A 138,230-nucleotide genomic window follows, 5' to 3' on the forward strand; every position below is an offset into this window, starting at 1 on the left:
TCTGGACAAAGAAGAAGGGCACCTGCTCTGAGGAGCGGATAGGCTGGTGTGTCCCAGGCCGAAGGCCCTCGAATGATGGGAGGAGAAACGAGCATTTCAGAAGACATTTCGGAGCTGCTCATTTAGGGAAGTGGGAAACCAAGGGGCAGCTCAAGCAAGGAGTAAACTGTTCAAGCAGTTTAATTGTTAAAAATGTCAACCTTCTTGCCGCGTGCAACAAATTGAAAACGGAGACCCATTTGTGTCTCTTGTAATGATTCAGACTATAGAAAGAAATAGCTGGACCCATGGTCCTCAAAGCTTTTTGCATAGTATCCAATAAACTAATTTTGTGAAATCTTTTAAGCCCCCTCATTCAAGATAATACCAAAATTTTCCATCATGTTTAAATAATTGCGGTGGATGTAATTTCTCAAATATTATACATATTGACTTTTTAAATAAATTATGGCATCGTTCCTTAGATGTATGAAATGGATCCTGAATGCCATTGTGATTTGAAACCCACTAGCCTATGTTTTATAAACATATAAACAGTCTCTTAGTTAACTTTTAATTTTAGTTCAATTTTATTAAATCCTTTACTCCTGGGGTGCCTGGGTGGCTCAGTAGGTTAAGCATCCGACTCTTCGTTTCGGCTCAGGTCACGGTCCCGGGGTCATGAGGTCCAGCCCTGTGTCGGCCCTGTGTCGGGCTCGGCACTCAGCGTGGGGTCTGCTTGTCCCTCTCTGTTCCTCCTCACCACTCTTGCTCTCTCACTGTCTCAAATAAATAAAAAATCTTTTTAAAAAATCCTTTACTCCCAAACTCATTTCCATTCAAATTCCCCCACAAATTTTATCCTAAATACAATGTGTTTATGCTTGAGTATCTATTCATGAGCTTATTATTTACCCCTGGAGACACACACATACACAGATATGTACATTAATTTGCAATTCCTGCAAATGTGTCATGTTAAAACATTTCTCTTGGATTAAATTAGTATTACAACTTTTGTTAACATAATTGATGAGAGCAATATAAACATATGCAGGTTTTGATTAAGACTAAAGTTGAGGGGCGCCTGGGTGGCTCAGTTGGTTAAGCGACTGCCTTCGGCTCAGGTCATGATCCTGGAGTCCCGGGATCGAGTCCTGCATCAGGCTCCCTGCTTGGTGGGGAGTCTGCTTCTCCCTCTGACCCTCCCCCTCTCATGTGCTCTCTCTCTCAAATAAATAAATAAAATCTTTAAAAAAAAAAAAGACTTAAGAAGTTGAGTGTATTGGAGATTTATCTCTTAGTATGTCCGGGGCTTTTTTTTTTTTTTTTTAAGATTTTATTTTTTTTGTCAGAGCACAAGTAGGGGGAGCGGCAGGCAGAGCAGGTAGAGGGAGAAGTAGGCTCTCTGCCAAGCAAGGAGCCCGATGTAGGACTCGATCCCAGGACCCTGGGATCATGACCTGAGCCGAAGTCAGACGCTTCACCGACTGAGCCACCCAGGTGTCCCCGTCCAGGGCTTTTTTTCCCCTCAACACCTAGTTCACGTATCCGGTGATGCGAATTGCTGGAGTGAGGCAGGACGCAGAACCAGTATTATCCCTATTTTTCATAAATGGCATACACATAAGTAAACAGAAGTAGAGGAAGTTTCATTATAGCAACCTAACACTGTTCTTTGAACCTCTTCTAGTTGCAGGTGCTATGTGAGGGCGGAGGCCTTGTAGGACTGGGAGGTGCTGGGTCTCCGTGCACTGAGACACCACAAAGGCCACACCCTAGGAGTAAGGGCCACACACCAGTAGTAAAGGAGAAAGCAAAATACCTGAAATGGAGAGTGGCTAGGGTGACTGAGGAGCTGAGCTTTAAAGTTGCACTTGGTTATAGTTGATGTAAGTTGATGTTTAAATAGCCGCACGTGGCTAGTGGCTGCCAGATGAGACAATGCAACCCTCAGAAATAAAAATATGATCGCAAAGAAACAAAAGTTTAGGAAGCAAGCCAGTGTTATTTCACTGTTTCGAGGTTCTTATATGGTTGATCAGACGCTTTATGATTTCAAAGTGAACTGTGGCAAGTGAAGGGTGTATACTCTACTTTCTAGCTCAGCCCCTAAGTAAGTATAAATGTGTGTATCATATATAATGTTATATTATAACTTGTATGTAAAAATTACAGTAGAGGAGATAAATGGAATTTTAAAAATATATGAATAGTCCAATAGCAGGCAAGAAAGAAGGCAAAAAGAACAGATAGAACAAATATAGAACAAGGTAGTGGCTTTAAACCCAACTGTGTCAATCATTATATTAAATGTAAATGCATGGAACACTACAATTAGAAGCCAGAAATTGAGTAAAAAGGAAAAAAAAAAAAAACCCACCTGACTGAGGAGTTTACAAAACACACTTTCAATCTAAAGACCAAGACAAGCCAAAGTTACAAGGATGGAAAAAGAAGCATCATTCAAACACACTTTGTGCGATCGCCGGTGACACTGGCACGAGACTGGGCCACCTCAGGTCAGGACTGTTAGGAGAGACTGGTCCGTAGTGACAGGGTCAACTCAGCAGGAAAATGCAAGAATCCTCAGTGCCTTATCAGAACATACCTTCCAGCGCGCCCGGCTGGCTTGGTCGGTGGAGCTTGCTACTCTGGACCTTGGGGTTATGGGTTCAGATCCCACACTGAGGGGTGACTTAAAGAGATGAAATCTTAAAAAAACAACAACAACATAACTTTCAAATGCTCAAAGCAAAAATGGACAGAACTGAAATGAGAAACAGAAGAACCCACAGACTTAGTTCAAGATGCTAACACTCGGCTATGTAGTTATTAGAACGAGCAGGAAGAAAAGTCTAGAAGGAAAAGAGTAAGGCAAGGCCCTTCCAGTGCGAACGTCGGGCAGGCCTGGCTGGAGGAGGTGCCGTCAGAAGTATGTGTCAGCTAACAAGTGCTGTGCAGCGTTTGCTTCGTGCCAGGTGCCGCTTAAAGGACCTTCCTAGATCGACTCGGGCCGCCCTCGTAGCACCTGTCTCCGATGGTGCTGTGATGGCCTGTGTATCACCCTTGGGCAGCGGCAGGCACCAGGAGGGCAACCGGCCCTTGCCAGCACAGCCCGGACTGCTCTACACCACTTCACTTGGAGAGGCAGAAGCAAGGCCACCTCCACATGCCCCTCACAGTAAAAAGGGGTGCTTGTTAATGTTATAACTATGAAGTTTGATAGTCTTTAAGAAACAAAAATTCAGAGTAAAATCCAGCAAAGCAACTGGTTTCTTTAACAAACTCATACAACCTGTGATTGAAAGTCCTGTGGCCCTAAGCCTATAACCCCATGTTTCAGCATTTCTGCCTGAACTGAAATACCTTCACCGGGAGAAGGCCAGACCCAGCAGTCTGTGTGTCCTGCAAACGGAGACTCTCCCTGTTCAGCTCTTGCCCAAATTTCCATGTCCTCTCACTACTCCCGAGGGGTGTGAGGGACCTGTGTCCACCCGTTGCTGGGCTCTGCCCACAGCTTGCCTGTGCCATATCCCCCCCATCCAACAGCCCCCTTCCCTGTTTATTCCCACGCCCCACTCTTGTTCGTACAGTTCTGCCTACACGCAGGTACCCTCCTCCCCAACGATCCAGTTCCCTCCTGACGTAAAGTGCAGTTGGCACTTGAACAACTCAAGGGTTAGGGGCACCAACGCCCAGGAGAGTCAAAAACTGGGTATAACTTCTGACTCCCCAAAAACTTTACTAATAGCCTACTGTTGATAGAAGCCTTACCAATAACGTAAATGGTTGATTAACAATAAGTTGTATGTTAAACATTTTATATATTGTATATATTGTATTCTTACCAAAGAAAATAAGCTAGAATAAAAAGCTGTTAGTGAAATCGTAAGGAAGAGAAAATAGATTGGTGCTACACTGTATTGAAAAAAAAAAAAAACCACCTGTAAGTGGACCTACAGGGTTCAAACCCATGTGGCCCAAGGGCCACTGTGTTCCCTCACTGTGGCAACTCTGTGTGTGGATTTTGTAACCTGTGACATTTAGTAACTCTGGGCTGGTGATGTTCTTGCTGCTTTCCTTCCATTGTTACTTCGTTTCTGTAATGTTAGGTCCTGTCTCCCCAGCTGGGGAGACCTCCATTTATACTTCTGAGTGATCAGTGCCATGCCAGTTCATGTCTGTCTCAGGAAATCATGTAACTCCATTCATCCACTTGGCTGCCAGGAGCTGCTTTCAACTCGTCCTTGGAGTACGCAAAGGAAACACATATTCTTATTTTGGCCAAGCTTTCAGAGAAGATATAAGGAATATTCACAAAAATATGGCCATGCTGATAATCAATACTGTAGATTTAAAAAGTATTATCATGGATGTAGGCACTAAATTAAATAAATGATAAATTTCACATTTTCTGGTTTTCTTCTTTCAGAAACACGGGTACTACGGTGTAAAAAATTATATAACCATAAACTCTCTGCTACCCACCCTTCTGAGAAGAATGTACTGTTCTGGTGGGTTAAACACCCTGGGCTTTAGGGCAGGAGGAGAGTGTAGAGGTGTATGTTGGCATGTTCCTCTGTCAGCGTCTGCACAGCACCCGGCGGGCAGTAGGTATTTCGTACATATGTCACATCGCGGAACTGAAGTCTACTTGATAAAGAAATCCAAATTTATATGATTATGAAGTTTCAAATCGTTGTAATACAATCACAACATCACAACCACCTGACATCAAAACCTTACCGATGCGACCTGCTCTTGACCATTCAGGAGGTGTTCGGGGGTCTCTCGGTACCCATGAGCATAATTACCAATGCCATTTTTCCACTGTCATGGTATATACAGAGAAGTACCCGTCAATATAGAGCTTACCCCAATTGGTTTAAGTAACTATATTGGTATAGATCACTAAACAAAAGCAACAGAATCTTGAATATTGATTTGCTAAATGCCCTGTTTGATCGATAGAGTATCATCCCAACGAAAACTTCAACTGGCTTTTTTGTAGAAATGGACAAGCCAATTTTCACATTCATATGGAAATGCAGGAGACCGAAGAAAATCAGAATGAGCTTAGAAGAGAACCACGGTGAGAGGCTGGTGGCCGTATTAATGTAAACCAATAGAAAAGCTGTGGTAGCTATAGGCACCAAACGAGTATAAGGTGCCTTCTCTAATTTGACTTTTAAAGAGAAGATTTTGGTAATCTATAAGAGATAGCTAATAAAGCTGTCGTAAAGCTGTGTGGTATTGGTATAAGAACGGACAAGTCAGGGGAACAAAATAAAAGGTCCAGAAATAGACCTCCATATACAGAATCAATTGATTTTTTAAAACTTTTTAAAAAAGATTTTATTTATTTATTTGACACAGAGAGAGAGGGAGAGAGAGCACAAGCAGGGGCAGAGGCAGAGGGAGAAGCAGGCTCCCCGCTGAGCAAGAAGCCCGACGTGGGGCTCGATCCCAGGACCCCCGGAGCAGGGAGCCGAATGCAGGGCCCCATCCCAGGACCCTGGGATCATGACTTGAGCCGAAGGCAGACGCTTCACCGACGGAGCCACCCGGGCGCTCCTGGAATCACTGATTTTCAACAAAGGTGTCAAAGTTATTTAATAGGGGAAGGGAAGTGAGACTTAAGTATGTGTTTGGTCTCTGCCCCCAGTTACTGACACAGAGCTCCTAAATCCCTTGGAATTTACTATGCGATAGGAGCATCTTTTTTTCTGATGAGGTGACTCTAAGTGGGCTCCTGGGTGGAGGGTGGTCGCCAGGATGAGAAGTTGGAATATTCAGCTCCATCCCCCATCCCCTGGGAGAGGGACCTGAGGTTGAGTTAATAGTCTGCTATGAAACTTCCATAGAAGTCTCTGAAGTATGGGGTTCAGAGAGTTTCCAGGTTTGTGAAGGGGTGATATACCCCAACTCACAGGGACAGAAGCTCCCGTGTCCAAGACCCTTCTGGACCTCACCCTGTGTATCTCCTCATCTCTATTCTTTAGAATATCCTTTATAATAAACCAGTGAACATAACTAAGTATTTCCCTGAGTTTTGTGAGCTATTCTAGCAAATTACTGAAACTGAGAGGGAGTGTTAGGAACCCCTGATCTGTAGCCGAGCCAGAAATGTGGGTTCCCTGGGACCCATTACTTACAAATGGCGTCTAAAGCAGGGGGCTTTCTGGTGGCCCAGAGCCCACAGTCTGCGGGGCCTGCACTAACTCTGGGCAGTTGGTGTCAGAACTGGGTGGAATTGTAGGGCGCCCAGTTGGCATCCACAGAGGACTGGAGAACTGCTTGGTGTGGGAAACCCACACATTTTGTGTCTGGAGTGTTGTGAGTGGAGAAGGAGGTTTCCTTCCGGAAGTCTACCCAACAGGTAGCACTGGGACGACTGGATATCCAAATAATAGTAACAACCACAAGTGAGAACTCACCACACCTTACGCCACGCAGAACCGCCTGAGCTGGGTCACAGAGCTGTGTGTAACAGCTAAGACTAGGAAGCTCCCCACCACCAAAACATAATAGACTATCCTTGTGCCTTTGGGGTCTTAGAACCCAAACAGTGAAAACCGTAAAAGGGAAAAGTGGATAAACCAGAATTATGAAAAATGTTTACATTTTGCCCTTCAAAAGACTACGAAAAATATGAAAATATGAGCCACAGACCGAGAAAATATCCATAATACATGTACCAGACAAGAATACCTAAATAGAATTTAAAAGAACTCCTCATGTCGGAGCACCTGGGTGGCTCAGTCGGTTAAGCCGCTGACTCTTGGTTTCGGCTCAAGTAGTGATCTCAGGGTCGTGAGATTGAGCCCCGTGTCAGGCTCTGCGCTCAGCAGGCAGTCGGCTTCTCTCTCTCTCTGCCCCTCCTGCTGCTCACACCAACTCTTTCTCTCTCTCTCTAAAATAAATAAATCTTTAAAAAAAATAAAAACAGGGGCGCCTGGGAGGCTCAGTTGGTTGAGCATCTGCCTTCGGCTCGGGTCATGATCCCAGGGTCCTGGGATGGAGCCCCGCATTGGGCTCCCTGCTGGGCCGGGAGCCTGCCTCTCCCTCTGCCCCGCCCCCCGCTTGTTATCTCTCTGTCTCTGTGTCAAATAAATAAATAAAATATTAAAAATAAAAACATAAAAGAACTCCTGTAACTCCATAATTTTAAAAACTAGGCAAGAGGCTTGAGCAGCTACCTCACAAGAGAAGATAGATGAATGGCCAGGCAGCCTGTGAAAAATGTGCACCATCATTAGTCATCAGGGAAACGCAAATTGAAACCACAACCAGATAACGGGTAGAACGGCTAGAATTAGTAAGACCAACCTTACCACGTGCAGACGATGATGTGAAGGAACTGGAACTCTTACACATTGTTGGTGGGAACACAGAACAGGATGACCGCTTTGGGAAACAGTTTGTCAGTTTCTTGTATAAAGTTACACACACACACACACACACACACACACACACAATCAGCCATTCCACTCCTAAGTACTTACCCAGGAGAAAGCAAAGCCTATGCCTGCAAAATGGCCTGTACAAGAATCTTCATAGCAGCTTTATTCAGAATAATCAGAAAGTGAAACAACCTGGGGCACCAGGGTGGCTCAGTCAATTGAGCATCTGACTCTTGATTTCAGCTCAGGTCATGATCTCAGGGTCGTGGGATTGAGCCCCGCCTCCAGCCCTGCACATAGCGGGGAGCTGGCTTGGGATCCCCTCTCTCTCTCTCCCTCTCCCCTCCCCTTACTCACTCTCTCTCTTAATAAATAAATAAATAAATAAATAAATAAATAAATAAATAAATAAATAAATAAAATCTTTTAAAAGATTAAAAAATAGTAATTTAGAATCTAGCACAGTTTAAGGCGGCAATGCTTTCTGACGTGACGACTGCAGTTCTAGAACTGACTGCACACAGGTGTCTGTTCCTGCTCTGTTGAAAAACAGAAGATCAACACATGACTCTGATGTACATCAGTGGTGGCCAGTTGACTATTTACTGGAAGGAAGCGGACGGTGAATCAGCTGAGGTGTAGCGACAGGAGAGGTGAGCGCCAAGTGTGGTGCCCGTGCCTCGGATGGGGCTGACTTACTGCCTGGCAACCAAGAAAGGTCCACAACAACATTCACCAACCGCCAACAGGAGCTACTCCCATTTCCTAGGATTCTGTCCTTTCCCATTAAAAAATTAATAAGTATGTCTCGCTTTGTAATTTCAATTTAAAATTGCTTTTAATTAAGGTTGGAAAACATAACTGGATCACTTAAAAGGTAAAAATTGGTAAAATGTTTTAAATTCCATCTGACTTTAGGAAAGGGTGCGCTTTATAGATGAATAATACATACATTCCTAATTGACTTTCATCCCAAACAAATGAGAGCTTTAGAGATAAATCTTATAATACCAATTTTTAGAAGAAAATTGTTAAATGTACGGATATTAACTGGACCTGAAAGTGTTTCTAAGGCCTCCTTCATCAAAATCTCTTCTCCACAGACATCCCTCGGGGCTTCGGAGATGGGGAGAGGCGCGTTCCCACCTGTGCACTCCAGGGGCAGGAAGGGGGTCGATGGGTGTGCCCAGATGTGCCCCCTGCACACACGTCATGGCAGCCATCACAGAGGAGCTACATGTATTTACCTGCTTGGTTAAGGCAATGCTCCCAGAAGAGCAGTCGTCAGAAGGTGACCAGGGGGCGGGCAGGCCCTACACAAGTTGCCCTGCATTCCTGTGTTCTCAACCATGTTTATCTGAGTTTGGGAAGAGCACTAGGGGGCCTGGCTGGGGGCCGGCATGAAGGCACGGGGTCCTCGTAGTGACTGGTGTCCCATGGCTGGCCACCCATACACCAGTTGGCCTTAGCATCAAGGTCCAGCTGCATCTCCTCCTCCAGGCCACCTTTCTGAATCTCTGTGCTGACATTGGTCTCCACAGAGACCTAAAGGTGCCCGTGCAACACATACAAAACGCAGACTGTAGGACAGACATGAATTAAACAGCTGATGGAGGCTTCTGAACAGAGGGACCTCGTTGCCCCAGCTCAGCCATCCCTGGAGCTCCCTGTGGCCTCCCAGCATCCTGGGCATGGCTGGTCCTCCCATCTGCTGAGAGGAGACACCGCCAGGCTTTGACTCCTGTGCTACTTTACCGCCCATGTGCGTGTTCACTGGCACATCCACTCGGTGAGCGATTCTTGTCCCCAGCCTCCTGTGCCAGATGCCAAGGGCTCACCGAGAGCAAAGGGGACACAGGCTGCCTGTCAGGCCAAGGAGGGCAGGAGGCCTGATGCAAGCCAGCAGCATGCTTTACCTGGAGGAGTATCTTCTCACACAGAGCCGGCCCCTTCCCCGAGAGCCTCTTCCCACCCCACACACACACCCAGCCCCCCACATGCAAGACCCCCGCTTCCATTAGCCACCCTGACACCTGCCATGCAGTGCGAATTGCTCCTTCACCGGAACTGCCTCGTTCTTAGCTCACAGCAGGACAGTCATTGTGCACATACATTCTCCTGCTGGGGCTCAGCCTCAGTGGAGCTCCTGATTGCTCTCAGCACTTGCCTGATGCAGTTAGTTTGGGAAAGTGACGTTGTGAATACTGATTCCAATTTGTTGCCATTTGTTGGCCTGTGTAGAAACCTTCCTGAGTTTATGAGGGTCAGGATGAAACCCCTCCTCATCCTGGAGGTCCGTGGGCCAGGGGTGGGACATGGAAAGACAAATCAGGCCGTTGGGACGGGTGCACAGAAGAGAGGTGATGCTCTGGGTAGCATTCTGATGGCCCACATCACAGCGGTACTGCGCACACGGCCTGGTCCGTTTCAACCCAACAAAAATACAAGAAAACAGAGATCCTGCCTCTAAGGAATGGGTAACAAAAAGAGAAACACCACAATTTCAAAAAGTGGGCAAGGAGGATTTCTGATACTGGAGAGTGAATTACAGAGGGGCGAGGAGAGACTAGAAGAAACTCCATGGATCTGGGCCAGAGTGGAGCTCATTCCCACCTTCATGTAGACACACAGACAATCATAGACATGCCTGCATCCATGGGTTAGTGCGCACACTTGTACTTCCTGACCCTGCGGCCCTATATAGCACAGACCCAGGGACAACCCATGGGCCAGTCTCTGCACCCTGATATGGCACAGAGAGGGATGCCCCACAGGTCAGTCTCTGCACCCGAGATGGCACAGAGAGGGATGCCCCACAGGTCAGTCTCTGCACCCCGAGATGGCATAGACCCGGGGACACCCCATGGGTCAGTCTCTGCACCCCGAGATGGCACAGAGAGGGATGCCCCACAGGTCAGTCTCTGCACCCCGAGATGGCATAGACCCGGGGACACCCCATGGGTCAGTCTCTGCACCCCGAGATGGCACAGAGAGGGATGCCCCACAGGTCAGTCTCTGCACCCCGAGATGGCACAGACATGGGGACACCATCTGCACCATGAAATAGCAGCAAACACCATCCTCCAACAAAAGAACCTGACCTCCGTGGAGAAACATGAGGGAACTGCCAAACTGTATTCCGAAGTGGCCACAACATTCTATGTTCCCATCAGCTGCATGTGAGGGTTCCTGTTGCCCCAACATGTGCTAAGGGCAGCCTTGTTAGTGGGTGTGCTGCATTTCCCCCAGGCTAAGGGTGCTGGGCATCTTGTCCTGGGCTATCAGAGCAAGGGTTTCTTGGTCACTGGTGTTGTTTTCAGGACCAGAGATGTGTGTGTGTGTGTGTGTGTGTGCTGAGGAGGCCTTAGTGGAGAGGGGAAGGTTGGAAGCACGAACGGGTCCAGCTCCCTACCTCCTGCAGGGAGGGGGTAGCTGGGATGACCAGGTCAAGACTATGGCTCTGATTGTTACTCTGCTGCTGCAAAAGCAGCACTAGGCCACGGCGCCGTCCTTTTCAACCCGACAGTGCCAGGTGTTGCTCTGGGCACTTTGCGTACACCAGCTCATTAAACCCCCAGCCCCCATGGGCGAACATCGAGACTCTCACTCAGGATGGTGGGAGGTGAAGCCTGCGGCACGGGGTCACATGGCTGGGGTTGGCCCCCTGCCCGAGATGAGCTGGCAGCATTAGGGGTCAGGTCCTTTGCTCAGCTAGGATGTCCACTCCAGTGCCGCCCCGAAGCAGGGTAGAAGGTGAACATAGCCCTGTGCAGGGGGCCTGGAGAGGAAGCTGTGGGAGGCGCCTCTTGGGGTCTGCAGTGCGTTCCACCTAGCTCTGCTACGGCCGGCTGTCTAGGTTCTCATCGGGCCAGAGGCTGCCCCAAGGGGGTCCTGTCCTCCAGCCCCAGACACCAGGAGCATGTGGGGTGGGAGCAAGGCTTGAAATACTGAGCCAGCAGAGCGCAGCATCCCCCACAACATCAGATGTCCCAACTGAGCAAAGGTCCTATCCCATGAATGTAGGTCGGATGGGAGCACGCTCATGTAGGAACATATTCTGCACAAGTGGCCCCCATCATCCCAGCAAATGTTTTCCCTTTTCAAGTGTCTCCGAACGCCTGTGCTGTGCAGCCCTGCTCGTAGGCACACAGCGAGAGAAGTCAAGTCTTTGCAGCGAGCCAGTGCAGACCACATCTCAGCATATCTGAGGCATCTTGTCCAACGTCTGGAAGTTGCAGAAGAAATAACACTCAAACTGGTAACACAGCAAAGGGGCCTAAAGAAAGCAAGATGTCCCAGTGTCAGAACTCCACGCACTCACACGAGCCCCTGCATGTGCTGTGTGGTTATTCTATCATAGCCGTCACAGAGCCCAACACCGCAGAAGGGCAATTTTCGAATGCATTTGAGTTGCACCGTGTTTGCCTTAAGTTCAGACTAACTATGCGTACTTTAAAATACTGATCACAGGAAACCCAAATACAACCAGAAGGAAATATGTTACTGAAAGGAAAAGCTGAAATGAAAAGTCTGGTAGACACTTCAAAAAATCAAGTGTATCACAATGGAAACCAAAAACACTAATGGTCAAAATCATGAAAGGAAAGAATCATGATAGCTAAGAAAATATGGATAATGGAAATAACACAGAAATGGAAGATATTCTGAGAACCAGGACACTCCTAAACAGGAAGCAAGAAAGCAGAAGGAGGGGCGCCTGGGTGGCTGTCGGTGAAGCGTCTGCCCTCGGCTCAGGTCATGGTCCCAGGGTCCTGGGATCGAGCCCCGCATCGGGCTCCCTGCTCCGCGGGAAGCCTGCTTCTCCCTCTCCCACTCCCCCTGCTTGTGTTCTCTCTCTTGTTGTCTTTCTCTCTGTGTCAAAAAAAAAAAAAAAAAAAAAACCCATAAGGAAGATGGTAATGGATGGGAAACCATGACGCCACCAGCCAGCAGGGCGCTCCAGGGGCCCAGACCTGCTGACTTTGAAGACTATTGACTTCAGTGAGTACTATGGTGCTTCATGACACCTGTTGCGATGAGCAATAATCCCCCCCAACCACATCTAATGAAAAATTCATGTTTCAAGTCATGACTCCATTTACAGAGATCAAGTAAATGTATAAGGGGCAAGAGATGCGTCTCAAAACATTTGTAAAGAACTATTCTTTTTTTAAAATTAGTTGTCCTGCATTTTAAAAAAAGATTTTAAGTAATCTCTACACCAAATGTGGGGCTTGAGTTTACAACCCAGAGAAAAGGAGTCACATGCTCCACTGACTGAGGCAGCAGGTGCCCCAGAAAGAGCTATTTTTTTAACAGGAAAACAGCTACATGATGTTGACTGGCTTCTTCCAAGTCTAAAAGTTGCCTGTATTGTTTTGCTTGTAATTGGTCCACAGACATCATATCTTCAGAACCCTCAAAAATCATGAAGACTCAAAAAAAAAAAAAAAAAAACCACCAAGACCCACAGAGCACCGACAGTGTTTACTTGGGTCACGCACACGTCACAGAAAAAACAGAGTTAGGATTCTTAAAGAGGGGAAACAAAGTATGTGATCCAGTTAGTAAGATGCATGAATCACAAACACGGAAGTGGTTTCCCTTTTTTCCTAGTTTTGACGTGGATACTGCAACCAACAATGACACTCTGTGGCCACTGCAGATTTAGGACCGGTCCCTGCATCCAGACGCCTGAAACAGCGTGAAATCCTTCAGCTCACACAGGAGTTTGAGCCAAATCTGACAGCAATGCTGAAAGTGCATATAGCATTGCCGATAAGAATGCAAAGCTGACAATCTTTTCTCTAAACTATTAATAATTTTTAAGAAAGCACAATTTGATCAACTCCGCTATGCCAAAGACTGAATTATCGTTCTAGCCACTCTATAAAAATAGTGTTTGTTACCAAATCTTTGTCCTATCGAGAGGCAACGTCTGAATCAATGTATTTAGGAGAAAATATGTAAGAGGTATGTCAGGCGGCGCCTGGGTGGCTCAGTCGGTGAAGTGACTGCCTTCGGCTCAGATCGTGATCCTGGGGCCCCGGGATCGAGCCCCGCGTGGGCCTCCACGCTCCGCGGGGAGCCGGCTTCTCCCTCTGCTCCTTCCCCTGCTTGTGTTCCCTCAAAGAATTAACAGATCGGAGAAACGTTTCATTAACTGTGTGAATTTTGTGGCGTTTATCCGCTGTGTACAATGTGCGGTTTACCACTTTTCTTACTCTAACCAACCTCACCCTTCACACCTAGTTTTCTATTTTTCGTAAGAGTGGTGCTCCAAAGCGCAGAGGCTTGAGGCCCCGCCCATCCCGCGCCGGCCCCTCCCAGACCCTGGCCGGCCGGGGGGCGAGGCTCCCAGCGACCTGGGGGGCCGCGGACCCGTCTCCGGGGGCGGGGGGGGGGGGAGGAGAGCGAGCAGCGTCTACACCGCTCTGGTGGCGAAGGCAGGGAGCGTTGGGTCATCACGGCCCCCCGCAGAAGGTGGCCGCCCCGAAGTCGCTACCTTCCGTCCCACGGCCGCGAGGGCCCAGCCGCCCCGCGTCCCGGAGCCCCTCCTAGGCCGCGTGTCCCGCCCCGCGACCCCGCCGGGCCCCTGATCCCCGGGAGGGCGCCTGGGCGCAAGCCGGCCGCGCTGCGCCGCGCCACACCGTCGAGTGCGCACGCGCCAACACACGCGCCTGCGAGGCGTGGGGCGGCAGCGCGAGGACGCCGCGACCTGGGCGTACGCGCGAGCACGTGACCGGCCGCCCACGTGACGGACGGCGGCGGGGCGGGGCGCCTGTGTAGGAATTGCGTCGTGGGAGGGGCTGGGCCGGCGAGTCCGAGGGCGCGCGGTGCCGGACGCGGGCTGTGACGTGGGACCGGGGTGAACCAAAGGGCTCCTGCCCGCGAGGGGGACGTGGCTTGGCGCCGACAGCGGCGCGTGCCCTCATCGGCGACCGCGCGACCTCGCTGGCTTTGCCCCTGTGCCCTCGCTCGCAGGACGGTCCCGGGACGGGCTCGCTGCCTGGCCCTCACCGTGGCGCGCGGGCCGTGACCCCAAGCGGCGTCGCCTGCCTCCGGTGGCCGGCCGCCGCCGCCGCGCCCGCGCGCCCGCTACCGCGCTTTCCAGTGGGCCGCTGCCATGCGAGCCGGCGCTAGGGCCCCGTGCCTTGTCCCCGGGCCGCTGGGTCCAGGGTCCGCCGTCCGGCACTGGGACGGCCGCAGGAAGGGCCTGATGGCCGTCTCTGGCTTCTGTCGTCCACCCGGTGGAGCCGTTCCGTCAGTCCCATCAAAGGTCTCCACCCACAGCGGAGGCCTTTTGGCGAGTTTTCCGGTGGAACGGAACCTTCTCAGATTCTGGGCGCCTGCCGGGAAGCCCATCGCGCGCTTGGGTTCGCCCGCAAGGCCCCTTGACTCCCACCTCGGGTCCCTGCGCCGCGGCGTCCGCACGGTGTGCTGCTCGGAGCGGTTGCCCCGTCTGGTCCTGAGGCCGCCTCTCCGTCTCCAACTGACCCGTGCCGGGATTTGTCCGTCTCGACGGCATCCTCAGGACCCTGCGGTGGAGGTTCCGGCACCGGACGGCCCTGTGGGTGCGTTTCAGGGAGCCTCACCCCTGTGGCGCTGCCAGCCCACCCTGATGGATGCCCCTTGTGCCCCGCGGGGGTGTCACCGGTGCCGTGGAAGCCGCGCCAGCTGCCTTTGCCCGGGCCTCCGCTTCAGGTCCTCCTTCACCCGCACTCGCCCTTAAACGCCCTCGGTGGTCGCGTCGTAGTCTGAGGTCAGGGCTGTGCCCCCCAGTTCTGGGTGTCTTACGTTTGCTTCCGGGCTCACCTCTTTTCTGAGACGAGCCAGGCCGCTGGAGGGCAAGCGAGCCAAGGGGCTGCAGCCAGTGGGAAGCCCTGGCGAGGAGATTAGAGGGGAGGGAAGAAAGGCTGAGTACTCAGCACTTCCCGCCGGCGGGTGGGCTGACGCTGCGCTGAGCAAGGCCACTGCTCCTGTTTGGTGGCCACTCCATCCTCAGCGCTCACAGGGGCAGGAACTGCTCCCGGGCCTCAGCATCCCGACTGCCCAGGGCAGTGGCTAGCCGTGGAGTGCTTACCGGCCTCCTTGAGCCCTGCTCATTGAACTCCCTGCCGCCATGTCCTCTGAGCATCCTGGCTGACATTCAGCCTGACCTCGGCCGCTTCGGGCCGTGTGTCTCTTTCCTGATGCTTCTGTTGATTTGCGAGAGGAGACCACTATCTACAATGGCAGGTTCCGTACATGCTTTTTACTTGAAAAGGTTCAACATGAAAGTTTTTTTTTTTTCCCTCAAAGGATTTATATCCAGAATGTTCTTGGGGGGAATAGTTCATACTTCTTTGAAAGGGCAGGGTTTTATTTATGTTTTTTTTTTTCAAATTATAAAGATGAACAGCAAGGTGTCCTAACACTCGAAAGCAGTTTTGTATTGGAGAAACAACTTTATAGGTCACAGAAAAGAAGTAGACCAAGAGAAGAAGTAGAATTAAAAGAACAGTTTATTCATAATCGTGTGAACTAGGAGTCATTTTCAAATGATGGGGATAAACATTGTTTTCGTTCCTTTCCAAAACCCAACCATCACTACCATATTACAGAACCTGCCACCACGGCCCAGGGACACGGACACTCTGGGCTGTGACTGTTGTGTTTCTTGACTTTTTTGGTTTTTGTTTTTAACAGCAGAAAAGGACATGAGTTCAGAGATTTCTTTCCACAAGAAGCTGAAGGAGGGAAAACCAAAGTCCACTTTATTTGTCAATGGGCATTTGCCTTGCCCTATTCCGGCCCCTGCAGGAGCCTGCCATCCTCATTCCCCTGGCCTGGAGGGGCTGTGACCCCCAGACCTATCACAGTCAGGGCCTGGCCAGGTAGTGCCAGGGGAAGCAGAGTGGCGCAGTGGAAGCGTGCTGGGCCCATAACCCAGAGGTCGATGGCTCGAAACCATCCTCTGCTACATGCGCATCTTTTCCTGGGTGGTAGCCTGAAGACCTGTTCTGTCCCTGTCCATTTCCCCATCAGGATGTGCAGGACTCATAGCTGCAGCCGGTTCCGTGGTGTAATGGCCAGCACTCTGGACTCTGAATCCAGTGATACGAGTTCAAGTCCCGGTGGGACCTGCACCACGTTTTGGTCCCCCTCCCCCTTTTATCTCTTGATCCCCACTTTGGTGTCCCTTCTTCCAGGTGCGCTCAGGCCAAGGGTGGCCCCACAGTGGCCCTGGTGTCTTGTGGTTCTCTGGTGTAATGGTCAGCACTCTGGACTTTGAATCCAGCAATCCGAGTTCAAATCTCGGTAGAACCTGCCTCACCTGTGGCCCTTTTGTGCCCCCCCCCTCCCCCCCCTCCAAGTCCTCAGTAGTGGGCAATGCAATCGTCACCAGGACAGTCCGGTACCCTCCAGATCAGGGTCTCCTCTTTTGAGCTCATGAGGAGACCCGGGGTTGCAGCCTCCATTTTACCCCACTGGCCCCTCCATGGTCACCTGTCACCTTTTCCTTGCATGTCCACGCACCCAGGACCCCTCTTGTCCCTGTGCACTGCTGCCTGTGGCTCAGAGGACATGGTCTGGTGCAGGGAGGGTTGACTCTGAAACCTCTGCCCTCAGGGTGCATGGGGGCCCGGGACTCTTCTTGCTCCCGCTCCTAAGCACACCTCCCCAGAGACCTCCAGGTGAGGACCCTTGAGCTGGGCTGTGTGGGTGGCTCGCCAGAGCTCCTGCTCCTTTCCCAGAGGGAGCACATGGATTTCCTGATCTCTTGTCTTTTCAACATGCACTTCCTCTCTCTAGCTGGACTTTAAAAAAGGGAGACCAAAAGGGGCTCATACTGTCACTTTCGGGAAATGTTGAATTCCTTTTATTAGAGCAGATTTAAGAGTTCTGAGTAAAGGGCCGGGAGCCTAACTCTGCATCTGCTTCCCTTGTGACCTTGGAAAGACCCTGCCCTCTTGGGATATCAGCCTCCTCATCTGTACAGTGAGGAGAGCTGGACGAGCTGGTCCCCTGGGGTCCGTTCCAGCTCTGCTGCGCAAATGTGATTTCAATCCTGCCCGACTGCTATGGGGCCCTGGGCCCCAACGTCCTCCTCATTCCGATTCTCCACTTGTCTTTGTGAAAATGGGCTCATGTCCCACTTGGGGCCCCGGTGAGGGCCCAGAGGAGCCTAGCTCCCCACACTGGCTCACGTATTATGACAGGGGCCTATTTTGAGGCCTCCTTGGTGACATACTGCAGTTATTTCCCTATTTGTGCATAAAAAAATCTATGTTTTAACTGCCTCTCGAATCCCACTGTTTGGATATACAATTACTAATCCATTCTCCACCAAGGAACCTCGTTAGGTGTTGCAGGTTGTTTACTCTTAATGCAAACGTCCTAAAGAATGTCTTATACTTGGGCGCCTGGGTGGCTCAGTTGGTTGGGCAACTGCCATCGGCTCAGGTCATGATCCTGGAGTCCCGGGATCGAGTCCCCCGTCGGGCTCCCTGCTCAGCAGGGAGTCTGCTTCTCCCTCTGACCCTCCCCCCTCTCATGCTCTATCTCATTCTCTCCCTCAAATAAATAAATAAAATCTTAAAAAAAAAAAAAAAGAATGTCTTGTACTTGCCCACTGGGCACCTGTGTGCGGTGCTGCTCAGGGAAGGTTCCCAAGAGTGAAACTGCTAACGGCTGGGTGGGAGCCTGCCCTTCTCACGGACACCAGTAACCAACTCCTAGGTCTGTGTTTATGTGTACGTATGTGTTAAGTGTGCATACCTGTGTGTCTGTGTGCATGTGTACATGTGCAGGTATCTACGAGGATGTGCATGGGTGTGTATTCAATTTTCAAGTCAGTCTTCCGTCCTGGCACTTGCCCGTTTTCGAAATGTCTGGCTTATCCTTATTCAGAAAATAAGGTTCCAGTCTCTGTCCAAAAGGACATCATAGGCTCTGCTTCCCTGAACACGGGAGTTGAGGGTTCACTTGCTTTAGACAAGCGCTCTGGCTGGCTGGGAACAAAGCCAATGCCTGTGTGGAAGGAGGTGCGTCTAAGTACCAAGGTTGGGCCCCCGAGCTGAGGGAGACCATGTTATTGGCCAAGTGGCCTCAGTTTCCTCACCTAACACATCCAACCTAGACTCAGTGTGAGTCAGTGGTCTTTCCACTGTGGACAAGTGTCCAAAGTCTGCTGCTCAGCTTCGGGCCAGCAGCTGAGGCCACAGAACAGCCTCTCGTCAGCATCGTCACCTGAGGGCCTGCGACAGACAGTGCCCTTGCTCCATACCCTCGGCCAGCATCAAACTGATGGTGTAGGCAATCGGAGTTCCATTCCTCACTCACGCAGAGCTGAGGAGGAGGGACCGGTGTCTACACTGGTGGGAACTGGCCCAAGCTCTAAGGCCAGGTGGAAATGGCATTAAAAATCTGGGCTCTGATATGGTCCAGAGCAGAGCACTGGAGGGCAGAGCTATTTGCCACGATGACCGACACGCATGCAAACCTGCTGGACACGTTCCCGGTCTGCTAGGTGGTGACTCAGAGTACCGTAGCCCTGATAACAGCATGCCTGGGGAGTGGCCGCTGGGTGTGATGTCAACCTGGGCTCACCCTGTCCTCCTCACACTGGGACCCACTGCTCACTAGCAGACACGCTGTAGGCATCAGCCCAGCCTGGCCATGGGGCCGCCCCCTCTTCTCTGCACGTTTGGCTGGAGTCAGGACGAAGGTGGCCATGACCCAAGATAAGCTGTGGAGGAGACCCAACAAGCCGTGGGATAATGCCCGGTCTGTCGGGCTCTGGCCACTGGAGATCTTTGCTGGAGCTGGAAGGGGCTGCTTTTGAAGCAAGAGGAACTGACCGCACACTTGGCTGGTGGCTTTCTGGGCCCACTGAGGAGACACAGGAGGACAGTTCTCCTGCTCTGAGCCAGCCGTTTGGCTGGAGAAGGGCAAGGTGAGGTGAGGGAGGGCGTGGCCTGTGTGACATACGCATCTGTCGCAGAGCGCACCCTGGCCCCTGGCTGGGAGGAGCACCAGGTTCACGGATTCTCCACACACAGACCCATTCTTCAACTGTTTATTCCATAATCAGTTACCATAGAGGATGAACCCGATTATGAACAGACTGAAAGAAATACACAGTTTCACACGATACCCAGCTACCACCTGGACAGGTACCCCGGTCCAACACAACACAGAACACGATGAGGGGAACAGAGCCTGCGGAGGCTTTATGGTGTGGAGGGTTCAAGAGGAGCATCATCACTCGTGTTAACAAAATCCAAGTGCTTTGAAAATCCAACTCCAGGCCATTGGCAGAGGTGTTTCATTTCAAGGACACACCCTGATGTGCAGCGCCATTATTCCGTACATTTCTGGCTGCTTTGAGCCCTGTTTGTGGGTCAACTGCTTTCCCTCTTCCTCCTTAAGGTGTGCTCATGGGAGCAGCACGGGCTGCAGGAGGAGAGCCCCTCAAGAAGCACAGGCTGCGGGGAGGCATGACCGCAGCAGGATCAGGAGGGACAGAGGTGACCGCCTCTCGATCGCACGGCCTGGCTTACACGGGTGGCCCGTCTCTGTCCTTCCAACCGTAGGTACCTGGCAGCCTTGCCGGGCCTCCCCGCCTCACGGTGAGTCCACCTCAACGGCTGAATGAACAGGTGCGTGTCTGGGGCCTACAGCACCAGCACCCACAGGGCCCCCGGGTCAGCGGTCTGGTCCCGGGAGGGGCTGCCACCTGCCACTCTCTGGCAGCCCAGCAGTGAGAGATGTGGCCCACTGTGGCCAGAAAACCTGGAAACGCAGATTTGTGTACCAGCCCCTGATTCCAAAAGGATGCAACTGACTCACATTCTGGCAAAAACATTTCAGGAGAAATGTAAGTGGGTAAAAATAAGAGCCGAATGGGGCAGGCTGTGGACCGCGGCCCCACATGCCCTGCAGCGGCCCGCCTCCTGTCATCTCACATGATCTCTCTGAGGCACATGAACCTGAACTTCTGGGGTCCTAGCTCTTCACAGGACACGTTTTGGATTTTTTTCTAAGCCTAAAAGATAATAGTTTGTCTTCACTCTTGTTCTTTGGGATATTTTTCAGTCTTAAGATAAAAGGATACAGAAATTGGGGCAATCCTCCTCTCATGTCAAAATAATCCAGTCGCACACGTCACGAAGACATAGCACCACATCAAACAGCGAGGGAGCCCCCAGCAAACAGGGGTAGATAATTCCGAAAACCCAGGTAGCAGCTGAGAAGCCGAGCGGTTTTCCTGCAGTGTCTCCGATGCCCTCGCTCCGCCGCACCTCCCTCCCCGGGCAGCTGACGGAGCCTGCCTCCCAGCCGGGCCGACCTTTACCACTTGATGTCTCGGCTGACCGCAGGGAGCCCTGGGCCCTTGTACATGGTGTGCAGGGCCTCCTGGACTCTGGGGGAGTCGGCCCCATCCAGCCACTCCCGGTACAGCTCCTGCACATGGGCACTGGTCTCAGGGGGCCGCACAGGGATGTCCGCGTAGATGCCTTCCATCTGCCGCAGCAGTGCCTTGTCTGCACGCCCATCCTCAGTCTGGGCTTGGCCTCTGCCGTTTAAACACCCTGAAAGACAAACAAGCACCTTATGCTTTTCCTCCTTTTGCTTTAAAGGGCATGGTTCTGGAACAGGAAAGGAACAGCAGTGGTGTGCACCACCATGGGGCCAGAGCCTGGAGCTGGACTCTGGATGCGTGGGCCCTGAGGCCTCAAGAACCCCAGGTGACAGGCGCATAGTCCCTTATGCTTCCGATTCTTACCTACATACCTTATCCAGAAAACGTTTTTTTACCTAAAAGGGAAGTAAGCTGCCAGCCTCTAGAACTGGCTGGCTGTGTATGCAGATCTGGACTTTCAGAAGAGCAGGAAGACTGCGAATGGGCAGCCACACCACTAGCATCTCATAATGCCTCTGGGCATGGGTCCCCAACTGGGCGGGACTGGGGACGGGGCGCGGACCCATGACCCCACACCAGAGCCCACGCATCTGAGCACCACAGCCTAGATAAAGGGTCCAAATCCCACGTCCTAGTGCTGTTTACTCTCAAATGTATTCAATAATGGCATGATTTATAGGGTTAAGTTGATTTAAAAGAATTTATAGCAAACTGCCACCCTGGCCAACCGCTCTCCACTTGTCCCTTGGCAGTACCCACCAGCTGCACTTTTTAAAAAAAGGATTTTATTATTTTATTTAAAAAGATTTTATTCATTTGAGAGAGGAAGAGTGAGAGAGAGAAAGCACGAGCGAGGGGGAGTGGCAGAGGGAGAAGCAGGCTCCCCACTGAGCAGGGAGCCCGACACGGGACTCGATCCCAGGACCCCAGGATCATGACCTGAGCTGAAGGCAGACACTTCACCCACTGAGCCACCCAGGCGCCCCTCCACCCAGCTGCACTTTTGATCTCAAATCTCGAAGACACTCAGCCATGGCAGGTGACCCCGCTCACTTTCCCAGGGAGCCCACTCTCCCAAGGTCTGCTCCTGTCCTCAGACCCCTGGCCCTAGCTCCCCCGCTGTTAGGGCACAGGTGAGTCTGCCCGGCCCCCGCCCGTGGCTCAGGGGAGCTGGACACCCTACCCCCTCCACCGCAGACCCAGCTCACCACTGCCTCCTCACCCTCACTGTGTCAGTTCCTCCACACCCCCATAGGCCCTCCCCTGAAGCTGGCAGGTTTTCGCCAGCACCCTGGCCATGCCTCCTCTCCTTAGGCAGGCTTGAATCTTGTGGGCCTTCCCCACTCAGCAGGGCACAGGTGGCCCCACAGCCACCTGGAGGCCATAGCATCCTCTCCCCGGACACCCGTACCTACTCCACCAGTAAGTGTCTGGCCTCTGCTGTGGGACCCCTGCCCTGGTGCCTCTCGTTGGTCTCCCCACCCCCACCCCAATCCATCACTCAGGACAGAACCTGACTACAGGTGGGGCCATCTGAACCAAGATCAGGCTCTCAGCTGGTGCCACCCGAGCAGCGGCTCTTCTCTGGGACTATGTCCCCAGGGGTGTTCTAAGGGGACACCTGGCTCTTCTGCTATGTGGTGAGGGAAGGAGAGGGACCACTGTGTCACAACCACCAGGGCAGCATCCACAGTCCCACAAAGCTGTCAGAACTGAGCAAGGCCTGGGGTAGCCCACGAGGGCCTGCTTCCTCAGGGGATGTGGGGGCAGTGTGGCCCAGACCCTGCATCTTACCCCCGGGGCAGGCGAGCACCTCCACGAAGTGGTACGGGAACCTGCCCTTCTTCAGTTTCAGAACTACGTTCTGGACGTTTCGAAAGCCGTACGCAGCAGCGAAGCGTAACAGAACCTCCCCATTCTTTTCAAGGGTGACCTCCTGGAAGTCTTTGTTTCTGTAAGATGAACACAATGGATTTTTTTTTTTTTTTAAGATTTTATTTATTTATTTGACAGAGAGAGACAGTGAGAGAGGGAACACAAGCAGGGGGAGTGGGAGAGGGAGAAGCAGGCGCAGGGAGTCCGATGTGGGGCTCGATCCCAGGACTCTGGGACCATGACCTGAGCCAAAGGCAGACGCTTAACGCCTGAGCCCCCCAAGCGCCCCAACAAAATGATTTTAATCTAGAGTCCTTTCTCTATGGCTGACAATCATTTTCTTTTTTTTTTTTTTAAAGATTTTATTTATTTATTTGAGAGAGAGAATGAGAGAGAGAGAGCATGAGAGGGGGGAGGGTCAGAGGGAGAGGCAGACTCCCTGCTGAGCAGGGAGCCCGATGTGGGACTCGATCCCGGGACTCCAGGATCATGACCTGAGCTGAAGGCAGTCACTTAACCATCTGAGCCACCCAGGCGCCCTGACAATCATTTTCTAATCTAAGTTTGAAATGTTAGCAAAATGAAACACCTGAATAAAAACAAGGCTTTTTGGTCTTGGCTATTCTAAGCCCTATAAATAAGACAGCCCCCCACCCCAGCTCACACACACGCACACACCACACACACGCACACGCCCCTTGGTTTTGGGCAGTGTGCCCTGGACAGCAGTGCTGACCGCACAGGCAGACCTCAGGGTGCGGTAGGTGACCTCGCCCACGTCCTCGTCAAACAGCTGCTTGGCCGCGTGTCTGAAGACGTGCGCCAGGTACCCGTCGGAGCTGGCTCCATCATGGCGCCTCACCTCTTCCTCCTTCGGGCCTCCAAACCTTGCCAGGCAGAAGAGCAACACCAAGTAGGAGTCAGACTGCCACAGGCTTATGATCCCCCGTGAAAAGAGAAATTCTTTACAGATATTTAGACTTCAGGCAAGAATCTCACGTTACTGAGTTTTAAAAAAATCAGCACAGGCAGTCATCCGTGACCCCCGATGCCGAAGCAGCAGCCGAAGCCCCACTCCGTGCACTTGGCTGGCTACTCCCTTCTCTGCTGCGCCATCAGCGCGTCCCCCAGACCTCAATACTTGGGACACTTGGGACAGAGCTGGGAATCTGAGGGCTACCTGAGAGCATGTGCACGCGCCCCAGCAGGGACAAGAACAAGCACAGGCACTGAAGCCGCTTCAATTCTATACACCTCAGGGCAGCCTTCCACGAAAGGGCTGACTGCCGAGCAGCCCGTGCTCGCCCTGCGCGAAGCCCGAGACATGCATGTGGTAGGAGCGCTGGTCGTTGGTTAGGGTTACCAGGACAGAACCCTGGCCTGCTGTTCTTAGTGCAAAGGGACTGAGGGAGCTGCTTTTCCCCAGAGGTGACCCAGCCTCAGGCAGGTCCCGACACACAATGCCAGGGAACCCGTGGAATTCAGAAGTGGAGGGTGCGGACGTGTTAAATATCCCCACGGAAACCCAACTCCCCACACCCCCAGTGGGTGGCACTGCACACCAGGGCCCGCTCATGTTCCACTGGAGAGCTGGAAAGATGGCCTAGGGTCGTGGTGGGGGCTGAGCCACGACACAACAAATGGCAACCCCAGGTCGGGGGGGCCCCCACACCCCCATTTCTCTGCTACCCACGGCCTCATCATGAAGGAGGGAGCCAACCGACAAGGTGCCCCTGCCTGCAAAAGTCACTTACAGAGTGTCAACGGCAGCATCTTTCACTGCCAGGTCACTTTGCTCCATTATCTGAACGATTTCACCTACAGACAAAGAATAGGCGTAAGGCACCATGGAAGGACCTACCCAGCCCATGCCGGCAGGACATCACACTTCCTTAGGAGCTGCTTCTAAGATTATCTCCCCCACAGGAGCTTCTGTTAAGGTGACCTTGGGCACTGTCACTCTTACAGAGAGGAGGAACCCATCTCTAGCGCAGCATAACACTAATATGTAAAAATTCTGATAAAATGTAAGAGCAGAGTCCAATTCCTCCTTTTGCCCTTGAAACAAGGGATTTTGCAAACAATCTCTCCGTGTTTTTGTTTCTGAAGCAGAAAACTTTTGTGTATATCTGCCTATGGACAGAGAACCAAGACACAGTAGCTGCATTTACATAGTGTACGGTGGTGTGCACAGAGATGAACTGAGAATCAGAACCACTTTCCTACTTCCCTTTACACCAGGGTCCCCAGAAACCCTTGCTGGAGACAGCGAATGTTTACATCAACTGCCATGGCATTACATGCACACAAGATGACTCAACATGTGAGAAAAACAGTAAAACTGATTCTGCATTCAAGAAAGAGGGGCCTGCCTATGGTTCTCATGAAAACCCGCCATTTACCAGGTAAGCAGATGCCCTCCTGTCTCCCTTCCCCTGGGGCCTGTGCGCTGGGGGCCCTTCCAGGTCTCAGGTCAGGGGACCGATGCCCAGGAGTCACTGCCCTCGAGGGCCTGAAGCGCAGCCGCTCGGGGTTATCAGACGAAAGCCACCCCTTGACAGCAGCATTCCGCTGAGCGGCTCTCGAGGGCGCCAGAGAGTCATTTCCACCCCAGCACACAGAGAACCTGTTGCAGGCTCTCCGCCAGGTGCACTGGGCGGGGGCTGCTGGCAAAGTCACTGGAGCACCACCGGCCCCAGCTTGACTCTAAATGAGAAAACCTCACTGTGTTGCCTGGTGCATGTTTGCTGTCGGCAGCGTCCGTCTCATAGGGGACTTCTTCACGCCGTGCGAGCGCTGCCCCCTCCGCTTGCCTGCAGTCAAGCCCTCGGGGGTCCTGTCGTGACCTCAGAGGACGACCAGCCAGAGGCCCCAGTCGTACCCAGCACACCCACCCCTCACCTGAGGTTAGTACGCAGTCAGCACCCCGGGAGCCGTGGGAAGCTGTGGGAAAGTCTTCTCGAAGGGCCTCCAGTTTCTTATCGTAGCAAGGAGCCACAATAACATGGAAAATCTTGTCGGGGGACAGGTTCTGGGGAGAAAGAGCAAACCCTGCTTGGGGCTGTGGGGCTGTGGGGAAGTGAGGAGGGGCAGCTGAAAGCTGGCGCCCACAACTACCCCCCGCCCAAGGTGCTTTCTCACGTGCTGAGGCCACTCTGGACCTGAGCCCAGCCTCCTGCAGACCAAGCCGTGACCTGTGCCTGCCTCGCAGCTGCACCATCTCCCACCTCGGGGCTGAGCCACCCAGAACCCGGAAGGTCCAGCAGCCTGAGACACCAGGGAAGAGCTCAAGAGAGCTGAACCAGCTTCCCGCCCCCCAGACCTATGCACACGCTGACCAAACACCACTAAGGAAAGCCACTGCTGGACTGTCGTCCGGGCTGGCTGACCCTCCAACTTTCCGGAAGCTTCCCAAGTGACACCTATTAGGGCAGCCCCTGTGGTGCCTGAGGCTGAGCTGGCATCAGCAGCCACATCAGCAGCTGGAAGTTGCCGAGTGGCCTCTGTGGTGAGGCCTCGGCAGAAAGGCCCTACTTGGGGCAAAGCCCGAGGACAGTGCCCGGCTGTCCCTCAGCAGGCCCACAGGACTGGTGACCCTCAAGGACTGGCACACTCCTGGATTCCCCCAACAGTGGGGGCGGGGCAAGCACAAGGGATAAAGTCCCAAAGTTCATTCTTCTGCCCCCAAAGTGAACAAGGCTGTCAAAGGAGTGTGGCTTCCTGAAGCGGCTTTGGGTCTGTGGGGTCCCCATTATCGCTGTGTTCTCCAGTTTCTCCAGGGCCAGACCTCACTGGTTCCCTGGAGAGATGTACCCTCTGACTGAGGGCTGTGGGCACTCTGGCAGCTGGGGAAGCGACCACAGGAGGGGGCCACCTCATGGGCGCCACTGGGGTGTCGGGGACCTCCGGAAGGAACCAGGCCTGGCCTCTGCCAGGGTTCCTGAGGCGGCCCTGGATGGCATGCGGGGGGTCTGAATGGGGGCCTGCAGTGGGGAGGGACAGCACAGGGGCCCGCTAAACATGGGGTGCCACCCACAGGGGGGACCCAGGGCAGGTGAGGGACGTGGGAAGGCCTTTAGGAGCCTGGCTGGGAGTTTTCCCATCATGTGAAGGCAGAAGTGGCTAAGGGAGTCGCATGCCTACTCACTGTGGTCTAGGGGACAGGCCAGGACCCCACACAGGGCCTCCTTCATTGCAAGCATCTCTGGGGGCAAGGCCAGCCACCCCCCACCGCCCCTGCCTTACCAGGATAGACAGTGTTTCCACTCGGTCTAGGGCCAAGACCACCCTGGATGTGCCCGGTGGGAACGTCCCCATCTCCCAGCCCATGTGCTGCCCTCTGGGAGGTAATCAGCTTACCTGCCGTCTGGCGAAGTAATCCTTTACCAGAGAGCCCATGATCTGTTGGGGAGACTTGGCGGTGCAGAGGTGGGGGGTAACAGGGTGGCCCAGCACCCGTTCGGCGTATCGGACCCAGCCTGGGGAGAGAATGGTCCCGTCACCTCCTCACAGTGGCTTCCTTCTCCCTTCCGTCACACACGAGGAATTCTGAGCTCCCAGACCCCGTCACTTGAGGTAAAGCCAGACACCTCCTCATGTGACCTCCCAGGGAATTCGGGCACCTTGGGCCCCAAGGACCCTAGGTGCATATGCCCTAGACTGGAAGATGCCCCTGCCAGCCCTTGACCAGAGAGGATGGAGTGGAAGGAAGTGAAAACTGGTGCACTGGATCCCCCCAAAGAGGAGGACAAGTTTAGAGGAGCATCCTCCCAGGGCACTGGGCCCCACTCGGCTGCAGAGCTGTTCTTGTCAGAAGCCACAAAGCCCACCCAGCTTTACTCACCTATTGGAAGCTAACAGCGAACAACTGCCCACTTTTTAGGGCAAGGACAGAATTTCACACGCCTGGGTGACGGTGAGAAATAGCACACATGCTCCACGCCTAAGTGCGCAGCCTGGTACTGAGCATTTCCTGAGTCACCGAGGGCCGCTGTGCCCTCTGGGCTCACCCCTGCTGCTGGGGTGTCCAGTGGGGACATGGGTCAGAGAAGACCTGCGGGAGCCAGAGCCCACCTCCTTCACCTCCTGGGCATAGCCTGGCGAGAGGCAGACACCACGGACAGGTGTGCACACCACAGCATCACGGGGGCGCACAGAGGCAGAGTGAGAAGCTGCGCGTCAGACCCCAGGGACAGCCAGCTGCCTTCCCGTGACCACTCCTGGCCAGGAGAGCAGCAGGAGTGCTGGACGACGTGACAATCCCGTAGGAACAAACTCAAACCCCGTAGCCATCACCTGCATGTAGGCCTGAGTGTGCAGAGGAAACGTCTGTGGTGACCTACAGAAGCTCCTAGGAGAGTGGTCCCTGGAGGGACTCTGGTTTTTTTTATTACCATATGATGTATTATTTGTTTCAGAAGTACAGGTCTGTGATTCATCAGTCTTACACGATTCACAGTGCTCACCATGGAGGGACTCTCCTTATCCCTTGCCTCTGAACATTAAAAACAAAAAACTGCCAAAAACAGTGGGCCTTTGGGGGCCCAAGGCCCCACGCACCGTGAGTCTGGCTTGGCAAGGCCCTGACCACTCCAGCCTCACTACCAGGCCGGCACCTCCAGACGTGGCTCTCCAGCAGATGGCATCTCTGTGCTGCAGGCAAGCTGCTGTGGGCTGGCCAGGGGCACCACGCAGCAGGCAACGGTTTGGCAGCAGGTAAGGGCCGGGGCCCACTTTGGATGCCCAGCCTGTGGGGCAGGGGGCCGAGCAGGGACGGGGAGGAGGAACCAGGGTCCCAGGGTCCAAGGGCCCCCGGTGGCCTGCATCTGAAACCAGACAGGTTAGCACTTTCCTGAGGAGCCCTCTGATCAGGAACTTGTTACTAAACGCTGCCCGGGGGCAGACACACCGGCCTGTGGCCTGGACAGCCCCTGCTGGCTCCCATGGAGACACGAGAACGGAGAAGTGACTGTGGGCTTCCCAGCAGCATGGGGGTGACAACAGCACTCACGTCCTACCTGGGCGCTGGCCCTTTCCTATAGAACTGCAGACTGCCCCCTCCCCCTGGCCACCACTGACAGGACGGGACAAGAGGGGATGTGCTTGGAGAAGTGGCCTGGCACGAGGCACCCAGGAGCTCTGTAGAGGTACACCCCACAGGAGACATCCCTCAGTCTGTGGGCAGCAAGTGCACCCCAAGACCTACGAGCCCTGCATGAGAAAGCCATGCCCAGTGAGCCAGCACAGAACTGCCCACAGCCCTGATTCTATCTGCCAGGTCAGATCACCTGACCTTGATGTTGCTTTCATCTCCTTACCCTGTCATAGGGAAGCAAAAACAACAATGCTGATTGTAGACAAGGTTTAGTTTTGAACCAAATCTCACCTCATGTCCCTGAACTTGAGAAATGACATGAACCTGAACCAGTTATAGTTCTGACATACTTGGGTATAAAGAACTCCCGAGGGAAAGTGCATCATCATCTAGGAAGAACATTCTAGAAGCTCCAAACCTACACTTGAAGAGCTCAAGACCCTGGATGCAGCAAGTATCAGGCCAGATGCGGGGAGGGGGGGCGGTGAGGTGGGGGGGGCTCTGGGGTGGACCTGCTGGGGTCCCCACCAGCACTCCACTCCCTCCTGGTCTAGGACGCCCAGGGTGTTGGGCCTGTGACCTCTGACCTCACCCATCTCTGCTCCTGCCCCTAATGCAGACCCGTGAGAAATGGTGCCTCTGGCGCACGGAGGCGCGGCAACTGGCCCTGGGTGCTCACCTGGACAGGCGGAGGTGAGCATGGGCAGCGCTGGCTCTTCCTCGCTGTGCTGCTGGTATCGACGCACGAATTCTTTCTGACTCTCCAGGATGCTGAAATCCGCTGCTATTGTTGTATCGAAGACATAGTGCACCCCTGCAGGAAAGAGGGTACGCTGAGCTTCTCGTCACCTAACAGAGGACCCCTGGGAGTCTGCAGACTCCACAGGCACCCCCGAGCTCTGTGCCTCCCTCTCACCTCCTTTGCACCAAAGCTGCATAAGCCCAGGCCTGTGTCTTACCTTTTCCTTTAAATAATAAACATGGATCATTTTTCATAAGAAAATACGTATGTTTTCTCTCTTGCTTCCTCTCGTTCTATGTCTATACTTACGTAAACACCTCACGGTAGCCATAAAGTTAACGGAAGATTACAAGACACCAGCAGCACTCTCTTCCAGTCAGTGGTTAGATTTCGTTCTGTGATGATCCTTGGTATCTTTAAATAAACTGGCAGCCCTTACCTTTCTGATGGCCACAATTTTTATGCTGATTTGTAACTAGCTATCTTTTTTCTTCTTTTTTAAGCTTTTAGCATTTTTTAAAAAAGATTTTATTTATTTGAGAGAGAGTGTGCAAGCAAGGGGAGGGGCAAAGCGAGAGGGAGAAGCAGACCCCGCACTGAGCACAGAGTCTGACGTTGGAGCTTAATCCCAGGACCCTGAGATCATGACCTGAGCCGAAATCAAGATTTGGAGGCTTAACTGACTATCCCATCCAGGTGCCTCTTTTTAGCTGTTTTTTAAAAATAAGTTTTCTTAATACTGGCACATAAACCTGAAACAAAACATATACTTTTAATAATTTTAACAAAGTAGATTAAATAACCTTATTATCTGCAGCCACACAATTTTTCTTAAAAAGAAACATTATAATGTCTAAGTATCATCTTAAACTATTACCTTAAGTGAGTTTTCTTATGGATATATTTTACTAACATATAATGCCCAACTCTTTACTTTAAAAAATTCTCTCCCCAAATAGGGCCTTTCACTATGAGAAGAGAGAGTATCTAGGAACTTTGGTAAAACCTGAAGCTTTTTCAGATCCCGAGCATGAAGGAACGACTACAACCATGCTCGTAGATGTGGCCTAGTCTGGCAGCAGGCAGTGCGTGGAGAAACCAGTCCATGCCAAGTGCTTTAAGGAGCAGGTATTTATTCCAAGTGTCACCTTATTTTATTAGTAATCCCCCACGTGTTTAGGTCTTTAAATGCCACTGCAGGGTGCCTGGGTGGCTCATTTGGTTAAGCATTTGACTCTTGGTTTCAGCTCAGGTCATGATCTCAGGGTGCTGGGATCAAGACCCATGTTGGGCTCTGTGCTCAGTAGGGAGTCTGCTTGGGATTCCCTCACCCTCTGGCCCTCCCCCGGCTGACGTGCTTGCACAAACACTCTCTCTAAAATCAATCAATCAATTTAAAAAAAGCAGCCACTGGGCGCCTGGGTGGCTCAGTCAGTTAAGTGTCTGCCTTCGGCTCAGGTCATGATTCCAGGGTCCTAGGATGGAGCCCTGTGTTGGGCTCCCTGCTCTGCAGGGAGTCTGCTTCTCCCTCTGCCTCTCTCTCTCTTTCTCCCTCTGTTTCTCATGAATAAATGAATAAAATCTTAAAAAAAAAAAAAAAAAAAGAAGCCACAGCAGAAATATCGAAACTCATGTTGGCGAGTGCCTCCAGTCCTCCTCTCCTGAGCCCGCCTGGTGGTCGTGTGCTTGAGGACACCCCGGGGGGCAGACCCTGCACAGAGGGTGGGGGCTCGGGGTTGGGCAGTCTAACAACAGTGGACAACACAGAAGCCTTCTCATCGCTACTTTGGATGGTACCATTCCAGCTCATTCCCATCTGAGCTCTTGGGCATATTTGAGAGGGACTATCTTCCTTTTTTGTGCACAGGAGACAGCCCATTCCCTCCCTGCTCTGCTCTTCAGAAAGCATCCTGGGAAACCAGATGCCGGTCATCTTGCAGATGTGGCTCTATCATATGCCCTCCATGGGCCGTGGGAGCCGGGGCGAGACCATACTCCTCAGCGAGCGCGGGAGCCTCCTACATGTCCCTGCCACCCCATCACCTGCTGCTCCTGGAGGGCCAGCCACAGACATCACACAACACCCGTCTGCACAGCAAGGGGGTGAGGGACGCCTGCCTATCGCGGGTCAGAGGCAGGGTCCTCTTAGTTTCTCGAGGTGCCTGTGGAAGTCTGGTCTAGGCTGTGCCCCTGGGAGCCGAACTCTGGAGACACAAAGGGCAGCTGTAAGCTGGCCTTGTAGACTCACAACAATATCAAGGTGCCTCACCCAGACTTTTGAGGAAGCCGCAGAGTCTTCTAGATGCATCAGTCACACTGAGGCGGAATTTGGCAGCAAAATAAGGCAAAGACTGAGGACACACCGACACTACCAGCACCTTGTGCTGTGAGGTATCACACTTCTGGGAGAAAAAGAGAAGAGTGTCACACGTGTGGTGACTACACAGAGTGAAGTAAGACACCGTGATAAAAAATCCAGTCAAACAGAATGTAGTAACTGTTCTATGAAAACACTGATAAACTATACATGCACTAGCAAGTATAATTAAGGAAACAGAAAAAAAATTAGGATTAAAAAGTGTGACATCCCAAGAGATTTTGTCAATTTTTAAAAACAATACTCTATCAATAAATGCGAATACCTGAATGAAAGTGGATAATTTTAAAGGAAAAAAAATTACAATATTGGCCCATAAATAACTAAAATGACCCAATAACAATTTAAAAATACACACACACCAATATATTTCAATTACAACAAAATACATACACACTGAAACAGTGTCCAGAGGTCTGTCCCCAAAGAGGCCTCAATCCCTGGTCATTCTGGCAAACTGTAGAATATATATATTTACATACATGTATACATATATGTATGTATGTGCGTGTGTGTCTGTATACATACATATACAAATATATGTGTTTTATTTTTTTAAGAAAGAGAAGAGGGAGCAGGGGGTGGGGCAAAGGCAGAGGGAGAGAGAGAAACTTAAGCGGGCTCCACGTTCAGCACAGGGCCCAATGCAGGGCTCGATCTCATGACCCCAAGATCACGACCAGAGCTGAAACCAAGAGTCAGAGGCTTAACTGACCGAGCCACCCAGGCTCCCCAAATTATAGGATATTTTTAAGGATTGGATCATTCTCACCTCCTATAAACTGTTCTAAAAAATACTGTGTGGGGGGCGCCTGGGTGGCTCAGTTGGTTAAGCGTCTGCCTTCGGTTCAGGTCATGGTCCCAGGGTCCTGGGATCGAGCCCCGCATCGGGCTCCCTGCTCAGCGGGAAGCCTGCTTCTCCCTCTCCCACTCCCCCTGCTTGCGTTCCCTCTCTTGCTGTCTCTCTCTCTCAATTAAATAAATAAGTAAAATCTTAAAAAAAAAAAATTCCTGTGTGGGATGCCTGGGTGGCTCAGTGAAGTATCTGCCTTCGGCTCAGGTCATGATCCCAGGGTCCTGGGATCGAGCCCCGCATCGGGCTCCCTGCTCGGCGGGGAGCCTGCTTCTCCCTCTCCCTGCCACTCTCCCTGCTTGTGCTCATTCTGTCTCTCTGACAATAAATAAAATCTTTTTTAAAAAATGCTGTACAAACATGAAACCACAAGGCTATCAACATCCTGAGACCAAAACTGATACTGGCAGCTCAAGAAATCCCTACAAAGATATGAACAATTCATCACTAACACAAGGGACATAACCCAGGAGAGCAGCATGGGCAAGGATGCTGGCATTAGAAAGTCTCCCACGTGACCCTCTAACCTGGAGTTTAGGGCAGATACAGGATTACCATGACAGAGCTGCGTGGGTCAGACGTTGTCAGCAAGTTAGTAAAGGGGAAACCTGAACAGTGGTATTTGGGGGCAAACCTTCCACCACAGGTCTGGGGATTGGTCTGGTCTCACCGCTGGGGCGTGCAGGCCCAACTGGATATGGGAAAGACGGCATGATTCCTGCTTCTGAATGCATCCCAACAGAAATGTGGAAGCAGGAATTGGGGGAGAGTGTGAATCAGTGGAAGCAGGAATCGGTGAGTCCCAGTTGCTAACAGAAGAGGCAGGGCAGAGGGTGGTCTGTCCCCAGCTCCAGAAGCCAGACCCAGGGCTTCCAATCCTTTTATCTGATGCCCTGCCAGGGAGGTCTCCAGGCCTCACTCCATTCTCACTCACACGTCCCCTCCCCTGAGGGAGCTGCTTTGTGACCAGCAGGGGATCAGACTGAGCCCAGGGCGAAGGGCAGCAGAGCAGAGAAAGGGAAATTGCGGTGTGATTGCATGAGCAGCTGGCTCAACCAACCCAGAACCTCCCCTATGTCCAGTGTCCTGAAATGACCATTTCTTTGTTCTTTATGCCAGTTTCTGTAGCTGAAATGCTGACTGGTATGCATTTCTACCAGAAGTTTCTACAAACATCTACTTAAGAGTAAAACTTCTCACTGAAGTCTGAATCCAGATGTTAGTGTGGGGGGAGCTAAAGCCATTTGTTCGGAGGAGGACAAGCAAGGGCAGGCGGGGACTGCCGCCCGCTCGCGGACCTCCCGGCGGACCTGACCACCGGGAAGGGGACAGGCACAATGCTGGCAACAGAAGGACATGTACTTGTCTCCGAGACCGTGACCTAAAGATGCTGATGTGCCGGGAACACGCCACAGGGGTGGTGGCGAACACGCACAACACTGCTCGGCTCTGTGCTCTGTGCTGGGTGCCCACGTGAAGCCACAGCCCTCACGCACTCTGCCTCGCTCGGGCACACAACTGTTACCGAGACGGCGGTGGGGGCTCCCAGCAGCACCTGCGCTGCTGCGGGCAGGGTGGGTATGCGAACACTTCCCGAGAGCAGCCGTGAGCGAGCGGCAAACGCAGGTGTGCGCTTCAGCCCCTCTGCCCCACCGCCCTTCCTTTCACCTGTCCGAAGCTGAGTGACACGGCTCTACAGGACAGCTGAGGGACACAGCCTTGCCCCAGCCCGACAAGCCCATCAGACCAGAGTCCTGCCTCTGGGAACAGACTAGGGACCTCGAGTCCTACCACGTCGGTGAGGGAACGTGACCCTGGGCGGGGGGCTCTAGAGAGGGCTGACGCCGGCAAGGGACGTAGGGCCAGGGCTGAGGTGTGCGCGCCGTGCCCAGCAGAGGCTTCCATGCCTCACCCCCCCCCGCCCCCCAGCAGGGGCCCTACCTTATTAAGGTTCAGAACGCGGAAGAAGTCCTTGGCATTCTGCTGGGAAACCTGGAGCCCTTCCTCAGCAGTCACACAGCTGTCACACGCCAGGCAGTCACTCAGAAATATCTTGGCATCGGCCAACTTACGGAATTCTCCCTTCTACAAAAGAAAAATGTTTTGGTCTGATTCTTCAATAAAGACTCTAACATGTGCTTCTCTAGGGAGAATGACAGCATGAGACCAACACAGAACATGGACACTTCGGACAACACAGAGCCGGAGGGCCCTAGAACAGGCCACAGGGACACCAAGGAGTCACACGGATGACAATCCAGGGTTGGGGGACAGCACTGTCACATGGTGGGAGAGAGCTACACTCGGCGCCTCTCTGCCCTACGTCCCCTTCTGTGCTACCCGTGGGGACTCCCACTCTCAGTCTGCTCTGTACCCCCTGGTAAGCTCATCAAGGCCCATGGCTCCCCAAGGAAGCTGGTAGCCCGGCTTCAGGAGGTCTGAATGGGGCCCAAGAGTTTGCACTTCTAACAAGCTCCCAGGTGGGTCCAGAGCTGCCACTTGGAGGGTCTGGAGCACAGGGCCTGGCACACAGCTGGGGCCCAGCAGATAATGCTGTGCTACCCGGAGAATCCTGGCGCTCTGTCCCTGCAGAGGTCTCCCTGAGCACACTCTGCGCCGTTCCCAGGACTTCCTCTGTGCCGTGTGCTGTGCACCACACAGTCCTTCTTTCTGCAGGCTCTCCTGGGCCGGGTCTGGCCCTCCCCACCTGTCCTGTTCCTTCTGCCCTCTCCTGTCTCAACATGTGCATTCTGCAGAAGACTGTCCACCACCTTCTCTCTAATCAGCCTCACTTCCCAGAACAGTGTCAGCTCCCCCAGCCCCCAACACCTCTCCAACCTTCACCTCCAGCGGAGCTCTTTCCTTCCCCAAGCTCCAGACCGCCATCCCACAGGGAGCTCAGTGTCTGTGGAACTCAAATTGCACTCAGCTTCCTGCGCTGCATCCTCTATCCTGCTTTTGCCACTGTGGTGGACTGCCCAGGCCCCACCACCCCGTCTCCCAGGTCCTTTCCCTCATTCTCCCCTGCTCTAGCCACCTAAAGCCAGCTGCCTCCATCACCCGCCTCTCCCCCAACATATGATCTGTCCCCTCCCCCAGACCACTCTGTGCACCCCTCCTCTGACCTGCTCACCCTACTGGGGTGCCGCCCACTGTGCTGGCAGGACGCCTGCTGAGGCTGTGCACACACCTTATCTCTGCGTTACCACAGCCCTGGGAGAGAAGGAACCCAACTCCCCAGGTCACCGATAAGGAAACTGGGGCTCCCGGGTTTAGATGTCTGTCCGAGGTGATGAGGCCAGAGGGTAGGTGTGGGAGGCGCCAGGCACTCCCTGCTTCTTCTGCCTTTGCACCCCGGGTGCCTGCCTCATCTGCTGCTTGCCAAACCCTACAGCTGCCAGAGCACGGAGCTGGTACAAGAGGGACTACATCAGTCCTGTCAGTCCAGACCTTGTGTCGGGGTCACCAGACTAAAGTGAAACCTGCTGCTGTCCACGCTGCCAGCTCTCCACTATTGAAGTCAGTACCAGTCCTTTCCAAGGGAAGAGTGACCTCCCCTACCCAGTAAACTTAAACCATCACCACTAGCTAAGGGGGATTTAAACCCTCAAGAACAGAGTTAGAGAAGAAACCACTAGAAAAATAAACTTACAGGATCATGACATTTGAATTATTTTTTAAATTACCTACCTAAACTCCCATTTTACAGAATGAAACTTTTCATTAAAAAAGTTGGAGACCTAAATATGATACCATTATTTCTAATCAATGACTGAAGATGATATTTTTCTTTGTTCTTTACACTTTGTTTTGGCTGGATGTACTCTGAGAACACTTGCTTTTGGGCACTTCTGTCCCAAAGGTCACATGCCTAGGAATGACCACCCTGCATGCCCACGGCAAGCCCCCCCCGCCCCAGGGCGCCACTTTAGGATCTTCTTTCTTAGAGCAATGGTGTGCCAGGGACATGAGCCCTCGAAGAGGAGAAAAACAGCCCCAGCCATTTACTCCAGGCTAATGCAAAACTGAGAAATTACTTGCCTCTCCATTCTCCTGAGCCAGACTTGGTACATCAACTGAAGCATTCTCTTGGTCCTCGGTTTTTGTTTTCTTACTACATTCCTTGAAAAAGCAAAGGAACATATAAAAGTACTTTTAATCTGATCCTCTCAACTTTAAAAGATGTATGTACACTCTGATCCGTTAACCTCCTGTGTAGAAATCCTCTCTACAAAAACAGAAGTACCTGGACTTGTGGACACACATGCACACCCTCCTCTACCCGTCCTTGCAGTAACTAAAAACTAGCAGCAACGTGGCCTTCCACCAACAGGTAAATCAACACCGACAGCCTGGATACTTGTTACATTTAGAATACGATGAACTAGAATTATGTGTAATGCTTTGAAAATGTATCTCTGTAAAATGTTAAATAAAAAAAAGAGAAAATGATGGAATATTTACATGATCTAATTTTTGGAAAAACAAGCAAAAAATCCCCATCCCCACAACGAATGGCTCTTTATGTCATCAGCCCAGAAGCAAGTGCGGAAGGCTACCCCGGTCACTATGGTTACCCACATGGAGCGAACGGCCAGCCCTGTCCGTCCTACATTCCTGTTTTGTTACTACAATCACGTAAGTTGTAGAACAACTCCTCAAAAACACGTTTTGATCAGTTTCAATCATCCCCATCAAGAACTGTGCTGGCTATGACTGCCCTGAGTGGTGACAGAAGTTTGTTTTTCTGGGTTTGTTTGTTTTTCTGCCCCCCTTTGGCTTCAAACATATTCAGAAAGGACAGACAAGTGCACCGAGAACTGGAAAGACCCAGCACGAGCCCAAAGGTAACGTGACTACAAGGCACCTGGAAACGAAACCTGACCCGCAGTGGCGCCGGGCATCTGGCAGGTTCAGCGTCCGCAGCTCACCAACCACCTGCAGTCGCCCTGCACCCAGTAAAACCCGAACCAGTTGTCACACAGGAGACCCAGTCTGCGAGATGACGCGGACGCACAGGAGCCCGGAGCGGCTGATTCCGGAGACGGGGGACTGGGGGCCGGGGGACCCGGGACGGCGCCACAGCCCGCACCGCCCGCTCTGGGCACCAGGGCTCCCGGAGGCTGGTGACCGCAGGCAGCTCCGACCCCCGGCTCCGACCCTGACCCGACCTGACTCCCTGACCTCGAACGGCCCCGACCCCGGCCGGACCGAACCCCTGACCCCCAGCAGCACCGACCCTGGCTGGATTGACCCCCTGACCCCGAGCAGCACCGACCCCGGCCGGACTGACCCCCTGACCCCCAGCAGCCCCGACCCCGGCGGACTGACCCCCTGACCCCCAGCAGCCCCGACCCCGGCCGGACTGACCCCCTGACCCCCAGCAGCACCGACCCCGGCCGGACTGACCCCCTGACCCCCAGCAGCCCCGACCCCGGCCGGACTGACCCCCTGACCCCCAGCAGCACCGACCCCGGCCGGACTGACCCCCTGACCCCCAGCAGCCCCGACCCCGGCCGGACTGACCCCCTGACCCCCAGCAGCACCGACCCCGGCCTGACCCCCAGCAGCACCGACCCCGGCCGGACTGACCCCCTGACCCCCAGCAGCACCGACCCCGGCCTGACCCCCAGCAGCCCCGACCCCGGCCGGACTGACCCCCTGACCCCAGCAGCCCCGACCCCGGCCGGACTGACCCCCTGACCCCAGCAGCCCCGACCCCGGCCGGACCGACCCCCCTGACCCCCAGCAGCACCGTCCCGGCCGGACCGATTCCCGGCCCCGAGTGCGCGGGGCCCACCTTCCGCGTGCAGTGCTCACACTTCATCTGGAGCGGGGCAGGCGGGGGGCCAGGGTTCGGCCTCAGTGGAGCACCGGGAGACTCGGTCACAGACGCCCGGCGCCCGCCGCCCTTTGTTGTAGTCACCCGCGGCACGGCACCACCCCCAGCGGCTCCACTTGACCAATGAGAGCGCCGGGAAGGGGCGGGCCACAACACTAAACCAATAGGAGCGCAGATGGTGCGGTGCGGCTCCCTCCCACATGTCTCCGCCTAGGCCAATGACAGCCCCGGGAAGGGGCGGGCCGGGCCCTGGAGCCAATCGGAGCGCGCGGGGGCGGAGAGCGGCGGACGCCCGGGAGGCCCCGCGGGTCCTCTCGCCCGTTTCGACGGCTCGCGGGTCGGGGGCGCCACGGGGCTGACAGGCAGACCCTCTCTAGGAGGCGACCCTGAGTTGTCCTGGGGCTCCTGGTCCGTCAGCTTGGCGCCACCTTAAGCCTGTCTCCAGACTCCGCCAGGCCATCGCCATTGCCGCCCGGAGGCGCGTCACGTAGGCCGGGCCTGGCGGTAGTGCGCACGCGCGGATGCGCACCACGTGGCGCCTTGGTGGCGCTCGAAGGTGGGTGTGAAGTAGAGTCGACTAGATGTTCTCAGCAGGTGTGTGGATGATCGGGCGCCTGCTTTGCAAATAATGAGTAGTTACTGTTTCTGGGAGAAATGACACCAGCTGCAGGGTTAAAACGAAAATGTTTAACTCATAATAATGAAATTAAACATTTTATAAAATCAGTGTCTGCTCTTTGCAGGATGATCAGAAATGAGAATCATGCCTAGGAAATTTCATTGGACCATAAGAAAAGCAACTGGTGACCTTAAAAATAAAGCTGCCAGTCATTTTACCAGCACATTGGGTTTATTTGGGAATAGCAGAGAATTGCAATCCAGACCAGGCTAGCTACACCAAAACCATAGGCAAGTCGGGAGAACAAAGGAGAGGCGCACACTTCTGTAGAGGAAAGGGGGGTGTTGGGAGGGGCTGTTGTAAACAAAAAGGCCGTTGGAGTAAAATAGTGGCTTCTCGAGGGCTGAGCTGTGACTGCCTCTCATTGACTGTCTTGTTGCCTGGGCTTGAGAAAACCTAACTTCCTTCTGCTGGGGTACTAAAGTAGTGGCTAAGGTAGTATTTACCTGCAAGGTTCCTGCTGGGTCTGCAGTTGAGAACAGTGTTGGGGGGAGAGCTTCCTTTGCCTGCTCCCAACCCCTCCTAAAGGAGCTTCCCTTGATTCAGTTTCATAATTTATAGTGGTTCATTCAGCTTTTTACAAATGCATAAGTTAAAATCAGAAGGTCTAACCCCTACATTACTCAAATGTATGTTGGCACCTCTCAGAAAACACATTCCCTCAATTTTCGGCAGGAATACGAGGATAATTTTAGGTTGTCGTTTGTATATTTCTTGTTATTGTTTTAGAAACATAACCACAATACCATTAATTACCATGTGTGAAAACAAATTACAATTACTTAATTTCATCAAATATGTAGTTAGTGTCCAGGTTTCCCTAAATTGATCCCTTTTTTTTTTTTTTAAAAAAAGATTTTATTTATTTGATAGAGAGAGAGTGAGCGCACAAGCAGGGGAGGCGGCAGGCAGAGGGAGAGGGAGAAGCAGACTCCCTGCTGAGCAGAGAGCCTGATGCAGGACTTGATCACAGGATGCTGGGATCATGACTTGAGTCGAAGGCAGACGCTCAACGGACTGAGCCACCCAGGCACCCCCCCCTTTTTTTAGTTTAAATCAGGACCTAAATAAGTCCAAAATTTTCATTGGTGTGTGTGTTTCCTATGTCTCTTAAAAAAATCTTTTTGTTTTAAAATAACTTGAGGCTCACTAAGAAGCTGCAAAGACACTGCAGTGTCTGAAGGCTGTGTGTGTGTTTACCTTTGTAGATTCCATCCACTCCCTCTCTTCTGCCTTGCATATCATTATAAAGAAGGCAGGCGGTTTGGCTGTAGGGTTTCTAAGAATTGCTGCCTGCACCCTTGTGGAGTCCTTTAGTATACCCTTGTCCTCTGAATTCCCAGGAAAGAGTAGTCAAATGTTCTCACGCCTTGATCCCAGGTTAAATTTTTTGGCAAGACTATTTCATAGATGTTGTTGTGTAATTCTATCAGGAGGTTACACTAACTCCTTTCTGTGATATTAATTAGCACCCATTGATAAAACTGCATAGATCCATTAATTCATGACCGCAGTGTTTTAATCCTACCATTTCTTATTAATTTATTAGCAGGAATATATTTTTATAAAGATTTTATTTATTTGAGACAGAGAGAGTGAGCACAAGAGGAGAGGGAGAAGCAGACACCCCGCTGAGCAGGGAGCCCATCGATCCCAGGACCATGGGATCATGACCTGAGCCGAAGGCAGACGCTTAACTGATTGAGCCACCCAGGTGCCCCAGGAATACTCTCATAATGAGAATTTCCTCTCATTCACTATTTGGTTACTCTGTTGTAAGTTTTATAAAGAAAGGCAAGATGAATGCATAAATTGGTAAAAAAAAAAAAAAATCCAAGTTCCTTTCTCAGCATCCTCCAAAAGTGAACAAAGAATTTAAAAATAGATCATTATGAATTATGGATTTTGGGGGCTCCTGGGTGGCTCAGTCGGTTGAGCATCTCAGCTCAGGTCTTGATCTCAGGGTTGTGAGTTCAAGTCCCATGTTGGGTTTCACGTTTAAAAAAAAAAGTTACAGATTTTTAAAAAAGATTTTATTTATTTGACAGAGAAAGACACAGCGAGAGAGGGAACACAAGCAGGGGCAGAGGGAGAGGGAAAAGCAGGCTTCCTGTGGAGCAGGGAGCCCAACACGGGGCTCGATCCCAGGACCCTGGGATCATGACCTGAGCTGAAGGCAGCCGCTTAACTGAGCCACCCAGGTGCCCCAAGAGTTATGGATTTAAACGGTTGAAGATTTTCAATTCATTTGAATTATTGTTCTTACTGATACTCAAATCACTTTTTTCTTTTTCGCTAAGAGAATCTCTTCAGCTAGGCTCCAAAATTTTTTTGAAAAGATGCTCAAATGCTAACAGTCCCTTTGCTTGTACATTTCCTGTTTTAGACTTGAAATCAGTCCTTTCTCCAAAAAGCCTGGTTCCTTTAGTAGGAATTGGTATTTAAAAACCACAGAATGGATACTAGAATTGCTCATTGCTACTGCATTGGTCATTGTTTCCAGGACTTTTCAGTGGACAGCATGAGGACACATGTATTTTTTAAAGCAAATACATTATGAACTTACACTGGTCCTTCTAATTCAAATCCAGGAATACAGGGTTGTAAATAATTGATCTTATTGACCTCACATCCATTACTCGTGTCTGAAATTCCTGGTTCCCAGTAGTACCTACCTAATATACTCATTTGCATGGTCTCATGTTACATACATAAAAAGTCTCACACTAACAATGCTAACTAACTCTACTATCAGAATAAAAACACATTTTACATATTACATTTCAATATATATTTGCATCCTGTACACCCCTTTCTTAAGTGATAGTACCTTACACACATTTCTCCATCTTGCTTTTATCATTCAACAATACATGCTGGAGAGCATGCCATTGCAATATATAGAGATATTCCTCATTCCTTCGTGAGGATATATGTATTTCACAGGGTCCAATCAGGAGAGAGAAAGCACACAATAATTTGAACAGAGAGTTTAATATAAAGAATTATTAGCAATAACTGGGGATTGGAGTGAGGGATTGGCCAGTAAAAAGAAAAGAGACTATAAAGTATGTAAGAATTGTAAGAAACAAGGAGTAACCACAACCACCTCAAACAGGGCTATGACAACGAGGAGCTCACTATCCCCAGGGATGAGATCTAGACTGTTGGAGAAGGCGCCTTTGGCTCACTGGATGGCAGAGAAGCTGTTAGATGTCACACTGATGGAACTGGCTGGAAATCTTCTCTGCAGGGTGCTGGGGAAAGGTTTAGTTCCACAGAAGGGATCTCACTAGAGGTACTTTTCTACAAAACCATTCAAGGGGTTGTGAGGGGAAGCTGGTGGGTACTGGTAACTGCTGGCCAGTGTGCACTGTAAGAGCTGGATGCTGGAGAAGCTCTGGGAACCGCAGGAGCCTGCAGATCCAGCACAACAGAAGCAGGAAGAAAAGCTCTTCCTCCTGAGGTGTCTCTCCAGCACCCTCTATTGACAAAGTTTAGCATCATGCCAGAGAGTACACAAAAAATAGAGGGCTCAGATCCATTTTCATGGATCAGGCAATGAAGTTTGAATTTAGAGCTGAGATAGAATGCATTAATGATTGGCCCAATATACAATTTTATTCACTCAGTCCCCTATTTATGGATATTGTATTTCCAGTCTTGCTATTACCAATATTCAGCAGAATTCTAACCAAATTAATTGTCATTTGTTCACACATTTAACATTTGTAAGAGTCCAGTGCAGGCTTCATTTTTAAATAGCATATAATCTAGTAGAAAAGGTGAAATTATGCAAATAAAATGTAACGTAAAGTAGAATTTTCTGGGTATCGTCTCAGTTCTACTTAAATTCTGAGGAATAAGATCACTTCCAATTGTAGCAAGCAGGAAGGACTTAAAGAAGGTACTAACAATTCAAATAGACCTTCAAAATGGTACAGGGGAAGTCCATTTCAGGAAGATGGAATGTGAGCTGAGGGGTCAGGTCAGGGAGCCTGCTGTGTTTAGACGCTGCCCGGTTTTGCTGCAGCTAGAGTAACGGTCTCAAAGTGTGGCTCCTGGACCAGCAGTATTAGCAACATCTAAATTTTAAGCCCCCCCACACCACTGGGAACAGGCGCTAGCAATCTGTGTTTCAAAAACCTGCCAGGTAATTCTCATGCCTGCTCAGGTTTGGGAACCACAGGCGGAGAGTATCTGAAGCAGACTGGTAAAGTATAAAAGTCGTTGCCAAATGTTTGATCATGTGCTTATATTGGTAAATCTTCTAGGGTTATGCACACCGATGTACATATATTTCTTTATAAGGGACTATGCACCGTTGTACTAATCTCATGTAAGTTATAAGACACATTGAGAATAAACAGGAAAAGAGAACGGGAACCGAAGCTCTCCTCTGTTCCGCCAGCACCCCACGTGGCACTCGACCACCCACTCTGGAGAGCACTCGGGGAGCTGGGCAGTGACTGGGTGGTGGAGGCTCTCCTGTTTCAGGTAGGGCCCTAGCCTTCATCTGCTCAGAGTTGGGCAATGTAGGGTCCTGACCAGGGACCACGTGATGGAGTCCTGCTTCGGTCCTCCTCTTTCCGCAGTAAGGGAAGGTGGTGTTTGGTGGAGAGGGAGCAGGGAGGCCACCTACGTGGCCATTGCAAGGTTTTCCTGGAGAAAACTGTATTTCCTACTGCAAGTCTGGACAACAGTCCAGCCAATGAGAGAGGGTCACTAACCAGCCAATGGAGACAGCCATAGCCCAGCCAATGAGAGGTGGTCACAGCCCAGCCAAGGGAGACAGCCATAGCCCAGCCAATGAGAGAGGGTCACTGCCCAGCCAATGGAGACGGCCATAGCCCAGCCAATGAGAAGCCACTATACTTCCAGCTCCCAGCTTACTCCAATGGCCTTTCTGTTTACAACAACCCCCCGCCCCCTCCCACACCCTATAAGAAGGGCCTCCTCCGCGTCCCCTCCGGCCGTGCCCGTGGTTGTGGCGGCACGTGTGCGTCGTTGGTCGGGGTTCTCCGCTAATCCTCTGCCGGTGCATCAGTAACAGTGTTACTGTTAGGGTTAACGTTTTATTGGGATTGCACTGACTCTGCAAATCAAATTAGTGGAATTTGTCTTTTAGACGCATGAACAACTATCATCTCTACTTCAGTGTTACTAGACTTTACAATTTTTGCGTTGGCTTGTACACATCTGTTGTTGGACTGCCTTCAGATTCTTCCCATTTTTGTCCACATTTTATTTTTTAAGAGATTTTGAGGGCGCGGGAGAGCGAGCACGAGCCGGGGGCGGGGGTTGGGGAGAGGGGGCAGCAGACTCCCCGCCGAGCGAGAAGCCTGAGGCGGGGCTGGAGCCTTGAGCAGGAGGCGGACGCCTAGCCGACTGAGCCGCCCAGGCGCCCCTTTTATCAACGTTTTAAGCGGGAGTATTTTGAGGCATCATTTACCTCGACAGACTTCCTAGGGTTCAGTGAGCCCCAGGCGTTCTCAGGCGGCGGCCGTCACCAGCACAGGCCCCCTGCTTCCTGCCCGCGTTTGCTGGCGGCGGGCACACCCCCCGACAGCCGGCACCCGCGGGAGCCGCTTGTTCTGCCGCCCTCAGGGGAGAACGAGGTGCGGCCCCGGCCCCGCCCCAACCCGGAAGCCGGCCCCGCTCGCTCCCCGGAGCCCGGAAGTCAGCCGCGGCCCCGCCCGAGCCCCCGGAGGCCGGCCCCGCGCGCCCTGCGGAGGCCGGAAGTCGGCCGCCCCGCCCCCGGCGGCCCGGAAGTCGGCGGTCCCGCCCCCAACCCCGGAAGTCGGCGGCCGGCCGCCCGCCCCAGGTCCCGGCCGCGCGCCCGCGCCCGCGGGGTCGAGTGCTCGGTAGGCGCGGGGGTCGGGCCGCCGTCGCGGGCAGCGGGCGGGCGACGCGTCGGGGGCGGGGCGTCTCAGAGCTGCGGGAAGCGGGCCGGGCGCGCGGGGCCCGGTGGAGGGGGTCGGGCGGGGCCGGCCGCGGCGGAGCTGCTGAGCGGCGTGACCCGGCCCGCCTGCGTCGGGGGTAGCCGGGCGGTGGACCGGGACCCGGGACCCGAGCGTCGCAGTGGAGTCGTCCTTTATTGTCGTTAGTTTGATTTGACTTCACGGCGGTATCTGGAGAGCTACCCAGGACCGGGAGCCCAGCCAGCGCTCTGCGTGCGTCGCCGTGCGCGGGCCGGCGTGCCTCCGGCAGGGGCTGGTGCGCCCCGACCCTCCGCCGCGCGGGGGCTGTTGTCCCGGCGGCCGGAGGAGACTCAAACCGCGAGGGGACGTTCAGTTCCCGTTCTGGGTGGGGGCCAGCAGAGGGCGATGAGGGTTCTGCTCGGGTGCCGGCAGCTTGAGTGCCGCGGAGGGCTGACGGTTTCCGAGGACTGCGGTTTCCAGGGCGGGCCAGCCGGTGGTCAGGTGCCTGTTGACGCTCGGCGAGTACTGAGCCGGGCGAGGAGCCCCCGTGCAGTCAGCGCGGCTGAGCAGAGAAGGGCCTTGCAGAGGAGAGGGCCCCTGGGGGCCTGCAGAGACCGCCGCGGGCACAAGCTCACTGGCTTCCAGGCTGGCGAGGAGCGGGGCGCCTGTGAGCAGGCGTTCCAGCTCTGGCGTGTCTGCCCTTCCCAGCCCCCGTCTCCTGTCGAGAGTGGTGCGCGCTCAGTCCAGGCATGTACATGCGAGTGGAGTCACGCACCAGCTCCTGCCTCCATCTGAAGAGGGCTCCAGGCATCAGGTCCTGGTCTTTGCTTGTTGGTAAGGATGTCCGTATTTTCCCCCAGATGAAAAATCTAACTTAAAAGAAGATGAAAACGAAACTGTCCTCTGTTCTGTGACCCCCAAGTATAGCAGTTGTTTTGCTACTTTGTATCTTTCCAGCTTTTACCCTATACGCACAGCTTTTGCCCTACATTCGTGCCTTTACAGAGGATCTGTCCTTTTTGTCGCCACGTGATGTCTTAATGTTAAGATCGCGCATGTTCTGAGGTCCTCTATCCCTTTCACTTGCTTCCATACACCTGGTTGCAGGTGTATGTTGGAGGCTTATGTGATGGGCCACGGTTCCTTCCCATTTTTTCTTCCGCCCCTCTCACTGTCCATCAGAGGGTCCTGCACTGGAGGGGCAGCTGCGCGGTGTTGGTGGGATCGGACCTGTGAAGAGTGGCGTGGCTGTGCCTTCAGCAGCTTGTCTCTGGTCCATCTTTCCCGTGACCCTGCATGTGGCTGCCTGCCTGTTCTGCTTCACGTGCCATGTCGTGATTCTTTATGTACATCTTATGTTCGTTCCACACCACGTGCTGCTGGAGTAAAACCCTTCCTGTCGGCTTGTCTGGTTTCCCAGCAGCTCTGGAGCCTCGGGTAGAGGAACGTATTTAGGGAACCCTATGAATGGCATCTGCCATGTTTCTGAGTGCACTTCCTGGCTGTTTCCCCCACTTCTGAGCCTGGTGGTCTTCTGTCCCCCTGCCCCCCGCCCCCAGCCATCACTGGCACCAGGGAGGGCCTGCTTGTCTGGGCCTGTGGCTCCTGGGAGGAGGGGGCTCTGGGCTCGTGATGGCCCAATAGGGAGGCACTTGCTTTTCTTTCTGCAGGAATCTTGTCGATTGGCCTGGCTGCTGCGTACTACAGTGGAGGTGAGGTGCATTCCCCCCCCCCCCCCCCCCGCCACCCCCGGTAGCTTTCTTGGCTGTTTGGGAAATAGAGAAAAGAGAGGGAACCTGCCATTTGTGGTGCTCACCGAGGCCCAGCCTTTGGGGCCACAGGCGCCTCCGCCTCTTGGCTTGCACGTGCAGCCCCAGCTCCGCGCGCCGGCGCGTCCTTCCTAACGTGCTTGTCCCTTCTTGTATCTGCGGCACTTCCGTGTCATGACACATTCCTCGAGAAGGTGCTCTCTTGTGTTTGCCTGAGGCTCTACTGCAGGCTGAGCTACACTTCCAGCCACCCCTGCAGGTTCCTCCCCTCCAGTATGACAGACTGTGCCATGATCGCAGAGCCGGGTCAGCCCTGACTCCTGTCTCCAGCAGACACTGGAGGGAGAGCAGAGGGTGCACAGAGCTGGCCAAGCATTTCACACATGGTTCTGCACGACAGGCAGGGCCAGCAGTGTCGGGTGGCCGCCCTGGGCCGGGGTCAGCCAGCCCCAGATGCCGCCCCTGCCCAGTGTCAGCTGGGGAGGGCCCCCCCGTGGCATGTCGGCCTTCACCTCTCTGCTGCTGCCCCTCACCCAGCTGCATGCTGTGTTTGCTCTTCAGATAGTCTGGGCTGGAAGCTCTTCTATGTCACGGGCTGCCTGTTTGTGGCCGTGCAGAACCTGGAGGACTGGGAGGTAAGGCCAGCACAGGTGAGGGCGGGAGGGTGCAGTGGGAATCACAGCAGGAGGAAAGGCTCTGGGGCCTCACACACTCCCCATCCTGAAACCTTAGCTTAGTGGTTTCTGGGCTGAGGAATTTTCTGAAGCTATTTTTCTCGTAGAAGCTTTTCATGACTATTTCCACCAAAATTCTTTACTCCCTAGTGTTGCCAGTAGCACAGAACAGAATGAGGGCCAGTCCGTCTCCCTCGGTGGCCAGCACTCTCCCCGTGCCTTGGTCCTCTTCATGAGGAACCACAGGACTCAGGTGCTCTCTGACCTCCAAACTTTGATCTCTATTCCTTTGATGATCTCAGCTGCTGTACTTCTCTTTTGCTTGGGGAGAGCACCTGCTTTGATGCCCCTTTTTCTCTCTACACCCCCTGGCCCCGTGCTCCCAACAGACAGGAGCCCGGGAGGGTCTGGCTGTGGGTGTTCGGCTCTGGCAGAGCAGCTGGGTGTCTTCCCGAGTGTCTCCTCCCGTGAGTCCAGGCCCCCCTCTGGAAGTTCCATGTGTGGCTGGCCTGCACACACAGGCCGGCAGCCGGATGATCCCCTTCTGGCCGGTTTTCCAGGAAGCTGTTTTCAACAAGAGCACTGGGCAGGTGGTTCTGAAGACATTCAGCTTGTACAGGAAGCTGCTGACTCTTTTCAGAACTGGCCACGAGCAAGGTGAGGCATGCAGAGTGTGCAGGACACAGGGTGCGGCAGGAGGCTGGTTGTTCCAGACTGGATGGAGGGTGGTGAGCGAGACCACAGAGACCAGGCCTGAGGCCTAGAAATGGGACGGGTCCGAGCTGGCTGCTGGGTGACACAGGGTGACCCCGGACGTTGCCGGGCAGCCTCTAGCTCAGTGGCTGGTCGTTAGGCACTAGGAAGGCATTTTTCGACAGTTGGGGGAAGATGAAGCAGAAAGACGGGCAACATAGATCTTAGCCCGTCCCTGATGTGTTGCTGCTCATGAGAGCACGGGCAGGCCTTCCACGGTGACCACAGGTGTGCTGGATGCTCCTCCTCACCCAGATGGCACTCTCTGCACAAGCCTGTGCTGTGGCCACGGACCCGTGACGCCGTCCTCTGGAGAACGGCCCCAGAGTGGCTGTGCCCAGCACACAGGCGGGAGGGGCGGGTGGGGAGGAGGGGACCCCTGACTGACCCCCACCCGCAGTGGTGGTCCTGCTGAATGACATCCGGGATGTGAATGTGGAGGAGGAGAAAGTCCGGTATTTTGGGAAAGGCTACGTGGTGGTGCTGCGGTTTGCGACAGGCTTCTCCCACCCCCTCACCCAGAGTGCTGTCATGGGCCACCGCAGGTAAGCTCTGGGCAGGTGACTTGATTGGCCACAGCTGGCTACCTGTGCCCCTCGCCCTCCCATCAGGTGGCTCCCACAGTGGACTTCGTGGCTGGGCCCAGGGAGAGGACTTGGAGGAACGTGGCCTGCCCCTGCTGCTAGGGGAATGTTGGGAGTCTCCACAGGGACAGAGGGGATGGACGTGAGAGTCTCCATGAGGACAGAGGGCAGGGCTGGGGTCAGGTGAGGTGGGGACTAGAACAGAGGCACCATGTCCTGGAGGGGAACCCTGGGGGTGCCAGAGGTGGGTGGTCCAGCAGGAGAATGGTGTGGGCAGCAGGCACCTCTGCCATGGTAACCTGTCCTTCCTCCCGGTGTCGGCCTGGCCCAGTGATGTGGAAGCCATCGCCAAGCTTATTGCCACCTTCCTGGAACTGCACCGCCTGGAGAGTCCTGTGGAGCTGTCTCAGAGCAGTGACAGCGAGGCTGATGGCCTGGGGAGCCAGAGCTAATGCCCACAGAACCCCCCTGGCCTTGGTTCTGGTGGCACCCTGGTAGGCCTGATGAGCCACTGGCAAGTCTTCCTCCGGTGCCTGGGTGTGTCCCTGGCAGCGCCAGCGTGGGACCTTCAGCCATTCCTGCTGCTTGCTTCCGCCCTCTGAGCAGAACCACAGGCTGACCTTCTCTGCAGGCCTCAGAGCTGCCTCCTCCTGGCATCAGATGGCTGGCCCCAGCCTGGGTGGTATGGGTGGGGCGTGAGGGCACACGTACCCCACTGCCCACCAGCTGTGTGGGGATCAGGTCTCTGAAATGGGAGGGATGCTCAGGCTCCCCGGGGCGGGGGGGGGGGGGCAGGGAGGTTCGCCAGCACCAGCTCCCCCAGCATTTCAGCTCCCCAGTGAGAGCAAGGCTTTAGCAGGTGTGCATAGGGCCAGCGGCTGGGTCAGGCTCTGAGGATGCCAGGACGACACCCACATTCGCATGTTGTCCGTGGGAATCCCAGTGGGTCATGCCCCACACGCTGCAGCCCTTCTCTGGCTCAACGTCCTCAGGGGTTAGAGTGCAGTGCTTGCCCAGGGTCTGAAGGGCCCAGGGTGGACGCTGAGGGTCCCACCTGCCTATGTGCACTGCAGCCACTCCTAAGGCCTCCCCAGCCCACAGACAGCCCCTGTCCAGCTGGGCCTGCAGGGGTGGGGGAGGCCTCATGCAGGCCCTAGACCAGGGCGGCTCCCTCAGGAACCCAGGCAGGATGGGGGGCCCAGGGCTGCTGCAGCAGTCCCCGCAGAGGGGGCACTCAGGAGCCGTGCCTAGGACTGGCTGGGGAGACCCGCCCCCTTCTCAGATGTCACCAGCAGCGCTAGTTTGGGGATGCAATCATTTACACATGCCAAAGTTAGGTTTTAAGTGGTAAAATCTGAAAGCCTTCTTTTTCTAAAATAAAGTATGAAATGCTGTAACTGGTTCCTGGTGTGGTCATCCCGACGGGAGGATGCCCTGAGTTGTGGAGGGATCTGTTTGGCCAGCTCCCCTCCACCTCTGCTGGGCCTGCAGGGTGAGGAGAGTCTCAGGACCACTGTGCAGGACCCAGGGGGGGAGCGAGGTCTGAGTCCCACTCGCAGGAGCTCTAGCTCCCACTCTCCTTTTTATTTCAAGCCAACAGGTTCTACACGTGGGTCAGTAAGCAGGCCTCAGCGTGTGTCCTCCTTGGACACTTCCCATTTGTCGTTCGCAGCGAGAAATGTCTGCACCGTGGGTGTGGCCTGTTGCAGGTGGTTCCGGGTACAGTGGGAGGCCAGATGCAGCTGGACAGGGGTGCCTGGCCCCACGCCTCAGGGGTCCTGAGCTGCGAGCGGCCTGGGGCTGGCTGCCTCTCGGAGGTCCTGTAGCAAACCCTGTAGCCGCCTCAGGCTGGGCTGCACGTTCTCCTCCAGCCACTCCTCCACGGTGTCTGGGTAGAAGACGCGATGCAGGGCGGCCTCCAGCTCCTGCACCAAGGTGCTCCACCTGGCCAGGAGGCTGAGCGACACAGCCAGCGGTGAGCCTGCCTGGCGGGCACCCCTGGGTGGCAGCTCACAGCCTATGCACTACACTCACATGCTGCACAACCCCATGGGTCGGTACGGTTATATGCCTCAGTTTACCCATGCATAAAACGGGGCTATGAGTGCTGACCTCACAGGGTGGTTGGGAATAAGTGAGTTATGTTTTCACATCTGAAACTAGAATGCTCTTGACAACTGGCTGGCAGGGTTTGTCTTTAGGCGTGAACCTGTCGACATCGGACAGCATCTTTCACTCAGTGGGGACACTCCGTTGGCCTCAGCTCAGAGCTGTGAGACAGGAGAGCAGCAGGGAGGGCTGGCTGGCCAGGATGAGTCCTGGACCCTGCCCGGGGCATTCAGTGACCCTCACCCTTTTAGGCCAGAAAGGCCCTGGCTTCTCGAACGCTTACGGCACAGGTGATTCGGCAAAATTGATTCACCTAGGAATTCACCGCTGCAATACCTAGAAAGCTCGTCTTGGTTCAAAGCCGGTAGCCCCAGAGGACATGCAGCCCTGGGGGTGGGCACTGCCAGGAGGGGGGGCAACTAACCTGAGCGCCTGGGGCTGGATGTGCTGAACCATGACCGGGTGGATGAGCTTCCGCCTGCGGTGGTAGGGGCTGAACCAGCCAGTCACATACCTGGGGGGCAGACCCACGCACGCTGGTGGACCCTCTGCAGCTAGCAGGGCAGCCTCACGGTGGTTTCAAAATAATGCCTTTGAGAAAACTTGAGAGTCTGGTAGAAATTTTAAAAAAGTTGGTTCCCCCCAGAAAGTCTCTGTATAGGACGGGCCACCCTCACCCTGTCCTGTTGGGAATGTGGGGTGGGGCTCAGCCCCCTGCCCACTCACCTGTCCCTCTCCAGCAGTGTGTCCACGGAGCTGCGCAGGTGGAGGCCGACGTGCGTGACAAGGGCCAGGATGTCGCTGCCAGGGAAGGAGCCGGCCCCCTCACTGCACGAGAGCCGTCATGCTGAGATGGGGGTCCAAATGTCCGGGGAGAGGCAGGGCTGGGGGTGGGGGGGTTACCTTGTAAAATCAGTTATTTCTAGGTTTGAAATCCCGAGAAAGTTCTCCACTTTTGCTTTAACATCTTCGGCAAAGCCTCCTGCAGCCAAGCACAGACGGAGATGGTCAGAGGGGCCTCTGGAGGGAGAGAGAGGCTGGGCCCCTGCACCACTGTGCGGGCCTGGTGGCAGGAAAGTGACCGAGGAGGTCAGCGTGCACGTGCCAGCCCCAAGGAGACCTTGGGGACGGGGCTGCTTGTGCAACACATGGAACAGGCTCACTATGTTAAAAATGAGAAAACAAGATGCAGAGCGGCACCATCACCAGGGAGACCCACCAGCCTGTGCTGCCGGCGCGCCCACAGGTGTGCAGGACGTATGCAGCACCTGGCAAGCGCGGTTTCTCACATGTGGACCATTCCAGAACAGACACGAACCAGTGAGGCTTGCGCGGGAGCAGCTGGTGGGGCAGGAGGCCCGTCTCCACAGAGGGGAGGGCTCCGTGGCAGCGGCGCCCACCTCAGAGGCGGGCAGTGGCAGCCAGCACCGTGTCAACAGCAGAGTCGGCCGCGGTGTCCCGGCACCTTTCCTCTGAACTGTTCACAGCTAACGCTTCAGAGGGCATCACGTAGAGGGAAGGCTCAGTGTCCGTCCTTCTACCACCGTGTGCAGCCTCTAGCGGTGCGGGAGCCAGGCCCTGTGCACCCCACGTCGCCCCCGTGAGTCCACGTCTCTGCCCGAGTGGGGGTGCCCGGGTCGGCACTGGGCAGCCAGGCATTCAGCAGAGGCCTTTTCTGCACCCACCCACGTGAACTGCTTTCACAGGCTCACTGCATCTGGGGTCAGCAGGGGGGTGGGCGGCTGAGCCCCCCTCCACTAGGGAGGAAGACAACAGTCCAGCTCCAAGGAGGTGCAGCGGGGCGTCCAGCACCAGGCTCTGCGCCGCCCCCCGCCCCGCCCCGCCCCGGGAGAAGCAGGGGCCATACCGTGGAGCAGTGACTGCAGGCAGACGGCCAGGGACGGGATTCCCACGGGCAGCAACTCGCACAGCACGGAGAAGTGGTCGTACCTAGGTCCACGGGAGAGGGCCACTCAGCTCCCGCTGCCCGTGCCTGCACGGCAGATGCCTGCACGCTCTCCCGGCACGCGGGACAGGCCTCGAGAAGCTCGAGCGGGCTGCTGCCTCTGGAAATGTGCCACCCGGAGGCCCTGCCTGGGGCTTACTGCTCTGTGGTGGCCACCCTGACTCCGCTGTGGGAGGCCTGAGGGTCGGCAGGGCATGGGCGGGGGCCTCCAGCTGCCCCCCCCCGCTCTGCCCTCCCAATCGCAGGCATGGACCTGTGGCTAGGACTTGGCCAGGAACAGGGCTTCACTTGCAGCTCACTTTTCAAATGGCGCGAAATCCCTAAAGAGATAAAATCCGTCTCACACCGGCCGGACGTGAGACAAGTTACGTGTGGCTCTGGAGGTGAGGCTGCTGACAGTACAGAGGGGACCAGGGTGTGTCGTGGCCCCGGACACCCTGAGTGGTGTCCCCTCTGCAGAGTTTGGGGGATGGCTGTGGGGGTGTTAGGTGCCCAGGCTCCTCCCCTCCCGAGAGCACCGGCCCCCTTCCCGGGGATGGCTGAGGCCCAGGCTGGACACAGGCCAAGGAGGGCGGTCTGTCCTGGACACAACCAGAGCTGCCTGGCCCCTCCTGGGCAGGTCGGCCCGAGAGCTTCCCCGGGGCCCGCGTGGCCTTACCTCTGCCAGCCAGTCAGGACGATGCCCTGCAGCATGTCCGCGGGCCCACGGGCTGCCACCTGCAGCCACTGCACGTTGTTCCTGAGGTGGTGCTCGATGGGGGTCAGGGCCTGGCTCGCCCCCGTGGCGCCCTTAAAGGCGCTGGCAGCCCACAGCCGGAGAAAACCACACTTCCGGTACTTTTCCATGAGAAGAGCTAGGCGAGAAAGTGAGTGGTGTGATGGGCCTGGGTTCGAGGAGCTGCGGCTGCCAAGCCTGGACACTGCACTCGTCCAGACCAGAAAGCAGGAGGAGCCCCCAGCCGCCGGCTCCACTTCCAGGCAGACTGAAATCTCAGCGAGAGAAGAGACGCCTGCCATGTGCAGGTGACCCCTAGTCCACCCGCTCGTTAGGAAAAGAGCAGACAGAACGGGACATCTCGCAAGTGACCCAGGCAGGATGTGCTGGGTGTTCCCACGGCTGGCCGTGGCTCACTCGGGGAGGGGCCTTCGGGGAAGCGGACGCTGTTGGCAGGATCCTGATGAACCAAGGGACCGAGGCCCCCGCACACCCCCAGCTGGGCAGTCAGGGCTCCAGGGTCTCAGGGGCCATGGCCAGGGTACTGACCTTTGCCGTGGATGTCCAGGTCAGCCCCGTAGTCCCAGAGCACGGGCTCCACCAGCTGTGGTACCCCCGATGCTGGGGGAGGGAGAGCGGCTGTGAGCCGAGAGCCGTCTGGACACAGCCCTGCGGCCCCCAGTCCTGGCCTTACAACAGAGCACAGGCTGACTTGTTCAGGGTGCCTGGGCTTTAAGTACAGACTCGACACAGCTGTGTTTTTGACAGTAAATGTTGCAACCATGAAATCGGCCAACTTTGGCAATGACCAGACTCTGAGAGTTCTGTGAAAAGTGAGCCCCCCTGGCCGGGGGTCACAGAGCTCCCTGAGGAGGAAATGGTCTGTCTGCATGCTGCAGTGGGGGCGCCGGGCCCGGGTGCAGCAGGAACACACCACTACTTGGATTTAACTCTAATCTTATGAGAACCCAAATGGCCATACATGGGTCGGGGCTGCCTCGAAGACACCCCAGCCTTACAGAGGCTGGGGCAATGGCCAGACTCTGGGCTGGGGCTCTGAGTAGACCACAGGGTGTGTCTCTGGTCTCACTCCAGAGCTTCAGACAGGGTGAGCCCTGGGGCCGGAGGGGTTGCTACTTTCCTTGACCAGCAGCCAGCGTGAGCCTCAGCCACAGCCCCTGCAGGGCTGGCCACAGCGTCCTATGAGGCCGAGGCAGCCAGGAGCACTGGACACGCAAGGCCTGGTGGGACTCTCTTACCATCCCCCTCCTCCTGCTGGCCAGGCCCATTAGGGCCCCGTGGCTACTCTCAGGTTCAGACCTAACACTCTGCACTCCTGTAAGACGTGCAAATGCCTTCTGGGAGAATGGCAGTTTTGTGTGAGGAAGTTTGGAAAGCGGCTCTAAGGGGGTCGCCTGGACTGAGAGCTTTGGGGCAGGGGTCCCAGAGTCCGCCCCCAGCAGCTGCTCGTCTCCTCACTCCCAGCACCAGAGGCCTGGGGGATGCACCTGCCGACCTGAGAGCTGGTCCTCGGGGATGGCCCGCAGCATGTCGTCCCACACCAGGGGCCTCGTGGCAGGGTGCCGGGCCAGCACGTGGCAGGCCACCGCCTTTATGTGGGACAGACACAGTCTTGCTTTGGTGTTATGCTCCTGCTGCAGCCACCGCCTCGAGGCCTCGCCCTCTCCAAGGTAATAGACCTGGAAGGAAGCACAGGACGGTTTGGCCCCAGATCGCCTGGCCTCACCGCGGACACACTGGGGAGAGACCTGGCTCAGGCCGTGTCCGCCAGGATGTCAGTGGCAGCTGCCTGTGTGGAGAGGCTGGCGAAGGGGGCCCTCCTCCTTCACCGAGACCTAACTTCCACTCCAGACTGCCTTCAAGCGTTCACAGCAGCCCAAGGGCAGAAATAACCGAGGTGTCCACCAGCCAGCGAGCAGATAAACAACGTGGGGGCTGGCTCTGCCACTGCTGGGGTGTGGACAGCATGGCCGTTTCGGGTCACAGCCCAGCCCTAGTCTGTCCCGCAGGGGGCAGCTTGCCATGCTCAGCAACATGGCTTTGCCCGCACGAGGTCACAGGTCAGCTGGGAGGGACACCCTCACCGGGGGACGTCTCCGCGGCCCACTCTTCTTTACCCTTTGGCACGTGGACTATTCTTCTATGTAAGAAAATACCCCACAAGGCGGGACAAGGAGCCCCTGAAGTGAGGAAGAGGGGCTGCTACAGCACTGGGAGGGACACACCAGGTAGGTGAGGCTCAGGGGTGGAAGAAGCATCGAAGGACCCACCTCATCACAGCCGACATGGAGCCACCGGGCACCTGGGTGCAGCTCCATGACCTGGCTGATCATGGCTCCCACCAGTGCCAGGGACTCCGCCTCGTGGGGGTTCAGGGTGTTGGGGAAAAGTGCTACTTCTCGGAGGTGAGCGAGAGCCTCATGCTTCAGCACAAACTGCGGAGAGACGGGAGGTGACACTGGGAGACAGAAGCCTGCGGCTGAACTGAGCAAGGGCTGGCTCCAGGTCACCCCAGAGGGCACTGGTGGGCCTGTGGCTGGCTCGTGGCCCTTTCCATCCGATCTACCTGGGCCCGGGGAGAAAAGTTAAAGCCAGGCTCACTCACATGCGGATCCAGCTGCCACCAGCCAGAAACGTGTGGGGTGACCATGGACATGAGAGCCACAGTGGCGACGCACTTTCCTCACACCCCAGCTGACTGGGGATCTCTCTCTCTCTCTCTCTCACACACACACACACACACACACCCCTGAGGCAGACGGGGGACTGGCTGAACTCCCAACGTCCCCAGCCCCTGCGGCACAGGGTGGGTCCTCGCGGCCCCAGCAAACCGCTGCCCAGACCCTGGCTGACCACCAGCCATGAAGACAGAGGGGTGGCCCCTTAGGAAGCCAGGTCAAAAACACAAAAATGAATAAAACACTAACAGAGGCATCAGTAGCCACACACAGCTGGGGAGACAGACCCTGCAGACTGAATGCAGACAATTTACAACCACCTGCAGGGGGAAAAGTCAGATTCACAATATTATCTGAAATATCCAATTTTCAACCAAAAATCATGAGATGTGCAAATAAACCGGAAAGTGGAATCCAGACTCAGGGAAAAACCAATTGGACCCTGATATCAGATTTATCAGATGACTACTCAAAGAAACTATCCTGAAAATGCTCCCAGAATTAAAGAAAACTATTAATAATACCGAAAAATGGGCTCCACAGCAAACTTGACATGTCAGAAGGAACAGTGATTGTGATGACAGACCAACAGGAATTACTCAGTCTGAACAACAGAGATAAAAGGAGAGAACCAAGAGCCTCAGAAGCCCGTGCGGTGACATCAGGCAAACCAATTTGCACGGAAGGGAACCCTGGTGGAGGGAAGAGAAGGGGCACAGAAGCACCTGAGGACATGACCCAAAACTTCATAAAAGTGAAAATAATCTACAGGTCCAAGAGGCTCAACAGAACCCAAGCAGGATAAATGGAAAGAAACTCAAACCTAGAAGTCATAACCAAACTGCTACAAGGCAAACACAAATAGGAAGTCTTGAAAGCATCAAGAAAAGAAAAGAAAAGCTTAGGGAAATAATACCGTAATTAAAGGCTGACATACCATATTTATGGATTGGAAAATCCAACAGAGTAGAGCTGATTTTCCCCCAAAATGATTTACATTTAATGCAATTTCAATCAAAATCCCAACAAGGTTTCTTCTTTTTTAAAGATTTTACTTATTTGAGAGAGAGAAGAGAACGAGCTGGTGGGGGAAGGGGCAGAGGGAGAGAATCTTAGGTAGACTCCCCACGGAGCAGGGAGCCCAACACGGGGCTCGATTCCAGGATCCTGAGATCATGACCTGAGCCGAAGGCAGATGCTTAACAGACTAGGTCACCCAGGGGCCCCAATCCCAGCAAGGTTTCTTACAGATGTAAAAACAACTGAGTCTAAAATACACACAGAGAAGCAAAGGGAGAACAGACAAAGCAACTCTGAAAAAGAAGAATAAAGTTGGAGGACTCTTATTACCTGATTTTATTTAAGATTCACAGTAAAGCTACAATAATCCAGACAAGATGGTACCGACAAAGAAACAGACGCATAGACCAATGGAACAGGGTAGTTCAGACCATCACAAATAAGGTCAACTGAGAACAGACGCACAGACCAATGGAACAGGGTAGTTCACACCACCACAAATAAGGTCAACTGATTTTTGACAAAGCTACAAAAGCAATTCCAAATTCCAAATTCTAAAGAGAGGCTAATCTTTCAGTAAGATGGCATGACTGGCCATCTCAAGCGGTCACACAGCATATGCAAAAAACAATGAGCCTCACACCTTACATAAAAATTAACTCAATGTGGACCATGAGTGGAAAGTGTATAAATGCAGAACTTTAGAAGGAAACAGGAAAAATCTTCATGACCAGGTGACTGACAGAGTTCTTAGAAATGACACCAAAAGCACAATCCATCAAAGCAAAACTGAGAAACTGGACCCATCAAAATTAAGAGACTTTTGCTCTTTGAGTACACTAAGGGAATGAAAAAATAAAAGTACAGATTGGGAGCAAATATTTGCAAATCACAGATCTAACAAAAGACTTGTATCCAGAATTTCCAAAGAACTTAAGAACTCAACAGTTCAGAAGATGAACATGCAAAATGCTTGTACAGTTATTTCACCAAAGAGGACATCCTGATGGCAAGTAAATGCGGGTTAACAGTCTTCCTCCAAAAGGAACCAACCCTGAGGACACCCCGACCTGGGACATCTGGCCTCCAGAACTGTGAGAGAGCACATTTCTGTGGGTTTAAGTGACCTGGTTGAGGTCCTTTGCTGCAGTGGCCCCAGAAAACAAGCCCACTCTGAGAGCAGGCCCCTCGAGGAGCAGGAGTTGGGGGACGACCGGGAGAAAAGGGTGCGAGCGGCACCATCGGGGACCTCCGGGCACACGAGGCTGGAGGTGGAGGGTTGGTGGGTGCCGACCTGGGACAGGAGCAAGGGCAGCAGGACCACACAATGGCCCGAAGTGCAGGGGGTGAGGGTGCCCGAACAGGGCAGAGGAGCCAGGCGCTGGCGGTCACGGAGGACGAAGGGGAAGCAGGAGTGGACATGGCACTGTCTGGAGAGGGAGCATCAGCTGAGGAGGGAGAGCTTGAGAGGAGCCATGGGGACCGCCCACCGTGTCTGGGGGGCTAGCACACTGCTAGCAGAAGCAGCACAGCCAGGGGTGGGGGGCTGGAAGGGAGCAGCTGGGGCTGCAAAAAGCCCAAGTCAGGTGTGATGGGCCAGAACATGTTGCTACATTTAGTGACCTGGAGGGATGCTCTGTGGGCTGTAGCCCATGGCAGCAGGAAGTGAGGAGACCAGAGAGCTCGGCAGGGAGTGCCAACCAGGAAAGCTGGGGGCCTGAGCACGGGAGACACGGTGCAGCAGGGGAAGGGGCGCGTGGCTGGCTGTGAAGACAGTGCCTCTGAAGTAATCTGCGCTTGAACACCTCGGGGAAGGGCTGCCCACAGGGCTAGAGCAGCTGTGTCCATTAGAGGAAAACTCGGAACCTGTAGCCATTAAATCAATGTTGTGTTTAATCTGCTGTCCATCTTCTGATGCAGATGTGAGAAATATTTCTGAAGATCCCATAGGAGCTTGGGAAAATATTTTCAGTATTAAGTGATGAATACAAGTTAAAAGGAAAACAACTTGACCCTCAGGGCTCCATGGGAATCAGGCATCCCCACTGGCTCCTTCCTGCCATTCCTTGGACAGAGGTTGCTCTGACCTAGAGCTCTGTGTTTTTCAGCCATTTACAGTGCAGGGGCTTCTGAGAAAGAGCTGCTCCCTGCCTGTGGCTGGCCACCGCCTGTGTGCCCCCAAGCCCCACACCTGGGCACCAGGTGACTTCTGCTCCTCCCCCTTACCTCCATGTGTCCAAAGGTCTGCACCAATGGAATGACCTCTAGCTCATTCAGTGTAGCCAGATGTAGGATCTCCTTGATTTCAGGGGGGCTAGGAGACAAAGATCATCCAGAAGTTCACTCCAGCCCGTTCACACCAGCTCCAGTTCACTCCAGCCCGTTCACACTCCAGGTGCTGTTCACACCAGCCCCTGTTCACGCTCCAGCTTCTGTTCACACCAGCTCCTGTTCCCACCCCAGGCCCTGTTCCCACTAGCCCGTTTCCACTCCAGCCCCTGTTCACGCCTGTACTCCTGTTCATGCTCCCCCTCCCTTGTCAGGTTCTGGGGCGAGGGACTCTCCTGGGAAAACTAGTATAGTCACTATATCCAAAAAGCTCAAAAGATATTCCTAAGGTTTCAGAGAGGGCTCCCACCCTATAATTTGGGAAAATGATGCTCTGCTATGTCCTCAAGTAACGGTTTGGTTTTTACCAATTATTCTTACTGAACTCTATAAAGAAGCTGAAGTCATTTTACAAGAAACTAGGCCATACAAGGAATCATATTCTACAAAGGGGTTGGCAGATGGGCTCAAGGACAAATTCACCTGCCTGTTTTCATACAGCCCATGACGTAAGAATGGTTTCTACAGTTTAACATGGTTGAGAAAAATCAAAAGAAGAAAATACTTTATGATATGTGAAAGTTACATGAAATTCCTATTTCAGTGCCCACAAGTAGAGTTTTATTGGAACTCAGCCACGACCACTCATTGACATTACTGTCCATGGCTGGCTGCTTGTGCCTCCCCCCCCCCACCCCCCAGATTGCTGCAGCAAAGACCAGGCAGCCTGCACAACAAAACTGGCCCTTTACAGAGGATCTGGTGACCCCTTTAACAGAGAAAATGTAAAAGACCTTCAAGGTTACACTTGGGGGGGGGGACTCACCCCCTGGGGGTTAACGACCTCGGTGAGTGCACTTGAGGGTGGGAATGCTCTGGGGGGCGCAGATGACACCCGGGAAGGGCTGGCTGCCTGCTCTGGCATCAGCTTTCATACACGAGTCTATCTCAAGAAGAAGGTGAGTTCCAGTTTCTCTGTGTGTGTTCGAAACATCTCTTAACCAGTACTATGAATGTATGGACTTCAAATAGACCTTTTCCAAGCTTCACAGGTACCCTAGCATTGTTTCCACTTAAAAAACAAACAAATGAACAAAACATGTGCCTCATTAGAAAAACAGAGCAGCATGAAAAGAACAAACTTCGAGCAAGCTCAGTGCAGTGTTAACACTCTGGACACACCCGTGGGGCACGAACATCTTGTGGAGTTCTCACACAGAGCTGAACCTCCCTCCAGAGCGGCCCACCAGCCAGATGCCTTTTTCTCACCCTTGTGAACACAGAGCATCACAACCTTTTAAAAACTTTCACCAGTTTGATAGCCAAAATGGCATTTCACTCATTTTAGTTCACTTTATTACTATCATATGCTTATCGGCCATTTTAATTTTTTGGACGGAATCAGCCCACATGTCCTTTGCTCGTTTTCTTTTTAGGGTGTTATTGATTTACATGGACACCGTAACTCTGAGGCCAAGTCGGTGCACACGTGGCCACACACCTGCTTTGACTGATTCTGACCCCTCCCCCTTTAATCTTTCCTTTCCTGATGAGGGCTCCAGTGTGCCCTTAAAGAGCAGCATTCCCCTCCCCCTGCCCCCCCACCTCCCCCAATCTTCTCCCTTCCCCTAAATGTTTTCAAATTCTCTCCAGTAAATGTATTTTATTTTTGTAACTAAGACATGAGTTTAAACGCCAGAAGAGGGCTGCCCCACCACAGCCAAACCCTCGCCTGCCCTGCCCACACCTCCGGGTGGCCCCGCACATCTGCTTCTCCGTGGCTGGGGATACCTGTATGCGTGCTTGGCTCTCAGCAGCCTGAGGTGGCCCTCATAGGGAAACATGTCTTCATACTCGAGGAGGAGCCCATTGGCGCCCAAGGCATGGAACAGAGGAAAGACCTGGGGGAACAGGGATGCTATGAGGAAGCAATCATCTGAAGGACGGTGACAGACGTGCCACATGTGAACTGTCCTCCTGCCTGTGGACATGTGCTCTATTTGACGTTCACATTTCTCCTGGAAACATTTAACCTGGAATGCGTACTTTGTGTTATACCAAATCAAACTCTAACACTGCAACCTGTTCACTCGGCACAGGGTGGGTCTGCACCTATGGCACAGAGCCGTGGCTCAGCCTCACGGTTCAGCCAGGAGGCAGTGAGGGGCTGAGGGTGTGGCGGGGAGTGGGCTGTTCCTGGCTGCGCTCATGGGGCCTCCCCTTGCTCACCCCCACTTCCTCCTCTACCTTTGTTTCAAAGGATATGAATTCCTATCCTCAAGCATTATCAGGACTAGTCCATGTCTACCATACAGAACTGAGATTTTCTTCTAGTCTGATGTCAAGGCTGTGGTGGAAAAGAGACATTATGGGCGCCACCGGAGCAGCCTCCTGCAGGTATCAAAAACAGCAACCCCTCCCCAGACCAGGGTCACTGCAGGTTCCACAAGATTTTAACAGTCCTGTTGATGTGTCTGTCAAAACTTTCCTTTCCCAGGAGTATGGGGACGTTCTGAAGCAAGCTGGATGGAAGAAGGAAAACAGCCGGGGGCTAAAACTTTGCCATAGACAAGTCATAATCAGTAGTTTTCTGCAAATTACAAAAAGAGGCAGCCAGCCTGGAGTAGATCGAGCAAATGCAGGTCAGGCATGCGGATAACACAACATAATGGTCTTGGCATTTTCCCATTTGCTCAGCATTTTTGCTTCTGGTTTGCTTCTCAGCCTCTTGCGGCCATCTGACCACTGCAGCCTGTTCGGCGCTTTGGCTGTTGGGGTTGATGGCGATCCTTTGTGCCATGGGTGGTGAGGAGGCTGTGGGGCCAGGTGGCCCAGGTGTCCCCAACACATACTCCGGCCCAATGCTAGGCACGGGGCTGGGATGGAGAAGGTCCTCGCTGTAAATCCACACCAGCGTGCATACACACACGTGGGGCATGATACGCTGAGCCTCCTGCATCCGTCGTCGAGACTCAACATCGTTTCCCCTACTTTCCGCTTTTCTCACTGGAGTATTTCTAAGCAAATCCCAGACGACACAACTGTTCACGTATACATACTTCAATGTATATCCCTGGTGAAGACTTTTTACAAAAGCGCACCACAACATCATTATCCCACCTAACCAAATCTTTAATATCATCCATGCTCAAATTTTCCTCTGTCTAAAATCTTTTCACACGTGGCTTGTTCGAAGCCAGTCCAGTGAAGGTCCATACACTGCATTGTTTGAATGGATCTTTTAAGGTTCTCTGATTTTTAAGAGTCCCTTCTGCTTTTTTAATTTGGAATTTATTTGTTGAAGAAACCAAGTCACTGTTTTGTATGATTTCCCAAATTTTGGATGGGTGGTATTCTCAAGATGTCCTGTAGTGTGTTTGCCTATTTCCTACTCTTGTGCGTGCTGGTGGTTAGACATGAAGGGGTGATTGGATCCAGGTGTCATTCTTTTGGCAAGCATACTTCACAGATGGTTCTAGAAGTCACAAGTCAGCCTGCCCCACAAGAGTGATGAGGGGCATCAGCCAGACCCGTGCCTTGCACTTCTGCCTAACAGTTTCAGCCGCCACTGACATTCGCACCCAGTGCACTGAACAGGAGCTGCACAGCGGTGGCTCTCCAATTACCTGTTGGCTGGGATGCTTCCTTAAGGAGGAATTTGCGCTCAGAAATTATTTGGTTACTCCAGCTGTGATGCTGCGGCAGCTGGTGCTTGCTCTTCAGTAAATTCACTCACTTCTCGGATGTTCACAATAGCTGGCCTGTGGCTTTCACGCCCAAAGGTCAATTTGGTTGGATACAAAATCCTTCAGTATCTTAAATACGTTACTCCCTCATCTTCGGTCATAAAACGCTGCTGTCAAAAGTATCTGATGCTGATCTAATTAACCTTCCCTCAAACAGAACTTGTACCTTTTTCCTGTGTGCCCAAGAGTTGTTCGTTTTCATTTTCTTTGAAGTCTCATACATTTACTAAAAGATTTACTTAGCGTCTATCATCTTCGGTATATGGTATGCCTTTTCTTTCTTTTTTTAAGATTTATTTCTTATTTGAGGGAGAGAGTGAGAGAGCGCATGAATGGGGGGAGGAGCAGAGGGAGAGGGTCTCAAGCAACGCCCCCGCCCAGAGCTTGGAGACTGACTCCAGGCTCGATCCCACAACCCATGAGATCATGATCTGAGCTGAAACCAAGAGTCAGATGCTCAACTGACCGAGCCACCCAGGCGCCCCAGGTATGCCCTCTCAACATGTCTTAAGTTTCAGGACAGTGTTTCTGTAGTTTCTGAGCATTTGTCCTACAGCACTGCTTTGGTTTTCTTCTTGGGGGACTGTTGCAAACTGAAAACAAGGCTATGATACAGTGCCTTCCTCATCGAGAGGCAGTGTCTATTCCGTCTCGAATCTGGGCTGACTTTAGACTTGCTTTCCAAGAGGAACACTAGGCCCAGGAAGGCTTGCGGCTTTGGCTCCCATGCTCCCAAAGCACTGTCCTGTGATGGCCACGCTAAGAGAGGCTGGCCTAGCCTCTGAGAGGACAGGTGCCCACAAGGAGGACTAGAACCCGGGTGCCCAGTGGACAGCCAGCACTGACTGCTGCACATGTGAGAGCATCTTGGACCATCAGGTGTTCCTAGTTGTCAGGGGACTGCCAACAGGGGAGGGAGCCCAGGATGGACCAGCAGAACCACCCACCAGCCTATGGAAACAGAAGGAATGGTGAATTGCTGTCTTAAGCCTCAAAATTTGGGGTGTTTGGCCCCCCCAGCAGCAGATAACTGAGGGGGCTCCAGTTGTAGGCGAGTGGGACCTTCTTTGCTTATCTTCTGTCTCTTTCAATTTGTCAGAATGCTTTTTATCTCTTCATGTGTGACATTCTCTTTTTCCTTATTTCCCAACAGTATGCTTTCCATGGCGTCTGCTCACTTCTGTTCTTCTGCTTTAGTCTCTCTTTTGGCTAGAGGCTCCCTCTCCTTCCTCCACATCCCTGCTCTCCATGTTAGAACCTTTACTCTGCTTTACTTTCAGTGTTCCTGTCCAGCTCCCCACGGATTCTCTCCTGAACACTGTGTTCTTAATGTGGGGCTCAGTCTTTCTAGAAGTTTCTGAAGGTATTTCTGAAAGCCTTAGGCCTCTCCAGCATCTTCTTCTGAGTCTTTCTGCACTCACTCTCAAATTGCAGCCAGTGAAACCTCTCCCCCATTCCTCTCTGATGGAGGACCTGTCCTCGTGGGCCTGTTTTCTGGGTCTTCTGGTCTTGGCCCTGTCAGAATCCCTTCCTCTCTCCTCCATCACCTCCTGCCTGGCACCTAATTCCACATGGGTGGGATGCTGTACCACTCGCATTTGGGGATTCACGGGGATACCCACATACCTACTTCTGTTGAAGAGTGTATTGGTCTTCTAGGGCTGCTGTAACAAATTACCACAACCTGGGTGGCTTAATACAATGAGAATTTATTCTCTTCCAGTTCTAGGGGTCAGAAATAAAAATATCGGGGTGTGGGCAGGGCAGTGCTCTCTCTGAAGGCTCCAGGGACGAACCCTTCCTTGCCTCTTCCAGCTTCTGGTGTTGCTGGCAGTCCTGGTGCCCCTTGGCTTGCAGATGCATCCCTCCAATCTCTGCCTCTGTCCCCACAGGTGCCCCCCGTGTCTAAATATCCCTCTCAAGGGGCGCCTGGGTGGCTCAGTTGTTAAGCGTCTGCCTTCGGCTCAGGTCATGGTCCCAGGGTCCTGGGATCGAGCCCCGCATCGGGCTCCCTGCTCCGCGGGAAGCATGCTTCTCCCTCTCCCACTCCCCCTGCTTGTGTTCCCTCTCTCACTGTCTCTCTCTGTCAAATAAATAAATAAAATCTTAAATAAATAAATATCCCTCTCTTTTTTTTAAAGGATTTTATTTATTTGAGAAAGAGAGAAAGCGCACAAGCAAGGGGAGCAGCAGGCAGAGGGAGAAGCAGGCTCCCTGGCAGCCCGATGCGGGACCCGATCCCAGGACTCTGAGATCATGACCCGAGCCAAAGGCAGACGCTTAACCGACTGAGTCACCCAGGCACCCCTAAAATTCCCTCTTTTTATAAGGACATCACTCACTGGATTAGGGCTACCCTGCTCCAATAAGGTTCATCTTATGTTGATTATAATCGCAAAGACTATTTCCAACTGAGGTTACATTCATAGGTACGAGTAGCTAAGATTTGAACATTATCTTTTTGGGAGATACAATTCAGCCCACAACAAAGAGGCTGTGGGTCTCCTTTGTTGTGTTCCCCCCTCCCCCCTGCTCCCTTTTGGTATCCTAGTTGCTCTGTTTTATGAAGGGATTTGGGGGGAAACTCAAAATCTATGCTGCCTCCAACATCGTGCCCCTGCCTAGAACCCCAGGGATGCGCTCTAAGCACACATTTCTATAGAATACTGTTCACAGCTTTGAAGACCAAACCCAAGGCAAGGGAGATTGTCTAGAGGGAAAGGGGCTCTTACCTCAGAGAGGTAGGAAACCTTTGGTGGAGCTCCTTTAAGGTCCAAATGAACTAATCGCATCTTAAATGGTGAAGAACGTGACATTTCACTATTTTTCATGAAGTCATGTAACAAAAATCTCTTGTCTGGGCACTTCTTCCTAGTGGAGAAATTCAAAGTTATAAACGGGCAGAGGCCCCTTTTAGGCCTTGCACTTCCACTCTGTGCTTCAATTCCCACACGCCAAGGTTTGCTTTATTCACTGGGAGGAAACTCATTTCACCAACATGAAAATGAATCAAGAAGTCTACCTCATGTTCAAATAAAGGGACCTCTGCCATTTAATTATTATTTGCCCCTAAAATAGAATAGCACTGGTTTCCTCATAAGATGGCTATGATCTATAATAACACAAACGACTGCGAAATAATTTTGTTTTAAAGACTGTCTCAAGTTGTGCATACTATGCTAGCGAAAACAGGCAGATATATATAAACATCTTTCACGTCCTACAATATGTTTCTGTAGAAAATTTATCCTTAATTTTAATTTACTCTCAAGAGCATTAAAAATAATTTACGCTTCTAAAACTCAAGTCAGCTTGGCTGTACGGAAAAAGAAACTAAAAATTTAGTCTTGGTCAGAGAAAACTGTCTAGGATTTAAAACAGACCACTGATAATTTGAAAAGCAAATGAGCCACGAGTATATCAGGGCTGACTAACTTCTATTAAAGTAAAGGAAGTGTCTGGATGACAGTGAAGTAGCTGGGAAAGAGTGCAGTCTCCCCGCCCCCCCCAGCTATTATAAAAACACAAAGGATAGGATGAGAAAAATGAAAGAAAATCTTTGCATATTGGTCACGTTTACATCTCAGTAACTCACACTACTCATTCTGTGTGAGGACTCATAAATCCCTGACCTTAAGAAGTCTATTATAAAACAGGGAAGATAAAATACACGCACACAGAAACCAGTTTGATTTTTTTTTAAAGAAATTACATTCAAAACAATCTCAATGACAAAATTCTCAAGGCAATTACCCAAATTACCAGCTGACGGGTGGATGAGTTTTGTGAAAACGCATTCTGAAACCTGCTTTTAAAGCTGAATTGTTTAAAAATCTTACAAGCCAAATCTATTTTCCAGAGACTAGACTCAAACACCTTCAAGCTGAGAAGTGTGCCCTGCCGGTGTGAAGAGCCCCTCATATTCAGGGAGAACCTGCTCCCGCCGCTGCATTGCTGCGCTAAGAGGAATGCTGACATACTACCTGCGGCAGGCACACTGGCTTAACGGCGTTAAGTCTCTGCAAAATCTAAAGGAAAAGAACCAGAGAAGTCCCTGTTTCACCTTGCTATGAGTGTGCTAATCTCTGCTCGGACTCCCTCCTGCACGAAGTCTACAGAGATGAGCTTATTCCGAACCCCCGGCTGGAAGGTTACTATTATCAGATGAACGGGCGGGCTTCGGGTGGGGCCAGGAGCCCGAGGCGACGACCCGCGCTGGTCTCCCCAGGGCCAGGAATGCTGGGCAGACCTCTTCAGCCCGACGATCGCATGAGCACCTTCTCCCTGTATCATCAGTGAGTTACTCACCTTCTCAGGCTTACTCCTCGCGGATGCGCCTCACTGTTCACCCCTTCAGAGTTCCAGGTGTCCCCACACGGCCGGTTAAGTTTACTTCTCACGCACAGGACGGACGGTTCTGTAGGGAAACGGAAAGCTGTCAACAAGCAGCGGGGCCTTCGGAGACAGGCGCGGACTGAGCACCGGCCGGTCCCAGCACCCCCAGGTGTGGTGCCGACCGCAGGGAAGCAAACAGACCACGGAGAAGGGCGCAGAGACTCCAGGAGAGGAGCTTGGCGACCCCCCAAGAAGAGCCCCGTGACCCCGGGAGGAGGACCCTGCGACCCCAAGAGAAGGGCCCTGAGACCTTGGGATGGGGCCCCCGAGAGCTCGGGAGCAGGGCTTGCAGACCCCGGGACGAGAGGACGACTTGGAGACCCCGGAGGAGGGCCCCGATGACGAGGGACCAGAGACCCCGGGAAGAGGGCGCAAACTGCGGGAGAGGACGCACTTCAGACCGCAGGTTCCGAGGCTCGGCGAGTTCCGAGGGCGGAGGGGCGGCCGAGGGGCGCGCGGGCGGCGCGGTGCCCTGCACAGTGCGCGCCCAGGTCCGCGCTCCGCCCCGCCCTGCTCGGCGCTCGGCCTCCGATTGCTCGGGCCTGGCCGCCAGACCCGGGGTCGACGGTCGAGTGCGTCGCTCTGCGTCCCCGGCCGCGCCGGCCTCGCGCAACCTCTCGCGGCGCTCGTCCGGAGCTCGGGGCGGCTCCCGCGTTCGGCCCGGTTCCGCAGCGGCCTGGCCCGATGGCGCCTCAGCGGAGGGGCGCGCCCAAGGCGCCCGAGGGCAGCGGGGCGACAGAGCGCCGGCGCCCGAGCAGGTACCGGACAGCGCGGGGAGGGGCGAGCTGCGGCGGCGGGCGTGGCGTGGCCGCGCGGTGGGCGTGGTCAGACGGGAGGGCGTGGCCCGTCGGGGGCGTGGCCTGCAGAGTCGTGCCGCGCCGCCGGGGCTCGGGGTTCGGACTCCAGACGGGAAGTCGGGGCGGGAATCCTTCCCTGACCCGGACCCTGTGTGCAGAGGACTCCACGGCCGGCCTCCCGACGCGGACGTGTTCCGAGGCCCCGTCGTGTCGTCCCTGTGCGCTGTCCTTAGGGCTGTGTATAGGAGCGCCGTCGGATGGATGGCCCGATGAATGAAGAAGTGACCGTCCCATCCCGTAGCCTTGCAGGGGGTTCTCCCTAAAGCTCTCAGAGCCAGGGTGTGTTTTCATCGCTCCAGGAAAAATCGCTGCGCCCCAGTGCTTGCCCAGGGGCCGTGGACCTTGCTCTGAGACTTGGAAAGCAGGCCCCTTCTGTTCTGGCGAGGTTCTCTGGGTGCAGCTTGAGCCAGCTTGCTCCAAACAGGGTGCTCCCCTTGGGCAGACCCCGAGGGGAGTGTTGCATCTGAATCTGGCCGAAGATGCCGTGTCTCTGTGCGTGTGTTGTCGTCGTCTCCCCGCCCCGCCACCACCCCCTTTCTGATTCCTCAACTGCACCGTGGGGAGAAGGGTCGCCGGCAGCTCTGCCTTGCCGGTCAGGGTGCCAATCATTTGCTGCTGAGATGGGCTGGCAGTCTCCTTGCCCCATCTGGAATTTCGGAGGAAGGGAAGTGATGGGCCCACTGGTGTCAGGTGCCCACCCTGGTCTAATTAGAGAAGGCTGGGTGGCCTGGAGGCTGGGCAGCAGTTCTCGGGGTGGGGAATCTTTTTGAGCTGGGTAGACCCCCCGTTCCCCTTCCGGTGTCCATGGTCCCTGTTTAAAATGATCAGGTAGCCACTCAACGTGGTCTGACTGTGCTGTGCCCTCCTTGGGATTTATATATTGGAATTTGTTTTATTCATATAGCACTGCAAAGGGTTGAGGGACATAAAAATAGAAGTCAGACTCCCTGCTTTTCAGGAATTAATTGCATACTTGAAGAAACAGGGCATACCTCCTTAAAAGGGTGCCTTGATCTTTTTTCTTTCTTTTTTTGCGAGTTCTTTGAACCCTACAGTCACCAAGTCTTTCCTAGACAACAGAGTAGACAGCTTCCCATTTACACATGTGCACACAGACAGCTGCACCCATGGGCACATACATGGGTACAGATGTGTGTGCACACGTGCTGCTTCAGCATGGCAGTGAGAAGTGTAGTTAACCCAGGTTGTGCAAAAAGTGTCTTAATTGCAAATTGTTTTCATTGTGCTTCTATTCTCTTTTGGCTGGCTTGTGGTTTTAGTGAAGTGGGCTTGACTCACACTTAGTCTGTGTCCTGTGTGTGGGCATGGGCTCTGGTCCATGGTTTGGGGCAGTCAGTTTCAGTTGCAGGCAATGTGATTGACAGCACAGATTCGGGTTCTTCGTGGGCCTGGAGGGACACTGGCTGGCAGCTCCTCTTGTTGCCAGCACACGGGTCAGATGTGGCTGGGGGCCACCTTCCCCAGCATATTCTCTCAGACTGGCGAGTGCCCCTGGACTGGCTGAGAGTAGCTCCGACCTCCATTACTGCGGAACAGTTTAAGGCTTGTTCTAACTAAGTGGGGGTGCGGTCCCTGGTCATCATGGTCTGTCTTCTCAGCACACATGAGTGCCTTTGGGTGACAGCGTTTGTGTTTTGTCCTCAGCACGAAGAGTGTCCGGGCCCCACGGGAGGTGCCGAGGAAGTGGCTGAGAACCGCCGTCCCAGGGGCCTGTGCCGTGCTTGCCGGGCTGCTGCTCTGGGGCAGTCTGGGGGGTGATGGTGGCATCACTGAGGTCCTGGCTCACCGTGGTGAGATGCTACCAGGCAGGTTCATCGAGGTGCCCTGCTCAGACGACTATGACAGTCACCGAAGGTTTGAAGGTAGGCGATGCTGCTGCAGTCTGGGAGAGAGCAGCACGTCAACATGGAATGCGCTCTTCTGAGATGCGTCTGTGTTCTGCTGCAGTGAATTGGTGGGAATCAGATTGAAAGTGGTGTGGGGGCCAGGGGGTACGGGCGAACTTTCCCTCCTTCAGGTGGGTTAACCCACACCTGGACTGGGAAATGCAGGGGCAGGCCTGCCAGTCACCGAGGTGCCCTGCACTCTGCCGGAGAGACAGTTTGCCTGGAGGGACAACAACAGAATTGGAGAGGTAAGCATGAGAAAGCTGAAACGAGAAAAGGCATTGGCTATAGAGTGTCATAGAGTGTTGTCGCTGCAGAAAATGTCACAACAAGAAATGTCACTACTGGGGACACCTGGGTGGCTCATTTGGTGAAGCGTCTGCCTTCAGCTCAGGTCATGGTCTCAGGATCGAGTCCCGCATCAGGCTCCCTGCTCGGCGGGAAGTCTGCTTCTCCCTCTGCCTGCTGCTCCCTTGCTTGTGCTCTTGCTCGCTCTCAAATAAATAAATAAAATCTTAAAAAAGAAAAAAAAGAAATGTCACTACCAGAAACCCTTCCCCAGGTCAAGTGTCCCATCCTGGTTGGGGGGGCAGGAAGGCAGGAGGGGGCGTGGTGCCCAGAGGCGCCCATGGGGTTCAGCACCCTGGAGAGCCCAGGACCCCAGTGCCAGTGGGTTTTAATTTCCCACACATTCCTCACTGCTGGGCGCTTTCTCCGTTTTAAAAACCTAGCCTGCGCTACTGTCTTAAAGACAGGATTCTGTCAATTTTTTCGTTGAGAGCAATGCTCTGGACTGACCTGGAAGAAGACCGCCCAGTGATCCCACCAAGTGGCGCCTGCGAGCAAGGGCTCCACCTCCCTCGCTGGTATGGGTGCATGTCCTCCCTGTCTCCCTCAGCCTTTCCCTCTCCTGTCCCAGCTTCCAAGGAGGTATTTCTCTGCAGTTAGAACTGAAGTTTCTCTTCTCACGCACTTAATAATTTAGCAACACTAAAAGTTTGCACGAGGGGGTAAGGGGATTGGGAGTTATTATTATTTAACAATGCGGGGTTCCAGTTTGGGAAGCAGAAAAAGTCCTGGAGATGAATAGTGATGATGTTGGCACAACACTATGAATGTAAAATGGTAAATTTTGTATTATGTATATTTCCGCAATACCAAAAAATAGCTGAGGTGTATTTAAAACTTCCGGACTTCTCTCCTGCCCCTCAAGCTGTAGGGGCTTCTACTTTGGGCAAGGGGCTCCTGATGCGATGGAGGCTCGACCCCTGTGGGGGTGTCTGGACAGAGCACTGCACCGTGTGTGTGTGGGGTGTATGTTCATGCCCTGATGAGTCAACCATCCAAAATTCACTTTTTCACCCAAATTATACTCTTGACCCTTACTCACATTGAACACTGTTCCTGCTGGGTTTTAGCAATTCAAAATTCATGGGGTTTTGGTTCTCTTTTTAAAAATCAATTTCTAACTTAATTGCCTTGTAGCTCAATAATATAATCTGTATGATACAGGTCCTTTGATATTGGCTCAGACTTTCTTTTTTTAAAGATTTTGTTTCTTTATTTGACAGAGAGAGACACAGTGAGAGAGGGAACAGAAGCAGGGGGAGTGGGAGAGGGAGAAGCAGGCTTCCCGCTGAGCAGGGAGCCCGATGCGGGGCTCGATCCCAGGACCCTGGGAGCCAAAGGCAGACGCTTAATGACTGAGCCCCCCAGGCGCCCTGAGACTTTCTTTTTTTTTAAGGAATTATTTATTTGAGAGAGAGAGTGCTCACGCGCGTGCACGCATGCTCATGAGCATGTGGGGGAGGGGCAGAGGGAGAGAGAGAGAGAGAGAATCTCAAGCAGACTCCAAGCTGAGCATGGAGCTGGTTGTGGCTTGATGTCACGACCCTGAGATCATGACCTGAGCTCAGACACTCAATCGACTGAGTCACCCAGGTGCCCCTCAGACTTTCTTTTTGACCTAATATGTTTTTGTTAATGTTCTACGTGTACCTGGAAAAACGTTTTCTAACGGTTACATGCAAAGTTCTGCGTGATTCTCCCAGTCTCCTAGTCTGCATCCTCATGGACTTCTGTCTCCTTTGTGCATCAATTACTGAGAGAGGCGAGCAGGCATCTTCACCGTGCCTGTGGGTCTGGCAGCCTCTCCTGACTGGTCTTTCGTGTTGGCTGTTTCATATCTGAGATGATACTATCCGGTGCTATTTGTCATGTCTTCATCTTCCTGGTGAATTGTTCTGTCACTTCTAAACATGACCCTCTTTTCCCCTGTAATGATTCTTTTGTCTTAAAGCACAGTAGTTACACAGATATCACTCTCCAAGCTTTCTTTTGATTATCGTTGTATTTGCTTTTATTTTTTTATCTTTCTGTATTATTTTGTTTAGGGAGTAACCCTTATAAAAAGCATACATGTGGCTTTGGTTTATAATGAAAACACCTGTATCAGTGGGATGGTATTTGGCCTCCTGGAACTGAGGCACCTCTCCCCTGATGGCCCCCAAGTAGAAGTTTATTTTTCCCACACAACAAGGCACAGAGAAAGGCTCCCCAGGCTGGCCTGGTGCTCTGTGAGCCCCTCAGCACTTAGACTCCGTGTGTGGCTCACCTGGTTCCAGGACACTCACTCTACCTCCAGGCACCAGGCTCACGTTCCAGACAGCAAGGGGGGAAGAAGGATGAAAAGCTAGAGGTCAGCCAGCCCAGCCTGTCCTGAGAGTGTCGTTCGGCCTCATCTCATTGGCCAGGACCTGTACGAGGGAGCTGGCCTGCCTTGTGCGCCGAAACACCAGGGGTTTGCTCAGCCCGTCTGTCTCTGATGCTTTGCCTCATCCTAGCCCCATCCACCTGACCCTGGCCTCGGTGCCATCCGAGCTTCTCTACCTCCTGCTCCTAAGCAGCTGCACATCCCGGTTGCAGAGAGTCGGAGGGAGTGCAGGGTGGGACACATGGTAAGCACCTTTGGTGGCAGTGTTTGCCAGGCCCTGGGACAGGACAGTGACCAGAATTACAAGCACAGCTTCAGTGGTCCCCGAAGGGATTTCTCACGGGGGCTTAGGAAGGCTGGATCTGTGGTCCCAGATTGTCATGGATACTGCCTCTGGCTCAGGGATCTCTTCCCAAGGGTAAGCATCTGCCTGGTGTGGAGCCACCAGGAATGTGCTGTGTCCAGCCAGGTGTCAGTATGTCCCACAGAGGATGCACTTACACCAAAAAGATCATTGTTGCCTCTCTGAAATTCATACCTATGTGGGTGTCCTGTATTTTATTTGCCAAATCTGGCCCCCTCATCCTGTGGAAGGCACGGCCCCACAGAGTTCCCCTGGGGAGGGCCACCTATAGGTAAGTCCTCAACAGCTGCAAGTGACCTTGTTGTTCGGATTCAGCTTGGGGTCAGCATCTCATTCTGGCTCCTCTCTCTCCAGGCTGCTCGCCTAGGAAGTGTGGCCGGGGCATCACTGACACCGTCATCACCAGGGACGAAGCCCAGCGGATTCGCAGGTACCCAAGCCTCTTCTGTCCCAAACAAATGGGAAAGTGGGTCTGCAGGACAGGAAGCAGACAGTTTTTACTAAAAACACAATTTAAAGAAATTCATTTAGAATTCCGTAAGAATTTCCTTGCATGCTTCCAAGGGCAAAAGCAGGCTTTTCCAATTTCCAGGAGCAAAGGGTGTTGCCCTCAGTGATGCTGTTGCTGCTGTAACCTGCCAAGGCCTAACCCCTCTTCAGGGGAAGTGGTTCTGACCTGGATAGGAGGTCTAGGGAGATGCTGCCTTCTCAACTGTTCGGGGAGCCCCGGTGGGCACCTGTGTAGACACGCCTCCTGCAGCAGGGGCTCACAAGAGAGTGGTGAAGTCTCTGTGCCTAAGTTGGCTGGGCATTAGCCCTTGGGCCAACCAGCCATGACTGGTGTCGGGGCAGGAAGTCTTACTCAGATACAGCCGACACTGGATTTTTCTTTGTTGGGGTTTTAAAAACAAGATCTTAAAGCTTTGATTTTGCAACAAATTGTTCAGACACAAGAGCTGTTTAGACACAGGTGCAAGGTGGAGCGGCATCTGCCCTCAAGCAGCCTTTGGCCTATGCGCGCAGCTGCCCGTCCAGCAGGGAGATGCTCCTCCTGTTTCTAGATAACAGTGTAGGGGCTCGTTGGGCAGGAGTCACTGGAGTCGGCGTTGACCCATCCCCAGGGACCCAGTGGGAGTAGCTTAGCCCATTTGGGTGGGCACCAGCTCTCAGTGCTAAAGATGGTAATTAAGCCTAGTTGTTTCTAATCTGTCGTATTTAATTAACAAGATGGTGAGGAAATATTACCATTTACTCATTTAGCTTTGAAAATTGAATCCTTTGGTTTGAACTTGTGTTTATATAGCAAATATTAAACAATCTATTAACATTACATGAATCAAGCTGGTTATTTGCCTAGATATACCACAGACAATTCTACTAACTAAATCCTGAATATAATGACCTTCCCCCACAGCATAGCCGAGAAGGGGCTGTCCCTGGGAGGATCTGACGGAGGGGTGAGTTCCTGCTTCAGTTTTCTTTCTGTCCCTTTAACTTGCTGTCCGTCCAGGAGCAAGGAGGCACCAAATGTGCAGGGCTTTGGGGTGTCCCCCCACATCGCCAGTGTGAACAGACCACATTCAGGGGGCACAAGAGTGTCCCCTCTCTTCACAGTGAGTTGCAGCAGCCTGCTCCAGATCTGGGGTCCCCGCTGGGGGCAGGCAGATCTGGTCACAGACAGTGGGCTGACAGAGGGTGAATTAGGAGCCCAGTGAGGAGGGTGGCCAGCCCTGGAAGCGGGAGGGGCTCCTGGGACATGGTGACGCACATGCTCCCCAGTCTCCAGGCTGGAGGCCCCACAGACACGGTGTGGGCACTGTCATCCATGTGTGTGAGAGTGCAGGGGGCCCGGGGGCGGGGGGACGTCCCAGGGGATCTTGTGACCAGTGCGTCCACCCAGAACATGGGGATAGGACCTTATTTGGAAAAGGGGTCCTTACAGATGCCATGAAGTTAAGGGTCTGAAGATGAGATCATTCTGGATTGGGGTGGACCCTAAATCCAATGGCAAAAGTGTCCTTATGCGAGAGAGGCAGAGAGAGATGTGTGGCAGAGGAGAAGCCGCAGGAAGACAGAGGTGGAGGGATGCAGCCATAAGCCAGGGAACCCCTGGAGCCACCAGAAGCTGGAAGAAGCAGGAGGAATTCTCCCTTAGAGCCTTCAGAGGGAGCGTGGCCCTGGCCACAGCTTGATTTTAGGGTCTCTGGCTTCAGTAGCTGTGAGGAGATAAATTCCGGTTAGTTTGAGTCCCCAGTTTGCGGCGATCAGTCACGGCAGCTGCTGGACCAGGGCAGCCCTGTGTCTCATCTGCCTCCTGGGCAGCCCCTGGGGGTCCTGTTCCTATGAGCACCACAAATTAGCTTGCATTCCCATGTGGTGTCCTGAATGTGGGTCTCCACCCAGCGTGTGAAGCTGTGGAAGATACAGTCTTCTCTGCGTTGTTCGGCAATGGCTGAATTATCGCCATCCCGTGGACCCGGATCAGTCCACATGTTTGAAAGTCCTGGGAAGATTAGTTTATGGACTTTGCTAGAATTTCTAAGTATTTCTATGATTATCTGCATGACTTTATTTTATTCTGCAAAATTTCCCCCAGAGTTCCGAAAATTAAGCTCCTTTTATTTCAGTTTGGTTTGATTCAGAGGTAGCCTTTATTAAAAACCCACTTGTGCATGGACTCATCTCTTATCCTTTGTTGGGCCTTCCCCCAGGAAGCTGTCTTGCAGCGAAGGAACCAGATTTGATGCCTTTAAGTTCAGTTAACATTTATTAAGCTCAAATTATGTTCAAACCCCTGGGCTGGTCACTGCACCAATGAGGAGAAATATAGTAGCTTCCGGATAGCATAAAAATGGTCCCTGCTGGTGACCACTTTTCCTGGTTGTGGGGAAGACCCACAGAGGTGGGGTGGGCAGGGGTGCAGAACACTTTGATGGTGTTTTAGAAAGTAGGACCTAGCAATTCCACTTCTGGGGATTTACCCAAGAGAATGAAAGCATCTGTCCACACAGACTTGTCTGCCAGTGTTCAGGGCAGCTTAATTGGTAGTAGCCCCAAACTGGAAACAACCCATGTGGTTGTGTTACCCCAAACCATGGAGTGTCCTCAGCAATAAGATGGGATGGATGTCTGTGGACACAACAGCATGAGCGAACCAGAGTGGTTATGCTGAGTAGAAGCAGTCAGACCCAGAAAGAGTGCATCCCACATGATTACATTCACATATAATTTTGGAAAATGTGCATCAGTCTGAGACGGTAGGAAGCACATCAGTGGTTGCCTGGGTGGGGAGGAGTTGGGGGAGAGAGGCAGGATGGCAGAGGGTACAAGGACATTCTGGGATGTGGTTCTTATCGTGATGGTGGCTCACAGGTATGTGACATCAAAGCTTTATCAAATTGTGCAGCTCATCTGTCCGTTGCACCTCAACAGGGCTGAAGGAGGGAGGGTGGGCGGGGTGTGATTCAGCTACAGTTCACAGGTCTGTGGACTGTTTTCAGAAAATCAGACTGGGCAGGAGAGAACGAGATCTGTCCTGTATGTACCCTGGGTCCCCCCTCTTGAGACCCGGCACGGCCTCCCGGACCCAGGGTGAGGGCGGGCTGGACCTCAAGGCCCCTGCTGCCCTGTGCTCATCTTTTCCAGGCGTCCATCTTGGACTTGCACTCAGGAGCCCTGTCTGTCGGGAAGCACTTTGTGAACCTGTACAGGTGAGAGCCCTGAGGGGCTGCGGCCCTCCCTGCACCCCTGTGCGTTTCCTAGCCGGAACTGGGGGCCGCGGCCCCTCTCCGGGGGCAGGATCCTTGTTCAGCGCGGGGAACAGTCTGGGGCTCCATCGGAGGCTTCTCAGGGGCCTTCTCCGGAAAGCGGGACCTTCCTGCGGCCGAGGGACAGCCAGAGGGAGAGGTGGGAGGCGTGAGAAGCTGGCCAGGCTCTCGGGAGAGCTGGAGAGTCCGCTGGAGAGTCCGCTGGGACTCCGATCCTCCCTGAGGCCAGAGAAGCAGAGATTCCCCCAAGCTTGATGCTCGCGTTGACTTCCGTCCCTTTAATCACGTGGTTATCACTGTAGAAACAGAAAGAGATCAGCGCCCAGAGGAAACAACGAAGCTAAAGGAAATGGGGAAAAGATTCAAAGGTTATAATAAAGCGTTGACAACAGACGTCCATTGAAACGTTACATTTGTTAACAGCCAATTTTTTACAGATACTTTGGAGATAAAATACAAACCGTCTTCTCAGAAGAGGACTTCCAGTTGTACAGGTGAGGAGGAAAGCAGTCATGACGTCAGACGTGGAGGCAGGTGGCGCAGGCTGAGTGGGGAGGGCGGAGGGTCGCTGCCGCGGGAGCCCGCCCAGCCAGGGGCGGAACCCAGGCGCGCCACGCCCAGCACGGTCACGCCCACCCAGCTCCACAGGCCACGCCTGCTCAAGGGCCTAGGCCACTCCCCAGGCTAGGCCACACCCACCCACCCTCTGCAACCATGCCCACCCATCTTCACCCCGCCCACCAGCCCGCGCCACGCCCCTAGACACGCCCACTTGTCCCCACCCACCGTGATCACGCCTTCCCTGACCCTGCCCATCCCACCACAGCACCTAGTCCATGCCCACTGACCACATCCACTCAACCCTTGCCCTCAACGACCACCACCCGGCATCATACCCACCTGACCACCACCCCTCCAGACCACGCCCACCCCGTGTCCACCCCAGCTGAGGGCTTGTGCATATCCCTGGGGTATGTGCCACAGCCCCTGGCTTGTCGTGGGCACATTGTGAGCAGAGGGTCTCACGAAGGCTGAAATGCACAGTTCGCTTTATTAGAGTCCGGGCAGGTGGACGCAGGGGTGGTACCTGTCTGCCCCCGGGGGCCAGGCCAGGGAACCCATGGACCGCATGAGCATCCCCAGAAATACTGAAGGGAGGGGGCTTGTCTGGGTTGGCCTCTTCTCCCAGATCACTTAGGGCCAGTAGGTGGTGCACAGGGCAGCACCTGCCTCAGTCGCTGTGGGTCCAGCCAGGCCATCGAGCCCACATGACCCTGTGGAAGGAGCAGGCCCATGGAGGCCTCGTGGTGCCCCGTCTGTCCAGGGCTGTTCCCTGCCCCTCGCAACAGCTCCGGTGGAGGGAGACCGAGCCAGCCTCAGTGGGTCCAGCAGCTCTTGCAACAGCCCCACGAGCAGCCCAGGGTGCTACAGGGGGCCGTGCCCTCACAAGTCACACCACACATGCTGGCGCCAGGCATGGCCCTCCTGCCCTGACAGCTCCCCTCACTGGGGAGTGGCTTTCTTTAATTAAAACTTATAATTTTTATTTTTATTTTTTTTAAATTTTATTTATTTGACAGAGACAGACACAGCGAGAGAGGGAACACGAGCAGGGGGAGTGGGAGAGGGAGAGGCAGGCTCCTCGCTGAGCAGGGAGCCCGATGTGGGGCTCGATCCCAGGACCCCGGGACCAGGACCTGAGCGGAAGGCAGACACCCAACGACTGAGCCACCCAGGCGCCCCTAAAACTTATAATTTTTAGATAATCAAGACTCACAGACTGTTTGGGGAAATAACACAGGGTGATCCCACGTACCCTTTAGCCAGTTTCCCCCGAGAGCAACAAGTTGGTGTGAGCAGAGCAGGGCATCGCCCCCAGGAACTGGCCCCAGTGCTGCCCGCACCGTCTTGCTCAGAATCCCTGGTTCTACCATACTTGTGTGAGTGTGCAATTCTGTCCCCTGGGGAGACCATGTAAGGGATGCCCGTCACGGTACCGAGCGTCTCGTCGCCACGTGGACCCCATGTTGCCCTTCTGTCCCCTCGGTGCCAGCACCCGTCCCTGACCAGCAGCCAGCGGGCCCGTTGCTACCGTAGCCTCGTGGCCTGGGAACAGCTGCTGCTTCCCCTTGGTGACGTTTCCAGGGAGGCAGCCGGGCTCCTGGTCCAGAGAGAAGCGAAGGGTCGGGGTGAACTTGACATGCAAATAGTAGCGGCATTGAGCGGTGCCCTTGATCCCTGCCACGCACTAGTGACCTCACTGGGTCGGCCCTGAAGTCTGGGCCTGGAGTGAGGCGGGGTTTCGCAGCGCAAAAGGGCCAGGTGACCAGCAGTGCAGGAGCCTGGTCTGCAGTCACCCCGTGACTGGCTTACTGTGTTTACCGTGTTTACTGTTAAGTGAAAAGCATGCGTCAGTATTTTAATGTTCATAAGTTCAAGGCCCTATGAAATGTAAAAATGATCACTGCGGATGAAGGGAAAACAGCGGATTTGTGTCTCATTCGAGTGCGAGCCTGCAGAGAGGAAGGGGTGTCGATCCCACTGCGGTCGGGGACAGCTCGTGGTTGTGCAGAGAACCCAGGGAGAGTCTCACGTATGGAACAGAGTTTGTATTTCTGGAGTGAAAACCCAGTCGGTTGTTGAACTAAGAAGCATGAGCGCCATTGCTGGGCATGTGGGTGCTAGAGGAGGTGGCTGCCAGGAGGCTGCCACGGAGGCATGGAACGCAGACTTCATCAGGACGTTCGTTGTGTTCCGTCAGAGCTGAGGGTTTAGTAAATGAGATTGGTAGTTATCAATGAGGAAAAATGGAAGGAACCAATTAGTTTCACACAGTAAAACAATTATTAAAATAATAACTGGGGCACCTGGATGGCTCAGCTGGTTAAGTGTCCGACTCTGATTTCAGCTCAGGTCATGATCTCAGGGTTGTGGGATTGAGCCCTGCGTTGGGCTCCACGCACAGCCGGGAGTCTGCTTGAGATTTTCTCTCCCTCCACCCCTCCCCCTGCTCACAACAGCTCTCTCTCTTAAAATAATGAAATCTTTAAAAAATAATCATAATAATAACCCAATCACTAAAACTTCTCAAAATAGATTCTCAAATAGTGTTGTCAAGGAAATGGCAGTGTTTAGAAGGTGCCATTGGAATCTTTTTTCTAACTTTATCTATTCCGTTGTTAAAAATAATTGAGCATTCTGAGACATGACAACAGTATTACCAGCATGAGATCTCAGCCTGATCTCATTTATGGTCTAGATCATCACAGAACATTTCTGCTGGACCAAGAGAGTGAGGTTTGGGGACTCTCGAGGCCATGGCGATGTCATGGTCAGAAGAGCTGCCCGTCTCCCACAAAAGCATTCTGATAATTCACACAAAATACAAAATGCTCTGCTCTGCATGTCTTGTGAGCTGGAAGGAAAGCTTTGAGGTTGGCTTTATGGTTAATGTTCAGGGTGAGAAATTCCCGGAACTCCACCTCGGGTTATTACAGAGGTGGTCAGTGTGCCCCCGGGAGCAGGGCTCCTGCTGCTCTTGGTGCCACGTCCACGTGGTTTCATCGGACTCTGAGCCATCTCTGGACGTGCTGAAGGTAAAACGTCTGCTTGCTTCCCGTGTTTTCTGGCTGTCATGTCTGCTGACCTCAGGGAGAGTGTGCAGCGTGACATGCAGTGACCAGAACTGAAAACTGGAGGACTGCCCGGGGCGGGCCCCCAGGAGCCCAGGAGGAGCACCATCACCTCATTAATGTGCTATCCACAGAGTGTGTGGTTTGATGACAGAGTGAAGGAATGCCACGAGCCTGTAAGTTCTTTCGGTTCGTTGAACTGGGACATTTGGCTAAACACTGTTGGCAAAGCTTTGTGCATTGAAGGTGAACAAAGATGAAGACAACAAAGCCCACAAAAAATTCTGACATTCTCAGAAGTAGTTTTTCTGACTTGGCTGATAAGAGCTGCTGAGCGCACACTTATCTCCTACCCTGTTGAAGGGTTAGAAGCATTCTGAATGTAGTTGTTGGCCCAGCAGAAGTTCCATGAACATCGCTGATGGTAGAGTGCTTGCTCTACTTACTGAAATGAGTTTAAGGGGGTCCCAGGAAAAGTCTGGTGCGCCCCCAGTTGGCTCCCTGCGGAATGGGAGCACCCTTTGGCTAGTGGTGTGCATGTTGAAGCATCAGCCAGTGGTTTGGAAATGTTGCAACGATACCCTGTTGTGCTGGAGCTACATCATTTGTGGAGCTAGACCTAGTTCCATACGTGTGCATGCAGGTACATGGGTAGGCACCTGTATGTGTAGGCGCGTGTGGGTAGGTACCTGAGTCTCGCAGACATGTGCATATGTAGGGTGTAAGTTTGTATGCTGCGTGTGTAAGGGTGTAAGTTTGGTGTGTGTAGGTAGGTCTCTGTGCACACGTGTGTACAGGCATGTAAATCTGTATGTGCGTGTAGGTAGGTACGTGTACATGTGTGTAAGGTGTAAGTTTGTATTATATGTAGGTAGGTCCGTGTGCACGTGTGTGTAGAGGCATGTAAGTTTGTATGGTGTGTGTAGGTAGGTCTGTGTGCACACGTGTGTAGGGTGTGTGTATGGTGTGTGTAGGTAGGTCCTTGTGCACGTGTGTGTAGAGGCGTGTAAGTTTGTATGGTACGTGTAGGTAGGTCAGTGTGCATGTGTGTAGAGGCATGTAGGTAGGTGGGTAGGCAGCAGGTGTCATGTGTCTACCTGAAAGATGGGGGTCAACCCGTCTAGCACTGCTCCCCTGCATCTGGCCTCCCACAAGGAGATGGCTCCCTGGAGCTCGGCTGTGCAGGTCAGCAGCGGTCCAGGCAGAGGTGGTGCCCCCGCCATGGATGCCGATGTGGGGGACAATGCCCCATTGCACCTCACCCCACAGCTGCGTGTGCAGGGCTTGGAGCCCAGCCCCCTGGACGTGCGAGGAAGGGGCCAGTGTCTCCACAGGGTGCCACACCTCTGCTGTGGCAGGCAGTGGCCCCAGCCCCTGACCGTGCACACTGTAGCTCCCAGTGAGGGTCGAGGTCCTCCTCCAGGCCTCTCTGCCCTGCTCAGGAACACGCACACCCTATGCAGAGGGCTGCTCTCCCCCTCTGAGTGTCCTCAGCGGGCCTGGTGCCATGGCCATTCCTGCAAGGAATCGGTGCTCAGTTCCCGGTCCTGCACGTGGTGTCCCTTCACACAGGCCCAGGCTGCTGGGTGTGTGTCTGTCCGTCTGGCGGCTTTCCTGTAATCCATGTCTTTTTGCAGCGTGGCACTGTGTGGGCTCTGTGGGACCTGTGGAGAGTTCTCTCCAGAGGCTGCACTGCTCCTGGGTGATGCGTGTGTCCTCCCAACAGGGACGTGCGGCAGAAGGTCCAGCTCACGATCGCCCAGGCTTTTGGCATCAGTGCGTCTTCACTGTACCTGACAAAGCCCACATTCTTCTCCCGCATCAACAGCACCCAAGCCCGGACGGCTCACGACGAGTATTGGCACGCACACGTGGACAAGGTGAGCACCTGCTCTTCGGCACAGGTGCCAGGGGCTTGTCTGTGGCTGCCCGAGCTGGCTCTGCCTGGGCTTCTGAGCATCTACCCTGTGGCGTTTCTGTGGTTGGGATTTTAGATGTCTTCCTCTCTGACATTTGGGGTGGACCCTAAACCCTGTGGAACCCCGTGGATGTCATCAAGGAGGTAAAACCCGTCCCCATGGGACGGTGAAATGTGCACTAGGAAGTGGTGGGCACCATGGCACCCTGTCCTCCGTGGCTGCCTCCGCTGGAGCTGCGAGCTCCACCGTGTGCCACCCAGGCAGCCTCTGTCATCTCCACAGCTGCAGGTGGCCTCCCCTTGGGCCTGCCCTCCGCCCATATCCTGCCTCTTCACGGGAAGATCTCTCGACCACTCAGGATCTTCTGGATCTCCCGTCCTTGATCTCTGTTGCACAGGCCCAGCTAATCAGTGATCTAGACCCGCTGAGTTGGAGCCCATCCCCATCTGTACTGCAGCCATGTCCCCCCGTGTTCTCAGCATGCTGCTGGGGGACACCTGAGGGCTGCAGGTGTGCTCAGGTGACCCAGGACCATCCCTTGTGTCCCTTGATGCTAGAACGAAAGAAGCAAGTGAAAAATACCGGGAAAGCTTGGGATGAGTGATGAGGGCAGCTTGGGACGCATGCTTGCAAATGGGGCTTCAGCTCTGCAACCCAGCCAGATGCTCAGCCTTTGTTAAATCTCGACTGAGCTGACGGAGGCAGCACCATGCATGGCCATGAGCACAAGGGTGTGATTAGTGAAACCGAGGACCCCAATATGTAATCAGTTCAAGCCAGCTTAAATGGAAGTGGCGTCTTTGGCCAGGGGCTCCCAGCGGGCCAGCGATGCTCTGGGGGCTCCCCAGACTCAGGGTGGGACTGCGGGATTTCTGGCCTCACAGCCGGAGGCCCAGTGTCGGCTTGCAGTGTGTTCGGACGCCAGTCTGGTTCCACTGTGGTCCAGCCCATCCCCTTGCCCCTCATGGCTCAGGCAGCTGTTGGTCTGTTGGTAACCACCGCCGATCGTCACTGCACCAGGAGACAGGTGCCACCTTGGCTGTGAGACAATCACAGACGTTGCAGGGGCAGAAGTGGTTGTCATGGTGCTGATGGCAAAGACGATGTGTGTGGAGGATGGACGGGTACGTACAGCATACGGAGAAGGGAGCCCCCGCCATGGGCCGGAGCCCAGGAAGATCTCCTGCACGAAGGAAGAACAGCCCTCCACCCACCAGGAGGAGTCCGTTCAGGAGAAACAACACTGAGCGCGGCCTGGCTGCGTTCTCGAACTTTGAAGATAATACTCTTCAGGCGGGAAGAGACTGGCCACCAGTCACACGTCGGCAGCCTCAGGCTCTCCAGAGCGATGCTCAGAGCCAGGAGGCCATGGAAGGGTCTGCAGGAGCAGGGGTCACACGAGCAGCCATGGGCTGCTCACGTGTGGACTTGGCAAAAAGATGTCCTCAGACACAAGAGAACTCTGGAACGTGGCATCTGCTCCTCATCCACGAGGCTCTTGTCTCCAGCTCAGGAACAGAGACACCCCCACCACTCCCAACCAGGTCCCTGCTTTTCACGCGAGTTCTGAGGGTTCCTCTGCAGTATCTGGGGGTGGGCGGGTAGGAGAGGGTCAGGCTCCTGGACTCCCCACCCACTGCACTGGGGTCTCTCTCAGGTTTTACGTGGCTCACATACGGTTTTGATGGACATGAGGTTCACTGTGGAAGCTGCTCAAGAAGCCCAGCCCTGGGAGATTCGCAGGCTTATCCCTCTGGTGTTTGTTAGGAGAAGGGATTCTGGACAAGGGGAACCTGAGTCGGGGTCTTAGTGGCGGATGTGGAGCTGAGCCCAGGTGTATAGGAATCCAGCCTCACGTTGCATGGTGCCAAGTTTGTGAGGGGATGACATTGCTCTTGGTCACCATGGCAGCTTTGCTGGTCGGCCCCCCTCCCATCAGGAGGTGACTGTTGTCATGGTGATGGGGTAGAGATGGTTGCAGGAGGAGAAGGCTTTTTGAGCCTTGATCAAATACGGCACATGAGATTGGCCTGGGGCTTCTGAGTCGTTCCCAGGATGCCTACAGGTGTCAATAGAATCATGTAGACTGGCTGTCAGCCCGGCGGCTTAGAGGAGGGAGTCGGGCTGTGCACCAGGGCTGGGGGGCGATGGTTTGGACTGCAGTTCTTAGGCCCTTCCGTTTATCTCTTACCCCACACTTGCTAATTGAACGATTCATCAGCCTGGAAAATGTTATTATGTGATTAAAATTCCTTGTTTGTTGCACATCACAATCTTTGCATGAAAAGAATGCGTATCTCGGTAATTCCCTTTATTAACCAGATCCCGATCTGTGTGAGTGAGCCCTTGGAGAAGTGCAGTCAGCTTCTCCTCAGCAGCCTGAGGTTTTAAACCAAATCCTGCAGATGACACCTTGAGAAAACAGCATCTCCACGTGGTGCCCCTTGTCTGCCCTGGTCAGGAACAGTGCCTCGCCTCCCAGACTTCAGGGCGTCTGAGGGAACAAATGATAGCCGCCCCCTGTTTACGTCCCTCCGTCCAGGCCAGGGGTGGGGGTCGGTTATCAGAGGGTCCGTGCTCAGACAAGCCCGCAGCCAGACCCCGTCCTTCACCATCTGCTTTGCACTGCCCGCGCGGTCTTCCCAAAGAGCGCCTACGCAAAGAGGCTCACGCACTAAAGGGCAGACACTGTAGGGTCCGCCCGATGAGGACCCTGGGGTCGTCAGAGATGGAGACAGAGACAGAAGGGCGGGTGCCAGGAGGCGGGGGGGCGGGAGTGAGTGTTTAATGGGGATGGTGTCAGTTTGGGAAGATGCCAGGTGAAGTACTGGGGATGGACAGTGGGGATGTGGCTGCACAACTCTGATGCGCTTCGTGCCCCTGGCTAAAATGGCACATGTATTTACTACAGTTAGAAGCAAAGGTTGGGGCTGCCCCACACGTGAAGAAAGAGCGAGAGCACTTGTTGCCGCGTTTGTTCGTGTGCGGACGTGGGAGGTGGGAGCTGCCGCTTAGCGGGTGACACGGCCGCTGTCCCGGGAATCGCTGTGGCTCGGGCTTGTCGGCCGAGCGTCCGCATGTGCTGCCTTTGCCGGGAGACGGCTGCCCGCATCTGAGCTGTGCGGGAGCCCCAGGCAAAAGCACATGACCGCAGGCCTGACCGCGGTGTGTCTGCGGTCAGGAAGGCAGCCGGCGGCCTCATTTAGGAGGCGGACATGTGTTGTTGACCAACCTCGGAAGCGTGAGCACGGCCTTCTGGGCTGGTGTGCCCCACGGGTGCCCGGATGCTGATGTGCTCCCTCGTGCTCTGCCTGCAGGTGACCTATGGCTCCTTCGATTACACCTCACTGCTCTACCTCTCCGACTACCTGGACGACTTCGGCGGGGGCCGGTTTGTGTTCATGGAGGAGGGGGCCAACAAGACGGTGGAGCCGAGAGCAGGTAGGACCCTCAGGTGGCAGCCCTGGGCTTGCAGGCAGCTGGACAAGCCATCCATCTGCTGGCCCTGGACACGCCCACTGCCCTAGGTCACTGCCGCACAGCACAGCCGACCTCCGAGCCCCCCACTCCCTGCAGTGCATTCCCGCTCTGTCCCTCCCCAGAGGTACAGTTCCTGACCTAACTGGGACCTGCCTCCCCAGACCAGGTGGTCTTGGAGCCCCCAGGGCCCCCAGCACGGCACGGACACTCAGAGCGGCCCCGTGAGCGTGTGCTGAGCCGAGGGACCGTCCCCTCCCTTCCTGGCGCTTGTGGGGAAGGGTGGGGTCACGGCCGCAGCCACGACTCCCAGAGACTCACAGGCAGAGCCCGGACACCTGGTCCAGGGCCCTGGGCCATGCCGTCCCCCTGTGGCCACGTCTCACCTGTTCTGTGGCATTGCGCTCACTTGCTCACTGGGCGCCCACCTGGTGGGAGCCCAGTCAGACCAGGGAGGCTGCCCACCTGGGTTGGCTCAGAATGTTCCTGCCGGCTGTGGGACCAAGCCAGTGGGTCCAAACCGCTCCCTGTCGAAGCTCTGAATGGGACACGCAGTAGCGTGGAAATCGAAGGTGTAAAAAGGGAATTAAGCAGCTCAGGGTTTGCTCTCCTCCCTCTGTGGGTGAGCACGGGAAGAGGTGCAGACCCCGCTCAGTCAGCGGGCAGGAGGGGCCTCCAGACACCCTGCAGCTCCGGCAGTTTGATGGATTAAGAACCAGAGAAGCTTCTGGTGCTAAGGCCGGGTGTCACCTGTCACTGCTTTCGAGAGGCACCCTTGTGGCCCAAGAGGGAAAGGACGTGAAGGGTTACACAAACTGAGATTATTTCCCATTTTTGGTTACTCCGTTGCTGAGCTAAATCTTATTTTAAGTCATTTACTGAAGAATGTAAAAAGCCAGAAAGTACCTTTCTCTGAATTCTGAAATGTTTCACGTTTATAGAATCAGGTGGGCAGTATTGTTCAGACAGCTTGATGTTCCCCTAGGGGACATGGCCCTGGGGGACCCGCCCTCCGGTGTCAGTGTTACTGTGTTTGGTGCTGGCGGTGCCAGCCTGCTGGCCACCACACAGATGATGACTTCATCCTCTGCTGGTAATCTCCTCGTGGTTCTGGTGACAAGCAGCCTGCCACTGGGGTCTTGCAGAGCACTTCTGTAGTGCCGGTGCTTATCTGCACCACTGCGCACTTCCCGGCTCCGTTGCTGGGCTGCACACAGGAAGCGCAGCGGGGCTCCGGCAGGACCGCACGGCCCGAGTCGCACTTTTCTCCACAGGTCATCACACCGGCGTTTGGGGGGCCTGAGAATCTCTTTCCAGGTGGACAAGATGGGGGTCTGCCGGGTTATTTTATAACACTCCCTCTGTCCCGTCCCCGCCTGTGGCTCAGCGAGGCTGGTCTGTGCCCACAGACGTCACGGGAACCGGTGTTTGCCGGGCGAGAGATGCAGCGCGGCCCGCCCACCAACGAGGCCACATGAAAGTTGGCATCCGTTCCTTACACAGTGTCCTCGGCCTCCTGGGAAATCCACAGGAAAATAGCCACAGCGCCTCACACCTTCCCACTTACTCGTGCTTCCAGGACCCTCCCTGTAGACCCGGTTTCCAGTGAGGACCGTTTTCCTTCAGTCTTCATGCGTCACACCCCTGGCAGCGGCTCTCCTGAGAATGTCCACATGTCTCCTTTTCGCACGGGCATCTTCACTGACTGTGAAATTCAGGACTGATAGCATTTTCCTTTCTCTTTATAAACATCATTCCTTTATTTGGGTTCCATTCTTGCTGAGAGTTGCCATCACCGGGTCACTGTCTTTTTTCTCTGCTGTTTCCAAGATTTTCCCAAATCTTTCATTTCATCCGTTCCACGGTGTTGGGCCTCGGCGTGGACTTATTTATATTTATGCCACTTGGAGTTTGCTGTGCTTATTGGACTAAAAGCCAGAGGTTTTCGTCATGTCGGGGAAAGTTGGGTCATCATTTCCTCAAGTCCTCCTTTTCTGCCCCAATATTAATTTCTTTCTCGGAGGCTCCAGCAGCATGAATGGTGGGAGGCCTCGTACTGTCCCAAGGTCTCTGTTTGCAAACTGTGCCGACGCACGGGGAGGGACATGAAGACCCCCACTCTTACTGTGTGTCAACAGACACTTCATTGCCATGTCCTTCTGCACAGGGGGCAGAGGCCGTGGACGGGCGTGCACACAGGCCTGGCTGCTTGTCCGGTGGCTCAGGTTTGAATCAAAGTGCAAGAGACTGAGGACAGGATGTCTTTTTAAAAATGTGAGTCTCAGAGAGTGTTGTGCGCGTGGCTTGCTCTGGGAAAGAGCGTTTCCTTCGCGGGGACGGCGCCATGTGTGAGCTCCAAGAGCCCCCGGGCTCACACTCACAGGGCTTCCGCTGTGTCCACGATTTCTTTTGCTCTGTTGTTCCCAAGCAGAGTCCAGTTCTTTGCTTACAACGAGAAAGCAGCGCACGTCTGAGATGGACTTTCTTTCCTTTGCAAAAATTATGGTTGAGTTGCAAGTACGAAGGAAGCAGTCGCGTTTCCAGCAGTAACTTCGAAGGGAAATGCAGTTGCCATGGTGCCTGCCGAACCCCAGTTTCCTCCCCTACGGCTTTGCAACGGTCAGCTCCCTTGTAGAAAAATCTGCGGTGCTGTGTGCAAGGCCAGTTAGAGACGGAAGCCAGTGAACGTGGAATTGTCTGTTGACGGTTGGAGGATCCCCTCCTCTTGACTCAGAAGCTGCCTCTCCCCGCGTGTTTGCCTTTTGTCCCCACTTGATGGGAGCTAACGAGGCGAGGCACTTGACGTTGTCTTGACGCATCTTCCCCGATTCTTGGTTAAAGCTTTGCCATCACTCTGCAGGGTTTGGTTTTGTTTGACGTGGGATTAGAAGTAAGATCCCAAGCGTCAGACCTGAAAGGCTGTGAGGGGTGGGCCTGGGGCGGTCCCCTGGCTTGGCGGGGCACCCTGGGCAGCGGCAGGACCTCGCCCCCAAGTCTGGGCCCACCTACCGCAAAGAGGGCCGGGACAGGGGCTGGGGGGCCCCTCACCCCCAGCGGCCTCGCCTGCTTTGCCTCCTGCTACAGCCATTCCATGGCGGGCGGGCCTGTCCCATTCTCCTCGTTTGCTGCGTCAGGGCCGGCCGTATGTGTGGCCTCCTGGTCACTTCTCTCTTCTGTCCCAGGTCGGGTGTCCTTCTTCACCTCGGGGTCCGAGAACCTGCACCGTGTGGAGAAGGTCCACTGGGGCACCCGTTACGCCGTCACCATCGCCTTCACCTGCAACCCGGACCACGGCATTGCAGACCCCGTGTTCACGTAGCCCTGGCCACGGCGCCCTCCCTGGGAGCAGCCACGCCGGACAGATGCCCCTGCCGCCGGTTCGGCCCATTTCCATTGAACAAGGTGCCTTATGAATCACCCGGATGTTGATTTGCTGCTGTACTAATCGTTTCTCGTCTGTAAGTAAATTAGGGGAAGCGGCTCTTCACCTCCCAAGCACCTGTGTGTTTGATTCAGTGTGCTGTCAACGTCAGGCCCAGAAATCAGCAGTGAGCCGACGTACCCTCCTGCCTTCAGGAGGGATCCCCGGGCCCTGAGTGGAAATTCCCATTTGTGAATAGATAGTCATTCGCCCGGGCCTCATCCAAATTTGGAAACCACCGCGGCCCATTGAAGACCGACTTTGAAATGTGGACCATGCCATGGTCTGTAGAGCAGGTCCAGGGCGTGGGCAGCTCTGGGAGACAGGTGCGGGCCGAGGACCTAAGACACCAGTGACGTGAGTCCTGCCGGACACAGCATCCTCCTGAGACCAAGCCGGTCACACTGCACGTGGGCGCCCTGCACGTGCCCCGGCAGTGCTGTGTGGGAAGGCAGGGCGCGGGTGCCCGGGGGGCAGACCGTGTGTGTAACCTGGGGAGGCAGCGGCAAGGGACCAGGCAGTAGGACAGACGGGAAGCAATAGCAGATTGAAGCCAAGCAGGGGAGCACCAGTGGGCTGAGGTCCGTTAACCTCAGGCCCCCAGGCTCCGGGAGGCCGAAGGGGAGGCAGGGAGCATCGTCCGTGGCACATCCAGTCCCTTTTGGGCTGACTGACACTGTAAATACCAGTTTTTCACTTGATCTTGAGTTCCAGGAGAAGCAGGCATAGACCGCCAGCCCTGAATCCACTTTGTTGGGCCCCTGCTCCCCCCGGGAAGGGCTTTGCGGGCTCTGGTTTACCATCCCAGCCTCCCGCCTCCCCTTTGCTCCCACCTGAACCAACCTTCCCCACCCATTGCCTGCTGAGCCCCACAGAATGGCAGGGGAGGGTCCGCACCCAGTGGCCAGGACGGGTGCCTGAGCCCCGTCCCCCCACAGATGTGCAGGCCACGCCGTGACATTGCTCAGCACCTTTGAGGCCAGGTCAACCCCAGGGGAGCAGGGGTGCGGGCAGTCCCTTCTCCTGAGAAGGCCACACTGGGGGCATCCTGGCTGCCATCCCCAGCCCTGTGGACACACGAGGTGGGGCTCGTAGTCACACAACTGGCTGGTGCCCAGCTTGAGCTCTCTGGTCTCCCTCACTAAAGAAGACAGACCTGGGGGCGCGGGGGTCAGCCCGAAAGGACCCCGTTCCTGGAGAATTCCCATGAGCAGTAAGGAGGGAGGAAGCGACAGGAGGATGGGCACCATCCGGGGTCTCCACACACCCAGGGTGGATTACTGGGCCAAGGCTTCGTTCCCAGGAAGAGGTGGGCCACTCCCCTCTCCAGGTCCCCAGCCCCCAGAACAGACCCTTCCCAATCACCCCACACAGCCAAGACCCGCCTTTACCGGCGGGGGCTGCCAGAAGCTGGTGGGGTTTGTGGGGTGGGGGGCACGTGGCAGTGAGGTGTTGGCCATGCAGTGGTTCCTCTCCTTGTGCCCATCTGTATGAGGCCAACGCAGGGCGGGGCTGGGGTTGGCGGTCCGCACCCTCCCGCGGAGCCCCAGCTGAGGCCTCACGTCTCGCCTCAGACACACTGTGTTCAGGGGCTTGGGGCACATGTCCCCTCAGCCTGGATCCAGACCTCCCTGAGACCCCAGCTAGTGCCCCAGCCTCACTGTCAGCTCAGGCACCCCTCCCTCCCCTGCCCAACACAGGTGGGCACCTGCTCACACCATTCATCAGAGCCTCCCCCACCCCTAAAGTCACCCACCCCAGGGCCACCTCCGCGGTCTTGACAGCTCCTGGCTGCCAGTGGCCTGCTGCCCAGCCTGGCACGCAGTGGGGCGCACACTGTCCACCTCCGCTCTGCCTGGTGGCCATGGGCTTGGGGAGGGAGGCGCCAGAACAGGAAGGAGGCAGGGGTGGGGCTGACAGGCAGAGGGCAGAAATGGAGGTACCCTCCCCACAGGCCCCCATGGGGACCAGGGAGTACACACATGGACGCAGGGCAGGGAGGGGGCTGGACCGCTGGGCAAGAGCTCCCCAGGCCACGGACCGCTCTGCCGCCACTCGGTATCCAGACCCCGGTTTCCACCGCCAGGGGGAGAAAGGGGCAGGTCAGAGCTGTCCAGCCTGTGGGCCTGCCCTGGGCAGCTCAGGGGATGGGGCTCTCCTGGGGGAGAACTGGCCCCTCGCCCCCCACAGGGGGTGGGCCCTCAGCTGGCCTGGAGAAAGCAAGTCTGGAGCTCCTGGCTGTTGGTGTTGGCAGCCCCGCTTCCTGCTCGAGCGTCATCTGTCTGGAATGCTAATGGAAAAATCCGCCCTGGCACTGGGGCTCCTGGTTTGACGGTTTGGGGGTGTGGGGGGATCCAGGCTGGACTCTGGCCACCCCTGCCTCCCCTTACATGGGGATGGGGGCTACCACCTTCCGCTGGCCGAGCTCTCCTCCTTTCTCATGCCTGGTGACTGGTTGAGGGGAGGTGGCCCAGCAGCTGGGGATGAGCTCTGGGTGCTTTCTCCAGGGGACAAAGGGGCCCCAGCACCCTGTCCCCCCAAGGCTGGCCCTTTAGGTGACCCAGATCCGGAGCACCTGTCAGCTGGGTGTGCACAGGTGCAGACTCAGGTGAGTTCAGGCCTCTCCAAACCGCTCAGGATGCCCTCCCGGAAAGGGCCCCGTGCATCACCCCACAGGCACTGTGGGGCCACCCAGACAAGCACTGACCCCCGCCCCCCTCCAGCGCAGAGGTCCGTCTGGGGTGCACAGTCTTCACAAGCAGAGAGCTCCCCGGGCAGGGAAAAGTACTGGCTACTGGTTTGGGTACAACTCAGTTCCCAAAGAATGAGTTCCTGGAAAATGAGTCTGGGGAACTTTGAAGTGTGGGTTTCTTGTTGATAAAGAACGTCCGAAGTGCAGCTCCCCTGGTGACACGGACTCCGTGGGTCTGTGCACCGGCCACGCTTCCTGCAGAGGGTGGGACAGCCGCAGGCCACCCTCTGGGGGGCTGGGGGTGCCCTGTGGCCCCACCGCAGTGGAGGTCAGCAGCCCGTCCCTTCCAAGCCTGAGCCGCCTGGAGCCTGAGGGGCAGGAATGTGCCTGTCCCTGGTAAACCCATCACCCCCACCCGCTCGGCTCCGGGGCCTCCGGGGACGCCAAACCGCCGCTTGGCTGTGAAACCTCCCAGCTTCGGGCTTCTCCCCCGCCTCCCAGCAGCCCCCTCCACCACTCCCGGAACTCAGAAGACAAACGAAATGAGGAAGGGCAGCGGGTCAAGAGCACAGTTCATTTTCTCACTCACTCATTCCCCAAGGGGTGCCCTCCACGGGGGCGGGGGCCCACAGCCTGCCCGGGGCACCGGCTGGGGTGGGGGCTGGGGAACAGGGGGTGCAGGGGAATGAGACAGGGCAGGGGAAGTGCCCTGAGGCCTGGCATTTGGCCCCCCTCCTGATGCGGCCGGGCACCCCATCCCAGCCCGTCCTTGTCTCACTGGCTCTGCTGCGTAGGGTCTTCCAGAGGGGCACGTGCCCCCACTGTAAAGGCCTCTCCTGCCCCAGCCCCAAGCCAGCCCTGCAGACCAAAGTCCGAATTCATGATCCATTCAATCGAGGGCAATTAGTGCTTCACAGAGTAGCCTTTATGAAAAGAAATCCGTTCCCCAAATGCACCCAAAATACAATCAGTTCTGGGTGGACGCAGACACAGGACCACTCACTCATACTTGCTGGGGGAGCAGTTTTTACTCCAGACGGACGCACCACCCAGCAGCTCCACGCCTGGATTGACTCAGAAATGGACGCAGAGACTCCCTCCCCAGCGCTCCTAGCCGCTTTGTCTGTAATGGCCCGAGACTGGACCCACAAGGCCACCTGTAGGTTACAGGTGGCAGTCCATCCATCTGCAAAGCTCCTCAGTGACGAAAGGAACAAAGTACCGATAAGCCAAGCGTGGAAACCTGGAGACCAGCCACAGAAGATGGACAGCTGACGGGTCCCATTTGTAAGACATCCTAGCGGCAAAGTCTGTCGAAGCGAGCGGCAAGGACACAGCTTTGGGGGCACTGAGGGGAGGGTCTGCGCAGCTCGGGGCGGCGTGGGGCGGGGCATCGCCGGGTCCTTGTCCTCGTGTCATGGGAGGGTACCGGTGGGAATTTCAAGCATCTCCATCCAGCTTTGGTGCATGTGTGCACACATTCACACACGCACTTGTTTGTTTTAAATAAAACTTGGGATTGCATTATACAACTTTACCTTCTGTTTCCCCTCTACCGTTGTGCCTTAGATCGACGTCATTGCTAATCTCGGAGAACACAACCTTCCTCTCTCAACACCATGCCATAATTTATTTAAAACTGGGTAACATTCCATGATGTCTGATTCTTACAGTAATGCTGGAATGAGTATCTTTATATATAAACCTTTATCTACATCTGACTCTTTGATTTAGGATAAAATCCTGGAAGTGGGGTTCCCAGAGCATGAGTTACAGGCGTTTACCTGCCTCTTGGTGGGTCATGCTAACTTTGTTCTCAGGGATATCATTTCTGTTTTGGCCTTAAATATATTTTTCTGCATTGGAATTTTAAATGATGTATCTAATTGAATCTGTCTTTTCCTTGTGGATTCTTGGTTCTAGGTCAGCTTACAAAAGCCTTCCCATTCCTTATGCTAGAAATATATTCACTTGCGAGGGGCACCTGGGAGCCTCAGTCGGTTAGCATCTGACTCTCTTTTTTTTAAGATTTTATTTATTTATTTGTCAGAGAGAGAGCACAAGCAGGGGGAGTGGGAGAGGGAGAACCAGGCTCCCCACTGAGCAAGGAGCCCGATGAGGGATTTGATCCCAGGACCCTGAGATCATGACCTGAGCTGAAGGCAGACGTTCAACAAGCTGAGCCACCCAGGCGCCCCAGCATCTGACTCTTGATCTCAGCTCTGGTCTTGAACTCATGGTCGTGAGTTTCCAGCCCTATGCTGGGCTCCGTGCTGGGCATGGAGCTTACTTTAAAAAAAAAAAGAAATATATTCACTGTGTTTTCTCTTCATTGTTTTAATGATGTTATGACTCACATCTGCACATAAAGTCCATCTGGATTTTACTTTGCTCAGGGACACAGCCCACGTTCCCTGCTGGAATTTACCTCCCTCCTGTGCTGGACGCCTCGTTTCCTGGGGGACCCTGGACTCCAGGCTGTTCCACTCCTGAGCCCTGGCCACCCTGTCAGAGCCCTTACAGCCTCAGGGGACGTTTTACTGCCTCCCAGGAAATCATACTGACGCCTTTCTTCTCAGCCTTCCTGGCTGTTGTCATCACTGCTTTTCTAGGTGAACTGCAGAGGGAGTTGCCCATTCTCTCCCGAGCCCTGCGGCCCCAGAGCAGCACGGGCACCCTGAGCACAGCGCGAACAGAGACCCTCCCTCCAAGCCTGGGGGTGAGGGCAGGTGGGATCGGTCAACACATCCAGAAGGAAAATGACCGTTGCAGACTGTCCTGGAAACTTCTAGAGAGCCAGGAGCAGCCTAAACGCCCCCGGGTGGGTGGCAGGGTGGGGGTGGCCTGGGGCAGTGGTGAGGTGACCGAAGGCGACAGGAGCTCTAAGCTCCCGGCCTGGCCTTGCTGTTTTGCTTCTTCGTCTGCAGGTCAAGGTGTTGAGGGGACAACATTTAAATGCCTAGGCAGCTCGTCATCACCCTGAGTGTCCTTCACCCTCGTGTGCTCACCTGTGTCCAATACCCTGCCCACCTCCACTCTGCCCCCACTGCTCTGGGGGCCAGGGCTGGAGCCAGGTGGAGGGTCCTCCGGGCTCACAGCATCGCACCGGCCAGTGCCATGGCCCCGAGCCCCTGCTGCCCCCCATCCCCTCCCCTTCCTCCTCCCTCCCGCCTCTCCCTTCTTCTTGCTGCTGCCCCTCTGTGGGCCCCACTGTCCAGGAAGGAGGTCACCCCAGGTGAGGCCTCCAGGCTTCGGGAGTTTGGTTTGGTCTGATGCTCACAGAGTGGACCTTGATGCTGACACATCTGGGATGATACGGCCTGTGTCCCCTCCCTGGTTATGTGAAAAGTGGCTCCATGCTCAGCTTGGCTGGTCCCCTCCCTGCTCCGTCCCAGGACTCGGCTTCCTCTCGCTGCAAGGGTGAGCCAAGGCAGCGCTGGGGTCCCGGCACCCAGTGCAGACCCTGGGGGCCCTGGCTGCAGGGGCAGGACGTGAGGACTCTGGGCCGTTGTGGAAAAACAGCAGGATGGAGGGAGGGAGGGCCCGGCCACCCAGGCCTGAGAGCTCGTTGGGCTCTGGTCGTTCCGGGGCACGTGGGGGCCGGGGTCAGAGGGCCCTAGCGCCCTGGGCTGAGCATCCACGGGGGGCCTCCTGGCCCTCTTCCCCATGACCTGCTCCCAGGGCCTCCAGAGCCCCGCTGTGGGGGGGCTGTTGTCTGTGAGGCGCTGGCGGCACACGTGGGAGCACATATCCCAGCCCCAGCCGGAGGTAGGACAAGGCCGTGAGAAGTGATTTATCAGACCAGGTTCACGGGACACACAGCAGCCAACGTTGGGGGTCGGAACCGCAGGAGCGGGGGTGCTCAGGGGCCATCAGGATACAAACCTGGCCCCCCAGGGCTCGACTTCTCTCATGGGCCCCAGGGCCAGGGGGGTCTATGGGAGGCCAGCCTTGCCTCTGTCCTTGAAGTTCCTCTCACTCAGCCATGGAAGCCCCCCCCAACCCCTCAGGCTCTCTCCGGCTCCCTGCTCCCGGCTCCCTGCTCCCGGCTCCCTGCTCCCTCCGGGCTCCCTGCTCTCTCCCGCTCCCTGCTCTCTCTGGATAGCTGGGAGTCATATCCTGGCTCCAACTCTTGCCCAGAGCGGCCCAAGGAGGTGGCTGCTACCCACCACGTTCCTGCCTCTTTCTTGACACCAGGTCGGGGGGGGGGCACTCCCGGGAGGGGCCAGGTCTTAGCACTGGAAGTCCCAAATCCTGGGACATCCCTCTGTCCTGGGCAGACCAGGACAACTGGTCACCCAGGCCCGAGTTTCTGGCCTAATTAAGCTGGACCAGCATGCCCCATTGCCCTGGCTCTGCATGGCCCAGGGGAGGGATGCTCTGGCTCCTAGATGCTGTCTGGGGTGCATCTGGACCATTCTGGGCTCCTGGCCCCCAGGGATCCCCTCAGGGCTGATTCCTTGGGGTTTCACTCAGCTCCCAAGGGGTCCCCCAACCCTAGGCTGACCCTGTTGGCCTCCTGTCCCATTACCCAAGGCCGCTGGGCCCCTCCGATGGCCAGCCAGACACCACTTTCTGAACAGGACACTGGGCCTGGCACCCATGGAAGGTCTCCCTGGTTGTCACGGTGATTTGGTGCCTGGGTCCCCCCCACGTCCATGCCTCACCTTCCCTGGGGCTTTGGTCCCTGGATAGGTCTGGAGCTTTCTGAGCGCACTGGGACCCTGAGACATGCGGCCTAAAGTATGACCAGAAGCCCCTTCACACCCAGGAAGAGCAGAAACATCTGCAGAAAAGCTGCATAGACTGTGGCCAAGTATGCAGCCCAAGGACGGCTCATTAACCCTTGGCTCCTGGGGCAGAACCCCGCAGCCCCAGGCACCATACGGCCACCCCTCAGCATCTGCTGGCTGCATTCTGCTCCCTCTGGCAGACAGCCTGTGCCCTCCTTCCCTGTGTCTGTTTCTCTGTCTCTTCTGCTTGAAGGCCCGTGGTGGGGAGATGCGCTATGTCCCTCCCTGGCTCTGCCCCTCCTGCAGCAGCCTGGAGCCCCGTGAGTCACCCAGAGCCCCTGCCCAAGCCCCTGCTCACCCACGAGGCTCCCACGACCAGCACCCTTCTCTCTAAATTGAACTTCCTGGGAAAGGGGAAAACATCACATTTCAACTGACAGTCGCCACCCCCCGCCAAAAGGGCACAGTCCCCTGTGTCCTCCGAAGCTGGCCAAGGAGCCAGCAGATGGACCCCAGAGCCTATGGAGGCAGGCCTGGCCTGGGTCACTGAGCCCCCATCAGCCTGAACCAAGAGAGCTGCCCAGCAAAGCCCTGTGACCTTAAGCTCCAGGTAACATGAGGGGGTTTACAGAGAAGGCCCTCCGGTGCTGAGCCTCCCTCCCTCCCTGGGAACTGGGAACCGTTGGAACAGCCCTCCAGCCTCCCAGCCTGCTCTGAGACCAGCTAGGCCCATGGACATGCCTGGTCAGAGCCTTCCTTGGGTCAGGGGAGGAGGGGACCTGGTCAATGTCTTCTCGGAAACAGGGGGATCTGGCCAAAAAGGGCTCAGATGATCCACAGAGCCAAGGTGCTACAGAGCCGAGATCACCTATGGTGATTACGGCCATGGTGCCGTCCCTGACTCCTGAGGGGCCCTGCTGGCCACCCCTCCCCCATAGATGTTACCAGGTCAGGGAGCCTGGGCTCCCTTTGCTCAGGAGCTGAGGGGCCGTGGCTTGGGAAGGGAATGGCCCAGCCTCAGTCACCCACCCCTCCGCGAGCCCTTGAGCAGCACCGTCCTGACACCAAGCTCAGCTAGTCTGAGCAAGGCCTGCAGCCCCGGGCCTTGCAGACACTTGCCTCTGAGAGACAGTCAAGGTCACTAAGCTGCCAGGTATTAATCCCAGTCCACCCAGAGCAGCTGCTCTTTTATTGTAAAAATGGTGCATGCCCAGAGGGAGGACGATGATGGGAGGCTGGGGGGGGGGGGGAGGGGAGAGGGGGAGGGGGGGAGGCGGTGCGGGAGACTCCTGCTCTGCTGCAGGGGGCACAGGACGCCTCAAGCCACTGTGGAAAAGAGTCTGGAAATTCCACAGGAGCCTCCCCAAGAGATGCCAACATGTTCACACGAAGACGTGCACACGTGTGTCCAGAGCAGCCCCGTAACCGAGGGGCAGGTAAACAACACCGGCGGACCCCACAGGGCGTACTCAGCTCTGAAAAGGGGCGGGGTGCTGACCCCCAATACAGCGTGCTTGGACATCTACAGTCAGCTAACTTCCAGCAGAGAAGACTGTTCTCCCTCACGTGGGTGGGTGGGCCTCATCCATCCAACTGAAAGCCTTAAGAGCAAAAAAAGGGAACTTTCCCAGAAAAGCAGGAATTCCACCCCAAGGCTGCAGCTTCAACTCCTGCCTGAGTTTCCAGCCTGCCGGCCCCTGCCCTGGATTTCACACTTGCCAGCCCCCTAATTGCATGAGTCAGTTCCTTAAAGAAACCCTCTTTACGTTACGTCGGTTGCTTTGGCTTTCCTGACCGATGTGCGGGCACTGGATTGGATGATGCTTGCACAGCTCTGTAAACTGATGGAAAATTAGTAATTGCAGGGGCTGAGTGTTATGGTGGGTAACTGTGCCTCAGGAGGGCTGTAACCGAACAACCAGCCGCCTCGTGCCCTGGCCCCGGGCAACCCCGCAGCCCGGGACCCTCTGCCGTCCGGCCCTCCCGAGCTTTAGCTCCTGCCCCAGCTCGGACCACCTGGAACCCTCCGCAGCCTCAGAGCCCTGGGGCCCAGACTGGGATCTGAGGCCCTGGCGGGGGGCGGGGGGGACCTGCGGGCAGGGGGTCCCCTTGCAGGAGCCAGCCGGCCTCTGAGCAGGCAGAGCGGCCGACGAGGCCAGAAAGCCGGGCACTGTGCCTGACAGACCGTGGGTCTTGAGCCAGATGAGGCCTCCATAAATCACCTGGCCTTGACCGAGTGGGTCCTGGGTGCCAGGGCTGTGGGCAGTGGGCCCAGAGAGGCCAGTGAAGCCGCAGTGAGCCTGCGGGGTCTCCACGTGGCGGGGGGGGTGAGTGCACCGCCACAGAATGTGCCCAGTGTGGGATGGAGTGTGTCCATGTGTGAGCACCTGCCTAACATTCCAAACTCTGAAGCACTCTGGGTGGGGGGTCTGCCAGGCAGGAGGTGGGGGCAGGGAGAGGGATTGGGGGGTCAGCCAGGGGAGGCCGTGCTGGGACCGGGGACTGAAGAGACTTGTCACGAGGGAGAGCATGAGGGCAGACACCGTGGGGGGTCTCTCGGGGATGCAGCCAGGACACTGCTGCAGGCGGGACCTCGATTTCGTTTCTGACCAGACCTGAGCCCGTGGGCGTGAGGCCTGTGAAGCCAGCAGCCTCGGGCTCTCCCTTTCTGACCCCGAAGCCTTGGCCCTTTGCCAGGCAGATCCCCCCTCCGGGATCCCTGCCACCTCAGGTGAGCCTGCCCTGCTGAGCCTGCAGTGCCCCAGTGGAGCTGGGCCGTCTTGGGACCCAGCGTCCCGGGCATTGGAGGCCTGGATGGAACAGACTGTCCTGGGGCCGCCAACGCACGCGGCCCGTGCTCAAGGATCTATGCCGTGAGGTGGGCAGCACAGGCTTGGCCCTGAGTGATGGGGGAGACAGACAGACACACCGATAGGGGTCCCAAGCCCAGCTGGGCAAAGGCGAAGCTTGTCTGCACAGGGCCAGGACCTCCGTCTTGTATTTCCAAAGGGCCCCTGGGCCCCAGCTCAGCCTGCAGGGACCCGGCCCATGTGTCTCCCCTGCTCTGATCGGCCCTCCAGCGAAACTGCTTTCCTGGGGCTCTTCCTCCCTCCTCCGCGGAGGTGGCTCCCAGGAACTCCTGCCCTGCTTCTGTGTGGATGAGTGTGTGTCTGTCTGAAGCCTCACCCCTCTCCCAGGACCTGCAGGCTCCCTCCTTTCCCCTCAAGGATGTGCCCTGGCCCCTGCAGTGAGTCAGGACCAGCCCCCCCCCCCCCCCCAGCCAGAAGCCCTCTGCCGACTTCCCAGAATAGCTTAGCTCCCGCACTGCCCTGTGCTACTCCCCCTGCCTGGCCTCTCCTGACCCCAGAAGCAGGGGCTTGTGGCCTAACCTTCCAGTTGGTGGCCTCTAAGTCCTTCCATGCCTCCACTACCATCTCAGATAAACCCCGTCCCCCGTGCAAGGCCTCTGGGGTCAGGACGCCGCCCAACTCCCAGGCTCATCTCTGTCCCCCAAGCCATCATAGGGACACGGAGCCCCTGCCTGACCTTTGCCTCCACCATTCCCTCTGCTTGCTGCTCGGCACAACTGGGTGTCCCTGGGAGCACTAACCAGGACACTCAGGTCCCCTCTGACACAGAGGGTGCATCAATTCAGGTCTTAAGTTTCCGGTTAAAAAATGTAACTTCCTGGGGTGCCTGGGCGTCTGGCTCATGATCTCAGCTTAAGTCTTGTTTTCAAGGTCATGGGTTCAAGCTCTGCTTTGGGTTCCACACTGGGCATGGAGCCTACTTAAAAAAAAAAAAAATTTTTTTTTAATTTTAAAAATGTAACTTCCTCAGTCTCACTCCAAGAAATGGTGCAAAACATTCTCATGTCCAGATGAATGGGGGCTGCAGGGACGCTTTGGGGGGTGTCTGGTCTCCGAGGCTAGGGCTTCCTGGCACATCCTAAAATCAGGACTTGGCAAGCAAAGACCTGGGGTCTCAGTCAAGGTGTAAACTTCAGGCCATCTCCTTCCGAAAGCATTTGGGGTCTTAAGTGGGGCCAGTGGCCCCAGACCCTACCTTTAGGGGTTGCGGCAGGAGTAGCTGTTCTCTGCCTGCCCACATGTCAGAATCCCGGCGGGGCCGTGAAGGGGACCAGGGCCCAGATGGCACTGAGACCTGCCTGCAGGTGGGTGCCGAGCCCCAGGGTGTACAGGCTGCCGGGGGTGGGGAGAGGTCTAGAACCCTTCCCCGTGGGCTCTCTGCAGGCAGAGCCTGATGGCCTCAGTGTCCCCAGGAGGCATGAGATAAATCCCCAGGCTGAGAAGGGGTGTGATCTGAACCCCCCGCCCCCCAGTTCCTGGCCTGCAATGCCATTACCCAGTTGCCCCCTCGTCCCTGAGCAAGCTGGGGCCCGTCTTTTCCTACCTTGCCACAGGGTCTCAGGCCCCACACCCTGGGGCCTGGCTCAGGCCGGGTGGCACCTGCCCACCATGTCCAGACAGCTGGACCGGCCACCAGCAAAGCCTCCAAGGAAGACGTGCATCCTCCCCAGCCAGACCGACAGGCTCCTCGTGCTGAAGGGCGTCCCCCACCCCTCAACATGCCATCCGTACACTGAGGCGGGACAAGGGTGCCGAGCTCAGGGTTTATTGTTCCAATGCTGACACTGTGCAGAATGGTCGGGAACACAGACAGGGACAGGGGCGGGGCTGGTGCCACAGGGACCACACCCCAGTCAGGAGAGGAGTGTGCCGCCACTGCTCACAGCAGGCACTGGCTGGCACTCACGTCTCCTGCTGTGGGTGGTGGAGACTCTGCTTGCTGGGATCTCCAGAAGCTGGTTCTGGGCCTGAGCCTCCCACAGAGCCTCCTAGGTGGTCTGGGAGTGGGGCCTTCAGGCATCACAAGGGAGATGGCTGATGATGCTGAACTGAGCCAAGCAGAAGGGAGAGCAGAGAACTTTCTGGAAGAAGACTAAGTCGCGGGGGCTCTGGGGGCAGGCTGCCTGCTGGACTCAGGCCCCCTCCCACCCTCGACCCCAGCGTTCGTGTGGGGCCGCGGGACTCTCAGGAGCAGACCACTCTCGAGGCCGCCTGGGACGCTGTGGCGGTCTCGGTGGCCTGCGGGCCGCTGGAGGACAGCGAGCGGCCGGAGCGGCGCTGGAAGCGGACCCGGCGTGGCAGGAGGGGGCCGGCTCGCACCGGCCGGCTGGCTCCCCGGGGGCGGGGCGGCCGCCGCCGGTGCTCGCGGTAGTTCCTGGTGAGCAGCGTGTAGAGGAAGGGGTTGACGCAGCTGTTGCTGTAGGTGAGGCAGGTGGTCAGGTAGTTGACGATGCGCGTGGCGCGGGGCGTGAGCGGCTGGGCCCCACGGTACTGGGTGAGCAGCTGCCACAGCCAGAAGGGCAGGAAACAGGCCCAGAAGAGCAGCACGATGCCCAGGATGAGGTAGAGCACCCTGGGGTTGGGCAGCCGCCGCGTCTGTAGGAAGGAGGCCCGCTGGGACAGCCAGTAGGCCCGGGCCAGGCGCACATACAGCAGCCCGATGACCACGCCGGGCCCCACGATGCTGGTCCCGAAGAGCAGCGTCAGGTAGGTGCGGTGGGCACGCTGGCCCCAGACTGGCAGGCAGAGGCTCTTGCGGCCCCTGCGGACCAGCCGGATGGCCAGCATCATGGGCAGGGCCAGCAGCAGGGCCAGCAGCCACGTGCCCAGAGCTAGGATCTTGCGGTAGCCCTTGGAGCGTCGCACTGTGTCCAGGGGCCTCAGCACGGCAGCATAGCGCTCGCTGCTCATGACGGTCAGGGTGAAGATGCTGGCGTGCATGGTCAGGAAGTCCAGGCTGAAGAGGACCCGGCAGCCCACTTCGCCAAAGTGCCACTGCTTGGTGACATAGGTGGCCACGATGAAGGGGATGCTGAGCAGGTAGAGCAGGTCAGCCAGCGCCAGGCTGATGATGTAGACGGACATGGAGGCCGAGGCGTGCAGGAAGCGGCCCATGACCACCAGCGTGTACACGTTGCCTGCCACACCCACCACGCCCATGGCCGAGAGCGCTGCCCCAATGGCACTAGTGGCCACCAGGTCCTCCAGGGAGCTGGGCTCCGCTGCACCGGCCCAGGAGCCATTGACGGATGCATTGGGGGCACCAGATGGTTCGGGCACAGGGCTGCCCGTCGCAGCCAGCTCGGGGAACCTGCTCACTGGCTCGGGGCCCAGAGCCATCTCTGCTGCCTCACGCGGGGCTGGGTGCTGGGGCGTGCTGCTCCGCTGGACGGGGAGGGGGCATCTGTGGGCAGCAAGCTTGGTCTGCAGGAGAAGGTGCTCATTAAAGATCAGCTCGGGTGCCCCCTCCCACTCCCAGGAGGCTGTGTGAGGGCACGGTCCCTCCCGCCCCCGCCCCGCTGGGGGACCCGCAGAGGGCTGTGCTTTCTCCCAATTTATTTCTTCTGCATGTTTTATAAAAAATATGTTTTGTTTAGATTGCAAAAGTAATATCCACTGATTTTAAAAGTTCAAATAGAAAAAAACGTGTGTGGTGAAGAGGAGAAAGCATTTGTAATCTCTCTGTATCCACATGGGGAAAATGAGTCTTGATTCCTACCTCATGCCATACACAAAAATAATTCAAGGTGGATTGTGGACCTGCATATAATAGGTTAAATTAATCAATCAAGCTTCTGGAAGAAACACGGAATACCTGCATGACCATGGGCAGGCAAAGATTTCTCACAAAAGAACAGGAAACAAATGGACTTAATTAAAATTAGCGACCTCACCGAGAGAGTAAAAATATAAATTATGGACTGGGAAAAGATTATTAGAAGACAAAGAACTAGTAACCAAAATATATGAACTAACTATAAATCCATACACTCGAACAACTCGTTTGGAGGGGAAGAAAAAGAGAAGATCTGAAGAGAAACTTCTCAAAAGAGGATATCCAAGTGTTCAAGAAGCACAGGAAGAGATGTCCAGCATCAGTAGTCATCAGGGAAACAAAGGTCAAAACCACCACACACCCACTGCATTGGTCAGAGCCAGAAAGGCAGATCGCGGGTGTCAGGGTGTACACGGAGGAGCTGGGGGGCAGATCGCGGGGTGTCAGTGCACACAGAGGAGCTGGGGGCAAATCGCGGGGTGTCAGTGCACACGGAGGAGCTGGGGGCTGACGCGGGGTGTCAGTGCACACAGAGGAGCTGGGGGGCAGACTGAGTGTGTCAGGACGCACACGGAGGAGCTGGGGGAGTGTTAAATGGCGTAACCCCTTCAGGAAGCAACCCAGGACTATCAGTGAGACAGGACCTCTTCCCCAGCAGTCCCTCTCAGTCTGCCCCCAAGAGAAACAAGTGCGATTGTCCACAAAAAAGACAAGAGTGAGAACATTGACAAGCAGCCTATTCCTAATATCCAGGAGCTGAAAACAACCCAGACGCCCACAAATAACTAGTGTGGATAAACAAACTCTGACATCTCCCTAAAATGCTCTGTAGCAATGAAGTAGATGGCAGTCCCACTTCAGTCAATAACCTGGATGACTATGTTGAATGAAAGAAATCAGCCAGAAGAACGCAGCTGTGGGTTCCCGTACATGAAGTTCACGCACAGACAAGATGTGCTGTGACAGTGGAGGTCAGAGTAGTGGTTACGGGGGGTGGGGGGGCTGTCAACGGTGGAGGGCCCTGGGGAGCCCTTGGGAGTGGGGGGGACTGGAGCATGCTATGTTCTGAGCTGGGTGGGGTGGTTACACGGGAACAGACGTGTCCTTAAGGTCTGTGCTTCCTGGATGAGGAGCATCCTCACAAGGAAAAGAAGGAAGGAAGGAAGGAAAGGAGGGAGGGAGGGAGGGAGGAAGGAAGGAAGGAAGGAAGGAAGGAAGGAAGGAAGGAAGGAAGAAGGGAGGGAGGGAGGGAGGGAGGGAGGAAGAAACCAAGGACGTGGGATACTTAACCACAGAGGAGGGGCCCCTGTCACCCCAGCTCCCAGGGTCCAGGGATAATAATGGCTTCAGGCTTTCTCCCTCCGCACGGCCAGTATCTATGATAATAATGATAAAGTCTGGACCGCCCCACCCTGTGTGACCAGAACCCTACGACCCGGCCCAGTCTCTGCTCTGGTGCCTGGCCAGCGGCCCTCCTCCCGGCCAGGGGTCCCTCTCCCACACTCCTGAGGGCTGCAAGCCTTGAGGAGGGACCACCAGGAGGGATGCGAAGCCCCACGGATCCCGCCCTGCGCACCTGCGGCTTCCAGGTGGGCCCGGCGCTCGCAGGGGCCGGCAGGAGGGCGCCCCGACACCCCACCACCCCGACACCCCGATGCCCCAACGCCGTCACCCCTCTGCCTCGACACTCCTGTCCTTTCTGACACCCGCCGCCCACTTTTCCAGCGCCGGCCGGGCACTCCAGCTGGCGCCCCTTGCTCACCTCACTCACCCGGCGTGGGGTCCACCCTGAGCCTCGGTCCCGAGCACGTCCCCGAGCGCTGAGCGGGGCGCGGGGTCTCCTGGGGTCGGCGGAGGGACGTCCGCTGCAGGTCCCGCCAGGAGAGCTGCGCTCCGCCTCTGAACCCGGTCGTCGCTGCCACCTGCCTGGCCGCCAGCTGAGAACGCGAGGCGCGGTTATTAATAACCCGGGGCCCAGCGGGCCGCTGGAGGGAGGGGGCGCGGCTTGGGGGGGCGTGGGGGCGGGGAAGGTGGGAAGGGCGGTCCTGGAGGGCAGCGGCTCAGCGTGTGGGGGCGGTGCCGGGGGGAGGGGACTCGGCGTGGGGGAGGCGTGGTGGCATGGGAGGTGGGGGGGGCAGGGGGCACTGGAGGGGGGAGGGTCCAGCGCAAGGAGGGCTCCTGGGGGGTTGGGCAGAGCAAGAGGAGAGAGGGCTGGGGTCTGGGGAGGCGACGGCCCGGCGGGGGAAGGCAGGCCCTGGAACACGAGGGCCGCAGGTCGAGGTCAGCCGCCCAAGCGGGGGTCTGAGCAGTGCTCACCCTGGAAGGGACAAGGCGTCTCTGTTTCCTGCCATCGCCGCTCTACCTGCTCTTCTCAGTCTCCCTGAGCTCCTCCGACTTCTGGTTGTCAATCAAGCCGTGGACCTGTGTGCACGCTGCAGGGGGACGTTGGAGGTGGGGGGTCCGAGAGACTGAAAGGGCAATGACCCAGTGGCAATAATGACATTCACATTGTGCAACCATCACTATCTCCAAAAGTGTTTTATCTTCCCGAACTGAAACTTTTGAAACTCTGACCCATCAAATCCTGTCTCCATCCCTGCATCTTCTTTCTGTCTCTGTGGATGTCACTCTAGGGACCTCACACGAGTGCAGTCATACAGAATTTGTCCATTAGTTTCTGGCTTCTTTCCCTTAGTACAACGTCCTCAAGGTTCTTCCATGATGTAGCTTGTGTCTGAATTCCCTTCCTTTTCACTGCTGAGTAATACTCCGTTGTGTGTACATTCCACATTCTGTTCTTCATTTGTGACCCTCCAGCTGTTCCACCTCTTGGAGCTGTGACTCTGTTCTGTTTAATAATTTCCTGTTCCTCCTATGGGTGTTATTCTTTTCTTTATCTCTGAAAAATCCTAACCATCCTTAATGGAAGGTCTTTTTCAGATGGCTCCATCATTTTCAGGGAGCCCGGGACCCTCTGAGCACTGCTCCCCACTCCTCACTGACAGATGGAGACCCCAAGCCTGTGGATCTCTGTACAGGAGCAGCTCTGCGTCACCCCCACCACAGCTCTTGGCCTTATTTTCACCTCCACGGGCAGGTGATTCAGTCGGATGGGCCTCATCATGTCTGGGCTTATCTGCTGCCTTTGGTCCAAACACCCCATCACCCAGGCATGTCTGGGTCACAGGGAAAAGCCTCCAGGAACACAGCCCTTGGCTAGCTACCAAGGTGGCTGAGCAGCCAGGCCTGTTGCCTGAGCCCTGAGGTCCCAGGGCCACAGACTGGGATGTACAAATGACCAAGGGTAGTTATCGCCAAAATCATGGGTCAGCTCCCTGGCCTCCTAGGAGCAGCCTTGGTCCCCCATCTCCTGGTCAGGACATCCTGCAGAGCTGTCAGCCACACAGTCCACGGCCCTCTCTCCATTTGCACCACGAGAGAAGGACAGGTGCACATCCAGTGTGCATGCTGGACATACTCTGCAGACAGTGGGGAAAGGGCTGGGCGGTCCTGAGTGTAGGCAACAGGGGCCAAGGATGGGGAGAGGGACGTAGGGAGAGGCCTGAAGATACTGGTGGCCAGGAACAGCCCCTGGTAGGTGGAGGACATGGAGAACCTTCCTTTTCCACACGGTGGCCAGGAGAACCTTCCTCTTCTGCATGGTGACCTCGGCCTGGACCCGAGAGGACCTGGGTGTCCACGGAGAGGGGCTCACTGCTCCGTCCAGAGCCAGGGGAGGGGGTAGGGGGCCAGGGCTCCTGCAGGAAACAGGAATGCAGGGGCTGCTGCTGCCCAGGGGGTTGTGGGGGCCCCACCCCTAAAACCTACTGTGCTCTGTGCAGAAGTAACTCTGCATGCTTGCGATTCACTTTGTGGACCATTAAATCATAAATTATAATCATAAAACCTCCACTTTTCAGTAATGTGACTTTAAAGTTTTGCTTTTGGGTTCATCATGTTTTGAAATGACAATTTTTCTGTAAGAACTCATTTCCAATTGCATTACTACATTGCATGGAAAATGAGGTTCCATAGACAGGAATTTGGTGTCATTGAGTCTCCTTACAGGTGCCCATCCAGCTGGACCGCAGACTTTTCAAAAAGGCTTATTCTGTCACCACCCCCCAAACCCTGCCTGAAAAAGATAAAAGGGAGGTAGCAGGACTGGAGGATGGGGGAAGTGAACCACTGACAGAGTCCAGGCAAAGGCTGTCTGAGGATGCCTGCCTTGGGCAGAGAATTGGGGCTGTAGCCCCACCCAGAATTCAGTCAGGGCCATGGGCTCCCGGCACTGCCCACAGCCAAGGGCACCTCCCCAGGAGGAAGGTCCCAGCAGGGATACACCTCCCTGGCTGCCCCGCCACCTCCCCAGGACCCCTCTGTAGTTAATGGCTCACTGTAGTTTTCCAGGAGACCCTTCCCTTGGTGCTACTGCTAATGTTATTCCTTGCTTTCCATTTCAGAAGATGCAATTTTCCCACCACCATCTCCATCATCACCACTACACCATCTTCATCATCATCACCACCACCTCCATCACCACCATCACCACCACCTCCATCACCACCACCACCATCTCCATCACCACCATCACCACCACCTCCATCACCACCACCACCATCTCCATCACCACCATCACCATCTCCATCACTACCGCCTACATCACCACCATCACCACCATCACCACCACCTCCAGCACCACCATCACCACCATCTCCATCACCACCACCTCCATCACCACCATCACCACCATCTCCATCACCACCATCACCACCATCTCCATCACCACCACCTCCATCACCACCATCACCACCATCTCCATCACCACCATCTCCATCACCACCATCACCACCATCTCCATCACTACCGCCTACATCACCACCATCACCACCACCTCCATCACCACCATCACCACCATCTCCATCACCACCATCACCGCCACCTCCATCACCACCATCACCATCACCACCATCACCGCCACCTCCATCACCACCATCACCGCCACCTCCATCACCACCATCACCACCACCTCCAGCACCACCATCACCACCATCTCCATCACCACCACCTCCATCACCACCATCACCACCATCTCCATCACCACCATCACCACCATCTCCATCACCACCACCTCCATCACCACCATCACCACCATCTCCATCACCACCATCACCGCCACCTCCATCACCACCATCACCATCACCACCATCACCACCACCTCCATCACCACCATCACCACCACCTCCATCACCACCATCACCACCACCTCCATCACCACCATCACCACCATCTCCATCACCACCATCACCGCCACCTCCACAACCATCAGCAGCAGCAGCATCACCATTGCCATCCTCACTTTTACACGCTCTCAGTATGTAACACACAGCTGGGCACCGCCATCTAGGTCAGGTGACAGTATTTCTAGTATTGGTTTGAGTGTTGTTTTAGGAAGTACTACATCCCTAGTCCTCATTCCCATTCTCTTCCCTCCCTAGAGGTACCACTGCCCTGACTTTGGGGCAACTCCCAAACTTTTTTTTTTTTACACCTTGTATTTTCTATGTGCAATTAATAATGTGCTTTAAAATTTTCATAAATGGGACTGGACTGTACCTATCCTTTTGCGATTTTCTGTTTTCTCTCAATCTGAAAAATAAGAGCTCATGCACCCCTCCGAAAGGCTCTGTGCTATTCCACTGCACACACCCCAGCTAATTTCCATGAACAGAACGGACTACAGCTGCTCTAAGCAGAGCGGAATAATTCACACCGGCGCCATGTCTGGGGGTGTGTGGGCATGTTCTCCCTAGGTCCTCTGGGAAGAAAACACAGTTATCCCTGCTCTGGACCAACGTGCTACAACATTTACATTTGATTTTTTAAATTGGAGGTGAAATTCACATAAAATTAACTATTGTGCAACGGTCACTTCTATCCAGTTCCAGAACATTGCCATTGTCCCCAAAGGAGACCTTACACCCATTAAGCAGTTACTTCCCATTCTCCCTTTCCCTCAGTCCCTGGCAACCGCTTATCACCACCGTCTGTATGGAGTTGCCTATTCCAGACATTTCATGTAAGTACAACATGTAGCCTTTGACACCCTTCTTTCACTGACAGCCTGACAGTCTTCTTTCACTGAACAGGATGGTTTCGAAGTGCATCCACTCCATAGCGTAGGTGAGTTCTTCATTCCTGTTTATGGTGAAGCATATTCCATTGTACGGGCATGCCACATTTCGTTTATCCCTTCATCTGGACATGTGGGTCATGAACAGTGCTGTTATGAGCATGTACCTTTTTAATTCATTTGGGTACATAATTCATATGGTAATTATACATTTAACTTTTGAGGATATATTTTATGTTTTTTCATTTTCACCACAACCTTGTGAGTTGGTATTTTCTCTATTTCCAGATGAGAAGTGCTGAGGAACCCTCTCGTCTCCTGGTACAGAGCTTGAGCATTTGCCTGGGCCCTGCTGCAGGATGTGCTGAGGTTCTGCAAAGAAGCCAGGTCATTAAGGAAAAAAAAAAAAAGGCTGCTCAAAACAAGAGTTTGCTGGAATAATGAATAAATGGACTGTTTAATCTGGAGGGATGGAGAGGGAAAGGGACAAAGTAAGACCAGGCTGGGTTTGCGAGAGAAAGCAGGTAAATGTTCTAATATAGACTCCAACTCACTAAATGCTTGTAGAATGATCAAGGGGTGTTGAAAGGCTGTTGCTGCGTTGAAGTTTTTTCTCACTTAATTAGCATCAGAAGCCTTCATGATTTAAGACCAGGACTGCTTCTGAAAGATACATGAGAGGAAGACTGCCATCGAATTTGATAGGATAAACCTAATGCACAGGAAAACCCTCCAGAATGGACCCCTAGAGCTGTATTTGTCCCTGAAAGGGAAACAGCCCATCCTTGAATCATCGGAAGGCTGTGTCAGCCAGAGACCACCAATGGAGGGCAACAGAAACCTCCAGATCAGTCATTTGCAAGAAGGAAAACCTGCTAAGAACATCGTCCCTGATTAAAAGTATCTCCCCTGCCTACGGCACCCTGGGGCCCAGAACTCCAGAGCATCCCACTCCAGTGAGTGAACAGCACACTGGGATGCTGGTACCTACCCCCTGCCTCTGTCTCTGGAATATATTAGCATTCTTTACATATGTTCTGCCTGAAAATTTTTTTTAGTCGGTACACATTTAGATTGATTAAAATCTATGTTTGATGATACACTCATTATTGTTCACAACATGGCCCTTTAAGTGTGCATGTGTTTGTTTAGAATGTGATAAATGCCTGTGAAACAAACGCTTACCATGAGCCAAAACACTGACTCAACTGCCCTATACTGTCCCCACTTCTGTCTCCTGCTCCCAGGAGATTTCAACCCGTCAAGGTGGCTCATCCAAGGCACTGAGAAGACGAGGCCACCAACAAGGATGAACTGACAGATCACTCACCCAGGGCCTGGATTCAAAACTTCTGACTTTATTCGGTTAAAAGACAACACACAAAGGAACGGGTACCGAACGGTCCAACTGCATAAAACGGCGAACGTTTGAAACTAGGTCTCTCCCCGCGCAGACCAGAGTCCCCACTGCGGCTGACAGGGTCCCGTGGGGCCCCAGGGACCATGCAGGCAGGGGCAAGCCCACGGCCCCGTTGCCCCCACCCCCACGTGCCCCTGGGATGCGGGCCCCACGGGACACGTCCCTGCGTGCGGCCGGGGCAGGGCTGGCGCCCAGACGCGTGCGCCGCAGCCCCCTTCCCAAGCTGCGCAGCAACCGTTCCCCAACCCCGTCCCAGAGAGCCTCACGTTCCTGGCGCCGGGACGTCTGACGGAGAAGAACGTCGCTCCCGGTTCCCGGCCTTGACGGGGCCCCTTCCACGGAGGCAGTGACGGGGCCCCCTTCCCAGTCCCTAGGCAGCTCCCCACTCTCCCTCCCCGGGCACGAGTCCCCCGCGCTCTGCCAGCCGCTGCCCTGGCTGTTGCGGGGAGGGGGCAGCCAGGGCGGTGGGGGCCACTTGGGCCGCAGTCCCTCGGCTCTGGGGCCCCGGGCTGAAGGGCTGGGAGCAGGGCAGCTCCCCCAGGGCCGAGGCTCCCGTGGCGGCCGGGCCCTCCCCGGGCCCCCTGCACCCACTGGGCCCCTGGCTCCAGGTCTCAGGGGTGCTGGGAGCCCTGTCCCCGGGAGGATGAGGGCTGCGGCCCGGACGCGCAGGCCCCCTCCCCGGCCTCGCTCGTGGCCCAGGGGGAGTAGGAGAGGATGCTGAATCCCCTCCTCAGCAGCGCCGAGGCCGCGGGGACCAGCTCTCCGCTCTGGCCCGGAGGAAGGGACTCCAGGACGCGCAGCGGCCACTGCTCCTGGGGCGCGTCCTGCAGTCTCACCACCTCGCCGGGCTCCAGCAGCAGCGTCCAGCCCTGGCCCGGGCTCCTCAGGGCCCGCCCTACTGTCATCTTGCGGAGGTACACGGCGTCGTAGCCGCCCACCACGGAGATGACCTGCAGGCCCCTCAGCCAGGCCTCGGCCTCGGCGGGGTCCCCCGCCCCGGTGCTGCGCAGCTCCAACACCATGGGCTCCCCCGGGGGCAGGTCCACTTTGGGAAGCCCCTGCCCTGCAGCGGGGAGGCTCGGCCAGTGCGCGCAGGTGGGGGGCCCGCCGAGCCTCCAGGGCAGGCTCTGCGTCCAGTCGGCATCCTCGGGGCCCAGGCCCAGGGGAGCTGCGTCCTGAGGCTCCAGCTCGGTGGGCACCAGGGGGGGGTCCGGGCCCACCTCCTCAGACGCCGCCGGGGCCGACGCCGCGGTGCCCGGCCCCCAGTCCACAGTCGCCCCCTGCGCGGGGTGGCCGGGGCCCTGCCCCCCGCCGAGCCCCATCCCCGGGGATGCCCCCTGCTCGGGCCCCGCCGCGCCGTGGTCCAGCAGCTCAGGGTCCCAGTCCTCGTCTTCCCAGTCTTCCAACCCCAGCAGGTCTCTGAGCTCCAGGAAGGCAGCCCTGAAGCAGGCGAAGCAGACCCCCAGCCGGCCGCCATGTCGGAGCTGATACACCCAGGACGCGTGCAGGTAGGACATGCCCTCGCCCCCGTACCGCGCGCTGACCGGCGGGCACATGGCCACGCTGCCTGCCTCCTGCGGGGGGGAGGGCGGGGGAGGGGGAGGGGCGGGGGAGGGGGAGGGGAGGGGCGGGGGAGGGGGAGCAGAGGTGGGGCGAGGCCGGGGGGCGGGGGGAGGGGAGGGGGAGGGGAGCAGAGGTGGGGGCGAGGCCGGGGGAGGGGGGGCGGGGCGGGGGAGGGGGAGGGGAGCAGAGGTGGGGGCGAGGCCGGGGGGCGGGGGGGGGCGGGGGAGGGGGAGGGGAGCAGAGGTGGGGGCGAGGCCGGGCGGCGGGGGGGGGAGAGCAAGGGGTTTCTCGTCCGGGTGCGCGGGGCGGGGTGGGGGCGCCGGGCCCCAGGCCAACAGGGATCCGCGCAGGTCGGGAAGGTCGGGCCTCAGCTTACGCGATGGCTCTCTTCCCTGGGAGGCCGCAGAGGACAAGCAAGGGGGTCGGCGCCCCTGGCAGGCAGGGCGGGCGGCCCCCGGCCCCCCGTCACTGGGAGGAGCGCGGGCAGCGGCGACGGCTTGAGACCTGGCCCTCTCAGCCCTGCCCCCTCCGCGTAGCTGCTCGCGGGCCTGTGGGGCACGTGGGCCCTCCCCACGCAACCTCCCCGGCCCCCAGTCAGCCTCGCGCGGCGGAACCTGGGAGAACCTCAGGGATCCCGACAGGGTCTGAGAAAAGCTGAGGGGACCTGACGAAGGAACCTGACGGAAGCTGACAGAACCTGAGAGAGGCCGACGGGGTCTGAGAAAACCCGATGGGAGCTGAGGGGAGCTGAGGGGAGCTGAGGGGAGCTCACGGAGTCAACCTCCCCCCCTCCCCCCCACCCCCGCCCCGGCCGAGCTGACCACCTGGCCCGAGGCCAGGCTGGACCACCGGAGCGCTTCAGCCTCTCAGCCCACCCCACCCCACCCGCCTGTGTCCCCCAGACCCTCTCCTCAGCCCGAGGGGTTCTCACCCTGCCTGGCACCTCCCTCCTGTGGGCGCCCCTCAGAAAGGAGGGGAGGCTGCCCACCTGGCAATATAAAGGGCCCTTTCCCATGGTGCTCTGGGCTCATCTGCATATCTCCCATGAGCCTCAGCCCACCAGGAAATGAAACTGCTGAGTCACCAGCTCCCTCCCAGGAGAGCCCTGTGTGGCGCTCCACCCCCCCCCCCCCCCCGGGGAGGGCAGGCTGTCCCCCTCTGCCCCCCCAGCACCATCATGCCTTCCCATGTGTTGCTCCGCGCCCCTCCCCCCAAAACTGTTCTCACTGTTCTTTCCATCTGCAGGTTTCTGAAACTGTGCTGCCGGTGGGCACGTCTCTGATGGGTCTCGTCCCTTCGTGGGCGACCTGCCTGGTCACGGGTCCTGTCCTGTGGCTGAAAGTGCATTCCTTCTTGTTTTCTTTTGATTAAAGCTTCTTTATGAATTCTGGAAACTGATCAAGCCTCTAGTATTTACATTTTAAACACATTTCCCCCTTTTGTGGCTTATCTCACTTTGTTTAGACTCCATGGATATGGTCTAATGTGTCAGTCTTTTCTTTGAGAAAAGATCTTTTTGGTCTTTATACAGAACATCTTTAGTTCCCCAAAACCATAATGTCAGTTTCTTATATTTTTCACCTTATTCTTTCATTGTTTTGCTTGTTTCCTTTGCTTCATAATTTTTTATTTAAAAATAAGTTGCTTTTGTAAAAGAAGAAATAATAACACAAGAGTGTTATGGCTTTTTAAATAATTTACTAAATTAATCAGGTCATTTGGCCCTTCCTTCCAAACTTCCAACCAGTGCATCCAACTGCATGTGGCACATCTCCTCCAGCACATCTGGTGAGTGTCCCCAGATGAACAAGTCTGCAGCTGGGCCTGGACTGGGCAGCGCCTGCAGGAGAAGACACAACCTGCTTCTGTCATTAGCTGACAGCAAAGTTCCTTGGATCAGTTTCTCAGATTTTGCTGCGATTCAAATTGTCTCAGGCATTTGAAAAGTCCTGGTGTCCGTGTCACTCTATGTGGCACCCTGAGGTGACCCCCAGTCAGTCATCCCTTCCCTGTGATTGAAGGTGGAAACTGTGACTTATTTCTTACCAATAGAAGTAGCAAAGTTGTTGGATGTCACCCCCCTGATTACATTATATATACATACATTATTGCTTTTATAGTACATATTTTCTTTTTTTTTAATTTTATTTATTTATTTGACAGAGAGAGACACAGCGAGAGAGGGAACACAAGCAGGGGCAGTGGGAGAGGGAGAAGCAGGCTCCATGTGGAGCAGGGAACCTGGTGTGGGACTCGATCCCAGGACCCTGGGATCATGACCTGAGCCGAAGGCAGACGGTTAACCAACTGAGCCACCCAGGTGCCCTATAGTACATATTTTCATGATAACATTATGTTTTATACACACAGTGTTACATACTGATATATCTTTATACATATATACATCATGTATATGTGCGCAGACCTATACGTACACATATACGTATACAAACTCCAAGCCGACTTACTCTTGCTTTCCCTTCTGGCCCTGAATAAGGAAACAACCAGGCTGTGTACACCGGGTGGAGATTGGAGCCCTTGGTCAGTGACTGGGAGGGGCGGGTGGCTGCCTCAGGAGAGTGGAGTAGGGGTATACGTTCCATGACCTGCAGGGATGCAATAACCCCCTTTCCGGCTCTTCCCAGGGCTGGGGCACTAATGAACAATAGTGGCCCTTCTGGTAAATTCTTGCTTGTCTGCTAAACCAACAAGCCATCAGCTTCCTGGCATCGCTTCTGCTGTCGATATATGCCTCTATCACAATGTGTGATTCCTTTGTTTTTCTAGCTCCCCTTCTGACCGATGACCAGAGCATAAGACTGATCCTGACTCAGGTCTCTATTTACAGAGAAGAAACTCAGGGCACAAAACAGAATAATTTAGGGAGACATTTTTCCATTTCCCTTCTCAGTACCCAGGATCATCAGACCTCTCCTCCACCAGGGACATCTTTGTAGCAGAGCCCATGCCTCTGCCCCTTACCTGCACCCCTGCTCCCTCTCCAGCATATGAGCTGTGCTGAGAACTAGGGGCTCTGCCTGCAAACGTTGCCCTGTGCCCCCACTGTGAGGTCTGGCAGAGCTGAATCCTGGCAGGTCTGAACTACCACCCATGTGCCCAGGTTCCCCTCAGCTACCTTCCCCTGAGTCGAGGGGCTTCTCTCAGTCATGAGTTCTCAAGGACTTGGCTGTTCGAGATGACATCCTGGGTGTGGGTGTGGATGGGCTGCCCATCCCTGCTGGCCTGGCTGTGAGGAGAGTGTGTCACACTGGGAAGAGGGAAGACCCTTAGACCCCAGGAAGGACAGCCTCCCCTCCCCCTCCTGCACTCCGATCCACATGGGTCCACAGTCCCGTGACCCAGAGGGCAGAGCCGGCACCATCTTCTCCTCCGTTTTCCATCGATCCATCCACTCATCTGTTCAACAGGAACTAACTGGGCACTCCTGGGGCACCCAAGGCTCCACAAGGAGCAAGGGCAGCGTGCTCGCCGCCCTCATAGGGTTCACAGACAGAAGTGGAGCAAATGGAACAAATGGCCAGCTCGGTGCTGGACGACAGTGACAAGATTCTGGGGGCAGCTGCATACACTGGACGGTTGGCAGGCCTTCCAACAGGAATTCCAACATGACCGTCCAAGGTAGGGTGAATGGCGATTTGTTCTCTGGGTGTCATGGAGACATGAGCATGGGCTTCCCAACCTCCACTCACCCTTCAGAATGCTTGGGTGAGTCACGGGAGGAATAATCTAAAACTTAGAACAACTCAGGGTGGCCTCAGTCCTCAGGTCCCTTCACAAACAAAAGGTGGTTGCCCAGGGGCAGAGAGAGTGATAAACGTGGTGTGTGAGTCCAACAGAAGAGAATGCTCTTTACAGGAAGATCGAAACCCGATCCTAGGAGAGATCACCAAGAGACGCGAAGATTTACAGGAATAAGCTTAAAATTGCAAAACAGGATGTCCTTTTTGGAATGATATGAAGGAGTGGAAACTGGGAAGGAGCATCAGTACCTGATGGGGATTTCATTAGGATGTGGCCACCCCATGTAATATTGCGTACCCGTAAAAAACAAATTTTCAAAGAAGACCCAATGTAAAACCATCAGCCTCTGTTAAGTGAAAAGAAAAAAAGCAGGTTATAAGTTTGTATATACAGTATTGCTTTGATTTTGTGAAAGAAAAAAGTCTGTGGCCACGTATGCAAGTGTTGGGATGTGATAGGTGCAGCTGGGCTCCTGTCCTGTATACACATGTCAGGTGTCGCGTGCATGTCTGTGCCCTCTGTACACGTGTTGGGTGTTATGTGTCTGTGAGCCTGTAAAGAATGACTGAAGAGGAATGCAGAGACATCAGCTGTGACCCCCTCTGGGTGGTAGTATTATGAGTTACTGAATTTTCTTTATAGATTTCCACATTTGCTTAATTCTCTAGAATAAATATGTGCTATGACCACACCTTCCGAAGCCACTGGAAGCCCCTGGAAGTGCTTCACGGGTAGCGGTGGAGTCTACATCAGCCCTTCTCGGTTGGGGTCCAGAGCTGAGCTCTCCCCACAGACCACCTCCCCCAGCTGCTCTCCAGCACCTGCCCGTCATTCCACTCCCTTGGAATGTGCACCCTCCAGGGCAGGCCTGGGTCCCACCCTCCACCTTTCCAGACCCCAGCCGGGGGCTGGTGCCAGGTAAGTGGACAGGACAGAGGGGGAATGTGTCCCCACCACAGCAGGGCAGGGACATCCTCCCCCTGGGCTTCTACTGCCCAAAACCCTTTGGGGGATGATTCTGGAGCCCTTGGAATCTCCCTCAAGTTCTTTTATGTCAAACCTCGTGAGTGTCCGAAGCTCCCCCACAGCCAAGGCCGCCACGTCCCCTCAGACCCCACATGGCTAGGCACAGGCCCATCAGCCATGCTATGGTTCCTTGCAGGCAGGGGAGGCTGCGGGCCCAGCTACAGCAGCTGTGAGAAGAGCCAGATTCAGAGCGAACATCCCTCCAAGGAGGGAGCATCATGTCTTCCCCGAGTCCCCACATGACCACCTCCTTGTGGGGTGTCTGCCAGCCCAGCCCAGGCCTGATCACACTCTGCCTGGGAGGCACCCGTGCCCCTGGATGCTGCCCTTAGACACGGCTGCCTCCATCCCAGGGGGTGCATTGCCAACGGGGTGTCTTCAGAACCCCCTCGAACCTCCCTGGCAGAAACACGATCATCCTGTGTGAGCTTCCGGTGGCCTCCGGACAAATAACCAGAGACTTGGTGGCTTAAAGCAACACAGATTTATTCTCTCATGGTCCTGGATGTTCAAAGTCTGTGGGTCTGCAGGCCGGTTGTTTCTGGAAGCTCTCACCCTTTTCCAGCTCCTGGAGGGCACGTGCAGCCCTTCCCCCGCCTCCAGGCCAGCAGCACAGAATCCTTTCTCCTCTATTCTGTCCTCACAGCTTCTCTCTCTGACTCTGACCCCCTGCTTCCCTCTCATAAGGACCCTTGAGACGCCATGAAGCCCACTTGAATGCAAGCTAACCCCCACCCCATAAGACCCCTCACTTAATCTCATGTGCAAAGTCTCTCCAGCCTTGTCGGTGACATCGGCGCAGGTTACGGCATTAGGACGTAGGCATCTTTGGGGATCATCCAGGGGACTACCTACCCATCCTGTGCTCCTGAAGTTTCCTGCCCAGCTCTGGGATTTCCAGAAAAAGCATTTTTTTCTCTCACTACACATGAGAAGTGCCTTGGCTTTGAGACCCCAGCTTCGTGTGTGGGTTTCAGGCTCTCAGCTCTGCCAGGCTGTGCTTGCTGCCCCTAACACCAAAGCCTAGCAAGACCCCCTATGCCTATGTGACGAAGGTGGGAAATGGGACAAGGAATTTGGGGTGGGGGAAACACCTCAAAATTTCAAAACTCTATTCTGTAACACTGCGCAGAAGCTGACAGTCAGATCAACGCTAAGGGGCCACTCTGGCTTCAACCCAGCCTGCTCAGGCCCCATGCCAATGGAGGCCTCCCAAAACTCTCTAAACCAGGGCCGGATCTGGCCTTTCCAGGCTTTTTGAAATTTCCCGATAGACAGATAAATAAAATTGGGGGGATAATAGGGGTTACTAACAGCTTACTTTTCTAACCAAGGCATCTTCCATAAAGACATTCTTCACACTACAGGTAAAAAGTCCATACTTCCCGACAAAAGGATTTTATTTTATCTTTTTTTTAACATTTTATTTATTCGAGAGAGAGAGAGAGAGATAGAGCACAAGTGGGGGGTGGGAGAGGCAAAGGCAGAGGGAGAAGCAGCCTCCCCACCGAGCAGGGAGCCCGATGCGGGGCTCGAGCCCAGGACCCCGGGATCACAACCTGAGCCGAAGGCAGACACCTGAGCCACCCAGGCGCCCCTGACAAAAGGATTTTAAATGGAATAAATTTCACTTCATGAAAAACTCTCCTACTTTTCCTATTAGGCTTCAGAGCAAGGGGACATCTGGCCTGGAGTCTTTACTAAAACGGTAAAGAAATGGAAGAGAAGAACTTGCATGTGAATTAGAAAGAACCGTAAACACTGAGCGGGACAGTCTTGAGTGGCCAAACCCATGACCGGAGATTCAGAGCGTACTGGAAGGGTGTGCTACAGGTTGGACACAGTGGGAGACCGAATGGGTGAAATGGAAGATCGTCAGTAACAAATGAAAGCAAGAAGAGAAAAGAAGGAAACACCAGGACGGAGTTTGAGGACATGTGGGCACACTCGGGATGGAGTCCCGACATGGGGGCTCTGTGTCTGGGCAGAGCGCTGGCGGGTGGGAGCTCGAGGATATGGGAGATTGGCTGCCCGTTGTCCACCCTGGCCTGCTCTGGACGCAGGAAGGCAAGTGCAGAATCATGGTCCATCCCCAAGGGCAGTGGAGGCCAGAGCACATTCGTGGAAGGAAACCATCACCTGGATGGCAGGACCCTTGCTTAGGGCAAGGCCGTTTCCCCTCCCGGCTGGGAGTCCAGGGCTACCAAGCGTTACCCACCCTGCTAACAACCCACCACCCCCAAGGGGCTGTGGCCTCTGGAAGGCATCCACTGGAGCCAGCTCCTTTTTACTGAACCTTGTGTGCCACTGAATTTAGCAAAGCAGTCGGAAATGAGTTCCCTTTGAAAAATTTGTGGTTCCCCTCATAATCATGCTCATTATGTGTGGAGCAAACCTTTAAAGTCACATTTAATGAGAAATGTGAGATTTTCTGATTAACAATTCTCAGAGTGAATCACAGGCATGCAGAGTTACTTCTGCACAGAGCACAGTAGGTTTTAGGGGTGGGGCCCCCACAACCCCCTGGGCAGCAGCAGCCCCTGCATTCCTGTTTCCTGCAGGAGCCCTGGCCCCCTACCCCCTCCCCTGGCTCTGGATGGAGCAGTGAGCCCCTCTCCGTGGACACCCAGGTCCTCTCGGGTCCAGGCCGAGGTCACCATGCAGAAGAGGAAGGTTCTCCTGGCCACCGTGTGGAAAAGGAAGGTTCTCCATGTCCTCCACCTACCAGGGGCTGTCCCTGGCCACCAGTATCTTCAGGCCTCTCCCTACGTCCCTCTCCCCATCCTTGGCCCCTGTTGCCTACACTCAGGACCGCCCAGCCCTTTCCCCACTGTCTGCAGAGTGTGTCCAGCATGCACACTGGATGTGCACCTGTCCTTCTCTCGTGGTGCAAATGGAGAGAGGGCCGTGGACTGTGTGGCCGACAGCTCTGCAGGATGTCCTGACCAGGAGATGGGGGACCAAGGCTGCTCCTGGAAGGGCAGGGAGCTGATTGGCTTTTTTAAGGGTTGAGTCCCTCATTCATGAGTCTTTCATGGGGGCTTAAATCCCATCCCTCTCCAGGAATACCCTCAGGAAGCCACAGCACGTGGGAGAAACCGTCCAGTGGTGTGGTCACTGGCTGTGATACACCCGTCCCCCATTTGAGGCTTCATGTCCTTCCTGGGCCAAGAGTCTTGTCCCTCTCCACACGGCAAGGAACAGCACCCCATCGACCCAGTCTCAGGGCTGACGTGACATCTCTGTGTTGAGTCACACAAGGGTGGTACCATGGGGATCTTGAGAGAGGGACGTGGACATGGTTTTCCTCCCTGGAATGGCAGCCCTGTGCGCACAGCACATTTCCTCCCCTGAAAACCGGGCAGTCAGATTCCCACCTCACAGGCTGCGGGGAGACCCGTGGTCACCCCCCAGAGGGAAGGGGCGAGGCTGGGGAGAGGCTTCAAGGTGCGCGCCATGGCTTTATTTGGACCTTCGCCAATGAGAAGCCACAGTGAAGGCAGGCCCTTCGGGGAGTACAAGCTCATCTGAGTCAGAAATGGGTCTCGGGGCCCTTCTCTGCTCAATGCTGCTCCTCGATGACTCACCCTAAAGCCACCTTCTGGAGCAGCTAAGACAGGTCAGGCCAAGAGCAAACGTTTCCTTTCTCTCTCGGGCCGGCATTTTCATGTCCCGCACGACAGCTCTCTTCATCAGGGTTAGGAAAGCGCTCCCGCCCACCAGGGTGCGGAGTGGCTTCTCTCCACAAACAGCCACGTTTCTAAAGGGCCCCAAGAACACCTGGGAAGAAACGAATGAACTAAGCAGAGCCAGTCCCAGCAAGCCGACCGTCAGTGCACGTTGGCTGTGGGACGCGGCGGCCGAGGGCAGGATGAAGAGCTAAGCCAGCGGGTTTCCAGTGGGTTCTTGTTCCCCGTGGATGAGGCACCAGGCCCACTTCTCTGGCTCCTGCACACCCTCTCCTCTACTGCGATGGCAGCACCGACCCCCTGGGCGGCCACCCCGGAAATCCCACCACCCGAGCTCCCACGGAGATGCGGCCCATCCGAAAGAGCATTTAATCGTGTGTTACTTCATCTGGTAACACACAAAACCTCCAGCCCTGGACGGGACTCCAGCAGGCAGACCTGGTCTGGAAGGACTGGCGTTTCTCCCCACCGTGTCAGAGAGATGCTACCGCAACGCCACCGTGTAGCTGGACACTGGAGCCCATGTGGGCCCTTCCCACCAGGACTTACTGTCACCCATCCTCCCCTCGTGCACCCATTGTCCACCTGACAAATAGCTGCTGAGTGCTCATCCTAGGTTAAAAAAATCAGTGAAAAAAGAAAAACGTAAAAGACCATGTTCTGCTCTGGAGGCTGTACTTTAGTGGGGAGAGACTGACAATAGACTCCCGAGCAGTCAAGGACCATAACTTCAGATGGTAGCAAGTATGAGGAAGAAAATCAGCCAGGGGCACGGCAGGGGAGTGGGGTGTCGCTGTGGGACTGCACTGTGTGGGGGGCATGGGGGGCCCTCCAGACTGAGGAGCAGCCCTCATGGCGGGCACCCCCAGGGAGCCTCCCGGTCTTGCGCTAGCCGGACACTGGAAAGGGCAAAAGGCCAGCTTCAGGGAAGAGCGTCCTGCAGTCAAACCCCTAAGGAGGGGCTGCTGGAGGCCAGAGGCGGCTGGGGCCCTGACAGGAGAGGGGGGAGCGGGATGGGAAACGGGCCAACAAAGAGCAGTCTTCAGAACAGACAGGGAAACAGAGGCGGCTGAACTGTTTGGTTCTATAAACTCCGAACGGTGGGGCGCCTGGGCGGCTCAGTCGGTTGAGCGTCTGCCTTCGGCTCAGGTCGTCCTTGCCTTCACCGTGTGCTCACCCCCTGGAGGCAGAGGTTCTCGGGGCCTCTCTGAAGACTCTGCGGTGAATCTGTGCAAGAGATGTATGAAACCATTCCTCTCCTTTTTCGTTGCCTGTGAGGAGGAACGAAAGAAAGCTGGTAAAAACTCCTGCATCCGCGAGGAGCTGAGGGCTGACCTTCTCTTGCGATAGAAGAGCAACCATGTAAATGTTTGTTTAAACTCCAAGTATTTGGACTCCATCAGAATGCGCAGCCCTCCTTTCTCAGTCGTGATGACTACAACAGTTTTCAAGAAGGTTTTCTTTGGTGAATCACCTGATTTTTTAAACACGCTTTTCTTTTTTGTTAGGGCTTGACTCCAACTGGGTCACCTGCCCACAGATCCAAGCGTGCGAGGGCATGTAGGCTTTTTGGGTCAGGTGGTTTCTCTGAGCACAACTGGCCATGCTCAGGTCAGATTCTAAGACACGCTGGCAGAGCCTGTGCCCAGGAAAGGCCCCAGCCCCAGGTTGGCTCTGAACCCATCCAGGGGATGCAGGGTCTATGCCTGGGAACACAGTGGGTCAGTTATACTTTGATGGCCATCCCAAGGACGGAGGTCATCAAGCCAGCCAAGAAGCGGGAATGCATCCACCCCACAAACATCTCTGGAATGTTCTCTAAGCCTCAGGAGCTGCACAGGCCTCATGGACGAGACAAAGACAAGCCCTAGCAAGCTCAAAGTCACACCAGGGACTTTGGCCTTTTTCCTCTCAAGAGTCTCAGTCCTTGGGGCAGTGGGAGCCCTTAAGCTTGACCAGCACGGTCATCCTGGTCCTCTTCTAGTCTGACAAGACTTGGCCACACTCGCTTTTTTGGGTTTCTCCCCCTTCACCCTTTTCTGCTGCAAGAGCTCACATGTCCTGGGGCAGTGGAGATGGGGCCTTGGAATGAGGACAGGTCTGGGGGCCAGATTCTGGTCCCTGCTGGCCTCCAGGTCATGACTTTGGCCCTGTAAGGGCCTTGAGGCCGGTCAAATCACGTACTTTCCAGTTTGTGGCACGTCACAGTAAAGTGTCTTAGTCACAGGGTGGTTGGGTGGACCATAGCTATTTGGGGACCATGCAGAGCCTGGCTTGAGTATCAGTTAGGCTAAGACCAGGGGAGGGTGGAGGATTAATGGCCCAATATCTGTGAAAACATCTAAGTTCACCCAGGTGTCTAGGCACTGGTTCTGGAATTGTACAGCATATTGAAAACATCTGGAGAATTTAAGACACTGACTGATGCCTGGATCCCATGTGAGAATTCTGATACAACTGGTATGGGCAAATGTTGGTTTTCTGTTGATTCGTAACAAATGACCAAATTTAGGCTTAAAACAACACACATTTATTTTCTAGTTTCCATGGATTAGGAGTTGGAATATGCCTTGGCTAGGCCCCTTGCTCAGGGTCTCACACAGCTGCAGCCAAAGTGTTGGATGGACTGTGCTCTCAGCTGCCAGAATTCTTTTCCTTGTGGTTTTAGGACTGAGGGCCTCAGCTCTACTGGCTGTCAGCTGGATGCACTTTCCGGTCCCAGAGGCTGACCAGTTTCCCGCACAGTTCATGGCATGGCTGTTTCCCTCTTCAAGGCCAGGAGGAGACAGCCAGAGCTGCCTTGGGGTCTTATGTACATTCATGGTAATGTCACTGCAGGAGGGACACCCCTTTGCCACAAAATGTGACTTCAGGCAGTAGCATCGACCCCCAGTACCACTTCTTGGTTCGAAGCAAGTCCCGGGCTCCACCTCCAATCACAGGGAGGGCATGACCACTGGGGGTCACCTCAGCTGTGTCTGCCACATGCTGTGACATGAGCAGTGGGACTCTTCAAATTCCCAAGAAAATTTTAATGTGCAACAAAATTTGAGAACCACTGATCCAAGGACCTTTGCCTTCATCTGTTCCAGACTAGCCGTGTCTCCTGCAGGCCCTGCTCAGTCCAGCTCACCAATTATGATAAATGTACCACTGGTGCAGATGTTGATAGTGGGGAGGCTACACATGTGAGGGGCAAGTGTAAATGGGAACTCTGTACCTGCTGCTTAATGTTGCTCTGTACCCAAAATGCTCTAAAAATAGTCTATGTTCAAAAAAGAGTTCAAATAAAGAGTTATTTTGAAGTGAAAAGAGCCACAAAAGGGGGAAATGTGTTTAAAATGTAAATACTAGAGGCTTGATCAGTTTCCAGAATTCATAAAGAAGCTTTAATCAAAAGAAAACAAGAAGGAATGCACTTTCAGCCACAGGACAGGACCCGTGACCAGGCAGGTCGCCCACGAAGGGACGAGACCCATCAGAGACGTGCCCACCGGCAGCACAGTTTCAGAAACCTGCAGATGGAAAGAACAGTGAGAACAGTTTTGGGGGGAGGGGCGCGGAGCAACACATGGGAAGGCATGATGGTGCTGGGGGGGCAGAGGGGGACAGCCTGCCCTCCCCGGGGGGGGGGGGGGTGGAGCGCCACACAGGGCTCTCCTGGGAGGGAGCTGGTGACTCAGCAGTTTCATTTCCTGGTGGGCTGAGGCTCATGGGAGATATGCAGATGAGCCCAGAGCACCATGGGAAAGGGCCCTTTATATTGCCAGGTGGGCAGCCTCCCCTCCTTTCTGAGGGGCGCCCACAGGAGGGAGGTGCCAGGCAGGGTGAGAACCCCTCGGGCTGAGGAGAGGGTCTGGGGGACACAGGCGGGTGGGGTGGGGTGGGCTGAGAGGCTGAAGCGCTCCGGTGGTCCAGCCTGGCCTCGGGCCAGGTGGTCAGCTCGGCCGGGGCGGGGGTGGGGGGGAGGGGGGGAGGTTGACTCCGTGAGCTCCCCTCAGCTCCCCTCAGCTCCCCTCAGCTCCCATCGGGTTTTCTCAGACCCCGTCGGCCTCTCTCAGGTTCTGTCAGCTTCCGTCAGGTTCCTTCGTCAGGTCCCCTCAGCTTTTCTCAGACCCTGTCGGGATCCCTGAGGTTCTCCCAGGTTCCGCCGCGCGAGGCTGACTGGGGGCCGGGGAGGTTGCGTGGGGAGGGCCCACGTGCCCCACAGGCCCGCGAGCAGCTACGCGGAGGGGGCAGGGCTGAGAGGGCCAGGTCTCAAGCCGTCGCCGCTGCCCGCGCTCCTCCCAGTGACGGGGGGCCGGGGGCCGCCCGCCCTGCCTGCCAGGGGCGCCGACCCCCTTGCTTGTCCTCTGCGGCCTCCCAGGGAAGAGAGCCATCGCGTAAGCTGAGGCCCGACCTTCCCGACCTGCGCGGATCCCTGTTGGCCTGGGGCCCGGCGCCCCCACCCCGCCCCGCGCACCCGGACGAGAAACCCCTTGCTCTCCCCCCCCCGCCCCCCGGCCTCGCCCCCACCTCTGCTCCCCTCCCCCTCCCCCGCCCCCCGGCCTCGCCCCCACCTCTGCTCCCCTCCCCCTCCCCCGCCCCGCCCCCCTCCCCCACCTCTGCTCCCCATCCCCCTCCCCCGCCCCCCGGCCTCGCCCCCACCTCTGCTCCCCCTCCCCCGCCCCTCCCCTCCCCCTCCCCCGCCCCTCCCCCGCCCCCCGGCCTCGCCCCACCTCTGCTCCCCCTCCCCCGCCCCTCCCCCTCCCCCGCCCTCCCCCCCGCAGGAGGCAGGCAGCGTGGCCATGTGCCCGCCGGTCAGCGCGCGGTACGGGGGCGAGGGCATGTCCTACCTGCACGCGTCCTGGGTGTATCAGCTCCGACATGGCGGCCGGCTGGGGGTCTGCTTCGCCTGCTTCAGGGCTGCCTTCCTGGAGCTCAGAGACCTGCTGGGGTTGGAAGACTGGGAAGACGAGGACTGGGACCCTGAGCTGCTGGACCACGGCGCGGCGGGGCCCGAGCAGGGGGCATCCCCGGGGATGGGGCTCGGCGGGGGGCAGGGCCCCGGCCACCCCGCGCAGGGGGCGACTGTGGACTGGGGGCCGGGCACCGCGGCGTCGGCCCCGGCGGCGTCTGAGGAGGTGGGCCCGGACCCCCCCCTGGTGCCCACCGAGCTGGAGCCTCAGGACGCAGCTCCCCTGGGCCTGGGCCCCGAGGATGCCGACTGGACGCAGAGCCTGCCCTGGAGGCTCGGCGGGCCCCCCACCTGCGCGCACTGGCCGAGCCTCCCCGCTGCAGGGCAGGGGCTTCCCAAAGTGGACCTGCCCCCGGGGGAGCCCATGGTGTTGGAGCTGCGCAGCACCGGGGCGGGGGACCCCGCCGAGGCCGAGGCCTGGCTGAGGGGCCTGCAGGTCATCTCCGTGGTGGGCGGCTACGACGCCGTGTACCTCCGCAAGATGACAGTAGGGCGGGCCCTGAGGAGCCCGGGCCAGGGCTGGACGCTGCTGCTGGAGCCCGGCGAGGTGGTGAGACTGCAGGACGCGCCCCAGGAGCAGTGGCCGCTGCGCGTCCTGGAGTCCCTTCCTCCGGGCCAGAGCGGAGAGCTGGTCCCCGCGGCCTCGGCGCTGCTGAGGAGGGGATTCAGCATCCTCTCCTACTCCCCCTGGGCCACGAGCGAGGCCGGGGAGGGGGCCTGCGCGTCCGGGCCGCAGCCCTCATCCTCCCGGGGACAGGGCTCCCAGCACCCCTGAGACCTGGAGCCAGGGGCCCAGTGGGTGCAGGGGGCCCGGGGAGGGCCCGGCCGCCACGGGAGCCTCGGCCCTGGGGGAGCTGCCCTGCTCCCAGCCCTTCAGCCCGGGGCCCCAGAGCCGAGGGACTGCGGCCCAAGTGGCCCCCACCGCCCTGGCTGCCCCCTCCCCGCAACAGCCAGGGCAGCGGCTGGCAGAGCGCGGGGGACTCGTGCCCGGGGAGGGAGAGTGGGGAGCTGCCTAGGGACTGGGAAGGGGGCCCCGTCACTGCCTCCGTGGAAGGGGCCCCGTCAAGGCCGGGAACCGGGAGCGACGTTCTTCTCCGTCAGACGTCCCGGCGCCAGGAACGTGAGGCTCTCTGGGACGGGGTTGGGGAACGGTTGCTGCGCAGCTTGGGAAGGGGGCTGCGGCGCACGCGTCTGGGCGCCAGCCCTGCCCCGGCCGCACGCAGGGACGTGTCCCGTGGGGCCCGCATCCCAGGGGCACGTGGGGGTGGGGGCAACGGGGCCGTGGGCTTGCCCCTGCCTGCATGGTCCCTGGGGCCCCACGGGACCCTGTCAGCCGCAGTGGGGACTCTGGTCTGCGCGGGGAGAGACCTAGTTTCAAACGTTCGCCGTTTTATGCAGTTGGACCGTTCGGTACCCGTTCCTTTGTGTGTTGTCTTTTAACCGAATAAAGTCAGAAGAGTTTTGCATCAAGTTCTTGTCCCGGTCTCTTCCGCAGAAAGCGTCTGTTGGTGGCCTCGTCTTCTCCCTCTCCGGGACGGGTCAATCCTGGCAACACCAGCTTCTCCAGTCACAGGGGAAGTCTATAGCTTCCAAGTTAGCGACAAGGGGACACACCAGGGTGACCTGTCTGGGCCTTCCTACTATAACTCCTGGGAAGGATCAGAATTGGGCTGGAGAAGGTGTCCCTGGAAGGTTGGAAGCAATGCCAGGCAGTGTGTAACCCCCTCCCCCTGGCCCCAGTCAGACACCCCAGTAACCCCATAAACATCCAGTTGAAATCCCAGGCGTGGTTTACGGGGCTTGGGACCTAACGTACACAGCACTCACATTCACATTAACTCACACCAAATGTCTGATGTGACACAGGCACACGTCACACAGCCCTTTGGTGTACAGAATGTCAGTAAACTGTGCTATGGACATTTCACATTGTGTTAAATGTCCAGCACCCTTCTGTGGTTGGTGCTGGAAACCATCAGTCACTAGACATTTATTGAGCACCTACTGTGTACCATGCCGTGTTCCAGGCATCAGGATATGTCAACATACAAAACAGACGGAGAGTTCCAAGGGATGGAGCAAAAGATGTGGTAAAAGATGTGGTTGCAGATGGAGAAGGTAGTGACTGAGGAGAGTCAAGTGTGCCAAAGGAGGTGGGGTCTCTTGAAAATACAGTGTCCAGGAGACCAGAGGCAACTTCCCATCATGTTCAGCCTACTTTCCTTGTCTTATTTGCTTTGCCCACCTACTGAGGTCCATGACCTGTTGGTGGCCCCTGTTTTTCCGAAAGACCAGGCGGCTGCAGTGTGGAAGTGTCCAGCTGGGTCTCAGCAGTGCTGTGTGAGACCAGAGCTCCCTGGACCCTGTATCAGAGCCAGGGTCATAATGCCCTTAGAGGCTGCCCTTCTAGAAACGACTTCTGAAATTGTTTGCTTATTTCAAAAGAAATGCACATTCATTGTCCACAATTTAGAAAACAGATAGACAAATTAGAGGAAAATTAACATCATCGGTAACCCAACCCTCAGAGAGATTGCTGTCACTATTTGGCATGGATTGTTGTCATCTTTTTCTGCGGATAGTTAGGATTTTTTGTTTAAAAATCTCTTCTACAGTGTAGGGTCTGTGTGTTAGTGTTGAGTAGGAAGAAGAGCTGCAAGTCAGGCAGGAAAGGGAGAGCCTAGGCACTGACATCCCCTGTGGCCAGCACTGTCCTCGGCCCTTCTGGGATGGGGTCTAGGTGAGGTGGGCCCTATCACACATCTTCCCTGGGCAGGTCCAGAGCCTGGCAGAGGCCCAGGATCTCCTCTTTTCCCTCATGGCCAGGTCGTTCCCCCTGAATCCAGAGTCCATGGCCTCGCCAGGGGCCTCAGGGGTGTGTGCAGGAAATGGTCCCTGAGCAGGAAAGGGGCGAACGCCTGCTGGGGCCCCAAAGCCCTTCTCCTGAAAGGGCCTGGGGGTCTTGATACCATGTGCATGTCCTTGCATTGTAGCTGAACATGCCTGCAGACAACCTGACACCATTTAAAGTTGGGTTTCCAGGCAGCTGGGGACCACGGCAAGGACAGAGGCTGCCCCGTGGAGGCAGCAGAGACCTACCCCCACCCCTCCTTGGGGAAGGGTCTTGACACAGCCGCGAGCAGCCATGGGCAGGCTGTGGCAAGGGTGGTGTCTGCTGGGGACGGGCCTGAGCCGTGAGGTCAGACCTTGGGAAACGCTGCTCCCCAGTCAGTGACCAGCGCGGGGTCTGCGGGCAGCAGGGCGCCCCGCACGCACGTCGGTCGGGGGGAGACCAGGTCTGGCCCCGCAGGCACACGGCCCGCCTGGGCTGGCGGAGCGCCATGTCTCACAGAATCCTCTGTGCAGCAGACCGGGCTGTTTCCCTCGAGTGCGGCAACACCGGCTTTTCTCTTTCAGGCGCTAAGTAACCACGGCCGCGTAACTGAAAATGTCCTTTCTCGCCTCCCGCCTGCCGGGCTGCTGGTTTCAGACCACCTTCGTCCCGAGTTCTTGCTGAGTCATGCCCGCCGCGGTGTCGGGGGGCGACTGTGGGTGCACCCCCTTCTCTCAGGGGGTACACTGGAATACTCCATGCAGTGGAGGCGGGCAGCGGGCGGAGGGCCGAGTAAGTTTGTGAGAGGAGGAGGAAGACCAGTGTGTGGTGGGGAAGTGTGGGGGCAGAAACCTCAGGGTTGTCACCTCCAGGAAGACGCGGGCTGTTACCTCCCCCAGGCCCAGTGTGTCCTGGCGGAGTCAGGAGGGTCCCCAACCCCCCACTGGTCCCACAGCACTCCTTTCAGCTGGTTCCTGTGCGAGCTCTTTCCAGAGACCCTTGAAGTCTGGGCATCTTTGGAGTTGGGGTTACAGGCTCCCGTGCTGGAAGGTTCTGGAAGATAGGGCAGCACCACACAGCCGGCTCACAGTCCCTCTGCTCTCCCCTCTTGGGTAGATTCTGTAGGTAGATTCGCACTTCCAGGCCTCTGTGTCCCCCACCACAGCCTGCAGAAGCTGTGACCCACAGTGGGGCTCCCCGGGGCCCCCTCAGGTCACAGACCACCCGGCCCTCCCCACCAGGCTACCACAGCTGAGGATTTGGGGCTCATGCTTCCGGGCTGCATGGATTCGAGGGAGGGTCCCCATTCAAAAGGACTGAGCAGGGCTGATCTGGACAAGCCTCCTCCTCCGGCCCCCCCCTGAGGAATGGAGGGGCGGCCTGTGGGTGTGGGGATGTTAGTCACGGACCCCTTTGCTTAAATGCACCCAACATAAAAGACCCTTCTGGTCCATCTTCTTCTTTTCTCCCATCATCCAACGAAAGTGGCATCTCCTTAAAAACACATATTGGATGAAGCTAAGGATGGGAAATACCAAGGATTATGATTCTGGGTGAATCAAGGGCGCCCGGCTGGCTCAATCAGAAGAGCACATGACTCTTGATCTCAGGGTCATGAGTTCAAGTCCTGTGTTGGGTGTAGGGATTACTTAAATAAACGAATCAATAAAAACTTAAAAAAAAATTCCGGAGTGGCGTTGCACTGGCCTCCCCCAGAGGCCGGCCAGCAGGCCTCCAGGAAACCGGCTCATCACCAACTGTCTTCTGTGCTCAACGAATAACATTCTTTTTGGTTAAAGAGAGCTTTACTTCAGTTTACTTGCTTATGTTGAAGTAGAAACGACACCGGGCTGTACAGAGGGCGCAGCTGGGAGGCTCAGGCCCTCGGCACAGGCTGGGGCTATACCCACTCAGCGCCCCCCATGAGGGCCCCAGGAGCAGGCCGCCAGCCTCCCTGCTGCTCGAGGGAAGGCTGCCAAACCCACATGCGTGGCCCTCAGGTCAATGCCACAGCCCTCATGGCCCCGGGGACCCTGCAGCTGGACCTCGTGGGGGCGCCATCAGAGGGCACCGCTGGGCACACAAACGCGGCACAGCCTCCCCTTCTCCTTCGCCCCCCCCCACCCCCGTCCAGAACCCAGCTCCTGTGGGCAGGCTCCTGGGGTCCTGTCGCAGGGCGGGCTCTGCTGGGCCACCAGGGGGATGCACAGCAACGTGCCCACCTCTCGCCCAGCGGAGAACCGCACGCACATGGAGGAGGCAGGGGCGGGGTGTGACAGCTCCCTGGGCGTTAGGATCCTCCTCACTTGTCCCCGTCCCTGCCGTGCTCGGTGCATTTTGTTTAAAGATCTGCAAATGGATAAAACTAGGCATATAAACGCAGGACTGAATCAAACCCATAAATGTTTGGGTAGTGAAAATAAGACTGGAAACTTACACCCGACCTGCCCCCATGTGGCCTGGGGATCCGAGACAGTACAGATTTCCAGGCCCAGGACGCGGCTGATTGCGTGCCAATGGCGCCCCCTGGTGGTCATTTCAGGCTGGGTGGACTCCCCAAACCATCCACATTCCGCAAAGAGTGCCCGCCACACGCTCAGTCCCAGGGTCACACGGGCTCCAAGAAGAGCCAGCACCAGCAGTCTGTCCTTGGAAACTTCCCGGGAACGCTCAGCTCTGCAATCTGCTCTGGCCTCCATTTTCTGGTCTGCGAAGTCAGGACATTTTATGTGGGGTCCTGACAGCTCTCGGGGTCCAGGGTGCTCTCTGGCAGAGACTCGGGCAGCTGGGCTGAGGTGGGACAGAAGGGACGTCCCACCAATCCAGCTCTGCTTCCCGCTGCAACCCCGGAGACCCGCTGTGGGCATGCACTTGTGAGCGCGTGAGCACCCGGGAGTGTGGCAAGGGTGTGGCGTGGGTCTGAGTGTGTGCGCGTCCTCCGGGCCCTTCGGAGCAGGTGCCGTGGTTTCTGGGTCCCATCCCTGCCAGGCCACATCTGGAGAATTGAAGTAAACAGAAATAGCCAATTAATAACCACAGGACTGTGGGTTGGGAAGGCCTGACCCCAAAGACAGGGCCACAGAGTTAGAGGGCAGAGACCCAGATGTTAGCAAAAGTCACCTTTGGGGGTGGATGACACAGAACATCGGCCCTTTCTGCTCGTCTGTTTTCCATGGCTTCTGAAATGAACTTGAACTACGAAGGTAACCAGACAGCCGTAAGGTTCTCAAGCTGTCCCTGGTCCAGGCTGGGCGGAGCTGCAGAGAAGCATGGAGAACAGCCAAGGAGGAGACTGGTGCAACCTTCCCTTGCAGACAGAAAACCCAGGCCAGGCTGCCAGGCACCAGGGCCGACGTAGACCCCACCCCTGCACTGTCCTCGTGGACGTTGACCGGGTCTACCTTTGCTTGCTCCATTTCACCTGTGATGACTGGGATTTTGTCCAGTAAACAGCACATGTGACAGTGTGGACTCCTGCAGCACCCCCCTTGTGGCCCTGTGCACAGGTGACACTGCCTGGGACTCCAAGTTGCCCCGAGCTGGTCTTTGTCACAAAGCTCCAGGGATGGTCACACTCATCCAACGCTCGCTGGGAGGACAGCTGTGTACCTACAAAGGCGTGTTCATCCCCAAGACAGGGTGAGGCCAGTGCCCCCCGTCAAGGGTCTCAGGCCTCAAATAGCCAGGCTGCCAGGCCCAGGGCCCTGACAGCTGGGTCCCAACCCCAGTGAAGTCCCCTGAGAACTGGACACAGGGTGCCATGTCAGCATCCAGGGCCCTACATCCCCTGACAAAGGTCACCCTTGTCTGCAGAACCTCATGTGCAGGTGGTTCAGGCCTGACATCAACTGTCTCAAGCTCTGGGCATCCCGTCCTGAAAACCACGCTCTCGGTCCTGGCCCACTGGAGAGAGACCCCGAGAAGTGGCCAGGGCTCACGCTGCCATGAAAGGATTTGACCCCAGGGTCATTCTGGCAGAGCTTAAAACACCAACTCCTTAACATCCAAGGCTTTTGAAAATGCCAGGTAGCATGGGAAAGGGATGCGCTGTCCGTGCGGCTGGGGTTAGGCCTGCCAGTGGAGGAGGCGACATTCTGCTTGGCAGATGCCCCATTCAGGCCCTTGCCTAAAGCCTTGCCCTGCGTTCTCGTTTGGAAAGCCCGACTCTAGAAGTGTGACTCTCAGGACAGTTGGGAGACCCTCACCCTCGCAGTACAGACTGAGAGGTCTGGGAGGCCTTCGTGCCGTGGCGTGGGAAACAGCACAGAGGGGCCTGGGAGATGTTAGCTCGGTTCTAACGGTTTCATAATCAGGAAAACTTGTAAGAGAAATGCTATTAATGGCAAATCTAAGCTACATGCAAATCTGTAAAGCAAATTCGGTTTTCCACATGCAGGAAGACGGGGGAGGGCCAGGCCTGTGGGGGAAGGAGGTCATGAAGTCACCGCTAATTGAAACCAGCCATTTCCACACGCCAGCCCGGGCCCCAGACCTTGCTTCCACGTGGCTGTAGGAAGGACACGGAAGAGGCCAAGTGTTGAAAGAGGGTGAGGTGTGGCTCCAGGGTGGCCCTGCTACTCAGTATTTGCGTTTACGCTGAAACTTTTCAGTAATAAAAGCTGTTTTGGACATCAGCCTCTCTGAAGCCTCTGCCTTACCCCCAGCGGCCACGGTTGCAGGGAGCTGCTCGGCATCACCTGGCACCTCCCCGGTGGGCCCGGAGGACCTAGGTCGGGATCCCATGGACATTGGAGGGCGCGTGGCCGTGACCCCAGCCAGAGCTGGGCATGAGGGCAGAGGGATCACCCTTAGCACCGCTCAGAGCTGGCGCAGAGGATGGGAGAGTGGACCGTGCTGAAGGTCAAAGTCAAGGACAGCTGCACACTCAGCCAGACGGGCTTTCCTTAGGCGCGCAGTGCCAGGGCCTTCAGTGCACTCACCGTGCTGTACCAGCATCAGCTCTGACCGTGGGGCCTTTCATGCCCCAAAAGAAACCCTGTAGCCTCAGCGTCACTCCCTTCCCTGCCCCCAGCCCCCTCAACCATGAGTCTCCTTTCTTTCTTTGTGGATTTGCCTCTTCTGGGCATTTCGTGTGAATGAACCTTCCTGTGTGGCCTTCGTGGCCTTGGTTCACGCAGCACGAGGTCACGCGCCTCATCCCCACGGAAGCCGGTGTTGGCGCTTCACTCCTGTTTGGGGACAAAGGACAGTCCATCATACGGATGACCACGTTGTTTACCTACTCGTCGTCTGGTAGACATTTAGGTTTCTGCACCTTTTGGTGGAATAATGAACGACGTCGCTGTGAACGTTCTCATACAAGCTTTAGTTTGGGTGAGTCCAGGGTGGGATTGCTGGATCCCACACGCGATGCTTCTGTGTCGAACCTTTGCCGGAACCGCGCCCTGCCTGCCATGGGGCTGCTCTGTCTTCCGTTCCCACCAGCGTGCCCGAGGTGGCCTTTGCCCAACACACATTCCCTCAGGTGCCCGAGGCTCCGCTGGAGCCGGGAGAAGAGCACACGGGGGGCAGGGGCCGAGGAGGAGTCCGGGGCCAGAGAGGCTGCAGGCGCCGGCGGGATGGACCAGCCAAGGCCGAGCAGTCGGGCGTCTGGCTTAGAGAGACGGAAGGGTGCGGGGGAGCCGGGCCGCAGAACAGGACCCGGCGCAGGTGACAGGCGCCGTCCACGTCGGCTTACACACACACACTGCAGAACAGTGGATGCTATTTCACAGCCGGCTTTCTTTGCTGAGCGGGATCTCGATGCGTGCAACAGGCCACTGTGTAGGCGGTCGTCCCGAACCTTCCCGTCCCCCGTGCGGGTGGCTGCTCTGGGTCTCCCAGGCGCTCTGCCGATGGTGCGGGGAGGAGAAGCCGTCGAGGTTCCGGGGGAGGTTTGCTTGGTGCCCCGCCCGTTTTATTATCAGCTGCTTCCCTCTAACTCAAGGCTGGGTTTCTGAATATAAGGAAGACAACTTCCACTTATTTCACCTGTACAGTAAGTTGACCGAGCTGGTATATATTTTTTGAAGAATAAAACTGTTGGTTCGCTAACCGACAGTGAGTTTTAGGAAGGTGAACCAGATGTGGGCTCAGGCAAGGTGGGGCAGAGAGCGGGACCAAGTGACAAGGTGGTGGCCAGGGCGGCACGGGCCGCCCCCAGGGATCTCGTGAGCCATTTGTCGGGGGGGCCGGGGGGGACCTCACCCTGACTGGCCGGTAGGTGGGGGCCGGCCCGTCCAGCTCCAGGTCCCTGGTGGGAGGCCTCGGGCCTCAGGCTCTCATATTTTCTTCATCCTTCCAATCCCTGGGCCCCAGAAGTAAACTAGAAACCCGGACGCCACTTCCCACAGTAGGACAGGACGGTATGAGGAAGCACGAGATCGGAAGTCAGCTCTGGGCGCCTGGGTGGCTCAGTCGTTGAGCGTCTGCCCTCGGCTCAGGTCCTGATCCCGGGGTCCTGGGATCGAGCCCCACGTCGGGCCCCTGGCTCAGCGGGGAGCCTGCTTCTCCCTCTCCTCTCCCCCTGCTCATGCTCTCTCTCTCTCTATCTCTATCTCTGTGTCTCAAATGAATAAATAAAATCTTAAAAAAAAAAAAAGAAGTCGGCTCTAATGAAAGAAAAATGATATAAGCGTCCTTTGGGAATCGCCCGTGCTGTGACGCAGCGTGTCTGGGTGGTGGCCCAGCGAGCCCTTGAAGCTGGGCCCCCTCTCCCGCTCCGTCTCCAGGCGCCCGCGGCTGCCTGCAGAGCCGGTCGTACCGCCAGAAATGGAAATCTCCCACATTTCTGTGGCTGCCAGGTGCGTGCCAGGTGTGGGCAGGTGGGAGATGGGGTCGCTCACACCGGGCTGTCTAGCTCGCACGTGTCCTACCTGCACAAGCAGGGCACTTCCGTGTCCCCTCAGCTGGGCCTCATTTTAAAAATAAAAGTTATTGTGACAGTTTGTAAATTAAACCCGTCACACGGTTTATTTCTAGTTTGCCACCAGGAAAGCAGTGATTGCCCCGTGGCTCCAGTGTGTGAGTGTGTGGGCGTCCACTGGTGAGCATATGCGAGCCCACGTTTGTGAATGTACACATGCGTGTGCAGACGTGTGCGGCCTGTGTGTGTGGCTGTGCACAGGGGGAGCGGGAGGGCTGGCGTGTGGTACTGGAGGGACTCTGTGTCGTCCAGGGCACGTGAGCCTCCTGCCTCCTTGGGGCCCTGCCGGCCATCAGCTTGGGCGTCCCCTCACTTGACAGCAGCAGCTCTGGACGAGGGTCTGAGGAGCCTGCCCACCCCCCACCCACCCAGGGGGTCTGTGCCGCCCCCACCAGCCGACCCTTCCCACCGTCTTCTGAGGGTCAGAGCTGTCCTCGGCCAGCAGGCTTGTGCCTTTGTGATGTTCTGCCCTTTCACGTCCCATTCAGAGCCCCTTCCCGCTGGTGGACCGGCATCCCACCCCAAGGACTGCCACGCTCACACACGACCCCCCACACTCCCAGGCGCACACCTGTGCACATCCACACCACCGAGATGAGCGAAGGTCAGAGGGCTTCCCTGGGAAGATGTCGCCCATCTCGAAGATGTCGAGCTGCTGGTCCTCTGGCCCCTCTCTCCTGCCCAACTTTGCCCAGAGGGGGTCTTGCCCCCCCCCCAATCAGGCCTGGGGCGGGGCGGCAGGAAGCTCTGCAGGCCCCTGAAGATCAAGCCCACCTTTTAGTCCTTCAAACATCTTGGCTCCGGATCCTTTGCTCGTTCATACGAGTTTTAGAAACAATTTTTCTAATCTTATAAAAAACTCTCTTAGGAATGACCTCGAATTTTATCAATTTCAGGACGAGGGGTATCTTTGGGTCCACCTTCACGCAGAGGTCTGGGGAATGCAGCCGCCCGGTCGTGTCCACGCAGCGGCCACAGACGCTGGGGGCCCAGCTGGATGGCTCTGCCAAGCGAAGCTGCATCCGGAAGACTAACGGATGTGGGCCGCGGCTCCAAGAAATGGCCCACAATGGCTGTTTGACTTCACACCAATGCATCTTCATGGGGACAGACAGCGGCAGGCTGATGCACAAAGGAAGGCTACCCGCTCAGAGCTCTGCCTGTCACTTGTGCACACGACCCTGCGTGGTAACCGAGCCCACGGGAGCCCCATGTGGCCAGAGCCTGGGGAGGGGAAAGCTGGCAGCTGATGGGAGCGAGCCAGGTAAGGGACAGAACCCGAGCCGAGACAGGCAGACCGGCAGCATGTACTTGGGGTGCAGAGGGTGCTCCCCCTGGCCGCCAGGAGTCAAAGTCAGGAGGGCAAGCCTGTCACCACCACAGTGCGCCCCTTGGCGGAGGCGGTCAGCTGCCCCACTTGGGCTTTTGTCCTGAAACTGCACTCGTGACCTGGAAAACAAGGAACCCGCGTGTCTGTCAGGGCTGACTCGTGTGACGAAGGTGGGAAATAGGCCCAAGGCCCATTCACGGCCCAGCCCCATTCAGCCCACGAGAGAGGGTGCGCCCCGCTTTCACCAGCCACTCCAGGAGAGCTGGCTCCAGAAAGCTGGTTTTCCACGCAGGATTCACTGGCTGCCTTTGTCAACAATGGGCTGCGAGTGGACAAGAACATATTTTTCTTTGATCTTCTTTGCATAAAGGTCTGAAAGGATCCCGAAGAACACCATAGAACATGACCGCATTCCTTGTCACTCCCTGCCTGTGTAGACGGCTTAATCGCTGGTCCAAACCCCATTCTGAAAAGAATAAAAGTCTCCCCTATGGTCCCTAAAGTAACCTGAGCAGGTGGCCCACGGCCCCT

At 55.5% G+C, this 138,230-nt stretch overlaps 7 protein-coding genes and 2 non-coding genes across 11 annotated transcripts; 5 read left to right on the forward strand and 4 right to left on the reverse strand.

Moving 5' to 3' along the window:
* Positions 1-16,275: 16,275 nt before the first annotated feature.
* TRNAM-CAU (transfer RNA methionine (anticodon CAU)) lies at positions 16,276-16,347 on the forward strand. The gene has a single exon. It is a non-coding gene; the product is annotated as a tRNA-Met (tRNA).
* Positions 16,348-16,622: 275 nt separating this feature from the next.
* On the forward strand, positions 16,623-16,694 carry TRNAQ-UUG (transfer RNA glutamine (anticodon UUG)). The gene has a single exon. It is a non-coding gene; the product is annotated as a tRNA-Gln (tRNA).
* A 2,736-nt stretch (positions 16,695-19,430) lies between these two features.
* Positions 19,431-38,666, reverse strand: NARF (nuclear prelamin A recognition factor). Its single transcript, XM_028112661.1, has 11 exons — positions 38,535-38,666; positions 36,776-36,856; positions 34,676-34,819; positions 31,774-31,906; positions 29,442-29,576; positions 27,028-27,146; positions 25,570-25,699; positions 24,423-24,486; positions 23,418-23,555; positions 22,588-22,745; positions 19,431-20,962 (listed from the first exon to the last, which is right to left on the reverse strand). Exons 1-11 carry the CDS (start codon positions 38,559-38,561, stop codon positions 20,721-20,723), a joined length of 1,371 nt encoding a protein of 456 aa, XP_027968462.1. The 5' UTR covers positions 38,562-38,666; the 3' UTR covers positions 19,431-20,720.
* Positions 38,667-45,047: 6,381 nt separating this feature from the next.
* Positions 45,048-49,567, forward strand: CYBC1 (cytochrome b-245 chaperone 1). The gene is made up of 7 exons (XM_028112455.2): positions 45,048-45,119; positions 45,885-46,010; positions 46,847-46,888; positions 47,507-47,580; positions 48,180-48,276; positions 48,773-48,917; positions 49,288-49,567. The coding sequence occupies exons 2-7, from the start codon at positions 45,926-45,928 to the stop codon at positions 49,406-49,408; spliced, it is 564 nt and encodes a 187-aa protein (XP_027968256.1). The 5' UTR covers positions 45,048-45,119; positions 45,885-45,925; the 3' UTR covers positions 49,409-49,567.
* Positions 49,568-50,294: 727 nt separating this feature from the next.
* HEXD (hexosaminidase D) lies at positions 50,295-68,553 on the reverse strand. Of its 3 annotated transcripts, none has more exons than XM_088028082.1 (14): positions 68,329-68,553; positions 67,848-67,956; positions 66,272-66,410; positions 61,585-61,694; positions 59,692-59,779; positions 56,038-56,202; positions 55,263-55,446; positions 54,296-54,367; positions 53,690-53,885; positions 52,933-53,015; positions 51,969-52,047; positions 51,792-51,866; positions 51,490-51,579; positions 50,295-50,912 (listed from the first exon to the last, which is right to left on the reverse strand). In XM_088028082.1, exons 3-14 carry the CDS (start codon positions 66,368-66,370, stop codon positions 50,726-50,728), a joined length of 1,428 nt encoding a protein of 475 aa, XP_087884208.1. In that variant the 5' UTR covers positions 66,371-66,410; positions 67,848-67,956; positions 68,329-68,553; the 3' UTR covers positions 50,295-50,725. The 3 variants fall into 3 exon arrangements, with proteins under 3 accessions (XP_087884208.1, XP_027968253.1, XP_027968254.1); XM_028112452.2 differs by having other exon boundaries at positions 51,792-51,893; positions 68,329-68,552; XM_028112453.2 differs by lacking the exon at positions 50,295-50,912 and having other exon boundaries at positions 51,496-51,676; positions 51,792-51,893.
* On the forward strand, positions 68,516-90,068 carry OGFOD3 (2-oxoglutarate and iron dependent oxygenase domain containing 3). Its single transcript, XM_028112454.2, has 9 exons — positions 68,516-68,692; positions 70,457-70,674; positions 74,130-74,205; positions 75,190-75,232; positions 77,421-77,485; positions 77,980-78,036; positions 82,901-83,054; positions 86,411-86,534; positions 89,753-90,068. The coding sequence occupies exons 1-9, from the start codon at positions 68,619-68,621 to the stop codon at positions 89,887-89,889; spliced, it is 948 nt and encodes a 315-aa protein (XP_027968255.1). The 5' UTR covers positions 68,516-68,618; the 3' UTR covers positions 89,890-90,068.
* A 12,402-nt stretch (positions 90,069-102,470) lies between these two features.
* On the reverse strand, positions 102,471-103,625 carry UTS2R (urotensin 2 receptor). Its single transcript, XM_028112362.1, has one exon. It carries the CDS (start codon positions 103,623-103,625, stop codon positions 102,471-102,473), a length of 1,155 nt encoding a protein of 384 aa, XP_027968163.1.
* Positions 103,626-111,536: 7,911 nt separating this feature from the next.
* Positions 111,537-113,170, reverse strand: TEX19 (testis expressed 19). Its single transcript, XM_088027252.1, has 2 exons — positions 112,236-113,170; positions 111,537-112,204 (listed from the first exon to the last, which is right to left on the reverse strand). The coding sequence occupies exons 1-2, from the start codon at positions 113,168-113,170 to the stop codon at positions 111,985-111,987; spliced, it is 1,155 nt and encodes a 384-aa protein (XP_087883378.1). The 3' UTR covers positions 111,537-111,984.
* A 13,271-nt stretch (positions 113,171-126,441) lies between these two features.
* On the forward strand, positions 126,442-128,045 carry LOC114204295 (testis-expressed protein 19.2). The gene is made up of 2 exons (XM_028097421.2): positions 126,442-127,376; positions 127,408-128,045. The coding sequence occupies exons 1-2, from the start codon at positions 126,442-126,444 to the stop codon at positions 127,625-127,627; spliced, it is 1,155 nt and encodes a 384-aa protein (XP_027953222.2). The 3' UTR covers positions 127,628-128,045.
* The last annotated feature ends 10,185 nt before the right edge of the window (positions 128,046-138,230 follow it).

Source organism: Eumetopias jubatus, unplaced genomic scaffold (genome assembly GCF_037043125.1).
Source record: "Eumetopias jubatus isolate StellerSeaLion01/CBP00866 unplaced genomic scaffold, mEumJub1_p1.0 scaffold_10, whole genome shotgun sequence".
Classification (NCBI taxonomy): domain Eukaryota; kingdom Metazoa; phylum Chordata; class Mammalia; order Carnivora; family Otariidae; genus Eumetopias; species Eumetopias jubatus.

Coding starts and splice junctions, on each gene's coding strand:
- OGFOD3 (XM_028112454.2), top strand. CDS start 68,619: ATGGCGCCTCAGCGGAGGGGCGCGCCCAAGGCGCCCGAGGGCAGCGGG. Junction 70,675..74,129: donor CAGTCACCGAAGGTTTGAAG/GTAGGCGATGCT, acceptor CTCTCTCTCCAG/GCTGCTCGCCTAGGAAGTGT. Junction 74,206..75,189: donor GAAGCCCAGCGGATTCGCAG/GTACCCAAGCCT, acceptor CTTCCCCCACAG/CATAGCCGAGAAGGGGCTGT.
- TEX19 (XM_088027252.1), bottom strand. CDS start 113,170: ATGTGCCCGCCGGTCAGCGCGCGGTACGGGGGCGAGGGCATGTCCTAC. Junction 112,205..112,235: donor TCCCGGGGACAGGGCTCCCA/GCACCCCTGAGA, acceptor CCAGGGGCCCAG/TGGGTGCAGGGGGCCCGGGG.
- NARF (XM_028112661.1), bottom strand. CDS start 38,561: ATGAAGTGTGAGCACTGCACGCGGAAG. Junction 29,577..31,773: donor CGGCTTCCTCAAAAGTCTGG/GTGAGGCACCTT, acceptor TCTTTCCTGCAG/GGGTGCACTATGTCTTCGAT. Junction 24,487..25,569: donor TGACTGCGTACTAACCTCAG/GTGAGGGGTGGG, acceptor CTTTGTCTGTAG/GTGAAATCGTTCAGATAATG.
- HEXD (XM_028112452.2), bottom strand. CDS start 66,370: ATGAAAAATAGTGAAATGTCACGTTCTTCACCATTTAAGATGCGATTA. Junction 53,886..54,295: donor CCTGGACATCCACGGCAAAG/GTCAGTACCCTG, acceptor TTTCTCGCCTAG/CTCTTCTCATGGAAAAGTAC. Junction 50,913..51,489: donor ATCCAGCCCCAGGCGCTCAG/GTTAGTTGCCCC, acceptor TGTGTCGCTCAG/CCTCCTGGCCAGGTGGAGCA.
- LOC114204295 (XM_028097421.2), top strand. CDS start 126,442: ATGTGCCCGCCGGTCAGCGCGCGGTACGGGGGCGAGGGCATGTCCTAC. Junction 127,377..127,407: donor TCCCGGGGACAGGGCTCCCA/GCACCCCTGAGA, acceptor CCAGGGGCCCAG/TGGGTGCAGGGGGCCCGGGG.
- UTS2R (XM_028112362.1), bottom strand. CDS start 103,625: ATGGCTCTGGGCCCCGAGCCAGTGAGCAGGTTCCCCGAGCTGGCTGCG.
- CYBC1 (XM_028112455.2), top strand. CDS start 45,926: ATGTACATGCGAGTGGAGTCACGCACCAGCTCCTGCCTCCATCTGAAG. Junction 48,277..48,772: donor CAGAACTGGCCACGAGCAAG/GTGAGGCATGCA, acceptor CCCCACCCGCAG/TGGTGGTCCTGCTGAATGAC. Junction 48,918..49,287: donor GCTGTCATGGGCCACCGCAG/GTAAGCTCTGGG, acceptor GGCCTGGCCCAG/TGATGTGGAAGCCATCGCCA.